Consider the following 144,179-nt stretch of genomic DNA (forward strand, 5'->3'; position numbering starts at 1 on the left):
ACACACACACACACACACACATGGCAGAGGAAAACCTGCAAGGCACCAACCTGCCCATCGGGAGCAGTTAGGGGCGTAAGTGTCTTGCTCAAGGACACTTCTGCACTAACCCAGGGGGAGCTAGGGGATCGAACCAGGAACCTTTCGATTCCCAAGCAACCACAGAGCCACTGCCACCCCTGTGTGTATGTGTGTGTGTGTGTGTGTGTGTGTGTGTGTGTGTGTGTGTGTGTGTGTGTGTGTGTGTGTGTGTGTGTGTGTGTGTGTGTGTGTGTGTGTGTGTGTGTGTGTGTGTGTGTGTGTGTACGCACGCACGCGTGTTTGTGAATGAAATATTTCCCACCGCAGAGTGATTATCTCCAGTATATCATAGACGTCGGGTGGAAACCTTGTAGGTCCAAAACCATTACTTTTCAGGAAACGGAATGACATTTTTCTGAAATAGTGAAAATAGCCGATCTACAAGCTCACAATGCTTTGCGATGCATAAATTGTGAGCTTGTAGATGGGCTATCTTCACTACCTTTGCTTGACACTCTTGCATGTTGAGTTAGGGCATCAAATGATGAAAAAAACATAAAAAAGTAGAAATTTGGAAATACAAGGTTTCCGGATTCAATATCATAGGTGTCATTCATTTCTAATGCCTCCACGCACCTTTTCATGTCACCCAGTTATGTAGAATGACAGTCATGTAATAACATGTTTCTAACACATCAGGGAAAAGACACCCGCAAATGATGAGTATGTGTGTGTACAGTGTATGTGTGTGTCGTGCGTGCGTGTCTCTGTTGCTCATTATTTTTCACTCTCTCCCTGTATGCGTGTATTCATATGTGTGTGTGTGTGTGTGTGTGTGTGTGTGTGTGTGTGTGTGTGTGTGTGTGTGTGTGTGTGTGTGTGTGTGTGTGTGCATGTTTGTGTGTGCTATTCTTGTGCGATGACAGACAAAAAGAACTGACATAATAGGATAAGAGATGATAGAAATGAAAAATGAAGCGAAAGAGAATAACTTAGCTGTCGGGTGGAAACCTCACATGTCGAAAACTGTTACTTTCCAGAAAATGGAAGAAAGTACCTGTGTTTCAATGGATCCAATGTAGATAAAATAAAACCACTTTGACTTAAAAAATATATATAAATACATAAAAATTGCAGATCTACAAGCTCACAACACGTCTCATCATCCCGACACGTGGTGAGCTTGACAGTGTCACATTTTTGTGTGACACTGTAGTAATACGACGTAGGGCATAAATCTATGTAAAACATAAAATAAGTTGAAACATGGAGTTACAGGGTTTCTCTCCCGACAGCAACAATAACAGAAATAGACAGAGGTAATGGAGAAACTCAGAGGCACGAAGAGAGACAGAGAGCAGAATGGCGTGATGGAGACGGATTTCAGGAGGAATGAAGCGCATGGATGGATGGAAGTAAACAGTTTTGCTTTCTCCTGGGAAGGAGACTGTTCATCCCACACATAACGAAAGATGAAGGAGAACAAATGTTCCTGGGCCCACAAGTCACAGAACGCAGACCGGTGCCTGGTGCAGCAGGCAGCACGGCTTCATCTGCTTCCACCGAGATTCTATTGTTAGACCGCAATTCCCATAAGACATCGCGGGGAAGGGAGGAAGGGGGGGCGGCGCGGGAATAAGCAAGCTCAACCTTTAGAAATAAGTCTCCTCTGACTAAGGCAAACCATCAGAAGGTTGTGGAGGGCCAATCTGTTAAAGTAAGACGTCTAGCGTTGTGCTGAAACACACAGACATGATAATAATGCAGACATACTGTTAGGCCAGTGATTCTCAACCAGTGGGCCGGTAACCACTGGTGGGCCACGAGGGTATTGCAAGTGGGTCCCCCAGATAAGATAGAGATACTATGTTAGTTTCATTGATCCCAAGGTGGAACACAATCGATTGATTGATCATTGAAAGAAACATGCTCTGAAAGTGCACGCGGCCCACCCATCTGACCACTTAACACGGCTAATAGGCTGCCAAAAGTTAAAGCTTTCAGGATTTTCAAGTGGGCCCTGATCCAAAAAAGGTTGAGAACCACTGCTGTAGGCATCACTATATACTTATCTGTACAATAATTAGCAAAAATACCTGATCTACAAGCTCACAACGTTGTAACCTTTTAGATCAGAAATCTTTGCTTCCTTTTGACAAATTATGTTTAAAAAAAAAAAACTTTGCTCAAATATAGGGCCACCAGGGTTAAACTGGCTAACATACATTATTAATACAAATTGTTAAATTGTGATATTATATCAAACATAAATATTAAACATATCAGACAGTCTAATTCAGTCTGAAGCAGCTATCAAACATATCCCCACCGGCCATGAAAATTAATGACCACAGGAGGGGATATCAAAAGCAGAGGCATGGACTGATCAACCCTGGACATGATCACTTATATGGGACCAAGAAAACAAAACCCAATCAGAGGATCTTAGCTCTGATATGGGTATTGGCAATACAAGAGTAAATTGTATAATATTCAATACTTGCCAATTATGATTCATCTCTTGGAAAACAGAAAATATTCCACTTAGAACATAGTTGTCCCGAGAGAGTCAAAATGCACTTAATGTGCCAATATAACAGTCATTAATATTTTAGTTTAGAACATCCTTAAACTGAATACAGAAAGTATCAAAACAAGCTTTGTTTGGTCCAGCAGCTCAAACAGAACGATGTTATGAAATCAACACATCATTGCTGGAAGAAATCAGTGTTTTACCTACTTCCTTCCCATCAGCCAATGAGAGCCGGCCACTCCACATTCCTCTCACCTGTCCCTCATGAACTATCCTTGTGATAAGCCAATCACCAGTCTTCAGCAATGGTGGAAGAAGTAGGCTACTCAGATATTTTACTTAAGTAAAAGTAGTAATACCACAATATAACAATTATCTGTTACAAGTACTGTAAAAGGCCTGTGTTAAACATGTTACTTGAGTAAAAGTACAAAAGTATTGGCATCAAAATATACTTAAAGTACCAAAAGTAAAAGTACTAAATCTTTTGAAAATAGCAGATCTACAAGCTCACAACGCATTAAGAAATAATTTTAGTGGAGTAAAAGTACAATATTTGTCTCTGAGATGTATGGAGAAGAAGTAAAAGTATAGACAATTGGAAATACTCCAGTAAAGTAAAAGTACCTCAAAATTGTCATTAAGTACAGTACTTGAGTAAATGTACTTAGTTACTTTACACCATGCCAATTATATAATTCAGTCCCTTACAGTACCACTGTTTTCCCTTCCATTGTGAGTTGCTAGCATCCCCTCACAGTTCCATCTGTAACTACCTCTTTCCTTTGACTTTTGTTGCTGAACTCTATTTTCCCCTTGGCTACATTCTGCGCTTCAGCTTGGACCTACTAAAATAAACTGTTTGCCTGCACTTGTATCCTGCCTACTGAGGGTGTCATTAAAATAGGAGACAATAACTACACATAATTTAAATTCAGAACAATATGTTGAACTAAAATAGGCCGACCATGGCATTCTAATTTCCAGGTTAAACATCCTTTATTAACAAAAAACGCAGGTTTGCCTTGTGACATTCTTCATCGGGTATCACTTTGAGAGATACAGTATGCATACTATTTCAGATTGTCATGTGATTGATTTCTTCTAAAAGGCAGCATTTATACAGCGCCGAGTTAGTATCAAGTATTCATAAAGCAAAATAAAATCGAATGGATTAATAGTACCGTATGTCGTTATGAAGACTTTAAGTCAGTGTATTGTGTGTGTCTGTGTGTGTCCTCAGTTCAACCACTGTCAAGACTTTTTCATGTCAGTCATATCTGCTGCACATCAAGGACAGTACAGATGAAATCCCATTTTATTTTTTAAGAAACAGACTGAAAAAATAAACACGCACAAGCACGTATGCATGCACGTACGCACACACACGCACGTCGCACGCACACACGCACACACGCACACAAATGTACAGACCCAAGCAAGCACACGCATACACACAATACATGAAAGGTCTACTTGAACCTGACCTTGATGGGGACATGAAAGCCCAAATCTTCACCAAAACAAACCTTGAATAGCGTTTCTCTGTGAGTATACAGTAGCTACAGTATAGAAGCTTGTGGGCTGGAGCGTTGAGATGCTCATCAAATATGAATGACATCACTCTCCCTTGACAGCCTAAAACTGTGCCATTAAAAGTAAAGGGGATGATGCAATAAGTCGTTCCGGGTGAGAGGTCATTAGAACTGCACGCTGTGGAGGAATGGAATAAGGAACATTGACAGATTTGGGATTTGGGTGGGGTGAAAGAACTCTACTTTAAAAGCCTTGCTGTATGGAATCAATAAGTGAAACCCTTTTTTCCTTGTTATGAAATGTTAAAGATTGTAAATTTGTACATTTCTGAAAGAACGTCAATATTGTATATTTTGCTATAATACGTACCTGATTCTATTGTATATTGTTTTGTATGAGTGTATTGTTTGTGTGATGGAACCCAGGAACAATAGCCATGCTCATGCAAGTTAGTGCTAATGGGGATCCATATACTGTATAGGAAATGATTTATCACGACACGCTGTGAGTTTGTAGAGCTGCTATTTTCATGGCGCAACCACGCCATCGTACGACAAAGTATAAATTAAAGCTGCACTATGCAACTTTCCTCTTCTGCCCCGGATTTGACCACGGTTTCCTGTGCAAGTCCTGAAATGTTTACCATTGAGCCTGCATGCTTGCTCAGGGGATACATTGAATCTTGACCATCGGGTCAAAATTCAGTCAGATCCTGTTCTAGGTGAGACATGACCTTTGACACGATCAAAATGTCTCAATAGAAGAGCGGGGAGACAGAATACAACCACCCCAATTGTATAAGTTATATTGTAACATACTCTAGTCTACCATACAGATTGGACACAATTTTACTCATTTAAAAAAAAATTACATAGTGCCGCTTTAGCAAAAGAGAGAGGCAGAGAACAAAAGTGTATATACTGTATGTTTCTACCAAAATTATAGGCACCGTAGTGAGTAGCCTATCTTCCGGAACAAGTTTCTCAAATCTTCAATATGACAGAGAAACTTGGTAGAATAATGATGTTTTTCAAACTTTAACTCAGTTAAACCTTGTCTCTGAGACGACACGAGATGAGAAAAAAACTTCAACAAGATGAATGTGTGAAGACACGTTCATCGGCACTTTGGTGTTGATGAGAAGAAACCCCAAGATTGGTGTTTCTCTGCGATAATAATGCAACACCAATGCAAAAGCCAATGGGGAATCAAGGAAATCGTCAAGCCTCAACTAGGCTATCATCTCTGACTCTTTGGAAGTCGAAATAAGGATGGAATAATGTCATGAACACATTGGACCCTGTTCATTGATTAGACAACAGATACTGAAGCATCATTTTTGTGCAAGTATTTCCAAGAGTCTGCGCTAAATGCTGGGATGGGCTAACCAGAGTCCATCACCCCCTGTGTGACACTGAGAGGATGTGACATCACCCCCGTGTGACACTGAGAGGATGCGACTCAGGGGAACAAGAACAAGAACAGATATGAGAAAAGAACAGAACAAACAGACTTTACAGCGACAAGAAAGAGAGACATCGTGGCAGGAGAATTCAACATTTGTGAGAGAAAAAAAAAATAGGCAAATTTATGTTCCTTCGTACGACGCACGTGTCACGCACCCAAAATAGGCGACCTACAAGCCGACGGCGCGTCGCTTGTACGTCGGCTATTTTCAGTGTGCGACGCCGGTGTACAACAAAGTATAAATCAGGCTTAAAAAGTGGACATGGTGAAGGAGACGGGATGCAAGAGAGAAAGGAAAGAAAAAGGCAGCAATGCAAGAATTAAGCCCCGCTGGCCTGTGGTCTCGGTTTCTCCTTGTAGTTGCTCAGGTCTCAGAACAAACACATTGATCGTGTTTACATTAACAGGGAAGTGGGGAGCGGCCGTGCCGCAGTCCCAGGATCAGTGCAGACAGGAGAGCTAATCCCTGGCCAGACCTCCACCTACTGCCTGCCTCATTCCCACCGTGAACCGAGAGGGGAGGTACACCTCCTCACCCCGTCCACCCCACCCCGGCACCCCGCCCCCTTCCCGGCTCCTTCACCTCCTCACACACACCCTTGCATGCCCCCCCCCCCCCCGCCCCCCGCCCCACCCCCTTTCACCTCCACACTGTGGGAAAAAAACAAAGACACCTCACAAAGTACAGCATGTAATACAACAAGCACACACATAATTATAGGTAATAACAAACACAGTTACATGTGGGTGAGAGCACACCTGCATGTGTGTGTGTGTATATACAGTATATACTGTGTGTATATATATATATATATATATACTGTATATACTGTATATATATATATATATATATATATATATATATATATATATACACACACACACACACACACACACACACACACACACACACACACACACACACACACACACACACACACACACACCACACACACCACACACACAACACACATCCACCCACTATGCAGACCTCTACGAGTCATGACCCCTGCAGAGAGACATGAAAAGCATGAAGAGATTCATTGTTCTCTGTCTGAGTCTAAAAAAAAGAAGAAGAAAAAATGATCTCAGCCAGCGGGACAAGGGAGGATTTGAAACATGTCAAGCCTTTGTGCTATGCCGAGGTCACTCTTCTGCGTGCCCACTAGCATTATTGCATATTTATCTAATGATAATTAGTAGTGCCAGACGCCCCATTACAGCCCATCAACGGTGGCACGGGGTCACATGTGTGTGGGTGAATGTTTATATAAGAGTTGTAATGGTTTCTTGGTGAGGGTGAAGATAATACAGTGACAACAAACAACAGTTAGGTCCAGTAAAGGTCCTGATGGAGAGAGAGAGGGGGGGGGGCAAGCATATGACAGCACTATAATATGGTATAAAGATACAAAACACACAAAATAGACAAAATCTAAATCAATTGGTGTGTGGAGGTTGGGTGCCACCTCCACACATCAACAGACGCACAATATAAATAGTTTTCCCTGAGGACCTGATATCCATTTCCCCTACATTTCCGAGCTTGACCCGTGACCTGTTGGGGTAGGAAATACACAAGCCTCATTACCCAGGCTCCTCTCCGGCATTGTGGGGTCTCCTTTACCCGGGCTCCTCTCCTCCAGTGTGGGGTCTCGTTCATCCCAGAGGAAGGACAGAAATAACCAAAGACCAGCGCTGCCGAGCTCCCTGATCAAGTGATGGAAACACAACACTGTCATCCATGCAGGGCCCAATAGTTTTCAATCTCAACACATCACAACATCACAGCAGTATTTTCATTCATAATTCAAACTGTTTAGATGTGTGATCAGTCTCTACTGGCACAGAGACTCTAATGTGATATCATTAACGACTGACCAGGTTGATGCTCACTTTACAATAATGTCTAACATTATAAACAATATAATGGAATGACGGGAGTGGAATGTGACGTGACGTGATGTACTGTGACATAACTCAACGCAATGCAACGTATCATAACGTAACCTTTTTTCATGAGGTACTTATTGAGTTTTCTTTTTATATGATATGAACATTAAAGTCATTATAGCATATCCTAACAAAATACTACAACATATTGTCCTGCTGGCTCAGTGTGTGACAGGACACCAACTGGGTAGTTGCAAACATTGTTTTGTTTTGTTGACCAGAAACGTGTTCCTCTGTTGTTTTTTTCACACTTTAGAAAAGTGTATATATTGTTGATGTATTGTTGAATTATGTATGATATGTGGAACGTTACTGTTGTTTTAAAAATCAAATGGATATTACAGTAGCATATTAGCAAACCAGGCTGTTTAAGTTTAATACCGTATAAATTAAGCATGAATCTTAACGTATGTTTATTAAAGCTATCTCATATCATCTTTTTAGACTGTTACGGTGAAAACACAATGGCCAGTACATACATAATTGTTCATTGTTCACAGTGGTGAACCCGATAGTACCACACAGATTGATTAATAAACCATATTACCACATGTAAGATAGATTAATAAATGGAGCTCACAGGTGACACAGAGGGTCAGCATGGCGGAAGAGGCTCTGGGTGGGACGAGGGCGAGGTTGAATGGACCAATCGATTGGAGGAAAAGCTTGTATTGATTCAGCTGGATTTATCCCCCCCAATGTCAACAACCAGCGTCAGTGTGAGGAAGAGACTGTGCCCTCTCTGCCCTGAGAGCATGGGGGTAAATCTCATTCTGTCCTCTGCAGCTCCGTTAATGAAGGATAAAATGTTGTGAGTAGGCTGCTGAAAGACTGTTAACAAACCCTTCTGGTGAATGGACTGTTAATCTTTTATCCCATCCCCACCCCCACTGACCTGACTTTAATTTGCTCTTAAGGCTGAAATAAGAAATACTTTGGATAATAACAGTGAATGAAATGACCCCTTGTAAAAAGATTTGAAAGGATCCCCATTAGTTGATGCTATAATAATAATAATAATAATAATAATAATAATAATAATAATAATAATAATAATAATAATAATAATAATAATAATAATAATAATAATAATACATAAGATTTATATAGCGCTTTTATAGGTACTCAAAGTTGCTTTATAGAAACAAAATAAAAACATATATGGCAGTCAGCTAGACTTACTGGGGTCCACAACTGACATACAATACAAAACACTGTTAATAATAAACATAATTAAATTGCATTCATATACATTAGAATTGCAACGTTAACTTTGATATGAAAAATCTCTGTTAAAATTTCTGTTAACTATGAGCTAGTTTGAGATGCACACAGTGGACCCTTTTAGACTATTTTCATGAAGAATGGATGAAGAAAGGCCGTTTACCCTTCAACTTGTAGCTTTCAGTGCACTGATCAAGCTGCACTGATCAAAGTCAGATCTCCCTAAATTCCCTCTTTGCTTAAGAGCCACGAGGGTGCCTTGTGTTTGAACTGTGCAGGGTGATTTGGAGGGTTTAACTCTTGCTAAAGGACACAGCCTTAACCACATTATGAGTTTCACTATAGGTCTGTGCCAGTGGTTCTCAAACATCTTCATGTCAAACTGTATTAAGCCGCAGACCCCCATCTGAAAATATTTTGTGCAGGGACTTCCATGACAGAAGATTTGTGTTAACAAGATTTGTGTTCTAAATATTCAAACATAAAAATAAAAAAAAGAAGAGTGAGTGAGTGAGTGAGTGAGTGAGTGAGTGAGTGAGTGAGTGAGTGAGCGAGTGAGTGAGTCACAGACATACTAATCTCTCAAGAACATTGCGTTGGAATCTGTCGTGAAGGTTCGTCATAACGGGTACGCACTGTGTGGGCGTGGGCGTGCCTTCAGATCAGGAAGCAGGCCGCGCTTTACCCAATCAAATGTAGTGGGCGGGATTTACGTGTCCGCTGATCCTTCCCTACTCGAAACAAGCCGAAACTAATTTAACAATAGCGTCCGCGGAGCAGACAAAACCACGGAAAGATATTCACATTTTAACTTGCTCTTTCATCATAGAAACAAGTGGGCTTATAACCAAAACGATCCATGTTCTCTGGGAGAAGTGGTGTTAGTGTTCCGTGTAGAAATATTGTTAGTGGGAATGAAAACATAGTCGCACCACCCGGAAGTGGAGCGTGAAGGCAGACTAAAACCCCGGTTTCCTTGCGCACAGGTGCTGCGTCGTCATTGTCCCAGAGCCAGTGAGAGATAGTACAAACAGCAGAGGGCGCTGTTTTTCATTCTCACTGGCTCTGGGTTCCCAGATTGCAGACATACAAACTGACTAACTGACTGGCTGGCTGGCTGGCTGACTGACTGACTGACTGACTGACTGACTGACAGACAGACAGATAGACCAACGGACTGTTTGACTGAATTTGGCAACATAGCCATAACCACTTAAACCATAATTATATACTTAGTTGACAGGGTCCCCCACTCTCTTATCCTATATTAAAATTGGCTAATGGGAGGGCCGGCCCATATATAAGTAGGACCACGGCCACGTCACTCTGAATCAGACAAACCCGATATGCCCATATATAGGCATGTCACTATATTTCAGACATAACCATAAACAAATCCGATAATGACAGATACAGATATCTCTGTATAAAGTATGGGCATAAAAGGGACACAGGTAGACAGACAGGGCGGGTGGGCCGGCGGACCACGTCGTCACGCTCATGTTACTATGACTCAGCAATAAGTGGAGATCTCTAGTTGCTGAAAATAGCCGATCTACAAGCTCTACAAGCTGTAGGTTCATGTGGTTTTCCAGTCATGTGGTTGTCTAGTCCAGTGGTTCCCAAACACTGGGTCGGGACCATTTGTGGGTTGTGAACACATTTTTATGGGTTGTGAGTTATCTACTGATACAGATCTACAAGCTCACAACGCGTCGCATCGCGTTATAGATGTGATATTTTCACTAGTTTGGGTCCCAGGCAGACATCAAATTTCTCTTTTGGGCCTTGACGTAAAAAGATTGGGAACCGTCGGGTCAACGGGCAAATTTATACTTCATCGAGTGACCATGTTTCGCTGACATAACATCCAACTGAAAACTGTTGGTGTGTTTCGCTGACGAATATTGTTTTTTTTCACGTTTCGCTGTGACACATTTTACGGTTGAACATGCAGCTCTTTTTGTACGGATGACACGGAACAAAGTATTATATTAGCCTTTAGAGAGCAGAGGGAGCGGTGTGAAAGGCACCTCTAGAGAGACCTGCATCGATCACCGGATCACATGAGGACATACTCAGTCCTCGGTTTCAGTCAGGCACAGGAGAAAAGAGGCCATTCTCCCACTCTCTCTCTCTCTCTCTCTCTCTCTCTCTCTCTCTCTCTCTCTCTCTCTCTCTCTCTCTCTCTCTCTCTCTCTCTCTCTCTCTCTCACACACACACACACACACACACACACACACACACACACACACACACACACACACACACACACACACACACACACACACACACACACACACACACACACACACACACACACACACACACACACACACACACACACCACAGTACAGTAGATTAGTGTGTGTCCTGCTGGCTCAGTGTGTGACAGGACACCAACTGGGCCAACCGCCCATCCTGTTGGATCTCAGACCAATCAGCACTGCTATCCCACTTCCAAACTGACTCATATGCAGCATAAACCTCACAGGTGTTATGTATGGTTGCTGTCGGGTGGAAACCTTGCATAGTAATGTCCAAAACTGTTACTTTTCAGGAAATGGAAAAAAAGAGCCTTCGTTTTGATGGATCCAACGTAGTAATTATTTACTCATAAGCTCTTGTTAGTACTTTTCATTGGGTCAGTGTTTATAAACTGCACAGAAACACTTTCACTTTAAAAAGTTCCAAAAAAATATGCAGAATAAAGTAAACGTCACAGTGTTATATCTGCTGACCAACACAATACTTCTGGTTCTTTAACTGCGCTATCCACTAACACTCCCAACAAGGGAGGCGATTCTACACTAGAATTCTGTATTCATTCAACCATTATTATTTTATTTTTTTGCACTCTCAGACCACATGAGACCCTTACAGGTCCATTTGGGCCCAATTTTACACTCTCAGATTACATGAGACCCGCAAGGCTACATTTTTGGGTAAATTATTAAAGTAACAACTCATGAATGAGAGGCAGAAAGAGCTAAATGAATACACAGGAGAACATGGATGCAGTAGAACAGCCTCTGAGATGTTAATAACTGATTTGGGTTGATATTAACATTGGTGGACAGTAACGAAGTACATTGCTAAGTACAAGTACCTATATACTTTACTTGAGTATTTGTATTTTTAGATACTTGTGACTTATGTCCACCTCTACGTATAATAACAGTATTCTAAGGCATTGGTTCTTAAAGTGGGGTCTGCGGACCTCCAGGGGTCCTTGGGGGGTACCAGGGGGTCCCCAGCGAAATTAGTTAATAAAGGTGCCACAAATCACAATAATTTTAATCACTTTATCCATATTTTATACTTTGGCTATTCAAAAATCTCGAAAATGTGGGCAAATCTTTTTAAGGCGAACATTTTGAATTCAAATCTTTGCTTCTGGGGGGTCCCTGGCACAACATATTTTCAGGTGGGGGTCCGTGGCACGTAAAAGTTTGAGAACCACTATTTTAAGATTGGCATGGAATATCACGTAAAGCACTAGCCATGTTTTGTATGGAGAGTTGCTGCCTTCGGGAAGGAGATACGGTGTTCCAGCATACATAAAAGTCAGACTGAAGAGGTCCTTTGTCCATCAGTCGACTTTGAGGGTTAATCAGGAGTTTGGCCAGGGGTAGGCTGAGCGGTTGACATTGCTCTTGTCTTTATGTTTTTATGTACATAATTTAGTTTTTGTTTTCTGTGCTATGTCAAATGTGTGTATATGTGTTGCAAGACACATATACACAAGACAAATTGTCACAAGACAAATTTCCGTGTGAGCTGACAATAAAGTATTATCGTAGATTGATAACTGTTTTAAGTAAGTAATTTAAAGTTGTACAATGCAGAATCACAAATAACGATTTTTAGCAACCTCTGCTGGTCACTACCGTCACTGCATACAATTTCCGTAGTCCTCGATTACCCAGAATTCCATTCGTTTTCACCGGAAGCCGGAAGCGTTTCAAAAAGCGATCTTTTAATTGTTTTATACTATCTACGGATCGTTTCTCTTAGCCAGTGGAGCATTAGTTACCATGAGCTGTGCTTTCTTTTTCTGTTCTTTTTCGATCTTCCAATCCTACATTCTCTTAAAATCAGCGTGAGGTTCCTTTTTGTTATTAGCGCGGTAGTTCCTGGCCAAACAGGAAACCGTTGCGGTGTTCCTGGCCGACGTCATGACGTCGGCCAGGACGTCGGCCACGACGTCATGACGTTGGCCAGGAACGTCATTTTCCCGGGAAAGTCCCCCCCGTCCACGTTCAATAGAAAATATATAAATAAAAGGCTTCCGGGGGTGAAATTCATGGAGTGGGTGTTGTGAAACTTTTGCCACTCACAAAAGATATACAATTTAACTTTAGTTTTGTTGAAAACGTTACCTAGTATGCCTTTAAGTAAGTAAGTCGCCTTGGGGACCAACGGTTCCCGAGCCATGTGGCCCATGGGGCGGGAGCCTATACCTCCTGTTTCTGTAGCGTGAGGCGGCTGGATGTGCAGGTACACGCCCTGGACATGACGCTAGTATGTCACAGGGACTCACCCCCAATCCAACCCTTGATGCCGAGTGCCAATCAGGGAGGCATTTGGTCCCATTTGTATAGTCCTTGGCATGACCCGGCCAAGGATTTAACCCATGACCTCCTAATTTCAGGGTGGACACTAAACATTAAACAATGGGTAAAAATAACAGTTTTGTTGTGATATTAATAACTTCTTTTTGGCTAAAAGGATTACGTGGGTGGGAGGGTTTCAGGGTCACCACAGGGTCATTGGCAGTGAGCATGGCGGGCAAACACCTGATGTAAGTGAAAAGAGCATCACTCCCTAGGTAGGCCCACTAACTAGGGGTTGCTAGGAAACCATGCTCTGTGTGTGTGCGTGTGTGTGTGTGTGTGCGGAAGCGTGCGTGCCTGTGTGTATGTGTGTGTGTGTGTGTGTGTGTGTGTGTGTGTGTGTGTGTGTGTGTGTGTGTGTGTGTGTGTGTGTGTGTGTGTGTGTGTGTGCGTATACGTATTACCTTTACAGTGGTGGAGTACTCCAATACTGCAATGTAAGAAATACTGTTACTAGTAAATGTCTGGTATTCAAAATGTACTTGAGTAAAAGTACTGGCATCAAAATAAAGTAAAAGTACTCATTATGCAGAATGTCCCGTTTTACAAGTTATCATATGTCTAAAATGTATACAATCTATAAATCTTTTGAAAATAGCAGAAGTTTAAATAGGGCTGAAGTGGTTAATGCATGTTCTGTAATGATAATCAAAATCTAAAGTAACTAGTAATTAAAGCTTTCAAATAATTACAGTGGAGTAAAAGTACAATATTTGTCTCTGAGATGTAGTGGAGTAGAAGTAAAAGTATTGCAAATTGGAAATACTCCAGTAAAGTAAAAGTACCTCAACATTTTACTTACAGTAAGTACAGTACTTCAGTAAATGTACTCAGTTACTTTCCACCACTGTACCTTTATGTGTCTATACTTGTATGACCAGCCATCGTCTGGCGGCCCCAGGTGGTTATGTGATCGGGCAGCTAGGCTTTTGAGTGCTCATTTGTCTAAAAGTGACAGGCTGTCCAGGGTTTGACCACTAGACTTACTAACCCAAATAAGAACATTGCGGATGAAAGACACAATGTGAAGCCCACTGTGTGCAACTTTAAGCATTGATGATCCAGAGGGATTGGATTTAACAGCCTCCTGCCTGATTTATACTTAAAGGAGGAGTTCACCCAAAAAAATGACTTATTTTATATCAATTGCACGCCCCATGAAGCCTTGAATTCATGGATTTATTTTCGTTTTTGTCGCATTCCTAAGCCAACAATTTGATGACCGTGTGTATTTCCGGTAGGAGACACAAAGAATCTACTTTGTGTCTCCTACCGGATACATTAGTCGGTAGGAGACGGGAATCAAATTATTAGCTTAGGAATGCAACAAAAACAAAAACAAATCCATGAATTCAAGGCTTCATGGGGTGTGCAATTGATAGAAAATAAATCATTTTTTGGGTGAACTACTCCTTTAATTGTACGACAGAGTCGTACACCAAAAATCACATCGCATCATGAAATGCTGTGCACTTGTACATTGCCTATTTTTGGTGCAGTGTTTCCGTAGGTATGTTGACATCTTATATATTAAAACTGGCTTATGGGTGGACGGTGGGTTGGGTGGTAAAGGTATAGCATCCGGATTTGATTGGCCAACAAAGGTCACAAACATGACATCCGGATTTGATGGGCCAAGCTTTGCGTGATGTAATGCTCTGATCAGCGTTTTAAAATGATGATAGCTTGTTCAGTCGCTGAACTTGATTCCATTGCTTTACAGAGACGTACTTAACAGATATAATTTCAGTCACTGGAATTTTAATGATGAAGACAAAAAATATGCCTTGCCTCTGAACAGAAAAGCGTACTGTAAGTGTGAAAACTAACCAACTGAAACAACTAAAACCGCAAATGATGCTCCAATATCCAATATATTCGGGATTATTTCAAATATTGGATTGTGTTCACTGGGGGGATAGGTTATCTAACCACGTAAACCATATATACTTTGTTGACCAGGGTCCCCCAGGGCTCTATATTAGGTGCTGCACCTTTTTTTCCCTCATCATATATCTGATCATGCACCAATTGTTTGGGGCCTTCCCAAGGTTCGAAAGTGATTAATGCAAGAGTGTGACTCAAGCACAAGTTGACTTTTGCATCACCACTTGAGCAAACAGAGAGGGGGGGGGGGGCGAGAGAGAGAGAGAGAGAGAGAGAGAGAGAGAGAGAGAGAGAGAGAGAGAGAGAGAGATGAGCACTGTCCTGAACCTTGTCCAGACTCTGCAGGCTGCCACGATGAAGGGTATATTTTTTATCAAGGTCTGCCAGCCCGGCTACTCCGACAGTCCTGCCCCTCTGCCAAAATACAAATGCAGACTGAGAGAGAGAGCGAGAGAGAGAGAGAGAGAGAGAGAGAGAGAGAGAGAGAGAGAGAGAGAGAGAGAGAGAGAGAGAGAGAGAGAGCGTCACGCCATGGGCTTATGTCACTTACTTATGCTCAGCATTTCAAACAAGTGTTAAGGCACTGTGAGGTCCGTCAGATGGCCAATGGATTCAGAGGCCATATCTATGAGGGCAGATAATGTTTTAAATGTTTTAAACTATTGTCATGTTTATCACTGCAAATCATAACTAGCATCTAAGTAAGCCTTGGGAACCAACAGCTCCAGATCCATGTGGCCCATAGGTCAGGAACCGATCTCCTATTTCCGTATCATGAGGCAGCTTGATATTCCTGGACATGATGCTAGTATGTCACAGAGACGTACCCCCAATCCAACCCTTGATGCTGAGTGCCAAGCAGGGAGGCAATGGGTACCATTTTTATCATATTTGGTATGACTCTGCAATTGAACCTCAAACTTCCAATCTCAGGGTGGACACTATAACCACAATGCCACTGAGATGGTATCTCTTTTGATATACAGTAGCACAGTCAAATGTCTAAAATGCAGAGTTAAATTGACACTGAGGATTTTGCTGTGTGGGATTAGGATATATAATGCAGCAATTCTCTGTCTTCCTGCACAATCATGTATGAGTCTATTAGCTAGCACAGGGTGTTCTATTGTTATTGATGTTCTTGTTTAGGTTGGCATAATGTAATTCCAAAATACAATATCACTCATTCATCATGTTCAGGGCTGACATTTCTATCAGGCTATTGATGCACATTCAAGTAAATTTAGTGAAGTGTAAATCCATTTAACCCTATCCTGTGCTGTAACACATTCTTGTTTCGTGTAATGCCATAAAGCTACGTTAACTTTGGTTAACAGCTACAATAAAATTTCATTAATTTAAATGCATGCCCTGAGGTTATTGCCAAAATGCCCTGAGCTAGACTGTTCACACACGTGATTAGTAGGCCTACCCAACTACAAAAAAAGAAAGGAATATTAAGGGCTTAATCATAACAAGTCACATTTGAAGTGTGATGGACACATTATAAATCTGACCATCCCTTAGATCAGCAACGTGCCTGTGCTTCAAAGCGCTGAGACCAAACTAGTGAGAGGAGAAACACATGGGGCTTTCTGGTGTAAGGGAAGCTAAACCAATGCTAATTCACTTGAAGGCCTTTAAAGTTTAATATCGAGCCGAAAATGTAGGCTACTACGGTATTTTTTGACAGATGTTCCAACTGTGAAGACTGCCACATTGTTTGCGTTTCATCTCTGACTCAAAGGCTGATGGGTAAATTCAGTGTCCCGATTCTCTCTGTTCCTCTGTTGTGGCAATTAAAGGCATGTTATGCAGTATGTTATATAAAGGCCTCCTTCGTAAATGCAGTGTTTTTGTGATACGTTATTGATACCTGGGGTGTAAATTCCTCTTTTCACCTGCCCCATATGAGGAGAGAAGAGATGCTCTTTAAACCCCTCATCGCTACAAGAAGAGTTAAGGTCCCAAATACTGTACATGAATAGAGACAGGAGGCACGACAAGGACAAACTATCGATCCACTCTGGGATGTACTGTCAGTTCTTAACACTAGGTTCATGGTTTCTTCCAAATCATACCTCCCACCCACCCTCTCTCTCTCTCTCTCTCTCTCTCTCTCTCTCTCTCTCTCTCTCTCTCTCACACACACACACACACACACACACACACACACACACACACACACACACACACACACACACACACACACACACACACACACACACACACACACACACACACACACACACACACACACACACACACACGCACGCACGTTGCATTTTCTCAAAAATGTTGTAATGTGCCAAAGTCCTGGTTCATACATAGTTAAATGGTGTTATTGGTGCCATGTGGTTTCCGTACCATGGACAGAGCATGTTGTTTCAGTACCATGGACAGAGCATGTTGTTTCAGTACCATGTACAGCACATGCTGTTTCAGTGCCATGGGCCAGAGGTTGCGACACCCCCAGGGGCGTTCCAGCTAAATTAGTTAACGTAACATCAAAATCAGTTGAACCTCTTTAACCCTTTATACATTGGCTATTTGAAAATAGCTGATCTACAAGCTTACAACGCATGATTCAGTGCCATGGACAGTACACCGAGACATGTGTCCCATTCAGGGATCTGAGGTTTACATTTCCAAAAGATTTGCTTAAAAAAAAAGAAAGAAAAGCTACCTTTAAAGCATAAGCCTAAAGTTTATGGTTTCCACAATTACAGAGGCCGTGATTCATCATCTAAACAATATCTATCCAAGAGTAGATTACATAGTTCTATTAGAGAGCTGTATTTTCTAAAATAGAAAGCTTCCCCAAGACAGCTAACCGAGAGAACTCCATGAACTTGGCATTTATCCGTGAACGGATGCCTACCTGGTGTGACATACCATGACACAGCAAGAGGAGTTAGGTCCCACTGCAGAGAAGCTGCCGTTCTACCTGCAAGTAAAATGGATGACATTTGGGTCAAAATATAAGGAAGACTCATTTTAGAGGGATCTCATGTCTCATGGTACTGACTGGGAGATGCTTTCTTTGTCAATTAAGAGAGCATGTGGTGACAGCTCGGGAATCCTCTTCCATTCTCTGTGCTTCTCCTGTTAGCATTGTCAGTTCACCGACATATAGGGACCCTGGGAGGTCATGACACGCAGGACTAGAGGTGGGTGGTATTGTTGACCTGCATGTCCCATTCCTTGGATAATTTGATGAGGAAATTAGTTTAACTAATAAGTCAGTGGTTCTCAACCTTTTCAGGCCGTGACCCCCCAAAAATAATCACATTTGAACTGGGGACCCCCCCCACCCTGATAAACATTTGGAATGTAGGAGTTGAGGCATTACATTTTGTTTGATTCGGTCCACAGATACATATTGTGAAAATAGCAGATCTACAAGCTCACAACGCCTCACAACGCGAGGTGTTGTGAGCTTGTAGATTGGCTATTTTCACAATATTTGCCTCTTTCTAGTATTATTTGACAATTTGACCAATGCTGGACCAGTGTTGGACCCCGACCCACAGGTTGAGGACCACTGCTTTAAGCAGAGTGGGGACCCAACCCGGGCGTACAGGATCGGCCCGATGGGGAACAGTTTGGTGCCGGGGATCAGTGAGCAAGAACGGAGGGGAAGTTGCACCGCCCCGGTTCAGCAGGCAGCATGCAAGCAGATAAAAGCTCAGATAGTGATTGAAAGTGATGGTAAAAGGATTTAGCCTGGGCATTAACTGAGAGAGAGAGAGAGCGAGAGAGAGAGAGAGAGAGAGAGAGAGAGAGAGAGAGAGAGAGAGAGAGAGAGAGAGAGAGAGAGAGAGAGAGAGAGAGAGAGAGCGTATTTGAGAAAAACAGAGGGTGGGGAGAGAGAGAGAGAGGAGTGAGATTTTCCATAAAGCTTTTTTTTTTTTTTTTTCTGCCCTTGAGCATCCAGGATAAACCCGAGCTTGTAAAGTAGGAGGGGAAGAAGAAGGGCGGAGGGACACGAGCCCTTTCCTCAAAGTCAATATTTTTATACTTTTGACTACTCACTGATGCTGGAATTCACCCGTTTCACATCCAGGAGGACATCGTCCACCCTGCCGCCATCCACGGTGTAATAAAAAAGTAAGCGGCAGGAGGCTAAACAAACAGCGATCCGGCAGTCAGATAACGGAACTACGGTAGGCTACACCCGTGGATGAACGAAGGGATTTGTTGTGGAGAGGGACGGTCAGATCACGGGACATGCATTAAAGTGCTCTTCTTCTCCCCGAGTGAATATTATAAGTAAGTGAATTTATCTCATAATATTAAGAAATACCAGCAAATCTCTTTGAAGTAACATTATATTACCGAAGAAGCCTATCAGTGAGTTCTGAATGGTAGTTCAATGGTGTTGCCGTTTCAGCACCACGGACAGCGGCACATCAGTGAGTTGTGGAATATTTGGACCGCCTCTAATGTCATTCGAGTTGTTAAACACTTTTACTCTAAGATTACAACAAACGAATAATACATCGGATCGCATCTAAACGATAGTCCTCGGTCGCCTGCACTACAGTATAAATTGACAGACACACCCCTACGAGTGTCAATGCAGTGAGTTGACGGAATAACTATAGCGGCCTGGACAAAGTCTTATTGAGTCCACATGAACAGGGACCTGTGATTGATTTGATTGATTTTTGATTGAATACTTTATTAACAGTTTTCAAAAAAAGCTAAAAAAAAAAGTACAGTTCTATACCACAGGGTCCACAGGGTGACAACTTGAATCAGTTGGTATGGTGACTTATGCACACTTGTGCTCAACCACTTTCAGCTATAGAGGGTATCAATTCTCCAGAACACCCGGCTCCAGCAGCACACGTGTTTAGTTTTTACGCAAAGGGTTATCACCTACAAAGGACAGCATTACTCAGTCACTATAGGATACCGTGCCATTATTGTACACGGCAGTAAGTCTCGAAAGTAGGCTAACTCTAGTAACTATTGAAAGTTAACATTAGCCTACCGAAGGGATTATTAACAAAGTAGCCAGGACCACAATGGAAACAAGCCCCTATAGGGCTTTTTTGTGTTTTTTAACAATCATTGTAAAATCGTACCACTGTAGGATACGATTTGCAAACTGTTAATAAAGTATTCAATCAATCAATCAATCGATCAATCAATCAATCAATCAAAAAACCCTGGGATACTCACGAGTGCATTTGTGTAGGCTTAATGGGACAGATAAATAGATGATTGACTTGATGAGTTGTCATTTATGGTTGGCAGTGTCGGTGAAAACGTGGGGCTATATATGGATTGCAATGGGAAATTAGCTTCAAACGGTAAACTGTAAAATATGCTGCTGTATAAAACTTTGGATGGTGTCACATTTCGTATATTATGTTTAAATGATAAAAAAACACAACCACCCACGTGCATCTTTTTACTATACGACTCCAACTTTTGTCTTGTTTATAAATATCACAAATGTAGCCTATATCTGAATTTGCACAAATTACGCACGCTACAAATTAGAATACATACATTACACCTGCTACACGCCTCACATCACCACCCAGTTAAAATAATTGAATCACCAAATGAATAAGCATAGACTTAACATCAAATCCTTTATGATTCTCACACCTTAACTTTTCCCACACGTCTCCCCCAGGACAATCAAACACAACCGTTCAATGGAGAAACCTGGAGAGGAAACCTCTGCATCATCGTCATCGTCCTCCACGGGCAGCTTCACTCTCTGTCTGCCAGAGACATGGATCCCTTCTAACAACTAAAACATCCAGTTCTACACCACTATGGTTAAAGCAGACCCAAAACCAACTCCAAATCAGCAGTCAAATCCCTAAAGCGTTTTGCTCTTTGGAAGCCGTAAAAAGTTGTAAATAAGCACCTTTTGATAGATAAGTATTTTTTTATTATTATTATTTAGGGAGTGTGTGCCATCGGGTTACCTGCTACTCTACGTGCACTGGAGTGGAAGCATCCATCCGACCAGTATGTTGAAGTTACAATCCTTATGATCACCACCCGCGGTCCATGCGCTTCACCTCACGTCTGAGTACCGTGGCCCCCTCGCCCATCGCCGGACCCCTGCACTCCATCATCCACTCCTCCGCCGGCCATGCTCCTTCAGGCCGTGCTGCTGCTGCATGGCGTGGCCCTCACGCTAGGCCAGTACGAACTGTGCAAGTCCCTGGTGAGCACGGATGAGGGCTCGGTGTGGGAGCACTACGCCTGTCAGCCGAAACCTGCGCCCATGAAAGACTACATGCGAATCAAAGTGGATCCGCCGGGGATCACCTGTGGAGACCCTCCCGAGAGGTTCTGCACCCTGGTGAGGTTTTTACATACTTGATTTCATTACAGAATTGATTGTGAGAAAGTTCATCTGGCGTAACAATATATATATTTAGGCCTGGTAGGGCTATCAACTTTACTTTAACTGTAATAAAGTGCCATTTATTGCATTATTATTATTATTATTATTATCATTATTGTTGTTGTTTTTATTATTATTATTAATATCATTATCATCATAAAAAAATCATGAAGGCCATTTTTACACTCATAGTGACCTTACATGTGACAGTGAGTATGAACGATCCATATTATGCAACATGATGAAGTTTATCATGTTGCCCATGTTAGGCTGAATAAGAACATCATTACCTCATATAGAGGTGCCTGGTTTCATGGTCTACAAAAAGGGATGACACTGGTGAAATGACTTGGCATGCCTGGACCTCCCTGGGAGAGGTCCGGAGGTGTTGTTTACACTGGTATGGAGTTGGCAGACTCTTATCATCCGGTTTGATTGGGTTTTCGAGAGGATTTCAAATTTCGTCTGATAAACGGCAAGTGGGAAAGAGAAGACCTTTTTGTCCAAGGGCATTCAGAGGGCAAAAGGGTGGAGAACTGAAATAAGTATCTGATCTGTATGCACGATTTAATGCATACGCCCATAGGCTAGTTACCAGTTTGGGTAATGTAGATTTAAATTAAAGAGGAGCTATAAAATCACTGTACTTTCAAAAGGACTGCAATTAAAGATATCCTGCTCCTTTTCCCAAAGTTTATTTTTACCGGAGTATGCTAGAAGAGTGGACTTACTGTGAGAGACACAACCAGGCTGATAATGTTTGACAGTCTGCAGCTCTGGGTGTAGTTTGTATTCTTAATGGCTTGTTTATTTAATCCAAGTAATTAAAGTGGCTGGTAGTTGTTGGAGCTGTCTGAAAATTCTAAGGTGCGTGAGAAAAAGTCTGAGTTAACAATTATGTCAGTATTTCTTTGCAATTACTGATTTGTTATCTGTGAATAATATTTACAAACTTCCACTTTAAATCTGCTTGTGTGTGTGTGTGTGTGTGTGTGTGTGTGTGTGTGTGTGTGTGTGTGTGTGTGTGTGTGTGTGTGTGTGTGTGAGCACGCACGCTCGTGCACGCACACATGCACACATGCACGCGCGCACGCGCACACACACACACACACACACACACACACACACACACACACACACACACACACACACACACACACACACACACACACACACACACACACACAAGCAGTATAGGCCTACTGTACACACTACAACGTCATACACAGAGAGATGCCTCCCATCCTTCTTCTCATTGAGACTAATAAAAGTGGCAGGAGTCATTTGACATCAGGAGGAGCGGATATTGTGCTCCTTGGATACCTAATGGTTAATGATTTGTTTAATGCAGAAGTAGCGGAAACCACCGACGTCTTGAGAAAGCCTCTCCAATGACTAATGAGTCTTTAGAGGAGAGAAGGATGGAGGGAGGGAAAGAGGGAGAAGTGAAGAGACACTTGCTGCCATAACATATTGACGTCTGCCCTCTAATGGCACTGGCCTGGAAAGTTCTACAACTATGTTTCTGAGCAAGCAATGATGAAATATTGATGGGATCCTTAATGGGCTTCCTTACAAGGGGTTTGCCAGCGACGCCATGTCCGTAGGCTCCCAGAATGTTCTCCTATGATGGAGAGAGAGAGAGAGAGAGAGAGAGAGAGAGAGAGAGAGAGAGAGAGAGAGAGAGAGAGAGAGAGAGAGGGTGGGTCAGGAAGCAACGGTGGTCTTAGTCAGCACTTCCACACCGGACAGGATCTTTACAGTATTTTTTGTTCTGGTTCACTTCAGATCACCCAAGGTTGTGGGGATTGAACCGGGAAACGTGGTGGACCAGCTGGAACTGCTGTGAGATTGTTGTGAGATCGCAGGTTCATTCAAGTATCCAATAGACATGAATAGATTCGAGTCATGGTGCTCTGGGAGATCACAGAATCAGAAAGTAGGTTGAATTAGGATTTCATATTTCACGAGTCAAGAACCACACCATTGAGAACAGTTACGTTTCTCCCTTTTCATCCCTCTAGTATTTGTTGAATAGCTTTGTGAGAGGATAAATAAATAGATAATTGCACAACTATATTACTTTCGGATTTTACTAGGCTATACAAAAAAAGAACAGAAAAATCTAAACCCTTTATTTAATTTTATTTGGCGTTCCACACAAATCCTTGGTGCAATAATTATGATTTTTTTTAAATCAAATATTAGAACAATGTTTCCTGTAGGGAGTCAAATGATTATAACAATTTCTATGTGTAATGTTAAATCAGTTCCCTTGCAAATACTGTAGGATTACTTCACCTGGACTGTTGTAGGGAATTTAGCCCACTGTATCTCTTCCTCCTTTCCCTTCTATCTTGGACCCTCTAACTCAGTATCAGTTGGGGTTATTGGTATACATTTCATTTATTTTCTGAAAAGCAGCATTTATTTCCCCCTCCTCTCACCTCTGGATTTGGCAGCTTTACAGAAAAGCCGGGTTTCGTATCTAATTGGTGTACATTTACATTCACTCATTCAGCAATCCCACAAGTCAAGGGAAAGTCAGGGCACCGAAAAAAGACTGCATTACCCAATGCGCAGAGCTGCTCATCCTTAATAAGTCTTGAGACACACTGCGGAAGGTGCTGAATATTTTCCCCCTCTCTCGCCCAATAACTGTTACAGTATGTTCCTGAACAAAACTATGGGCAAATTCGACATTTGGGCGTTCTGGTGTTGAAACACGGCTTTCCCTGCTTTGCACTGGTTTAGTTTGGTCCCTCTGTCCCCTTAGGGATCCATTTTTTATTCTCTATTTATCCCACTTGTTCCTGGGGATTGCAGCAGTCCTTCTCTTCAGCCAAACAGGCCAGCATGTTGGCTTATTTCAACATGACAGAACCCTACGCTCCAGTTTTAGGACGACGCCACTGTTGCTAGTTTTCTGTATTAGGAGCCTCAGTAGCTGGTTAGTGGCTTCTCTGAAGTGCAGCTACATGGTCCCAGCTAGCTCTGGGGGAGATGGAGAATGAGAGGGTGTGTGTGTGTCTGTGTGTGTGTGTGTGTGTGTGTGTGTGTGTGTGTGTGTGTGTGTGTGTGTGTGTGTGTGTCTGTGTGTGTGTGTGTGTGTGTGTGTGTGTGTGTGTGTGTGTGTGTGTGTGTGTGTGCGTGTGCGTGTGTGCGTGTATGTGTGTGTTTGTTGCGGACAGGGGTGGCTAATGATGAGGGAGAGGTGAGGAGGATCCCAGCTTAGCTAAGCAGAAAGATGAAATCAGACCAGTGTTGCTCAGTAGTACACACACACACACACACACACACACACACACACACACACACACACACACACACACACACACACACACACACACACACACACACACACACACACACACACACACACACACACACACACACACACACACACACACAGTCTGTACAAGAATGCCGCATTCAAAAAGACCTTGGTCTATTGTTGTTTGTGTCAGTAGTTTTTGGTTTTGAACCAAAACCTTCAATCACCAACTCCCTTGGGTCCAGGTTAAGGAGTAGTCCTGTGGATATTGGCTGCAGGCAGGTATACGTGTGCAGAAATGCACCACATGAAAAAGACATTCACAGGGAAGAGTGCCATGTGTTAACGCACGGTACTGTATGTGTACCAAATGTAAGTAAGACAAAATCACATCCTCCCGCTCCACAACAGATCTGCCCAGTTTAGACGGTAGAAATCAGCCAGCTCTAAAAATAGACATGAGAGAGGAGAGGAGAGGAGAGGAGAGAGAGAGAGAGAGAGAGAGAGAGAGAGAGAGAGAGAGAGAGAGAGAGAGAGAGAGAGAGAGAGAGAGAGGAGCCGCGCAGCAGCGGAAGAGGAGCTTGCTGGAAGGAGAGGAAGATGGCAGCTGGTAGCTGTGAATCAGTGGATGAGTGCTTCCCAGACTGGGCCTGTATCCATGCTGCCTACTGACCTGCCCTCCCCGGCCCCGCCAGGCTTGACCAGCCTGCCCTCCCCCCCAGTAGCGGGCTAGCCGAGGCCACGGACAAGGGCCATCCATGCCCAGTGGTGGCCCATCCCTGATGCACCTCCCTGGGGTAAAAGCTAGCCCAGGTATCCGGTATCCTAATAATAATACACCCTTGGAGGTGAATTTAGGCACAGCGTGAGTAGGGACGGGAGCGCAGGGCATAATTAACGAAGAGAGCGCAGAGAAAATGTGAGCAAGACAAAGAGCTACGTATATACACAGTAAAAAAATAATAACTCAGTGCTAATATATCCATTTGTAACTCTAAGAGTTAAATGAACACCCAGGATTTTACTGTGAAGGAGTCAGTGTGTGAAGAACAGAGAAGGCGGGGGGAAGCAATGATATCATAGCTTGGTTTCTTCTTGGGCAAGGAGCTTTAAGGTGTGTTGGCAGTATAGTAGGACAAGTGAGAGTAAGTGAGACTTATCCCTGACTGAGGTGATACTAAGTAGGATTGGCCACAAGACCTCAGACAGCCTCAGGTGAACTCACGTGACAGCCAAGCCACCTCCCTGGATGACAGCTGTCACCTCTCAGGGCCTGGCATGGACAACACTTAATAGTGTCACAGCCAAATCAACTGATGAATCAGATAATGTTATCCGATTCATCAGTACTCGTTGCCTTGGCCTTCAGCTAATGCACTTGGCTGTAACATTTCAAGGCTCACTCGTCAGGGTCGGTATGGTGTGTGTGTGTGTGTGTGTGTGTGTGTGTGTGTGTGTGTGTAAGCGTGCGTGCGTGTTTACTGTATGCATGAGTGTACATACTGTACAGTACAGTATTCTCAAAACTCAGGGGATCTATAAAATGTAAACCTATTGGGATAGGAGATGCAGAACTACTTGTCCATAATTATGTATCCATGAGCATCTGTGGGATGAGAGAGAGAGAGAGAGAGAGAGAGAGAGAGAGAGAGAGAGAGAGAGAGAGAGAGAGAGAGAGAGAGTGTGTGTGTGTGTGTGTGTGTGTGTGTGTGTGTGTGTGTGTGTGTGTGTGTGTGTGTGTGTGTGTGTGTGTGTGTGTGTGTGTGTGTGTGTGTGTGTGTGTGTGTGTGTGTGTGTGTGTGTGTTCGTTCGTACGTACGTACGTGTGTGCGCACGTGCGTACGTGCGTGCATGTGTCAATTTGACATTTTCCAGACCCAAATATTCAAAATGCTTTAGTTCGTTTATGGTTCATAGGGAAGCTGTATGATGTGCTTCAAAATCGTAAGGATTTCCTGCATTGTCATGCATAACATCAATGTATGTCGCTCCCTACAGTACCACCACATACAGTATAATGTGTCGTGCCCTACTGGTAATCTGAGCAGGAGGCTGAGCTGTGTCCAGATCCTTCTGTTCTGTCCTGTAGCAGTAGATATGCATTACATACTGTACACTCGCATGCTTTTTAGCAGACTTTAGACATACAGGACACAGGGCGGAACACACTAGTATTGTGGAGGCGTCGACCGTGGTGAAGAAATCAAGTTTAAAGGAAAAGCACTCGTAGCCAATCTTAAATGTATCAAAAGTCATTTTAACTACTTTCCTTTAAAGCAGACTTGTCCACTGCCATTGCAGCATTAAATAAACTGCCTCGCTGACAGTGTTATGTGCTAGGAGGAAGTATGGATGTATTTATGGAGATTCTATGTACAGTATGTTGCAGTGTTTAACATGCTACTCTTCATGTCTGTTTGTTTCTGTGTTGAACGGGCACTGAAGACAAATCTCCCTCTGGGACAATAAAGTAAAAACTAAGGATTCAAAAAATTATAATAATACTGAATGATATCGATATATTGGCCGATATGTGATGGAGGCAGGATATTTTACAGTTTAACAATAAACGTTATTGTTAAATACATTATGTGTAAAATGGCATCAGTGCACTGAACAGTACTTCATTGGGAATGTACTAATTATAAGTAACTATAAACAAAATAAATGCAAATAGAACAATTTCTGAATGACTACAAGCATATTTCTATGCATTGTGTTTTGTAAAGAAATATGCATATTGGACAACATATACGCTGATACCGATATATCGGTGATAGGCCCGATTGATTGCTCGGGCTCTAAGTAAAATCTAACAGTAATATATGTATAATGCCCCACAGAGTGTATTAATGGACATCTCCAGTATGATGGGAAAACTTCAACAAAAGATTAACGTTTTGAGTGAAAAAGCAATATCCCTTCCTTTCCCCTTCTGTCGCCTTTTTTTTAATGGGAGGGTCATTTCATTTGATGCCTCTTCAAAATAAATTGTGTTCTCTGACGGTATCTACCTTTATTCCCCTTGCTGGCAATACAATCGCCAAACTTCCAGTTGAAGTGGAAAGAGAAAAAAAAGATCACAGAGGGTCAGCTGAGTGATGATTGTAGGACAATATTTGAGACGTGATCATAAAAGTTGGAAAGAGATCAAGGCAAAGAGAAAGGAACACAATAGGCCTATGCAGAATACACAGGGATTTGCTGATAATTCATTCAGTACTTTCAGCCTGCAAAGTGATACTGTGATGTCTGCAAACTGGTTTCTGACCATTTGTCAGCCAGATTAAAGGCTTCACTGGCTGTTTTGTCCAGATTGCATATATTTGACAATCGCCTTTTTTGCACAGATAACACAAAAATGTACCTCTCCATAACTTAAGGATGTAAAAAAGCTTTTGTCTTTGAGGATCTTTCTATTGAGTGTTTAAACAGTGTTTAAAGTTTCATTGTTTTCTTTCAAGTCACAGAGAGAGGAAACAGGATGTCTCAGACACTGAGCCTTTAACCACTTAACCACAAACAAAATCTTAAATTATAAAAAAAAAAAACCCATTAAAACCAGGAAAGCATCTGTGTCATTTTAGATTTTTGTGTTGGCTATTCAAAAATAGTAGATATACAAGCTAACTGTGCGCCACTTCGTGCCACGCTGCAAGCTTGCACATCTGCTATTTTTGATCATTTTTGAAACATTTTGAAAGTGCGAGAACTACTGATATAGAAGGCATTTGTAGAATCGGCCTCAGGTCTTAATGGGTTAAAAAATAACAATCAAACAAACAAACAAACAAACAAAATGAAAGAACTCTGCTCTTTCGCGGTGTGGCGTGTTGCAGCCATGGCGTTGTGGTGCCACGGCGCCCGTTGTTGTGGAGACAAGATCCCAGCGAGGATAATTGCTAGAGGGGCTTAGTGGTGTGGGCCACCTGCCGTAGCAGTTGGACGGGATCTGTTTATGTCCGTGTTTGTGTGCGCATGTGAGAGTGCGTGCATGTGTGTGTGTCTGTATACTGACCTAAATATGTGAGACAGGGCAGAGAAGTGACAGAAGACAGAAGAGTGGACATACTGTACAGTTCAGGGGTGTAAATAGTATGATGCTGCAAGATAGCATACCTACCATATTGTCTATCACTGAACTACTCCATCCTGAGGGCTCAGAGAGGTCATAGTAGACTTAATGAAGAGAATCATGCTGCGTTTAGCCCCAACCCAACAGAGGAATAATTGCACAAAGTGAAAGAAAACATGCAAATTCCATAATATACTGCTGCATGGATCACCCCCCCCCGACACACACACACACACACACACACACACACACACACACACACACACACACACACACACACACACACACACACACACACACACACACACACACACACACACACACACACACACACACACACACACACACACACACACACACACACTCCATGGGAGCTACAGTATGTAGGACCATGTGATCATTTTCAATAGGATTTGTAGGTCAGAAGTCACCCCTGGAACAACGGCGTACTAATCCTGTCCCTTGTGTGTGAACGGGCGGCTGGTCTGAGAGGTCAAAGGTCAGGGGGGCTGCACGAATGGAGGAGACACCAAGCGGCGGGTCTTCTAGAGGAGCCGCTTCTGGATTAACTACTTAATCCCAGTGGGGTTTAAGTAGTTAGTAACTAAGTACATTTACTCAAGTACTGTACTTAAGTACAATGTTGAGGTACTTTCACTTTACTGGAGTAATTCCAATTGTTTATACTTTTGCTTCTGCTCCACTACATCTCAGAGGCAAATATTGTACTTTTACTCCACTACAATTATTTGAAAACTTTAGTTACTAGTTACTTTGCAGATATAAATTATTACATTATAAAACATACATTTCAGCCTTATTTTATAACTAGGCTATTTGAAAATAGACGATCTACAAGCTCACAAGGATGTAGATCTGCTTGTAGATCTGCTATTTTCAGACATTTTAGTACTTTTACTTTTGGTACTTTTAATTACATTTTGATACCAATATTTTTGTACTTTCACTCAAGTAAATTTTGAATTCGGGACTTTTACTTGTAACAGAGTACTTCTACATTGCAGTATTGATACTTTTACTTAAGTAAAACATTTGAGTACTTTTTCCACCACTGCTTAAACCCCATACCTTGTTGTTGAGTCCCTCAGGGCTCTATACTTGTGACTTTTCCCTCTACATTAAATACAGCCGATCAACAACGATCTGCTATTTTCCTGCGAAGGTTTTCCCAGAATACGGATGCTATGGGGTTTAAGTGGTTAACCCCTATCAAAAAAAAAATCCATACATAATTCATATTTGTTTCCAAAAATGTAATCAACAATAATTTGGAGGGCAAAAATTGTGAGCTTGAAGATCTGCTTTTTTTTATATTATTTTTTTTACAGTTCGTCAAACAACAAAGTATATACAGGCTTAAGTGGTTACAAGTATTCTCTGTGTCTGTCCACAGTCTCCGTTAGCATTTCCTAGTGACAGTTGTTTATACAGTAAGTGTTGTATATTATCATCATACGTTGTTTGCTCTGACAGTCAGGGAAGTCACTGGCAGAGATAATTGGGTTCTCAGACAGGGAACCGTCTGCCTGGTGGATGTGGGGGGTGGGTCGGGGTGGGAGGGTCATCAGTTGTTGTTGGGACAAAGACATTGTAGTTTTACCGTGTTATGTCGTCGTATCTTCCCACGCCTTGTGATTCCCTATAGTACCTCAGTGCTATACAGCTTTCCTCAGCACCGGCGCAGCGTTTGCTTATGTTTGGAGTTTTCCCACCCTGCGGTGTCACCATAAATCAGATGATTTATAATCTTAGCCTCCCAGGATTGTAACTTTTGCTTTTGTTATCAGGCCACTAGAGTGGTTTTGACTGACTGCTCACTTTCCCATGATACACTCCGATGACTTTATTCAAAAGGCAGAAATGCCTGCATATACTGCTTCTTGGCAATAAAGATGAGAAAGTGAAAGTTTCCAACGAAGGTATGAGATATGATCTATGCCAGCAAAAGGCATCAATATCATGCACTACTGCTTTAGTGTTATAGCCTACACTACAAAAAGTTTAAAGGACCCAGGTCTTTCATAATGACAAGGATAACTTGTCATTATGAATGACCGAGACCCTTAGGTAAGTGTTAGGTGTTAAATAAAAATTTACTGGTTCTGAAAAATAATATCCCACCATTATCTATGGCACACATGGGCAACATACGGCCCGGGGGCCGGACCCGGCCCTTTGACTATCTTAATCCGGCCCGCCAAGTCCTCAAAGAAAAACAAAATGACCTCCACCAAAAATGTACATTCTAAAAGGCTGCCATATGTTAATGGTTTTCAGAAAAATGTATTTAACTACTCCAATTAATAGTAATTCATATAACACTATGCAATGCGTTTGATCAGTGACCTGAGTGGTGCATATCAGATAAGATGCTGTATAAATGTATAGGCTCATTTAAAAGTTGATACGGCATTGACGTGGATTGTTTTATGCAAGTCATCTTGTTATTGTAAGGCCAGAGATACAGTACAGCTGTAAAAAATATATAATTAACAGAACAATTTTCAGTTACAACATTTTGTAACTGAAAATAATTGTTGTGAAAGCAAGTACCTTATCGTAAAGTAGTGTGGCATGTCTACCAAATCCATGTAGTTTTAACATAATTCAGCACTATATGTTTCAAGTTTCAATTGTACAATGTGTGGCCCCTCACTCACTTTATGGAAGTCAGTATGGCCCCCTGGAAAGACATCTTGCCCACCCCTGATCTATGGCATACACAATTCAATACATTTGAAATATTATAGCTATATGTAATGAAAATATATTGCACAATGCATCGATGCATGTCACAGAGCTTATAGGCCATGCTTACGCATTTAAAACAGTATGCAGTATATCTCTTGTTATAATTAAAATTTATTTATGCACACAATGCAATTTAACTCAAAAAGGAGGGGGAAATGACTATACAAATACAAAGTCAAATGCACTACAGCTATTGTTTAAAAACTAAATTCACACTTCACCACACCTACCCTGGTAAACCGTCCCGGTCGCGTGAATTCACATTATCATGTCTTCTGCAGTCAGAAGACACGTGATAATATGAATTCACGACCGGGATGGTTTACCAGGCTAGACCACACCCAGGCCTCACAAAGCTCTTTCTGTTTGTGTGAGGTAGATCTCTCCATAGGAGTATAAGCATGTGGGGGAAATTTCACGTTATTGTCAGGCAGAGCATGATTATTTGGCTTAATTTATTTCCCTTTTAGGAACTTTGAGAACTGGTCACCATTAAATTCATTTGTTTGTGGGGAAACAACCTGAAGTCTGCTACAAAAGCTGGTAGCAAATTATGTGTGTGTTTGTTCTGCAGACTGTGTGTCAACTGGCTGATAAGCAGTCACACCCAATTAGCTCCATGCACAATAGGTGTGTAGTCACACCCAGCTCTGAGTCTAATTAGTTTGACTCAGGCCAGGTGTTTAAATCAGCCTTCGCCCACTCTACAATCAGGTATTTAGGTAAAGCTGTACTAAGTAACTTGTTTTGTGTGGATACAATTTTATTTTGTCCAATCTTTATGGTGGAGTATGTTTATACAATATAACGTATACCATTTTGGTGGTTGTATTTGATCTCCCTGCTGACACAATAGTGTTTCTGGTTTGACACAAATTTGGACCTGAAGGTCAAAATAAAATTTCTCCCGTATAAGCAAGCAGGCAGGCTCCATTAGCTCAGTGGTAAACATGTTAGCACTGGCGCAGGAGATCATAGGGTTCAAATTGGGGATAGAACAGGAAAGTTACATAGTGCAGCTTTAAAACACTTCTTTGACTGATACAAGAGTCTCACTACGAGGAGGCTTTGGTTCCTTTGTGGGACAGGTGTGTTAGGAGACATCAGATTCGATTCATGTTGATTCCATATCTGGGTCACAGGAAGATGAAATGAAGTCATACAGGGTAGGAAAGGGTAAAGCGGGGTTAGTTAGAGTGACTGCTGCCTATGCAAAGGCTGGTATAGAAATTCGAAAAGGAAATTTGATCTTTAGAAGTTCTGAATAGGAAGAGGAAGGATCCTTGATTGCTCTGAAGTGTGGAGAGACCTAACAATTCTGGATCTTTGCAGGAATGATCTGAAACAGCTCTGGATGTATAGAGCGTGCCAACGTGTCGTCACCACAGGGGGCGTGGCATTGGGCGTGGCATTGGGCAATGTTAAGTCAACCTGGTTTTTACCCCTCAAAGATGTCCGCCGCTACCAAAAGACACTTGTTGACGCCCCCTTCAGGATTTTTGGCCCGCTCTATAGATTGGGAGGCGACCTGGGTACTGGAAATAGGGTGGTTGCTGCTGAAAGAATTGTACACTGAAGGGGGAGAGGAGGGGTTTGTTTATTACTCACCACAAAATAAAAAAATATATATGTTAACACTTGTTTAGTAAAGTACAGTTTTTCAAACTGAAACTATGTACATACATCTGCTGATGCCTCTGGACACATCTTCAGTTATGTTTTTTCCTCCTTAAAGTGCATTATAAGTTGTTTTCCAAACTGAAAGAACTCAACTCAAAGTTTATTAGACTACATAATATTTCTTATTTCTATTTTATTATATCAAATAATGTGCATTATTTCAAAAGTGACACCAACATGGTCTATTTGAATTGTGTTCTTTGCTGTTCCTGTCATCACGAACTCCCCCACTGATCTCTCACTGCTCTGTGTCCCTCCGTCTTGTAGGAGAACCCGTACCTGTGCAGTGACGAATGTGATGCCTCGAACCCGGATCTGGCCCATCCCCCCCAGAACATGCAGGATCGTGAACGCAGTGGTCTAATCACCTATTGGCAGACAGTCACATGGAGCCGCTACCCTGAGCCCCTTTTGGCCAACATCTCCTTGGCCTGGAACAAGAGCCTGGAGCTCACAGATGACATCCAGATTACCTTTGAATACGGCCGTCCTACTCACATGGTGTTAGACAAATCCATGGACCACGGACGCTCTTGGCAGCCCTACCAGTACTTCGCTGACGACTGTCAAGATGCCTTCGCCATGCCACCCAAGCGCGTCAGTGACCTGACACCCGCCAACATCACACGGGTCATCTGCACTGAGCAGTACTCCAAGTGGGTAGGCTCCAAGAACGAAAAGCATGTGAAGTTTGAGGTGCGAGCGCGTTTTGCTGTGTTCGCTGGGCCTCGCCTGCTGAACATGGACAGCCTGTACACTCGCATGGAGAGCATGAAGGGCCTGAGGGACTTCTTCACCTTCACCAATCTGAGGCTGAGGCTTCTCAAGCCTGCCCTAGGAGGCACCTATGTCCAGAGAGACAACCTGCTCAAGTACTTCTATGCCATCTCCAACATCGAGGTACCTTCAAGGTGAGGGATCTTGACTTTTTTTTGGTTTAGTTTACAATTTTACTAAAATAATAATTTTCTTTAAGAAAGAAAGAAAGAAAAAAGAAAGAAAGAAAGAAATATCCAGGATGCAGTTTTTGGTTTCAAATTATTATCAACAATATGCCAGTATCAAATGTAAAACCTTCACTGAAATTGTAAACACTATGTTTTTTTCTGTTGTTTTATACAAACTAGACATTCCAATTACTTTTTTTTATTGATAAAGACGGTAAAGCTAAATGGGCAGCTGAAACACTATTTCCAAAGGGATTAGATGGAGACAGCAGTGGGGATCATCTCATAACATTACCACATATTGCTCTGCCTTAAATTCATAATAATTACATGTCAAATATTCCTGCACTCTCCTCTACCACCTCTTCCCAACATTGAATCACTTTTGGATAGATTTTCAGTAAATTCGGATGTGAATTTATTCCCCAGGCAAATTTCTGTCTGAGCTCACTTTGAATTTAGTACCTTTTCCCTGAAAAAAGTAATATCTTGTCATGTTCGATTGACAGAATACATGAGCAAGGGACACATTGAACATAAAGTTTTGATTACGACAGTGAATAATTAAATAGTCTTTCTTTCTTTCTACATTGGGTGTTGACACCAAATTTGTTGTGGTATACGGCAGATCTGTCAAAAGAATCATTCACTAGTAAAGACCACACCATCAAACATAATCGAGTTAGGTTGTATTTATTGGATCTGAAAACAGCATGGATTGATTGAGCAATGGAGGAATGGGGGGATGTGCGATATTAATGAGGGGATGTGAAGTTAGAGGGATGGCAGGCGAGTGGGATGAGTGTCGGGAAGATGTGATGAGGGGTGAGGTGGAGAAGGAGCAAGGAGCGAGTGGTGAGGTGATTAAGATGGGGTGGAGAAGGAGCGAGGGGATCGAGGGTGATTTAGCAGGTGGTAGTTGGTGGTTCCGGGGGGGAATGAACCCTGAGTAATTGGCTTTGGGGTCCGTAGAGCTGAGTGGCGCTGGTTTACGCCTGAAGACTCCAAAAAGTGGTGCTCTGTGCTGTCACGGTAACAGGACGTGGGTGATGTCAGGCCGTTGGAACGAATGTAGACGGACTTGGCAGAGTGGCGTTGTAACGTGCCGAACCGGGACTGTCGCGAAACGAGCGCAAACCTGGTCGCGGACGAGACGTGTGAAAGTGGGTGGCCGAAAAGGATGAAACGGGACTGTATGGTCAGTGTTTGATCTCGCACGCGAACGCTGGATACTGGCGATATCATCGCTGGAGTACAAGCTGGCACCTGGTGTTGTGGGCTGAAGGAGGAGAAATGATGAGTTTCTGATATGTGGTACGTAATTAACTATTATTTAATCGGCCGACGGAGCAACACGTTGGTGAGCCTGGGCTTGTGTGCGCCCTGCGTCCATGCGAGAAACAGATCGAAATGGCAGATGGCCTCATGTATAAATACAACCCTTGATTAGCTTGGTGGGAGGAGATAAGGGAGGAGTTGTCCCAAGCAGGTGAGCTTGGGAGGAATTGATATAAACCAGATTGGAGGCAATTACATGGGGGAGTAGATTGTAATCTGATGTTCTCTTCCCTCCTGAACTTGCGTTGTACCAACTGCATTTACTCCACAAAAAATATGAGATTATTTTCATTCAGATTTCTAAATACAGTAGGTCATATGTTCAGTTCTGAAAGATTACTTACTGAATACGGTATGTTGTGAAATTCACTTCACCTGGCTTTCTCAACATTTTGACAGTCAGTGTCAGAGCTGTACGTGATTACTGTCCCATTTACACACACACACACACACACACACACACACACACACACACACACACACACACACACACACACACACACAGACACACACACACACACACACACACACACACACGCTCATATCCAGCCTAATCCGAGGTCACTCACAATGACCCATCTCTCTCACCATGGATCCTACGCTGGCTGTCATTGGCCGGTGAGCGCAATGATTAACGACACAAACAGACGGCCTCGGTGGTCTAACGTTAACTGCGATCCACATTCTGCGGGGGGAGCTGGGAACCCTTACATGGCAACTTTGTGACAGTGAAGGATGGTTGGGCCGTCACGCGCCTGCTTAGCATCAACAAGCCATCTCTCCTACCTTTCAGAATAGTTATTCCAATCAATACGGCAGGGTGACATTTGAATGGTATTTAACACCCTCGTTGGGTTTGCGTACGTGTGCGTGTGATTGTGTGTGTGTGTGTGTATGTGTGTGCGTGTGTGCGTGTGAACACACTTGCGTTTATGTGTGTTTGTGTGTGTGTGTGTGTGTGTGTGTGTGTGTGTGTGTGTGTGTGTGTGTGTGTACGCGTGCGTGTGTGTTTTCCGTGTGTGCGTTGGGGGTTGGGGAAAGTGAAAACATGTAAGCGGTTCAGAGGTGTAAGTTGATGTGGGCGTCTGCCTGTGGATAGGGGGTATGGGGGTGTTTGATGAGGTCCTGAGTGTATGCTGACACAGCACACAACACACGCGCACACACACACACACACACACACACACACACACACACACACACACACACACACACACACACACACACACACACACACACACACACAGCTCTCTGGCACTGGGGATAGGACCTGGAGGTATTGATCACAGGAACTTTTCAGGCTCAGCACGGAATCAGAGAGAGAGAGTGAGGGGGGAGGGGGGAGAGAGAGAGGGAGAGAGAGAGGGAGAGGTGGAGAGAGAGAAAGTGGGGAAGAGATTGATAGAGAGAGAGACAGAGAGAGAGAGAGAGAGAGAGAGAGAGAGAGAGAGAGAGAGATGGTGGAGGTGAAATTGTTCACAGCTACAGTATGCTAGAACAACCTCCAAAACCAATAACTTTAACGATCGGCAGGACACATGTCGTCTTTATAGCGTCGTTCAGTAATCACAACAACAGTTTTATAATTTCACTGGAAAGCCCAGTTGTGCTACAATACTCGACACAGTTGCCTCATCCCGTGCCAAATTTATGGTAAGCCGTCAAACGTCAACTTTCAGATTTATACACTTGCATCATGTTTTTCATCTCTTTGTCTCTTTCCCATCCTGAAAGCTGTGCGGATGGCAGCTGGTGACAGTATCTTTATGTGCTGGATTTGGTATCAGAGGGCCCAAATATAGCCTTGTGGAGATGACTGAGGCCAGTCCATCTTCCTCCCTTGCTGCCCACACCTCCCGTAACATAATCACTAATCAATAAGTTATTCTGGGCAGCCAGCAGGGGTATTGGGTGATGGTGGTGGGGGGTCCTCAACAGTACAGTACAATCATGTGTGTCTGATGCTTACGGCTGCAAAATTGATTTTGGGGGCCAGACGATTAGTCAATGTTCCCTGGACAAAAGGCTAAGCTATTTCATCTCATCTCATCTGCCCTTAGTAACATATTGGGATTTCCAATGCTTAAAATTTGAATAATGAATATTCCGCTCCACTGGTGCTCCGGCGGGGATGGCACAGTAAAATGGGTTTTATATGAGCAAGACCGAGAGGCAGTGTACTGCAGGTCACCACGGTAATGAGATAGGCTGCCGTTATCGATGGGAAGAGGGTTGTTGTCACTTCCTGGCTGTATCGTATGTCCCCAGGCCTCCAGCGATGGCTCTCTGGCTGAACCCAGTTAAAAGTAATGATTATTAGTTAACTAAACATTGGCGTGAGTTGATTCTGGATGCAGACCGGAGAACAAGCCCCATTCCTTTTAAACCAACCACAGGATGGACCCTCTTTGTGCTGCGTCTCTTTGATCTGACGCTGCATTGTCAGAATGACTGGCTGTGCAATAAAGAGCTGGCGCAGGTATGCGGGAAGCCAGGTACTCAGGGCCGAATAGTGCTGTTTTATCAATAAATACGTAACGTGAGAGGCCATTAAGTGCAAACGCAGGCAAGTGATGTTTGACAGGAGGAGGGTGGTAAATTTAGATTTGTGGACGTGCTGAAATCACTCAGCAAACTGGATCTCACACAGGTCGAGGGGGGTCATGTTGGGTGGAGGACGGTCGGAGGTATAGCAAAGATATAAAGGAGAAGAGAAGGTCAAAGAAGAGGTGATGGAAGCAAGGTCAAATGCAATAGAGTCGATAGAATAGTATTATAGTGTATGATTCAGCATCACTCACCACTCGTTGCAAAGTTCTACCAAGGTTAACCGTAATGAGCTGCAGTACAGACTCAAAATATAAACTCAAGCCAAGGTATTTTTTGGTCTGAGAGCCTTTAGGCTTAGTTTACACTCATTTGATGTGATATAGCCTACTCATACTGACTGCAGGGTAGGATTTGCTGGAACGGATGGGGGGGGAAATCAATGCCTCTGCTTCTGATATGCCCCTCTGGCCATGCGCTGTATGTGTTATCCCTGCTTCTGGTCAGACTGAAGTAAATACATGCATTTGGAGGGGGGGGGGGGTCTAGACTGTCTGATATGTTTGATATTACTACAATTAAACAATTTAATAAAATAATTTGTATTAACCTAGTAATTAACCCTGGGCTCTCTGTTTTGGGCAAATTGTCAGAATTTCTAAAATATCTCTCTCTCTCCCTCTCTCTCTCTATATATACACTATATACTGTATAAGATAGAGAAAATAGCTACTCCAGAAGCTCACAATGCATCGCGATGGGACACGTTGTGAGCTTGTAGATCGGCTATTTTCGCTATGTCGTACGAAGAAGTATATAGGGCTTGAGCGGTTAAGAAAATCTTGACCCCCCCCCCCCCCCCCCCCTTTCCGTTTTTTTCTTTAAAAAAAAGAATAATAATAATTTGAACCGGACTGCTTGCACGTATCCCTCACAGCACAGGTCATGTGAAAGCCATTGCCAAGCATTAAACAAAGAGTTGCAATGCTTCAACTGTAGGCCATCACTTACATCGGTGAAATCAGATTGAGCAGGAAGCTTCAGTCGTACAGTAAGTGGTCATCTCAGATTCAGCCTCGTTCCATCTTCCTTGATCTCCTTTGTACCATTTGTCTGCAGTCGTCGTCCCTGAGAACGTTGCATGGAACGCAACGCAGCGGGTCATGGCCCGCCTGTTGTCTCCGTTGCGCACTGCAAAATCCTGAGTCTGAATCTAACCCTGACAATGTAAAAATGTACCCGTAAGACTCAGTTTTTTACGCTCTCAGGGTTAGATGAACACTCGGGATTTTTGCAGTGTGGATTAGGAGAGGGGTCATGGATTGGGGCTTTCTAATGAAATAAGCGGCAGGTCGTAGAGCGGGTCTTTATAATGGAATAAACGCTATGGCTGTAAGCTCAGGAAGAGCCACCTAAGTGGATTAGGGCCAAGATGGAGGGAAGGAGACGGAGTGGGGCGAGGAAGATGAAGATGAAGCTTGCATTAGTCTTCGTCCTCAGTGGTAATGACTAGCATCAGGTCCTTTCACTGCCTTCAACTGCTCCTCCTGATCAGATTGGCTGGTGGGGTCAAGTTTAGACCGTCTGTTATCAGTTAGCTGTGTGAAAGGGTGAAGATTCCTGAACACTGTTTAAAGATGACAGACAGACAGACAGACAAAATATGTGGAAAGGTAAAATAATTTAAATACAATAAAATATGTGATAGACAATATAAAGATGACTTACGGTTAGGTAAGTCAGGCCCTCTGTACCTGGGCTAGTCAGGTGTGCATAATGTATAAGTAGATATTAATAGAGCGAGGCATACTGTAGGTATCGTGTGCATTCTTTTACCGATGCCCTTACCGAAATATAAATAGATCATAACACTGACCTGGCTTTCTGTACTTTAACTGACCACTTACTTTACTTTCTTCATTTATTGGACAGAACAAGGCATTCAAATACAGTACAGTATAGTACAATTATGAAAGCGATGTAAAATTGCTTTGGTTAACATAGGGTATGAACCATTGGCAGATATAAATATGCATAAATATCATGTAGCCTACAAAAATCAACAGAACTGTGGATCGATGTGTACATACACTGTATGCACTGTATATAGTTAATATAATTAAATATATATCTATATATGTAGTAGGTATATTATGCACAGATAATCAGCAGTCATGTGCATCAACCAATATGTACAGTTGCTGTTTTACTGATCTGGCAAAATCTGCTATGACTGGTGGTAAAATCATTGTGTTCATAATACAGATTCTAGAATTCTATCAGAAACATCATCTGCTACTTCCCCAAACAAACCAGCATGGTTAAACCGCATCAAGTGTTTCATTTAGACAGTACTGCATTTTTGAGAAGGGACCCAAGCTCAAAAATACGTTCATTAGCTAGCGGCTCTTCCTTTCCACTTTCGACTGTGTGTGCCGTGCCATGCATGTATGCATGCATGCATACTTCCTGTGTGTGCATTAAGATATGCATATCTGCTGCTAGCACAAATGGAAAGTAGCTTGCAGTGTAGAGGAGTGCTAAGAGAATGCTATTATACTGAATGTCTGTCGCTACAAAAATGGCAGCATGAAAAAGTATCAGATGTGTTTTTACATTTCTTATACAATAGGCTACATAAGAAACTAGAAAAAGTGCTCCTCGGAGCACAGGTCTCCGCCAGGTCAGGTAGGTTATTGTGGCCTCCTGGTGGCACTATATTAGGCCAATATGAAAAGGGTGCCATTTGTTCTTAGGCCTTTCACAGCAATCGGACACTGCATTCATGATTTGAGGCATTTTGTTCCAAAAATGTGTTTTGCTAAATTAGACCTGCTGGTGGCGCTATAACAGGCCAATGTGAAAAGGCTGGCATTTCTTCCTCGGCCTGGTGGGAATGTGCGTGCAAAATTTCACGAATATTGCATGCTGCGTTCATGATTTGAGGCATTTTGTTCAAAACAAACCAATCCTGAAAACTTTGGAAGGCAATCTTAGCCAATCAGGATGGAATATGGTAGCATCATTGTTGAATATTTTCATGAAACTCCAGAATTCCTCACTTGTATCCTCATGTGGTGTAATCTTAGTGGCCGTGTCACTGAGTGAACCTTCAGGCTTAAGATGTGAAAACAAAAGGTGACAGAGAGTCGGGAACTAGACTGATGCAGGAGATGTGTTTGGAACACAGATATTGATTTTCTGTCCTAAACATTTGTTTTGCAATTTTTCAAACTGTTAAATATACACTTAATTTGAAAAGGGTCGTGGAAGTTTATTAAAGCAATCCCTGAACTGCATAATTATGCAGCAAAGTTGGAAAAAGTTAAGCTGCACGCACGCACACTTTGTTTAATTGACCCCCCCCCCCCCCCCACACACACACACACATCTTTGCTGCTTTTGGCAAAAAAACACCATGGCAAAGAACTGGTTAGGAAGTATTTATATGAAGAATTATAGTAATAGGACGGACAATCTTTATGTATAGTGATTTCCAGGTGAATTTTGGCATACTAGAGGTTCGGTCCTCACACCTACGTCGCACTGCCGATTCGACCGATATGTCTGAGTCATAGTGTCGGGGGCTTTGTTACCCGTTGTGCCTGTCTTTTCGTGTCCCTTTTGTGCCCATATACTGTATGGAGATCTCAGTATCTGTCTGTCTGTCTACCTGTGTCCCTTTTATACCTATATATGGAGATCTCTGTCAGCGGTTCTGGACAACTGGATAAAATTATCCATATACAGCCTATATATGGACATAATCGGTCGGATTATGTCCATACTGTATATAGGCTGTATATGGATATGGAGTCCTTGCCGATGTCCACGCTGAGTTTGAAGTGGGTCGGTCCCATATATGTACGTCACCATATATGGGCATAGTGGTCGGATCTGTGGCTCAAGACAACCGGATCTCCATATATATGCCTATATATATATCGGGTTTGTTTATGGTTATGTCTGAGTCATAGTGACATGCCTATATATGGGCGCATCAGTTTTGTTTATGGTTATGTCTGAGTCAGAGTGACGTGGCTGTGGTCCGCCCGCCGGCCGGCCGGCCCACCCTCCCCCATTAGCCAATTTTAATATACAGTAGGATTTTAATATATAGTAACATCTATATATATATATATATAGTATATAGTATATAGTAACATCACTGGGTGTCCATGTTTAGCAGAGGACTCGGTCAGGACACAAGTGATGTGATATAGAACCCCGTCACAACTTAGACTTAAACTTCATCATGAATGACTTGAGACGTCATTTGACTTGTTGTAGGTGTAACTAGAATACTAAGAATAAGGTGAAGGGGATAGAAGCGGGGGGAGACAAAGATTGAATCTTGGTTCATTGACATGAGACTACAGTAATACTTGGCAGTGGCACCTCTGATGTTTATCTTCATAAAATGTATCTATACTACAATTGGCAAACTGGCTGAAAGCCTTAAGGGCAAAACGGGAAAAAATCAGTTTGTCAGTTGCATGTTAGGTTTCGCTTTTGGTTTGCATGATGCAGTTAGGTTTCGCTTTCGGTTTGCATGCTGCAGTTAGGTTTCGCTTTCGTTTTGCGCGTTGCCAAATCATGTGCGAGAAACAAGCACCGGTGTTGCAAGGAACGTCTACACGCTCTTCTGTCTCTGTCTCCCCACGATTTTTGAACCCCAAAATAAGCGAGCCCTCGCTTATTTTTGCGCGGACGTAATTTGTTTGTCATTGTGGTGAATGTTGTGTGTGCTGCTGATGTTTGTTGTGTGAAGCTTAATGTCAGAGTGTTTGTGTTGGAGCGCCTCAGTGCGGCTGCAGAGTTCATGTGCAACATCCTGCATGCGCGGCTGTGGCTTCACAGTATGGGGGGGGGGGGCCACCCGGGGGCCCACCCTCTGGGTATTTTTTTATTTATTTTTTATCCCATGATTTTGTACCCCCAAACGACATTTTCTTTGGGGGGGTTAGGGGGGGGGGGTTAGGGGGGGTACTAGAATTCTGCCCGCGTAGCGGGCAGAACTTCTAGTAATATACATTTTACATTATTTACTGTGTCTACTGTCTTGTGGTAGAATTACATCCAGACTCGCACTCCTCAAGTGTAAAAATTGTGGCTTTGGAGATCCAAATGTGAGAGGTATCGTTTTTGTGTCCAGAGTCAGACCTGTTACATAATGTATTCTTAATCCTACTGTGAAATGGGTGATAACAATTCACAGGAAACAATTACAGCTCAGTAGAGCACAGACCTCTGCCACGGTAGTACAAATGTGTTCTGAAATCGGTCAATATTTTACTCATATTTTTACAGAGACAAACGATTTAACAGCAGTTAAATTGCTGAGGAAAATATGACATGAGTAATGTAATGTTTTGCCTTTAATCATTTGGATTTAACATGCCTTGTAGTCATAATCTAATAATGAACCACAATGAATCCATTTTCATTTTTAACATTAGTTCACATCACTATACTTTTTTAAAAGATCCACAAAAACTCTATAGGCTATTTAGCTGAAGCTTTATTCATATACTGTACTGATGTGTTCAGAACAATATAGCAAACTGCCTGTAATGATTTTGACAGCAAGCAACTATAATTTCAAAACAAACAGCAGCCATTTTGATATGAAAATAGTAGGGTAAACATAGGTGTTACCAATGATACTAATTAAGGTTCCGTTCCATTGATTCAGGTCAAACAGAGTCTCTGCTCACTGGAAACACTGCTACACTAAATCGAATCGAGCCCATTGGTAACACATCTACCCTACTATTTCATGGCGATATGGCTGCAAAACACTAAAATACAAATACAATTTAGGCATCTAGCAGATGCTCTTATCGGGAAGGACTTACAAATCCTGTCGATCAGAGTAAGCGCATGAACAGGGTCAGTTGTCAAGCAATCGCTGCTGAGAAAACAAATAGGTACAAGTAACTAGGATAACGACTATCATACCTGACACTTGAACAACACACAACATCTCTCTGTAAACAACATACTGTACCATAAACTGTAACTATCTATTCAAATAACATACAGCAACTAGCATCGATCTAATACTCCACAAACAGGAAGTGCAGACTCAAAGATATATAAGTAGGCTTAAGTGCTAGGAGGTGAGTGTCCAGACTGCAGTGGGAGACGGGATATGAGTCTGCAGTCCTGAATAAGGGGGAGGTCAAAGGTCATTCCACAGCTTAGGAGCCAGGAGGAGTAAAGTCTAGGATGCTTGGAGTGTTGATACATTTCCACATGTTCAACAAGGGAAATGTAATGTAATGTTATAGGGAATGGAGGAATTGCTGTTTGCTTATCATAGTGTGTGTAATGGCATGGTACCGTACAGTATATCACGCTGATAAATGTATGTAATAGATGAAAGAAGCCAAATCATAAACAAGTTAAGTAGCTTACTACTTAAATAAATGCACGTTATTTGTTTTAAGTTCAGCATTTCGCTTAATTTGATCATCAGACCAAAGATTTGGGATTTTAAAATGCTATGCTTGTTTTAATATACAAAATGTCTAATTTGGCTGTAATTATAGTAGTTATTGGCAGTATTTTTGCATTTTATTGTACACACATTTGGAACCTTGTATAGGCTGTAGGCTGCTGCGTTACTGGTCGTGGTATTATAGTGTTAATGTATGAGATGCATTAAATAACACTTATCTATCGAAGTTACACAATCATTAACAGCAGTTCAGACAGGACAAGCCCGCAAATCAGTTATTATTCTATTATTAGTCTAATTATTAATTAATTAATTGTTATTATAGCTCCTTATTAAATCTATTATATATATAACTTACATATTATATATACAATTTAGTAAACTGAAGTTAAACTAAAAAACTATGCCTATGCCTATGCCCAGTGTTTTTTTCCCCCTTTCTAGAGCAGAATAAAATTCAATAAAATATATATATTGAAATTGAAATATAGAACAACAATAACACCCTTCATCTGAGTTATATAACCGCTAGAGACAGACTAGACAAACCCTTACAGTATGTCTGAATGATACAGAGGTCTACTACTGTATGACAGGAAAATGAAGCCTGAATGACGATGACAGAAAAGTGAGGAATACTCTCTGGTCCGTATAGGAGGCTTTTGCCTTTTCTCCTCCACTGGAGAATGAAGACAGATTTATACTTTGTTGTGCGACGGTGTCGTGCGCCAAAAAATAGCCGATCTACAGTATCACAACACACCGCATCCGTGCCGCTTTGTGAGCTTGTAAGATCGACTATTGTTGCCACGCGATGCTGTGGTGAAAATTACGCATGAGGGTTAGCCAAAATGCTTCTTCTTACTCCCTCCTCTCGCTCTTTTTTTTTTATTTTTTTTTTTTAACTGCCAGTCTTCTAGGGTTCTTGATTATCAATGTAGTGTGACTTTGACTTTGGAAACTGTCACACTGGTCCTGAATTATGCCAAAGTTTTCTTTTGTGTCCTTTGCTGAGTGAAGGTGAGAGGATGGGAGGTATACGCCTGGATCAGGAGGAGAGAGGGAGAAAGAGGGAGGCAGATGATGGATTAACTTCTAGTTTCATGGGACCGGCTGGGGTGTGTGATTTTGTGATGAATGATGTTAGGTGTGATGCTCTGTAAATATTATTCTACAGTTCACACGGCTGCCACAGAGCAGAGCCTAACATTATCTCCCTCTTATTCCCCGTCTCCTGATGAAAAGCACTTCCAGTCATTGTTGTGGTTCTCTTTCATTATGAACCTCTTTTTTTTCAGTTGAATAGTGGTATCTTTTCTCTCATGAATAAAACATCATGTTATAGAGCTTGATAAGACATCACAAGCGTGTGTTAACCACTATTCAAAAGTTTTCCGAAATAGCAGATGTGCAAGCTTTCAACGTGTCCCACTGCGACGTGTTGTGGGCTTGTACATTTTAGAACATTTGGGAAAATCTTTTGTGAGAAAAAACTAAACCACATGAATGCATGAAAAGAGGATCCCGTCTCAGTCATAATCAGTGTCCCCTCCCACAACTTATTCAGACTCCGCCCCTCCAGAGTTATCCGCTTTGGAGACAGCCCCGACTCGGAAACGGATCACTTTTTAAATCATTCATGAGCACTCGTCGGAAAAGAAAGGCATGCAGAAAGCTACGGGACCGCAATGAGGAATGTGTCATCGTTTTGCTCTCATACGCGGTGATTTATGACACAATGGATGTAACTGATTTGATAATCACTGTATTTTCCCCAGAGGAGAAGAAAGCTAAAGTCAGCAATTTTTGCTTCTTTCTTTTATACTCCTTTTTCCCCCCTTTCACAGATTTATTTTTGTTTCTTCTCCCCATCTTACCGTAGGATTCTTTCTCTCTCCTCCGCCCAACTCACTTCCCTGTCCCATAAATAGCCTTTTAAATTCATAAATACAATAAAGAATTCTTCCTGGTGGTGCCGGCACTGAGCCTCACCCACCCAGCATCTGGCGAGAAGGGAATCTCTTGAAGCTTTAAAGCTGAAATGCATGCTGGGAATTGAAAGCGGGCGGAACATGAGGTGGAGGGAGGGGTGTCCTTGGAAGGATGGTTTGTTCTCTGTCAGCTACATTAATTAGCATAACATTATTACAGAATCGGTGAGTTCAAACGTATACGCAAGAAGCTTCACCGCGGGCCTGTCATTGTCATCACTAACATGTAGACATAAGACAGGTCTGGATGAAGAACTCGTCAACAGGAGAGTGAATGCGAGGAATGGGGGTGTGGGGGCAGAGCTACTGCTTTGTTTTGTTTTCTATCAAGTTGTGAATGACAGAGAACATCATTTCACATTCTACACCATGGTTGTTGGTCTCGTGCAGAGTGGTGTAAAGAAAGTGGCAACAACGGAAGTCCAAATTACTTGATCGTCACGTCACTCCTATAGACATGCGTCGGCCTTCTGGTGGGCCATTTAAACGCATTAGAGAGAGAACTGTGATTTTTTTTGTGATTAGTGGTAAATTCTATTCGCGATTTACAACACTTAAATACTTGTATAGCACACAGACATGTATATGTAGTTACATCAATGTCTTAAAAAGAAACATAAAACTCGCTCTCATTTTGTGTGTGAACAGCTAATGTTACCTGCCTTGTTAACACATGTTTATTGCTTTAAACGTCTAGTGTTTTCTGCTGACTTCCGGGAACTTGCTGTGAAAAGATTGGTCCATTGGCGTGAATGGAGTAGTCGCCAATCTCTCTTTACACCACTCAGGTCTCATGTAGCCGGACGATTGTAAATCTTCGCCTACCGATACGTCTGGTGACATCTAACGGCATTGCAGAACCAATGCAAATACCAACTCAGGATTGGTTTCCAAAGGGTGCGTTCGGATATATAGCACTGAGCGCACTGGCCAATACAAACTAATACGTGATATTACCATTTGATATTATTACTATTTATTTACTTTATCCCTGGAACCTCAAGCTACACTGTAACATCCTCAGTGTTAATTTAACTCTGAGAATGTACAAATGGACCCTCATGAGAATGTACAAATGGACCCCACCATGTGGTTCCTTGCTATGAATCATTTAGCTGAGGACCCCCTGGAACCCCCTCAAGGCCCCTTGGTCCCCGGACCCTACGTGGAGAACTAGGCTACAGTGTTACATGGTGCCGTAGATGTGCTACCAGCAAATCAATCATGACAATCAGATTTCTGATCTATTTTAGGTCATTTATGAAGCTTATTAGATAGACTATCATAATGAATATGTTGTGGTTGAGCTCGGAGCTCAAGTAAACATCTCTCTCACACTCACTGTAGGTGTTTTGTGTATGAAAGCCCCTCTTGTTTTAGTCCTTGTGCTAATTGTCTTTCTAACTGTGCTATTGCTCCTCTCCTACCCCTTCACCTGCTCCTCCTCTCTTCTCCACTCTTCTCCCCTCCTCTCCACTCTTCTCTTTTCCTCTACTCTCCTCTCCTCTCTTCTCTTTTCCTCCTCTCCACGTTTCTCTTTTCCTCTCCTCTCCTTCACTTCTCTTCTCTTCTCTTCTCTTCTCTTCTCTTCTCTTCTCTTCTCTTCTCTTCTCTTCTCTTCTCTTCTCTTTTATTTTATTTTCCTCTCCTCTCCTCTCCTCTCCTCTCCTCTCCTCTTCTCTTCTCTTCTCTTCTCTTCTCTTCTCTTCTCTTCTCTTCTCTTCTCTTCTCTTCTCTTCTCTTCTCTTCTCTCCTCTCCTCTCCTCTCCTCTCCTCTCCTCTCCTCTCCTCTCCTCTCCTCTCCTCTCCTGGCCTGGGGTAGCTCTCTGCTTGCTGCTATGACTAATGATGTTCTTTCAGTCTCAAGGTTTTGGGAGGATAATTATATTAACCCCTGTCCCCTAGCTGATCCCAGCTCAGCTTTTCTTCCCACAGGCAAACTCCCCTCTGTGGCCTCGATGGAATTATACACAAATATACACACACAATGGGGGATACAGGCGGGCGCATGCACGTGCGTCATGGTTGCACACCGACGTGCATGCTCGTGTTCACGTGCGAGTGTGTAGTGCATGTGACTGTGGAATTTGGGTGAATGGGTGGGAAATTCAGCATGTCTATATCTGAGAGAGAGAGAGAGAGAGGGTAGAGTAGAAATGGTGTAATTATATTTGTGTGAGGTAGTATGTGTATGAATATGAGCCTCCAGGTTTGTAAATTCATAATACAAAAACCTTTACACATTTGCGGCTCCATCTGAGCACAGTTAAAAGTTTCATCTCCTGAAGGGGAAACTTCACCCATTTTTAACCTGAATCCCATTGCTCTGATGTGAGGAGATAATAGATATAATAGGCTAGTGTGTCGGAAAAAATACCATTTGTCTTCTATGTAGTATTTCTCCACAATATGTTGACAGTGCGAAACGATGATGTCAAACACGTCATTTCGCATCATTGGGTGTACATCAGAACGATGGGATTTGGGTCCAAAATCTGTGAAGTTTACCTTTAAGTTTATTGAGCAGCCATTATGTCTTTAGGGCAGGGGTCTTCAACGATGTTCAGGCCCCCTAGCTGAGAGAGAGATTAAGCAGGGACCCCCACTACATATTGTGTTGCAGATTATACGTTTTCATAGATTTCATAGATAGCTTCATAGACTTGTTTGACAGCACTGTCATTGTGTAGCGTTGCGTTGGATTCACGTTAATGAGTATTTTCAAGACATTTAACCCTCAATACTTAGACAACTTGTACCTGGTCTGCTCTTTTTTCCCTCTACACCAAAAGCTCCAAAATAGCCGATCTACAAGCTCACAACGCCCCCCAGCGCGAGGCCTTGTGAGCTTGTAGATCGGCTATTTTCGGCTAATGTTCCCCTCAGAAAAGGTATGCTAGGGTTCAAGTGGTTTGCTTTTTAGGGGAAGAACCCATGTATGTTCAGTTGTTCACAGTGTAGTGGGTCTACATGCACGCACGCGTGCACATGCACATGCACACACACACACACACACACACACACACACACACACACACACACACACACACACACACACACACACACACACACACACACACACACACACACACACACACACACACACACACACACACACACACACACACACACACACACACCCAGCGCCAGTGTGCAGAACGACTCCTGCCAAGTTGATCATGTCACTCCAGGGGGCTTGGGGACACAATGAGGAAGACCTCCTACCAAAACTCCTTCATCCCACAGTTTCTGTGCTGTGCTCCCATCATTTCTTAATTCCTACTCTCCTTATTCTCCTCCTCCTCGTCTATAATTAGACAAAATATTTTAGTTAACTGAAATAAAAAACGAAAAAACGATGCTTTACTGAAAAACGAAAAAACGAACTGAAACTACAGTACACTGTGTGTTTTGCAAACGAAATAAAACAAACTAAAATCATATATTAATATACATCCTTATAGTTTTAGTCTTTGTCAAAAATAGTGATCTACAAGCTCACAATGTGTCACATCGTGGCACGTTGTTATTTTTCGGACTTTTTGTGTGTGTGCGTGTGTGTGTCACTAATAAAAAAACAATGAAAAATGCAAAACTACAATAGCCCTGGTAATAAGCATGAGGTGCTTTTTCCATGTGGAGTAGGAAGAGGTGTGTGTTGTTGCAGGTGACATACCTTGGTGTTCATTAAAAGTCAGTCGGCAGCAGTAAGGAGGACTCACACTGCAGGGAAAACACACTAATATCCACACACAACAGTCTCACAGTGATGGGAGAGAGAGAGAGAGAGAGAGAGAGAGAGAGAGAGAGAGAGAGAGAGAGAGAGAGAGAGAGAGAGAGAGAGAGACAGACACAGAGAGAGAGAGACAGACACAACAGTCTCACAGTGATGGGAGAGAGAGAGAGAGAGAGAGAGAGAGAGAGAGAGAGAGAGAGAGAGAGAGAGAGAGAGAGAGAGAGAGAGACAGAGACAGAGACAGAGACAGAGAGACAGATAGACAGAGGGGCGGGGGCAGACACATAGAGGAGGAGGGAGAGAGATGTTAGGCTGTCAATAATACACTGCTGGCATGTGATAGACACCTACCTGCTTCAACATATACTTCTCTCTATCTCTATCCCCCTCTCTCTCTCTCTCTCTGTGTCTGTCTCTCTATAACATAAACATACCATCATACATGCATGCATGCACACGCACACATAAACCCGCTCCATTATTTACTTATTACGTGCTACTATAGTATAGACAGTAATACATACTATACTGTAAACAGTAATACATACTATAGCATATATTCGTATGTAGACACTAATACTAGAGAGTGAAGTACTACTAGTGAGTAATACTATGGAGAGTAATACATACTATAGAGTATAGAGAGTGATACATACTATACTATGGAGAGTAATACATATACTATATTATACCATAGAGAGTAATACATAGTATACTATAGAGAGTCTATACTATAGAGAGTAATACATACTATACTATAGATAGTAATACATACTATATTATAGATAGTAATGCATACTATATTATACTATAGAGAGTAATACAAACAATATTATACTATAGAGAGTATAGTATGTAATTAGGGACCCTAATCAGACCAAAGTCAGCAACTCTGACTCTCATGACATACAGTAACTACACTGTAAAAAGCTCATTTAACTCAGAGTGTACAAATATAACCAAATGGGCCCTTCAGGGTCCATTTGGTTACATTTGTACACTCTCCAAGAGTTTGAAATGGGTGAATGAACACTGAGGATTTTACTGTGTACACTGTAAAATGGAGATTTTACTGTGTAGGCATGTAATAGCCATTTACTGTATCCCATGTGTATACTTTACTCAGGTACGCTCAAGTGCGAGCATGCTCTCACACACACACACACACACACACACACACACACACACACACACACACACACACACACACACACACACACACACACACACACACACACACACACACACACACACACACACACACACACACACACACACACACTCATTCCTCTCTCTCTCTCTCCCTCCTTTCAAAGTGAATGTTCAAACGTCTGTGTGCACAAACAGATTGAGAAACACATTGTTTCAGTCAAAATATACAACATTTATATAATTAATCATCCCAATACACACACCAGACACAGACACAAGCACATACATTACAAAGACAGTCAAGGTCATTCCAGCATTTTGAATAATTTTGCACGTCTTGTGACTCGACACTTTGCTTCTTCTAGCTAAAAGTATGTCATGTTACCCCCTCATGTGTGTGTGTGTGCGTGTGCGTGTGTATGTGTGTGTGTGTGTGTGTGTGTGTGTGTGTGTGTGTGTGTGTGTGTGTGTATTGTGTATTGTGTTCAAGAGAATGGGAGGTTTGCTTCAAACACAGAGCCTGTCAGGATGCTCCCCTGCTCCCCTAGATGCTCCCTTAGAAGTGTTATCCCATTTAGATGACTTCTGCAATATGTCTAAAGAAAGAGAAAAACTGTAAACAAGAGACAGCCAGACAGACAGACAGACAGACAGACAGACAGACAGACAGACAGACAGACAGAGACAGACAGATAAATAGATAGATAGATATTACTTTCATAGTCGTTTGTGACTCTTTTCAGACTTAACAGACAATTATGCTTGGCTTGAATGATTGGTAAAAAAAAGGTCACCATACTTATGGTGACATTTTTGATTGATGATTATCGATTGAGACAGTGAGATAGTCACTCACAGTCACATTGAAATGTGTGAAGAGAGACTACTGTTTTTATGAATGGGCTCACTATCATTCCTAGTCACCATATCACTGGAGGGGAGGTAATTTATAGATTACCTTCTTAACCCAGAAGAGAGGAGAGACAGAGTCAGAGAGAGTTAGAGTGAGAGTGCGAGAGAGAGAGAGAGAGAGAGAGAGAGAGGGGAAGGTGGAAATAGGGGGAAAAACAGGTGAAAATCAGCGAGGTGGAGAGAGGGATCGTTTGAAGAGACTCACACACACACCCCGCTCCGGGAGACTGCACTCCAGGAAAATCGATCCTCTCCCTTCAGAGAAAGAAATTTATGAAGCTGGAACATAAACGCAGTCATGTCCAATTAGCTGCTCTGAATTTATGAGGCGAGTGAGGGGGAGGAAGTGGGAGGCGACGTGGTGATAAAGACTTCAGCAGAAGCCAATAAGGCGTGCTGCTGATCAATGATAGCGCTCCACGCGGCGCCCACTCCTCGCCTGGTCGTTATTGGCTGCACAGCGGCTGTAGTGTGTGATGTCGCTGTGCTGGAGGCTGCTCAGGACCGCATGGCCTTGGCTGTGGCATTCTCCTGACCGTGCTACTATGCACTAGAGGCGCAACAGTAAATCTAACTAATTGATTTAAATTATTATGATTTTTTTCCCGCGGTTTTAATAAAGTCATTTTGATTTTCAGAAGTAGTGAAAATAGCAGATCTACAGCTCACAGAGATTGTGGATCGGCTATTTTTGCATGACACCTTTTACGACGAAGTATAAAGTAATGCTTAAGTGGTTAATCAAACTAATCAATTTAGTCGATTGGGGATTTTCATTTTCACACGCTTCTCGATTATTTGATTGATAGAAAAAGTAATAGAATACTCACTAAGAAAATAATTGATAGTTTGTAGCCCTACAGTACTCTGCACTACTGTTGCAATTACAGTAGGAACGCATCGGATGCTTTGGTCAAAGAAAATGGACAAGGAAATACTAATAACATCCAGCTGGGAAACTATGAACAACGTGACCACAGGCCATTTTGTACAAACTTTTTGTATGAGTCACGCGTCTGCTCAGGGTTTGAGCGTAAACAGTTTCCCCCTCTCTGAAGGAACCGTCGATGCGCATCCCCCAAAAGATGCTTTCTCCGCTATCGCTCTGGCAACTTGTGAAGCTGCCTTGTTTATTACACGCATGGCGGGAGTGTTTGAAGGTGCTGGCGTGAAGGGAGATGAGTTGTATCACGTGTACCGAGCGGTGCTTCTTCTCAGTGACGGCTGATCGAACAGGAGAGAACAGGAGGACGATCTCCAGCTGGTTGCGGAGTCTGCATTGATGCAGACTGTCATCGCAGGTTAGAGTGTGTCAATGCGGGCTCTTCCTCCCTCTCTCCAGTGTTCACCCTGTGTAGACGGAGAGAGGCACACAGACTGTCAGGGCTTTGATATAATCCCCCCCCCCCCCCCGGCTCCTACCAGTTGTCCTGACTAGTGTACGTCCCATAGCACCGACCCTGTCCTCTTCTACTGACTCTCACGCTCTGCAACCCACCGCCTCCCTGCGTTCATCCATGAGCGCTGATGCATGATGGGTAGCGAGAGCCGAAGGGGCAGGACTGTAGCTGGGAGGTTACACCTAAGCCCTATATAATTCATTGTAACATGAATAGCAACAAATTGCATTGCGACACGCTATAAGGTTGCAAATCTGTAATTTTTTCTATTTTGAAAAACGTAGATTTTTTTGATATACATTTATATATTTTGAAGTGTTTGACATTTTTCGCAAATGTTTGCCTCTATGCTATAGGCCTATGCTTTGGCATGTTCAAATTATGGAAGCCAGGTTGAAAGTGGTTGTAAATTTATACTTTGGTACGCGACACAAAGCAATGTGGGGTTGTCTTCTTCTTCTTTTTTTGGTTGAAGATCCGTTTATTTTCGGCAACTCGCGTGACAAAGTATAAATTGTGCTTTAAGGGTGAATCGGGGAACCAGAGAGAGGGGAAAGGAAATGATTTGGCAGTACAGATGGAAGTAATAGGAGATTCAGCAGTCACTGTGGATAAAAAAAGGCAGAGTGAAAGGGAGAAATATAGTGGGAGGAGAACACAAAACATAAAGTGAAAGAGAGGGAGTGATGGTTGGGTCCCTGGAGAGGGAGGAGAGGAATCGGCGTTGACTACAGTAAAGAGACAGATAGATAAAGTCCCATTAACTGCTGCTTCCAGCTGCTTCCTCAGTCTTTGCCACCACATGACTTCGCCTTGATGTTTGTTTATCTTTCTTCTTATTTATTCCCCTAATTGCTGCATCTCTCCGCTGTCTAAAACAGGCATTTCTCCTATCATTAAACACACTGCCTTTCCCGAGACAGACTGCAGGAGCAACGGACAAAGTGAGACACTCAGTGAGATTACTGCACGAGATGGGAAAGATATACAGACGCACTGACAATTATTACGTCTATTAGATAAACTAACGGATAGTTTGTGGGATGCAAGCGGACAAGCGTTGCATGTAGCAATGTAGGTAGTACAAATGACATTACAAGTAATCAAGTTTGTACTAGACTAATGCTACATTTGTACAGTCTAAATATCCTATATTATGCCAATATAATCTAATGCTATGTCAGCCGACTGACTGATAAACGGAAGTACAGTATTGATCCTCATCGGGCCTGCGGAGCTATTAATGGACAGGGGAATGCATTTTGAATCACTTATTCTCCCCTTTCTCATTCCATCCTCCTCCTTTACCTCCCCATCTTGTCTTTCTTTCTCGTCTTGTCTTCATTCCTCTCTCTCGCTCTCTCTTTCTCTCTCTCTCTCTCCCTCTCTGTGAGTGAATAGTTAGTGTGGGGATGTGATGGATCCATCTGTCCTGTCTTAAGAGCTAGTACTGCCACTTTGATGACTTTGCAGTGAAGGTAGACATCTTGCACATTAACATATGATTGTGCCCATGTATTATTTGTGTGCAGAGGGACTGCAGAGAGGTACAGGGAGACATCCCAGTGATAGCTGTCATCCAAGGGAGAGAGAGAGCGAGGAAGAGAGAGAGAGAGAGAGAGAGAGAGGGAGAGGGAGGGGGAGGGAGGGAGGGAGAGATAGGGAGAGAGGTAGAGAGAAGCAGCACTTGAAAAGTCTGAGTGTCACAATCATTCATGTGGAAGGAGTACAAGGTTAGAGGTACGCTGGTATTTCTCTTCTGTACTGGCAGGAGTCATGAAAGCAGGTCAAGGGGATGTGAGTGTCCGCAAAGAGGTTTTCTTTACTCTCGCTTACCTGTAAAACTGCACAGTAAAGTCCTCAGTGTTGAAACTGCTACACTTTTATGTCCTGCCCAGGACTCGAACCTGGGTCTACCGCGTGGGAGACCAAACTTCTATTGCTGTTGGCCAGGGGAGATATTGCACTTATGAGCTTCAGGCAGTGCTGCTTGTCAACCGATAGTGTAGTGTTAGCCTGATTATCAGACTGAAGCTGCTCACTCAGAGAGTGGGCGGGGTCTATGGTCTGGAACCAGGCTAGTGTAGTGTCCTACCCGACACCAGAATCTATTATTTCTCAATGGAAGATAACTGCAGATGTACTAGTTATATTTTTATCAACATACTCTACCATACAGATTGGTTAAAATAACCCTTTATTCATTCAAATACGTTATGGGTTGATAAATTACCACAAAGAATTTTAGGTGTGACCTAATGTCTAACTTCTCTAAGATTAACAGTAAATGATACCCTTTCGTACAATTACAAAAACTCTGTGTGTGTTTGATATTAGTCGCTGGGCGTTAGGGATATTTTCATGCAAATCAGTCTAAAAGCACCACATTTGGCCCAGATGGAGCTCAGGGCATGCTCTAATGATTTAGTGAGCGTGCCCGAGCTGGCAATCGCCGGGGTCACCATGGTGACCGAATCAAATATGGCCGCCACCCGAAAAAGGTTTTGTTATAACCTTTGAACCAGTTGAGCTACAAATGCAAACTTTGGTGTCTATTCTTTATCTTTTTTTTACCATTTTAGAGACATTGCTTATCTTTACAATTGGACGCATCTGGATCTGGATTTTTTCTTTTGTTCAAAGAATATTCAAACATTTCAAAAATAGCAGATATGCTGTTTTCACTGTTCGTCATATGACAATATAAGGCTTAAAGGAGAATTCCGGAGTAGGTTTTTCCCATCTTAATCTGCTTGTTATTATATCCCAAAATGAGTGGTTCAGGTGAATAGTTGATACTTCATAGTGGTAGAATACTCACCACACTGTTTGTGTACCACTAGAGCCACCGTAGTGTCTATATTCTTGCTTTCTTTGTAGTTACGGGTGAAATCTCGTTTCGTGTGACTTCTGGTTGTGCGCCTCCTGCCCCGCCCTCGTCTGGTTTCCTTTTACAGTAGTTTTGAGCACTTCCATAGCTTCATTCAGTCTACAAACTTTTTTCAACGGTGTAACAGCCTTTGCTTTTGCAGATATATTATATCAATAATGGCGGAAAATTATGAAGATGTTGAGGAAATTTCAGAAGGCCTTGATTACGGTAGTGAGCCGTAACATTATGTTTAACTGACCTCCAGGATTTGCAGTGGATACACCGTAAACCGTGGGGAAAAAAGGTCTTAATATAATAATGAACCTGTAATAAATGAATGCTCAGGATTGTGCTGTGTTGTATATATATATAGATATTTGGAATTCACTCTAATTTTACTCTAAAGGTCTTTACACACTGGGGGCGTGATGAATAAACAATCTGAAAAATGCATCAGCAAATATTTTTGCATCAAACTATGTTGATGTCTCATTCATACAGGTTGAAAGACTCTGACCTCTAATGACATTCCTAGGGTGGGGTTCTTTGTGCTGTTTTTCGCTGTGAGCACTTTCACTTCTCATGCTTTTGCACTGACCAAATGGACACTCTTTTTGATTGCCATTGTACTGTTAATTATTCATTTTATTTTTTTGCCGAGATACGGTGAGACACTTATGAAGCACTGACTGTAATGGACACTTTATTTGTTTTTACCGCCGTTTACCATTGCTCTGTATTGTTGATGCTTCTTTTTTTTTTTCTTTTTTTTTTGCATTTTGTATTGCTGTACACAACAGCACTTTTTTTTCTTTCTTACTCTTTACCTGTAACTTTGTAACCCTAACTGCTGTCCCGCCTCGGGGCGACTGATTTCCCCCTGTGGGATAATAAAGGTATCTATCTATCAATCTTTTCTATAAATTATAGAGAGAGATTAATTTCAATGTAAATATAGTACATGATGTTATGTCTACATCACAATATAGGCAGTGATAGAATAAAGGTTGTGCTTCTGTGCAAACATTAAGCATAGAATAAACAGTGTGGCTCTGTAGAAACATTATGGAAAGGGAGGAGGGATAATAAACTGCAACCAATATAGTGGAGGTTGCGACGTCGTTACGTTGACCATTGTGTGTACTCACTTCTAATGTGTGCATCAATGAAGGTTTAGTGTTGTCATAAATACAACATTTTCAGTCGGCTATATTTATTCTGAATATTTGAAATGGTTTCAATGGTCATTTGTTCTCTTATGACTCTTTTCTCCTCTCTGCCTAGAGAAATATCTCCATAGTGACATGCATGCATGTGTGCTCAAGCAAACAGCCCCTATAAAAGTTTCATCTCTACCCTATCTTTTCTCTTGTCCCTGCCTATAGACTAGGGGCACTACACTTAACAGTGACGCACGCACACCAACGCTTCCTGGTAGTCTGGCTGTCCCACACTGGTCCGTTGTCCAATCAGAGCCTCACTAAAGACGTGCATACTGTATGCGTGCATATCAGGTGTTTATGCATGTCTTTGATTAGGCGTTCAGTGGAGTGAGTGCCGGTCTGAAAACTAGATTTTGGTTGCAAAGCTCTATATTCATGCTTTAGATATAATGTAGAGCGCAGGTACGGGATAAGTAACAAAAAGTAACGGTTCTTGCGGGAGTGGGTCTTTATCCACTTGGACAACAGCATTCCTATTCTGGGGGGAACATTCACCCAAATAGCAGATCCGCTATTTTTGACGAAGAGATTTGGTGTAGGCCTACACGGGGAAAAAACGGTCCAATTACAGTTGTAACTCCGTTTCACCAAGACTAAGAGGGTTTAAGTGGTTAATAATTGTAGATCCCGCGTATGGCCATGTTTCCACTTTGTAGGTGGGTTTTTACAGAAGTTGAGAAGAATACTTCCTCTGCTGTCAGTCACTCAGTGCTGCCGTCAGTCACTCCGCCTCCCACTTCGCTTCTCTGATCTGCTGTCTGTCATTGCTGCTCAGACAAATGCATCGCGCACACACACACACACACACACACACACACACACACACACACACACACACACACACGCACACTCTTTCCTTTTATAGAGAGATGTTCAATTACCCAGTTAGTGGTGTGGTCATCTGGTGTCCTTCAGAAAGCATCTCCAGACAGAGTGTCGTCTGTAGATGGATCCTCTCTGGGTACGTCATCCTGTCAACCTGCTCATGGTGTTCAGAAAGAGTCGACACGCTCACGACAATGCATTGCAATGAGACAGATCTCTCACCGTGACAGCCTTTTAGTTCTCTGTGAGGCTCAATGCATTCGCTCATTGTTACTGTATGTATGCTGAATGTAAACTTTCTTTAACCGCTTTCAGCCAGGAAACCCTATTTTGGGCATGTCATAACAAGCAAAAATTTTCGAGAAAAGAAAAATGCCGACAATTTCTAAACTTCAAAAAAGCCCCCCCCCCCCCCAAAATATTACATTTTTGCTAAAAAAAAATTATGTCATCACATCGCAACACATCGTGAGCATTTAGACCGACTATTTTTCTATTTGTCATGACGAAGTATATAGAACTTAATCACCAATCATTAGAAAGGAGATTTTGTGACAGCCTGTAGAGATGGGGACAGGAGAAGGAGAGAGGAAGAGAGAGAGGGAGAGACCAGATGAGTGTGAAGAGGAAGATTGAGGTAGTCGTTTTGCGGGCGTACACGGCCATTCTTTGAATATTTAATGCAGACGGATAGATGTTCACTCCAGTGGAACAAACTGGATTGGAATCCAGTCGCTCATCTGGAAAAGGCTGGAATTTAAAGTCATAGATGGCGAATGTCCCTAAGATCCTCATTTACTTTTCATCAAAACTTGACCTTCTGCCCACCTGGGTCCTGCCCACTGCTAATACACTTACGCACACGCACACATGCAAGCGCGCACAAACGTACACATGCACGATTGCACGCATGCACGCACACACGGTTGCACACACACGCATGTTAATGGTGTGATTTTGGACTTTACCTTTGATTACATACTTTTCCCTAACATTAACTCTCTCTGCTATATTTGGTAGAGTTTTGGGTTGTGTAGTTACCTTGCCATGATGTAACTCCAAAGGTGGACAAGAAATCCAAAATAATTGCTCCAGTGATTAGAAATTGATCATTAAAAATGTAGAGCATCAGCAAACCCAGTACCGTTTTTTTTTTGTTAACTTTGTTAACTTCCTGTTGACTTTGCCATTTTTATTAGTAAGAAAACCCAGACTGGATCCGTGGATCCGGATCCGGATCTTCAAATAGTCAAATCAACGGGAAGTTAACATTTTTATAAAACAAAACAAACAGTACTGGGTTTTGTGATGTTTTATATTGACTGAATCAACTTTTGTTTGTGTTCGTTTGCTAAAAGAGTGACTTTGAGAGCTTTTTTCAGCATACAATGTAAGTCAATGAGGAGCATATTTTGAATTATCAATTTCTAATCAATGGAGCAATTATTTTTGATTTCTTGTCCACCTTTGGAGTTACATCATGGCAAGGTAACTGCACAACCCAAACCTCTACCAAAGTGGTCTTGCCCTTTAACCTTGACCCTTTCTATCCTTCTGAGGAACACACGCGCACACACACACACACACACACACACACACACACACACACACACACACACACACACACTCACCAACTTCACTCAGCTTTCGTGATAGTAGCATAAAAACAGACAGATGACCCCTAAATGTCTTACTGTACACAAGAGTTCGAACACAAAGGACATTGTGGTTCTGCTTCTTCCTGCACTGAAATCTTACCGGGGCTCTAAATCTATATGCTACTGTCCTCAGAGGACCCCTGATGGTGTTGTTTTCCCTGGTCAAGAAGAGAGAAATGTGCACTCTCACTCGCTGTTTAGCATGTCCTGCACTCACACATAATACTACTCATGAACACAGGGACTTTTGGCTCAACCCTCTGTTTTATATAGACTACAGTATGTTCACACCGGCAGACTAAATCTGATGGTTTGAATTGCAATTGAAATCTCTTCTAAAGATGTTTCTCAGTCAGGACACAGATACTCTGATTTATACTTTGTCATATGATTGCAGATCTACTCACTCACAACACGAGTGACACTCTTGTACGTACGAGAGTGTATTAGTAAAGCATTACTCACGCCTATGTCGTTACATCCTTACTACAGCAACCAATGCAGACTGCTCCTATCTGATCACTTGCAAATAACAGTGTGGACAGTTAGGCCTGAAGATCAGATTTGAGTAACAAATCGGATTTGCCTGCTGCAGTCTGAACAGAGCCGTATAGGTTCTACAAGCAGCCCTGCACTAAGTCAGATGGATCTGTTAAAGCTGTGCTAGTCTCCAGTTACCTTCATCTTCTGAGCTCCTTTCAGAACCTCTATTGATGTCTTGTCTGCAATGCCGGCCCAAGGTTTTTGGGGGCTCTAAAGAAAAAGCCTATATGGGGTCCTCTGTTTCGGTCAAACACTACCCCAAAGCTTCAGCCAGGTAGATTGGCTCCAGTAGAAATATTGTTAGATTAATAAATAAAAAGATGTTGCACACATTTCTAAAATGTGTCACAATATTAACCACTTAAACTCTATTTGATACTTTCAAACATTGTTCTAAATAGTGAAAAGAGACAATCTACAGTATATTTGTTTTTTGAAAATTATTGAAAATATTTTAACATTTTTTAAACATTTTACCCATAATGACATGCTAAAAATAGGGACGCCAGGTTGAAATTGGTTTAAAAGGTAGATCACGAAGTACAGTATATAGGGCTTAAGTGGTTAAGAAAATGTCCTCACTCCTGTCTTTTTAACAAATCGAACCCCGACAGTATATATTGTGAGTTTTACTATTCAAAGCATTTCAGATTCATATTGTTCTGACTGCGTCTCCAGCTGCCAGAGTCTTTCTCAAAGAAGTTCACATAGCGTGTCATCTTAGAATTTTTGAGATGTCATGAGTTCATGGTGGGTAGTTTAAGCTTTCCCGCATTTCAGTTGCTTCTCTCGTTTATGAAACTGATTCATAAAGTGCCAGCTGCTTCACCACTTAGACTTAACTTCAGCGGAGCCTCCTAAAACTGCCTCTGCTCTGACGTGACTCGAATGTTGATGCATACATCAACAGCCATAGCTGAATGGGTAGAGAAGCCTTCTGGGAATCAGAATCTGGGAATCAGAAAGTCCCCAGTTCACCCTCAGGCCTGCTTAGGCTACCTACCGACCAGTCTATATGTCAAAGTGTCCCTCAACAAGACACTTAAACCCCAACTGGTCCCTGGCTGCTATATTAATAGCACCCACTGCTCATAATAGTTAAGATTGGTAAATGTAGAGGACACATTCACGTACTGTTGTACGTACACGATTTGATGGGCTTGGTTAAGCTAAGGTTGAAGCTTATTGTAGTCATACAATACAAGAGTCAGCTCATAACTAAACTGAAGAATATCTTCTGAATGAGGTCTGCATTGGAGAGTTCATTATTTATTACCTCATACTAGAGCCCGATCAATATATCAGTCTGGTGGGAATTTCAGCCTTTAACCACCATATTTTTGGCATGTCATTACAGGTGAACATTTTCAAAAATGTCCAAAATAGCTGTTTTCAAAGGGCTTAGTTTGGTTAAAATAAAATAAAATAATTTTCAGTTTATTTCAGTGTTTCTCAAAAAAAATTGGGCCAGTGCCCCCTTTATAATATCCAGGTCCATTACTGCCCCCCACACCCGATAAAAAATGTATTGTGTATTGTGTTGCTTATATAATTTTGAAAACATCTCATCGATTTCCAAATATCAGATTTTACATAAAACTGGACTGTTAGTATGTGATTATTATGCAATTATTAGCCTACTCGATAAAAAGCTCTACCTCGGTTCCCAACCTGGGATCTGGGCCCCTCTCAGGGAGGTGCCAAAATCACAGCAGGTAGTCAATGTTGCACAAAATCATAACTACTTCCATCCACTGTCAGCCTGTATGTTCTCAATGTGATATCAGTCCAACTTGTCTAACTTGCCAAACATGTGCGCGTGTGCCACATGTGGGGGAGTCTCAGCTTCTGTCAGATGTAGGGGGGGTGCAACTTTTTTCAATTTTTTTTTAAGGAAAAAAGCTTGGGTGCCACTGCTCTACCTCATACTACAAGCTAACTCACATGTAATTTGAGTGCTCATATCATGAGTCATGACATGAAGTTTCAAGTTTCAATTCACACCTGCCTTGTGTCACGTTCACTTGTCAAGCTGCATTGATCAATGGAGCTATTAATATTGTCACTTTTTATATTACATCATAAATATCCAGGCCAGTGTACTTTGCTCAATCTTCCATCAATCTGATGCATACAGTTTGTGAATGAGTTTGTTTTCTCCAATTGTCCCAATAGGATTACAAATCTTAAATTATGTTCTTATTGTCACTTCTGGGAGACTATTCGCTAGCATAGGCAACATATTTTTTGCTGAGCTGATGCTTGGCTTGTGCAACTTTGTCCTGCAGGGCTTGATTATTTAGTCTGAGCTGTGAACATCTTTCTTGTAAGCTTTTTTTGTTCACCTGCATTCTCACCGGTCTGCGCTGTATACTTCAGGTTTTCCTCATTAGTCATGTTCTCAGCACAATAATAAAATACATTTAGAGATACTGAATACGCACATACTGTCATTGATTGCATTGACCACAGACTATTCATTTGTTCATCAGCCATCATGTTACAGCCTTCTGCTCTTTCCTGTCCTGTTCAAATGTGGCCACGCCCCTGCATGGCGTTATAGTATATATTCTTATCAGTTACTGTCTCCTCCTATCCCCAATTACAATCATTCCAACTGTGCCTACAGTTTTTGTTGCGCACCGGGACTCACAGCTATGCATACGTTTAACATAAATTTATTTTCCCGGGGTGGAAATCCGGAAAATACAAGCCGATCTGCACATAGGCTAATGTGTCTGTGCTGTGCACAATGCAAGATCCTATGTGCTTATACTGCATACCTATTCCACTGACATGCTCACCTGAAAATCTCACAACACAAGCACAACACAAGTGTTCAGCTTAATTCTTCTTGCTTAAAGACCGTAGAGTCACCAAAAGTGCCTGTGACCATCATTTGTAAACATCTATTAACCTATCAAATCAATACATTACGGTTTATAATGTCAATGAATGTCATAAAAATGGATAATTGAAGAATAAAGTAAGATTTTAAGCAAAATAAATTAAGGAAATAGCATGACAAACATCATACATTTGACACATTTGCAAGACATTTAAAAAAAAATCATATTAGTGGAGCTGAGTACATCCAACTAAGATAGATATTCTTTATAGGTAATTGGTGTGGTTGCCCGTAACCATAGTATAGTGACTGCAAGAGTGCACGTATTATATCTTATAACTTATTACTGCAGAATTTTTATTTGCTACTTCTGCAGTTTTGTTGACATACACCAGTCATGTAAAATCTTAATCAGAAATCATGTGCTTGTATTTTGTTAAGCAATATGTTTTATATAGTTTAATTGATATAAATATAGCCTATTAGTGCATTACATTTTCTATGCAGAAAAAAATTACAACACAAAAGTTGAACCGTTTGTTGCAGAAACATTATTCTTTTTTGGAAGAATTTTCGCCAAATTAGGTAGTCATGATAATCGTGTCATAAAGAGTCATGTGACGATGAGCATCAAACAGCTTTATGATATTCCATAATGTTTGACTGTAATTTGCTTACAAAATTAGAGGGAGGAGCCTGTTCTAAAATGGCATATATCATGAATGCAATGTCCAATCAACAAAATTAGAATCACATGTTGAGGGGCACATATAGAGTGCCACCACCAAAAGCACTTCTGACCATAGGGAGTGCCACACATGTGAAAAGCTGAACCGCATGTATTCATAAGGTTAAGCCATAAGTTGAACCGTATGAATCCCATGGATTCCTTTGTTCATGGCTGCAAGTCACGTTGGGGCAATAACCGCCCCATTGCCATTTCTATTAAAAAAAAGTCATAAAATGCATATTAAGTCCCACGGACAGACCCGTTTGTGTCGGTGAATGCAATTATAATGCATGTGTGACAGTGTGCTGTGGGTGATGAGGAGTGACCCAAAGGTTAACGATCGTGTGTGTGTGTGTGTGTGTGTGTGTGTGTGTGTGTGTGTGTGTGTGTGTGTGTGTGTGTGTGTGTGTGTGTGTGTGTGTTTCTATTCTACCTGTAGATGTAAGTGTAACCTCCATGCGTCACAGTGCCTGCCCCAGGAGGGGAACCTCCAGTGCCAGTGTGAACACAACACCACAGGTCAGGACTGCCAGCGCTGTAAGAAGGGCTTCAAGGCCAAGTCTTGGAAGGCCGGTTCCTACCTGCCGACGCCCAATGGATCACCAAATACCTGTATGTATATGAGACATACTGTACTGTATACTGTAAAATCCTCAGTGTTAATTTAACTCATTTTTTACAAGATACATGTATAGCATAAGTCCAATGTTTACCATGCTTTAGTGGCTGCTAAGTGGCTGCATCAAGCATTAACCTCCATTGTAATAAGATTTTATTACGCGGCTATTTAGTCATATAGATTGCATGGAAGTGTTTTTAGGCTGAAGAAATTATCTATGTTTTATCATAGTACTTGATTTGAGTAAAGGCATGTTTGGATTTACGTATTGGTGAACTGAGCTATTAACACCATAATGAATGCATCGCTTTAATTAATGAATGCCTTACATTCTATGGTTCTGAATAACAAATAGGATTAATTATTTAAAACAAAATAATGTGAGACAAAATAAAAGGTATAACAAGCGTGAGATAGATAGATAGATAGATAGATAGATAGATAGATAGATAGATAGATAGATAGATAGATAGATAGATAGATAGATAGATAGATAGATAGATAGATAGATAGAGCTATGTGAGTTTGAGTCTTCAACTCAGTGCAGATCAGATTTGTAGAGAGTGCGTGGGGGGAAATCCTCTTGGAGAATGTAGCCAGCTAGCTACTGTAGCAATGATGAAATAATAATCTAGGGCAGCCCCACCCTTCATTTCTTCCTTCAAACAGACACAGTCACGCATAAACCATACGCACCACGCTCGCACTCTTGCACACACACACACACACACACACACACACACACACACACACACACACACACACACACACACACACACACACACACGCACGCATGCACGACAGGGCTTAATGTTTTCTTAGGTCAGCACAAGAACTGTCAGGACTTCATTCATACTATTTTTAGTAACCTAGATCTTAGGGCTAATTTATGCTTCGACTAAAACATGTCCTACTGTATGTATGTTGCTCAACAAAAAGGAATCATGTATTTTCAACTGAAAATAGTGTCAACGCGGCGTGCATTGCGAAAGTATATAAATTAGGCTACAACCACCCGTACAGCCTGCCATCAGTACACCCTTTTATATTCCCAAATCATCCTGGTGGGATTTTTAAATGATCATGCCTGCAGCTGCTTTTGCAATTTAAATGCATGACCAAAATGTCTGTGGCTCAATGAAAGCACAAACTTTACAAATTCCATCATGCATTGCACGTTACGCTAACTGCTTAGGCTAGTGTGTGAAAACACTCAAAGTGGGGTCCGGGGACCCCCAGAGGTACTTAATATAGCATCAAAATCATTTTAATCATTTTAACCACTTTAACCCTATTTTATAAGCTTTATGATATGTTTTGTATAATTTTAACTACTCACATTTCTCCATGCTTTGTTTAACTGAACAAAGCATGGAGAGCACAGACTGGGTGATAATTACTAAGTAGCGTCCTTTATTTTGGAGAACAGCTTCCAAGCATTTCTCTACCTCCTGAGTCTGTGGAACAAGGTGGGGGAAAGTCTGTAGGCAAAATGAGTGAAGCAAAGAGACGTTTTAATCTTTGATTTTCTTCTCCTTCTCTTCTCTTCCAGGTGCAATCGCTGGTTCCCCCTCCGGTTCCAGTAAGTAAAACTAACCCTCCCAAAACACACACACACACACACACACACACACACACACACACACACACACACACACACACACACACACACACACACACACACACACACACACACACACACACACACACACACACACACACACACACACACACACACACACACACACACACACACACACACACACACATACACTTTTGAGGACAGCAAATGTGTTCTTGCCATTTGAAACCTTAACTATAAAGCCTGAGGTGGCAGATGTACCATCTCTCAATGCAGCGTGATGCGTTGATGACATTTCAGTGTGTGACACCGGTGCACAACTAAGTATATACAGTAAATCAGGCACAACTCTAACCCTAAACCTAACCTCTATATGCCAAACCCTAACCCTAAACCGAGCCTGAATATATTCCTAATTGTAAGCCTCTAAAAATATATATTTTAACCATAAAACATCCATTGACCAGGAACATTTCTCAAACTCTCCTACACTATGCCCTCACAAGTATAGTAACACACACACACACACACACACACACACACACACACACACACACACACACACACACACACACACACACACACACACACACACACACACACACACACACACACACACACACACACACACACACACACACACACACACACACACACACACACACACACACACAGTATTTTGTGTACCCTTCACCACTCCATGTGTGATGTTCAAGCAGCTCTCCAGTCAGTCGTCTCTCCATTTCCTCTCAACGTTGCAGCTTGGATTCTGTCTCCTTCATTATTAATTATTAATAGACCTATCCATGTCCTTTCATCACAACCACACTAACCTGCTCAGGAGGAGTTCCTCTGCAGTTCTGCCGTTCTTATCTAGCCTAAAGAATGAGAGTGAGTGTGCTGGAGACTGGAGAGATGGATGGAAAGAAGTGGATGAGAAGAACTAGGAGACTTGTTTGGGGGGGGGGGGGCGTTGGTGGTGGTGGGTGGAACAGTAAAGGGAGGGAGAGGGCTGAGAAGAAAAAACAAGAGAGAGAGAGAGAGCGAGAAAAGAGAGATGGTTGAACGTGTTAGAATGTTGTAATGCAAGCGTGATTCCGGGTGAGGAGCTCCGAGAGGCAGGAATAAAAAGGGAATTTGATTATGGATTCCCTCTGTGGAGCAGCTCTCAGCCTCAGAGCTGTTAGACAGAAACGATCGGCAAAGTGGCATCTTCAGCCCCTGACAGCACTGGGCTCTCCTCCACTGGTCCTCCACTGCTGCGCGGATGCATGGACAGACTGAACACTGTGACTACTCCACTGCACACAAGGGCTGTCCTCTCAGAGAGCCTGTCTTCAATTAGATCAGTGATTCTCAACCTTTCCGATGTCAAGGATCCGATGTTTGATATGCATCGCATTAGGCCACGGACACCCATTTGACACAATCTTTTATCTCTGGGACCCCATTAAGGGAGCACCGGTGGGCGGGCGGGCGGGCGGGCGGACCACGTCGTCAGGCTCATGTCACTATGACCTGTCACTATGCCATAACCATATAAGGAGTTCCCAATGCAGCTACGCCCAAATATGGAGTTTGTTGTCTAACCTCGATGTGTCGTCATGGCATCAGGCGCAAACAAAATCAGTCAGCTCCACATGGTGACTGATTTTGGGCACAAAGGTGATCGTTTCTTTCTTTCATTAGGTGACTGACTATGGGCACAAAAGCAGGCATGCCCATATATGGGCATATATTGATGACATCAGAGATCTCCTTAAATGGGCATATTGGTCGGATCGGGCCGTGCGACTTAAGTTTGAAGGCCCGAACTGTAGATGAGTGGCCCGAACCTCTAGTACTGTACAATCCTCAGCGTTCATTTTAACCCTGAGAGTGTACAAATGGACCTGTAGGTGTCCATTTTGTTCCAGTTTTACACACCAACCATAAACCCTCATGGTTCTGTAACTCAGAGTGTAAAAAATCCATTTGGTTCCTAAAGATCAATCATTTAGTCCAGGGACCCTTGACGTCACACGGACAACCTCCGCTGTAGATGATAGATATTGCTATAGCTCACTTGGTACATATTAGTATAGTTAGTGTGTGGTGTGCCAACTGGCTGATACATATTTAAGTGTCATATGATTGATATTCTGTCCTTTTTTTGTGTGTGTGTTAATACTTACTCAATCCAGCGACAACTTCTTCCAGTCCGACCACAACTGTCAGCTTCATCATCTCTGAGGCTGATTCTGACGGTGAAACAGAAATTGAAATTGAAAGTGCCTCAGTAGCCGTCACTGCCGTCTCAGAATCTGAATGGGTCACGGCTGTTTCCTGGGACATCTTTGGAAGGCCTCAGCAAGGTGCACAGTAGAAGGAAAGAACATGTAGATTGTGTGTAGATGTAGTCTCCTATAGCCAGCACGATGGGAGATCTCCGCCTATACTGATACGTCTAAATCGGTGGTTCTCAAACTTTTTCATTTCAAGGACCCCCATAACTCTGAGAGTGTACAAATGGAATCAAATGGACCCTTACGGTTTCATTTGGTTCCCCCTCAAGGAACCCTGAGGGTCCCTGGACCCCACTTTGAGAACTACTGATCTAAATCCAAGGTAGTTGATCAAACTGGGTGGAAGCAATTTAGAGATTTAAAAAAAAACTAAACAATGCAGAGGGTGATCCTTCATATTGGGACGGTGATATGATTGGCTTTCAAAGCAGTAGGTGTAGGTTTGTTTGCAGCCGTTCTTACCGCTGTTGTAGTCGACTACACTGAATTTAGGTGTCACCGCCAGTTGTATTGGTAGGTGGAGATCTTCACTCATCTGACAACGCAAGACTAGTGTAGAGATACAGTAGTGTGTGTGTGTGTGTGTGTGTGTGTGTGTGTGTGTGTGTGTGTGTGTGTGTGTGTGTGTGTGTGTGTGTGTGTGTGTGTGTGTGTGTGTGTGTGGTAGCAGAGTGGGTCAGAGCCTCTGCATGATGATCAAAAAGCTTATATAACATCTCCCCCGGCCAAGGCAGGAATTCCCCTTTAGGCTTTGTGGTTTAAGATGTTGGCTTTCCACGATCCCTAGTGGTTAATATGTTGGCTTTCCACGCGGGAGACCCGGGTTTGAATCCCAGGCGTTTTGTTTGTGTGTGTGTGTGTGTGTGTGTGTGTGTGTGTGTGTGTGTGTGTGTGTGTGTGTGTGTCTTGCATATGCTGCATCTATGAAGTTGTGTGAAGCCTTTAAAATGTTCTGAAGTCGCTGTCCATCTCTGAGACATTAATAACAGATGTGAGTCGTTGCTGTTGGAGAGGCCTGAGCATAAAACTATAGACAGTCAGACTGTATTTGTTCTGACTGACTGACTCTTAAGCAAGCGTGGAGCAGACACGAACACATTCTGTCAGCCGCTTGAACGTAAAGTGGTCCTCAAATCCCGCTCACCCTCATGCTAAATTTAAACCTGCCATCTTAGCAGGCATTGGACCTCTCATGTTCCACCGGAAAGCCACTTAGAAGGTGGGAGGAGCTGTTGGTTCTGCTCCACTGTGATGCCACCCGACAAGCTGCTGTCCACTTCTTTTTTTTTGCAGAATGTCCATTAAGTGCCCTTCTTGAACAGTGCAGCACTTTTTGCGGGGGGAGGCTGACCTCAGGAGACTACTCAGATCATCCACTGATTACCATGACATTAGGAAGGGCAGATGACCATGTTTCTTATTAACCATCCATTTAAGCCTGACACCGTCATGATGAAAATAGCCGATATGCAAGCTCATGCGACGCATTGTGGCGCGTTGTGAGCTTGTATCTGCTATTTTCGCTGCGCAATGCCGGCGCACAATGTATATAAATTAAGCATAGGCCTAGTCTATTTTTGAGAACTTCAACTTCTAACCCCTATATAACAACATGCCTACAATATGGACACCAGGGTTAATGTTGTTAAAGGATGGGATGCACTCATGCATTCATCTCGCCTTGACCAAGCCACAATCATTTACAATGGCAGAGACTTATGGCTAATTTATACTTCACTGTACACCCGTGTCACTTGCAGAATTTATTCTGGGTCTCTGTCAACCAAAACACGTGCACTGCGTCATAAATGAGCCTTTAAGAGAACATCTCTGGTAGACTGTGGCTCAGTTTTTCTTTTTTTCGGGATCGGGATTCGAACTTGTGACGCGTTCTGCGGTGCCCGGACCGCAAGGCCAGTGGGCCTGTGTGGCTCAGTTTTTACCATTTTTATTGCATTACTAGAGACAACATTCTAACTAATTGACATATTTGCTAAAGCACTTTAATATACCAGTTCAGTGAAAGACTGTTACTACCTGTATGATAAAGTATGTTCTAGGCTAGGGTTTAATAGGATTTCTTTTTGGTTTTATGTTTACAGTATTGTGTTTAGCTTAGACCTGACCCCGATGTGAGAGAACTCTCATTATTTCAGTGTTGTGTAGTGTGTGCGTGTGTGAGCGTGCACAATAAATCTACAAACACACAAATGCACGCAAGCATTCATTTGTGTGTTTGTAGATTTATTGTTGGCATATGGTGTAGCTCAGTGAAACGCATAAATCATCTTCATCCTCTCCTCATCCTCCCGGGGATCCGAGGTCTGAGGTCTCACTCTCACAGAGGCGCACGCACGCACGCACGCACGCACGCACGCACGCACGCACGCACGCACGCACGCACAAACGCACGCACGCACGCACACACACACACACACACAGACACAGTCACACACACACACACACCCCTCCACAGGTATCTTACATGCTGTGTCTTAAGGTCCCATCACAGCGTGATGGATCAGACTAAATCATTGGCTAACATGAAGGTCCTATATTGGAATCACATAAACTTTGTCAATTACTTTATTATTACTGTCATCCTCTCAAATTCATAACATCATTCACACTCCATGAGCTCCACTTTAATCTAGCTATATTTAAGCATTGTGGGTATTTTCTACACCTGCTGTTTAGAATCTGTAGGCTGCGCAGAAGCAATGTTAAGACAACGAGGACTCATTTGAACTTTGTTATATGAAAGTGGAGCAACATATCACGTGACATAGCATTAATTAGACTTAAGACTCAGGGTGGATTTTTGGCATTTATATGGGTATGTGTATGGGTCAGCCGTAGCTGAATTGGTACAGAGGCCACCCGGGAATCACCCCCCTGGCCGTCCAGTCTATGTGCCGAAGTGATCCTGAGCAAACACTTAACCCCTAACTGCTCCCTGGGTGCTGTATGAATTGAACCCTCTGTTCCTAGTAGTTAGGATGGGTAAATGCAGAGGACAAATTTCACGCATGTGCAAATATATACTGTGACAAAGAATACCCCAAAGGAGTATGATTAGACACATTTTCAAATCTCATTATCTTCTCTCGCAATCAATTTAGGAATGAAAAGACGTCTCCATGCCATGTTTTGATATTCAGTGTGGGGGTTGCCATGTTGTTTACTCTTGGATTAACGGTGATTAATGATGAGGTCATTACTGTAGTAGAAAGTGCTGCCTCAGCAAACTCTTTAAATAGAGCATGAGAGCATATTGTAGTCACATTGTCGTGTAGTTCACTGAGCATGCTCAGATGAGGATTAGCGATCCCCTGGCGAGAGACTCTGATCCACACACAGAGCCCTTTGCCTATTGGTCAGATGGTCATCTGGGCAGTTGGGGAGGCGGGGATGGGTGGGCAGAGAACCCAAATCCTAAACCCCCACGATACGCCCCTCTGTCCAGCCATCATGACCCCAATCTGACCGTCACCTCTGTCCTCATCCAAAATCTAATCCCGCCGAGTGTTTGTAGGTCGAATGGGATTAGACCCTGACCCCTAGAAGCACTGCACACGATGACAAATAGACAGAACTGTGTATTTTCATGCAAGTCCCTCATCACACATAATGCATGTCTAATAACATGAGATATTATATTTTCACAAACAATTTTGAAAATGTTTGTACATTTTCAACATCCCCAAAATAGGGACACTAGAATGAAAGTGGTTTAGTCTGACTGTGTTTTTTTTTTTAAATATCTAACCAATGAAAGGTATTAAAGGTAGGGTAAGTGATGTTTTTGGGTTAAAACAAAAAGTATTTTTTTTAAAGGTTTAAGCACTATATTCTGATAGTAATCATTGCTATAGAGTGTTTGTTCAGTAACAGGAGTCTCCCCGTCTCTCCAGCTCTTTAATAAACAGAAAATAAATGTTCTGGTAGGTGTCAAAATCTCAGCCAATCAGGAGAAAGTACCAATTTTTAAGCTTTATTTTTATAGTGTTCCAGTTCTAATTTTGCCAGCTCATTTCTTAGTGTCATCACTTCCAATTTCACTCGTTTAATCTATATCCTGATTGAGTTCTCTGTCCTGATTGGATAAAATAGGAAATAAAACTGAAACTGAAACAAAAATGCATTTTCTGTTTTATAAAGAGCTGGAGAGACATGGAGACTCCTTATATGGACAGGACACTCTATAGTAACGAGCACTATCAGAACATAGACCCATTTTGCAATTATTTGAATAATTGCAAATCACTTACCCTACCTTTAACGAAGAGCTTGTGACTAAATAAGAACTATTGGAACACAGGTTATTTCTATCATTTTGGACATACAAGACACCATCATAATGACAAAGTATATAGGTATAGGTATAAAGTAACATAGGGTTTAAGCTCATATAGTGTAAAAAATGACCAGAAGGGACGCTTACGGGACTCTTAGAGGTCCATTTGTGTGCATTTCATCCTCATTCCACTCTGTTGCTTGTCATAAATACTGAACGGAATGGATCATGTCTGGAAAATCATGTGAACCATTAACACCATGCATGCCTGTCACTCAGCCCAGCATCATTAGGTGTTCTGGCAAACGTTAACTGTCCCTGAATCACAATGACATCATTAGAGCCGAGCTAAATCACTGTCTAGCGCTCTAGTAATATCTAGTAATAGATGACAGGAATGCAGAGACTGACAGGTGGTATTAAATGTTATTGTTATCATAGATTTTGCCTACATTAATGCAAGGGAGAAATTATCTCATTATATGCAAATGTCTTTGGTTATGAAACACCAAAGGGGGGTGTGTGTGTGTGTGTGTGTGTGTGTGTGTGTGTGTGTGTGTGTGTGTGTGTGTGTGTGTGTGTGTGTGTGTGTGTGTGTGTGTGTGTGTGTGTGTGTGTGTGTGTGTGTGTGCCCGCACGTGTGAGCGAGAGAGAGCGAGAGAGAGAGAGAGAGAAAGAGAGAGAGAGAGAGAGAGAGAGAGAGAGAGAGAGAGAGAGAGAAATAAAAATAAATAGTCTCAAGTTTCAAATGTGGTCTTGCACCTGAAAGTTTAGTTGAACTAGGTGTGTGTCTGTAAGTAGGTCAACACTGTATGCTTGCTTGTGTGAGTTTGTGTTACAGTTCATCTACTGTATGAATTAATCTATGCATACAGGCACGTGTCAAAAGATTATGTAATAATTTGCTTATGAATGATGGGTCACAACCATGCTAAGACCCTCCCTCCTGTCCTTCATAGAGTCCACTAGCTTCATCAGCTCAACTCCTACGATAAGAGGTTCAGAGTTCACCTCTCTATCTCCTCGACCTCTTGATGGTACTTCAGGTAGGCTCTAATAAGCATAGTGGTAATAGTAGTAGTCGTAGTAGTAGTAGTCATTAGCAAAAAGTATTATGCTAGTGTCTAGCAGTGTATATCAAAAGCTATGAGGCTAATCATTATAGCACTAGCACTCGTCTGTAGCTAGCTTCATAAAGTTGATACTTGCACACACAACAGCGTAACACTTGCTGTTACTGTAGTTCAGCAAGTGTAAAATAAGAATATTAAAACTGTCAGATTCTGTAATTTCCATTTGTAACTCTTTCAACAAAAGTTACAACTTTAATTGCCATTGTATTGGGCTAAATCCTAATTGTGTTGTTTGTTTTACAGCACTGAGAGGGGTTATGAAACAGCTTTTGACTTTTTGCCTATCTCAGCAGTGTGAAATCACACTTTCCTTGTGTGCTCTCACATCGTGTGTATAAACGCAGATGCATGTGTGTGTGAGCGTGTGCTATGTTATAGAAATCTAGGCTTTCTTTGGATAAACAATCTGAGGCAGCATCTCTTATGCTAATGCTTTAGACTACTCATTGCTCATTGTATTCACGCTCTCTGTCTTCAAGAGCCTTTCTCTACAACTGACACCAGAGACGTCAGCTCTCTACCACCAGAGACTGCTGTTACTGAGACCACAACCCCATTAAATGAGATTCTCTCCACTCCCACCACCATCATTGTGTTGGATATTCCTTTGGAATCTATGACACTTCCTGTTACAACAGATTCTCTGCCCCCTTTCACATCCAATCCATTAGAGGAGAAAAGGCTTTTAATAAAACCAGTGCCAACAGAGGAATTCACACTTCCAGACCCATTCACCCAAGAGTCAGATCTAATCCAACCCATCACACAGCAGTCCACACCTCTTGAGCCTGTCACTGAACAATTGGAACCATCCCCACCAATCACTGAAGATTCTGATCCGTCTGAACAAATCACTGAAGATTCTGAACCGTCCACACCAATTACTGAAGATTCTGAACGGTCTCCACCAATCACTGAAGATTCTGAATCAAATGAACCAATCACTGAGGATTCTGAACCATCCTCACCAATCACTGAAGATTCTGAACTGTCTCCACCAATCACTGATGATTCTGGACTCTCTCCACCAATCACTGAAGTTTCTGAACCACCTCCGCCAATCACTGAAGATTCTGAACCAAATGAACCAATCACTGGAAATGCTGAACTGTCTCCACCAATCACTGAAAATTCGGAACCAAATGAACCAATCTCTGAAAATTCTGAACTGTCTCCACCAATCACTGATGATTCTGAACTGTCTCCACCAATCACTGAAGTTTCGGTACCACCTCCACCCATCACTGAAGACTCTGAACCAAATGAACCAATCACTGGAAATGCTGAACTGTCTCCACCAATCACTGAAAATTCGGAACCAAATGAACCAATCACTGAAGATTCTGCACCAATTGAACCAATCACTGAAGATTCTGAACTAATTGAAACAATCACTGAAGATTCTGAACCATCTCCACCAATCACTGAAGATTCTGAACCATCTGCACCAATCACTGAAGATTCAGAACCATCTCCACCAATCACTGAAGATTCAGAACCATCTCCACCAATCACTGAAGATTCGGAACCAAATGAACCAATCGATGAAAAGTCTGAACTGTCTCCACCAATAACTGAAGATTCTGAACCATCTGCCACAATCACTGAAGACTCTGGACCATCTCCACCAATCACTAAAGATTCTGAACCAAATGAACCAATCAATGAAAAGTCTGAGCTGTCTCTACCAATCACTGAAGATTCTGAACCAAATGCACCAATCAATGAAAAGTCTGAACTTTCTCCACCAATCACTGAAGACTCAAAACCATCTGCACCAATCACTGAAGATTCTGAACCATCTGCACCAATTACTAAAGATTCTGAACCATCTGCACCAATCGCTGAAGATTCTGAACCATCTCCACCAATCACTGAAGATTCTGAACCAAATGAACCAATCAATGTAAAGTCTGAATTGTCTCCACCAATCACTGAAGATTCTGAACCATCTGCACCAATTACTAAAGATTCTGAACCATCCCCACCAATCACTGAATATTCTGAACTGTCTGCACCAATCACTGAAGATTCTGAACCATCCCCACCAATCACTGAAGATTCTGAACCATCTCCAACAATAACTGAAGATTCTGAACCGTCTGCACCAATCACTGAAGGTTCTGAACAATCTGCACCAATTACTAAAGATTCTGAACCGTCCCCACCAAACACTGAATATTCTGAAATGTCCCCACCGATCATTGAAGATGCTGAACCGTCTCCACAAATCATTGAAAAATCTGAATTGCCATTACCTAAAACAGAAGTGTCAGCCTTTCTAGTTCTGACTGAGCGCCCTCCCACCATTCCAACCCTGGTTAAAACAGAGTCTTCAGAACCCAAGCCTATCGACAGAAAAGGTAAGCCACACCCCTAGCTCTAGATAACAGTCAACATAGAGCAGTAGCCCTTAGAAAATAGAATAATCCAATTCAAACTCTAGCAATGCATATTATTTATCATTTTCAGTTATCTTTATGGATCTTATGGCGTGGCTCGCTCCATAAAATTGTCAAATTTTGGAGGCAAACCCGCATAACAATGCTGTTATACTATACATCCTGCCATAATGTTACATTACACAACATCATATCAGATGTCAGGGCTGTTCATTCAATTTAGATAATGACACAGAAATCCAGTTAATGTAGGGGAGAGGGAGATAGTGGACTGAGGAGAAAGGGGAGGGGTAGATGGGTGTTAGCAGTGGAAGGCTGGGGTAGTGGAGGTCCTAAATGACTTGATGTGATTTCTGTACGGTTCAGAGACATGTGCTCCCTGTGGAGCCACTGGCACCGGAACCGAGTGAAACAGAGACAGAAGGAGGTAATGTGAGAAAGAGACAAAATTAGGAGTAGGCCAAAAACAAATCCCCCCATTTACCTTGTCAGACTATGCAAGATAATGACATGATGTGTGTCTATGGGTGGTATTGTAGAATACTTTACAGAGAGAGAGACGATGAGCAGATATGATATTAGAGTAGGTGCATTACCTACAAACATTTATGGTGGAACTGGAAGTACAAATTGGAACATATTTATGTTTTCCATTGTGTAAACATAATAACCCATTGCTACACTAGGTGTAGCAATGGGTTTATGTTTTTGGTTAAAATTATGGGCGTTTGTTGTTGCTAATCGCTGGCAACCATGTTATAAAAGCAACAATACACTTGAGGCTGTGAGATATTATTATAATTCGTTGCTGTCCGGCAGGAACCAGCTAACTCCATTTTTCGGCTTTTGCATTTTTTCCCCATAAATCAGTGCCATTGAACACCCTTTACGTCTGTGTGTTGGTAAAAAAAATATATTGAACCAATGTAAGGTATTAAAAAGTGCTTCTGACAAAACCAGCTAACTCCATTGGATCCTCAAACTTTCTGCTAAACCAGCTAACTCCAGCAAAGGGGGGTGAGTTAGCTGTTTTTTGCTGACTCCAGGCTCCACCCCCTTTTGACCTCCAACCTCATTGTGAGCTTGGAGGTCCATTCAGCTGTTCTTATCAATGATGAACAAAACCTCCTAACTCCATTTTTGTTTTGTTTTTTTAATTTCCTGCCAGACAGCAGAGATATATTATATTATTATATCTAATAAGATAATCTTTTAAGTCTCTCTGCTTCACATCATCCCAACAACACCCATAGCCGTGGTATAATTATGATGTACCACAGCCTCTTGTATTATTGCCTAAATGTAATGTAAATACGTATTCACACATTCAATACGAATCAAACGGCAAAAAAAACACTGTGATTTTTTTAGATGAAGTCAAGCTATTTTGTCACCCAGTAAAATTGGGTGCCACACACCCCAAAAAATCCCCCAAACTCAACAACCACCACGCACGCACACACACACACACACACACGCACACACACACGCACACACGCACACACGCACACACACACACACACATGCACGCACGGACACAGACATGCACGCACGTGCACGTGCACATACTGTACACACACCCCTCTCACCTCACATACCTCCTCGAACAAGAACAGAGCAAGAGGGGAACCCGAGCGGTCTGTCTGCCAGTGTCTGGTGTCAGACACTACAAGTTGAGCTGATTGAGATTAATGCCAGGAGCAGTGTGAATCTCTCTCACCCCCAAGGCAGTGTGGGTAACGGAGATTAAATGCATTTATGCTCTCTGCTGTGCTACATCAGCCTGTGAAACACCCTGGATTCAGAGCTGTGCTCTCCCCAAAGAGAGATTGTCCGCTAGCGCGCGCGAGTGTGCGTGTGTGTGTGTGTGTGTGTGTGTGTGCGCGCGTTTGTGTGAGTATGTGACAGAGTGAGGCCAGAGTCAGACGTGAGTGGATGTAGGCGGGGTTACTTTGCCTGCGACGTAATAATGGCATGATGCCAGTCGTGTGAAATGGTCCAGGGATCTGTGAGAACAGCTGTTGGCATCCTGTCTCACTGGAGCCCAGGGGATGAGGGGAGAACCAGTGGGCGGGAGATAGCCTGAGGGGAGGGGGGGGCTCCGCAGGGGGGCAAGATGCTAGCAGCATGACCCTCTGTGAAGAACAACCGGAGACACACACAGCCGACGCACAAACACCTCAAGGGGGAAAGCGTACAGATACACCCACACACTAGAGTAGTCCCCAATGAACTGTTAATCATTAGTCCCTCAACGACATACACGTTACGGTCGGCTTATGAGATTGATTCACCCGTGTTTTTCCACATAATCTTCACAGCTGACTCAGATGTTTTAATTGAGGTCTAATTGCATTGCAGTGAATGGCACACAGTAGTAGAGTAGAAAAAATGAATATAACAAAGCCAGTTTCTCTAGTTTTTTCTCCACTGCCTGAACTAGTTTCGCAGCCGTCTCATGATGCACAATATAGCCCCGGAATCTGAAGCAAAGGATCATGGGAATGGCATAAAGCCCTCTGGGAAAGTGGAACAAACAGAGAAAAAGAGGGGCGGGTGGGGTTGGGGGAGCTGGGGTGGGGGCTGAGAAAGAGACAATGAAGAATGTAATACAAACTGAATGTATGTGAAAGTTATGTCTAGTTAGTTAGTTTGGGAGTCTATGTGTGTTGGAGAAGTAGCGAAGAAAACTTCAAATCCCAGAATACTGAGCTAATCCCATGTGATGAAATCTTTTCAACTCAGTATCGATCATACAATGAATATACATATATATTGAGCCAAATAAGTCCCCTTTCCCTGCTTTTTATAATAGCTTCATGTAAAATAATAAATAAATACATTATATTGAATGGTTTAGAATTATTAGAATAAGAAGGCTATAAGTGAGAAACCAGAATAAAGGCTCATTTATACTTTCTTGAACGACCATGTTGTACAGTACAACAATAATTATGCATTTTTGACTGAAGAAAAAAGTGTCGATGCAACACGTGACATGTAAATTTAGCCATTGCATTGGATAAAAACTCCAGGAAGCAGATGTTTATCTACAGTAAAGTGTACAGTGATGAAGATGTTTCTCAATCCTCTCATAGCTCAGCCAAGGTCAGTCCAAGGTTAATGCTTAATTTTACATCAAAATCTATACTCGTCGTACAACGATCTCGTGCTCCGAAAATAGCCGATCTACAAGCTCATAGATCGGCTATTTTCGGTGTGCCGACACTGTCATACGGCAAAGTATTAATCAGGCTTTAGGCTCCCCTGTGGGTGTGAGCCACTATCAGATGAAGACAGGGAGAAAGAGACTGAAATAATCTATCAGTGAAATTTACACAGAACAAATAACAAATAATCTCAGATTATATTCTGTAAACCTCAGTGAAGGGGCTATAAGAACCACAGCATTGTCACTAAGTATGTGACCCCCATCTGAAACTCAGAAAACTGACGAATTAGAGAAAAGCCCTAAACTCTGTCTGAGAAAGAATGAAGGGAAAAGGAGCAATTGAAAAGGTATCTGACTCATATGAAGTGTTATGATTTTATATGAACGTTTGACAAGTTAAAGATACAGTAGATATGACTTTACGCCACTAGGTGGAACCCGGCAGCCAAGAGCAAAAGGTCATTGAGCATCATGCACAGTGATTTTAAAGCGTATTCCTTTTTGGAACCAGGCCTAATTGGGGTCAAAGTCAGGCCATTTCAAATCGTGAGCCCTATGTTCCCCATCCATACCGCTTGAATCATCCATCCAGCTGACAGATGCAACTTGCAAGGCCATGGATAAGAGATACTGTAACTCTAAGCTGAAATTTTGTCAGCAAAAATTACATGCTGCTTCAAGTTGTTTTTCTGTTTTCCCTGTAAAAAAAACAAACCAATATAGATCTAAAGTGTCTGGCAATGTGCTAGCTAGTGTCATCTGTCAGTCTACCTCTGATGCTGTTTCATTCAGAATCCGATTGTTTGATAAGGTGGATGAATGGGTTAGAGAGATAATTGGGCGGAATCAAAGACAGGACAGTAGAAATTAGATCTAACAACATGATCTCTAGCGTCCCTTTTCTGGGGCAGAATTCTGGCAAGAATAGCATATCTACTAGCTATTCTCTAGATCTATTATACCAGCCAGACCACTGTCTTAGAACAGATCTACAAGCTGTTTGTTTTGGAAGACTCAAGGAATTTGGTATAGAGGGAAAAAAGTAAGGGGCCTTGTATAGACCCCAGGGGAATACCGGTCAACAAGAATATACTGTAGGGACATTGAAGTGTCCTACAGTATCTATGGTATGTAAATATTTTTTCTATTTTTTTTCTATTCTATTTAGGACAAAGTTTTACCTCATCGGTCCGCTTTTGGAAAGTGCCGACGACAACTGCAATGTCGGTCATGTGCTTCATAGCCAACTTATGCTTTATATCTTACGTCACTAGTGTCTAGTCCAATCTAAAATTACACAATACGACACAGTTTCTCAACGTCTGGTTCGGGAGCCCACCAGGGGTCCAAATGGACCCTTACGGGTCTGTAACTCTGGAAGTGTACAAATGGAACAATTTTTTTTACATTTATTTGGGACCCCAATCTATACACCGTAAAATGGAGGGTCCATTTGGACATTTAGTGGTCCCCGAAGCCGACGTTGAGAACCAGTACCGTGCTAATACAGAAGCATTTCTGAGTGCTTGCTCTTCTGTGGTGCTCCAAGATATTCAGATGGGTCGTGTGACCACACAGCCTCACGGGAGGAAGAAAGTGAAGGAGGAAGATGAGGATGATGAAGACAAGAAGGAGATAGAAAAAAGGAAAGGTAGAATTAGAACATACTGTTTGTTTTTTTTAGTTAGTTCTTTAGTACAGAGATTCTCAACTCTTTCACATCAGGGCCCAAAATGTTCCCCTTGGTCATTAACCCATTAAGGCCTGAAGCGATTCTTAAAATGTTTTCTAAATCCTAACAGATTTTTGAAAAAAATATAAAAACTATTTTTTCACGATTTTTCAAAAATAGCAGATCTACAAGCTCGTAGCGCGGCACTCGGTGCCGCGCTATGAGCTTGTATATCTGCTATTTTTGAATAGCCAAAGAAATCTAAAGTGACGTGATCTAAAGTGACGTGATCTAAAGAGATGCGTTCCAGGTCTTAATGGGTGATTCCCTTAATCTCGTAGCCACTTTCAACCTCAGATCCCTATTTTGGACATATTATAGGCAACATTTTTCATTTTCAAATAGCCAATCTACAACCCCATATATGCGTTGCATTGTGAGCTTGTAGACCGTATTTGTGCTATTTTTTTAAATATGAAAATGGGATTAAGTGGTGAATATCAGGCAACGCAATGTTCCTTTGATTATCCTGTTCACCAACAGTGTGGGAACACCTTTTGGGTCCTGATAAAATAGTTAAGGATAATTTTCTTAATTGTAGCTTGCACATCCCTTTGGTTAGACCCGATTTCCTTCGACAGTGTCGCTCACCGGAACAAACCGATTTTCAACAAAAACACGTGTTGAAAATCAGTCACTGTTCTACGATGTAAACAAGTAGCATAAATTGGTCTTTAGAGTCCAGTAAAACTCCCCTCCATCTAGCCAACCTTCCCCCTTATACAGTAGCAGATTAGAGCTGACCTCCCCATAGCAGTGATAGTTGCCCAGAGGCTATACTGTACTCTTACTGTCTGCCGTGTCCCTGCTCCAGCTGTGTGACTGAGCACAGTGCCGCAGGTGCAGGTAGATGAATGTTGAACGCTGATTCTTAAACAAAGATTCCTTCCTCTCCCAAAGGGCTTCTGAAACTCTTGATCTCAGGAGAGCCCCGGGCCGAACAGTTGTTTGGCATCATATACAAAACATTCGAAGGTAAGAGGCCGAAAAACAAGCAGGCCAGGGACTGAAGAGACAGGTTCAGATCATCTGATTTGCAGGGCTTAGATCAGTGGATTCAAAAACCCTCTCTGGCATTTATGAAACGTGTGGCTGCCACTCTCCTGAATGGTAGATGTATAGAAGAAAGAACTGTGGAGAAATTCCTCTTATATATTTTCAGTTTTCCCATTATGTTTTGTTTTTCTCTGCATCTGTCTGCCCTTTGTCATTCTGCTTGTTTGTTTGTATAATTCATCACAATCAAGGTAAGTAACCACACATCAATTTATGTTTGTATGCTACACGATACATTTGATTATACAAACTGTTGTTCATCATACAAATGGCAGCTCTGACATTTATGTTAATTCGTTTTGGAAAGATGTTTGTCAATTATGCATTTAATGACTGCATCCATGCCTCTCCCAGGTTGTCTCTCGTAATATACCGTAACTGTCTTTCATTGTTATCAATTAACTAGCGATAAATACTCCTAAGGTAGCATCTTGACTGTTTGCGTTAATCTGAGGAACAATGTCCCATTGCCTCTCTTCTCTGTGGAGTAATTGGCCATTTATATTTAATTAGGCAGTTATCTCCCCCCCCCTGCTAACAGGGTTCCTTCAGTGCTGAGAGCAGCATTTTATGGTGCTTCCTTTAAACCAACCCATTAATATTTCAGCTGGCATCATCAACCAAACAATAATAAAATAATAATGTGACGGCTGATTAAACAGCTAAACTCCGACTTTTTAATGTGCATTTAAATGTGTATTTGCATAAACATGCCCGGTAAACGCCTCTTTAGAGGACAGTGATGCCTTGAAGCACGACTTCTAAAGCTTAATAAAACCTTAATTAGGTACCACGATGATCTGAACGAGAAATGTAGAGCAAACCCCCCCACAGACACACACACACACACACACACACACACACACACACACACACACACACACACACACACACACACACACACACACACACACACACACACACACACACACACACACACACACACACACACACACACACACACACACACACACACACACCCCTTGACTCACTCTGAGAGTGTACAAATGTAACCAAATGTCTCCTCATGGGTCCATCTGTACACTCTCAGAGTAAACGTAATACTGAGGATTTTACTGTATAAGCATAATTTTAATGATGTCATACATCATAATGGTATTCCACCCTTTTCCATGGTATCACATTAAGCATAATGTTATACATCGAATTTGGAGGATTAAAACCTGAATTCCATGAGGCATGTTGAAAAGCTTTGCTAAAATGTGTTTAGATCACCGTTTTCATTCAGTGTTTTATTCGGGATTAAATTGAAAGCAACATTGTCGACTGTTGCAAAGGGAGAATTTAGGGTCATTAGTATGGAGAATGGATTGAAGAAACATTCAGGGAATTAGTGTTACAATGTTGCACAAATGTTACAGTGTAACACAGGTGTAACGATGTTACCCTATAGTGTTACAGTTACAACAGTGTTACAGTGTAACACCACTAGTGTTACACTGTTAGTTACACAAGTTTCACAAGTTTCTTCAGCTTTTATAGCATGACATCTCCACATAACTAAAACCCATAAGTTTCATCATGACATGTCCTACACAGGATTTGAACCTATAGGTTACCCGTGTGGGAAACCAAACTTCTGCTGCTCTTCCAAATGGAATCCCTGCTTGAACACTTAACTGAAATACCTTCGGGATCAATAAAGTCTTAATCTATCTATCGTATAAACTTTAGGCAGTACTACTTGACAACCAGTAGGTGTCCTACCCGACACCAGTGTCTAAATCTCTCATTGGAAGAGCAGGGGGAGACCAACTGCAGATGTGCTAGTTGTATTGTTTTAACATACTCGTTTTATTCATTAAAATAAGTTCCGGATTGCAGCTTAAAAAGCACTTACAAGAACGCGCACGCACACACACACACACACACACACACACACACAGAGTATACAGGATACAGAGTGGAATTCCCGTCAGCATAGCACAGTAAAACATAGTCAGCAGTCTTGTTGCTGTAATGGAGGGGGAGTTGGTTTTAAGTGGTCACTGTCTATTGAACTATTAGTAAGCGAACAAAATAGCAGTAAAAGGCAATATCCTTTGATTGTACATAATCATGCTCTAACACACAATAAAATCTGCAGCATTGATTTAACTCTCTCTCTCTGGGCCCTTATTTGTCAGTTCTTAGTTGGGAGTTCATTTAATGCTCCAGATTTGACTGTGCGCTGACATAAAACAAAGCTTCTGAACCATTCCTGTGTAATTACTCTACAATACGCCTAGATGTATAATCATTCTTGATTACTAAGGAATAACAAACAACTATGTCTATATAGTCAAATCCTCAGTCATAACACTGTTATGTACAGTAGATAAATAAGGAAAAGAAGGATTCCATTGGGGCTTATTAAAGTATCACTTTTCCACAGAATAAATATTCTGAGAATTCAATAATTTTGTGAGATCCAACATGTTTGTTTTTGTTTAGCCTACCTCTGTAAGCTGATGGTTACAACATTGCAAACTGCATAATCGCTGCCTGACAGATGTGAATCAGGGAAATAAGGAACCTTATGGTGTTGAGAGTGCGACATCTAGAGGCTGAATGTAGCCTATTGCACCTTTAACCAATTGATCCCCAGCCTCCACATTCTGGGGGGGGGGACATTAGCCAAAAATAGCAGATCTACAAGCTCACAGTGCACCTCGACAATGGCCTGCGTCGTCAGGCAACAGTTTGTTTGTGTCCGACATCAGTGCATGTTGTCCAGCGACCGACCGTGACATCAGTGCATGTCACATTTTCGGAAGGCGTCTCTGTGGTCTGAGGTCCACCGACCGACCGACGCACCCTCTAGCTTGTGAGCTTATAGATCGGAATTTGTGTTGAAGAGATTTCGAGTAGACGCGTGTGGTCCAACTACAGTTGTTGTAACTCAGGTCAGTTCTTTGCTAAGAATAGAGGGTTTAAGTAGTTGAATGAATACTGAGGAGGTTGACTGTGAATGTATTCTTTTCTCTCCTTCCAGACTGTGAGTGTTATGGTCACTCCAACCGTTGCAGCTACATCGAATACCTGAACATTGTGACGTGTGTCAGTTGTAAGCACAACACCAGAGGTCAGAACTGCCAGCACTGCAGACTGGGGTACTTCCGCAACGCCTCTGCTGAACTGGATGACGAGGGCGTCTGCACAGGTCAGTGTGGACGACGGGGTGTGCAGGGACATTTTCTTTTTTAACCACTTGAACCCCAGCATCATCCATATTCTGGGGGGGAACATTTGCTAAAAAATAGCAGTCCAAGTACAGATTCAACTCAGGTCCAGTTAATTAAGTCTAAGAGAGTTCAAGTGGTTAATATCAATGCATTTTCTGTATTAACGTTTTTGACATTTTCCTAAACAATTCCTAGATTTTCAGGAAACTTTAAATAATAGTGAAAATAGCAGTTCTAGCTTGGAGATCGACCTTTTGGGCTCAGGGCTCCCATATACAGTATGTAGAAGTTACAGTGCCTCTATGTAAAACTAGAGAAGGTTACAATACTATCCTTATTACAGCAGTTAAATAAAATGATGTGTGTACTCAGCGGATAATGATTCTCAATGAGCGCGCAGCAGCGTATAGGCTGCATGTAGCTTCATAGGTCATACATTTTCCATATGTACGAGAGCGCCATGTCTCGGTAGGAGGTCATTCTTCCTGCATTTGCTGCGGAGCTAAAATCTGGTGTTGATTGGGATCCATCTGTAGGTGGACTGTGGGGGGTTGGAGGGTAAACTTGCACGGTTGGAGGACAAAGAGGACCAGGCCTTGGGAGTCAGCACAAATGAGGCCCCACACAGTAAAAATCCTCAGTGTTAATTGATCCATTTGTAACTCCCGGAATGTACTAAGAGTTCAAATTAACTCTATGGATTTTACAGTGCATTAGCTTACAGTATGCGCCTGCACAGTTGCACGCCATGCAGGGGGGGAAAAAAAGAACATATCACGCCAGCACCTCTGGCGCACAAACCTTCACAAATAATGAATTCTCACTCGCCATACTCATTCTCACTTCATCATTATGGTGACGCTTGGTCAGGTACCTTCCGCATCCGATGCTGACACAGAGGGCATGCTTTCACGTGCCATATTGTCAAGGACAGATCAAAACCGATTCCCACCTCGGTGGGGATCGGTATGCAAACCGGACGGGGCTGAGTCGGCAGATGCGGGGCTTCGCACCACTCAGCGCGGGGCACTCGCATGTGTCAAGCGAGTGCTTGGCACTCTGAGAGCGTTTCGCTTGGCTGTGACCTCGCCCGGGCACGCCTCACAGGGCCTAGGCTATGATAGTGTGCCTGCCTTGTTTTTAATGGTTTAGATGGTTTTGAACATGTTTTAATGCCAACATCATCTTGTTCTATTTCATGTGCACATTCCATTGTCACGATTGCCCTGAATAACCAAGCGTTAGTATGTGACGAGTTGGGAGTGGGAATATGTTGAACAGATATGCACACTTGCATATACGTATATAGGTGACCTGTTATAGCCCTACATTATATGCATAATTTTTCTAAATAGTTTGATATTTTTGGAAATCTTTTGACGATAGGGACAGGTTCAAAGTGGTTAAGCAAATAAATACCGGTACATATACACCCACACATCGATTTGTCCCTTTTTCCATGCAGAGTGTAACTGTAACCAGTTGGGTTCTGTCCACGACCGATGCAACGGTACCGGATACTGCCAGTGTAAAGACGGTGCTACTGGACCTAAGTGCGACGACTGTCTGTCTGGATACTACTGGAAACAAGGATGTTACCGTAAGTATTGTATGTGTGTGTGTGTGTGTGTGTGCGCGTATTTAAGTTGTGAGGGCCAAATGTCCCCACAATTACAGTAGAATTTGATAAACAGATATTGCGACAAAAGCTTTCCCTGGTCCATTTTTACGTTTGGCTTACAATAAGGAAAAGGCTCAGGTTGTGTTTAGGGTTAGGATTTGGAGAGAGAGAGTGACACCCGGCTAAATATCGGATCACAGGAAGAGGGGATGCAAAGATAAAATAGTATTATGGCCTTTCCAGAGCCATTGCCGGAGTAGCCTGCTGCAACCCTCCTGATTTCGTGTATAAAGGGGCGTGTGTATAGAGCCGGCGAGAGACGGCGCCTGATCCCATTGGTTCACCGATCTGTCCGTCAACCCCCGCCCCGTTAACACAACATTACGAGCGACGCCCACTGCACTCTGGTTGGTTGGGAAATGAAACACTTCCTCATACCCAGTACAGGCTATAGTTGGGCCAGGCTTTTATTTTTTAGCAAAACTAAGCAATAAAAGCCTGGAGATCGAGGCTATTGCCGGAGTACTGTGCTACTTAATCCGTGCATATCTCAATATTCCCTTTAGTCCTCAGGGGAATGGGATCATGTAGCTCATTAGTAGCATCAGCTGCTCCTTTAATTGATGACTGTGTCGCACCTTAACCCCATTACTGAGATCCTACCTACCACTAACATCTACCATCCAGTCAGGGACCTGTGTGTCAAATACACATTCTTATTAAAACGCACACACCAACACTTACACCTACATGTGTGCACATGTGCACACATGTGAGTGTGAGAGTGTGTGTGTGTGTGTGTGTGTGTGTGTGTGTGTGTGTGTGTGTGTGTGTGTGTGTGTGTGTGTGTGTGTGTGCGTGCATGCACACGTGCCTGCATGCATTTGGAAAGCATCCTTATTTATTGCAGTGCAGGGCCTATGTGTTAACTATTAATAACATGAGGCTTGACATCTTAGTCTAAATGCAGTAATGCAAAAAGACCTTGTTATCCTTTGAGTAACAATGGTGCTGTAGTTATTTTAGGTATGTCTCCTCATGCTACCCCCTCCCCGCACACACACACACACAACCAAGCACAGACACAGACACCGTTTCTCAGTGTTTTTAGGTCAAGTTTCTTGTACAGTGTAACTACCTCTTTGTTTTCCCTAATGACTTTTATAGCTTTTTTAATGACGTTATTCATTCATATAAAGATTACCTAAACACATTATACAAATTATATTATGAGGCGTACGTTCCTCAAAAACAATGATTTTTACCTTGACCTAGAGAAAGTGCATGCTCAAGAAAAACAGACTGGGAAAAAGATTGCGGTAACAAAAAGGCAGGTGTTGCCTGTTATTGTCCCTGAGGCAAAGCTGGGAGAATGTATCTTGCCTCTTTCACTTCTTCTGTCTTCCTTTTTCTACAAGGTTCTTTTTGCCCTGAATTCTGCTCCTCTCACTGTATCTCCGTTTCCCTTCACGCTGTTTCTTAATTTGATGCTCTGTATCTTCTGTTTCTCTTCACGCTGTGTCTTACTATGCCCCTGTATCTAGGGGCTGTCATGAATGATCATGACATTTTACTTGACAATTAATTTTGTCATGCAAATAATTGTGATTAATGATTTAATTGTGTGTTTCCATTGAACATTGGCACATAAAAATTACATTTCTGTTTGCCTTTTAGGCTTTGTAAACACTGGGTAGATATGACAAATAACTTAAATATACATAGATATGACTGACAAGGACGACACCACTAATCAATATAAAATCAAATAATCAAAAAGGCCCATATTTAATAGTTGTATACGCACAATTAGTTAAAAAAAAGTGAATTTATAAGATTGTGGAAATAGCTTGTGGATCGGCTATTCCCACTATTTTTTTAAATTAGGCGATTAGGCGATTATGTAACAATTGTGACAGGCCAGTCTGTATCTTCTATATATTTCCTTACACACTGTTTCTTACTATGCACCTCTGTATCTTCTGTGTTCGGTTCTCTATGCACCTGTCACTTCTTCGTGTCACCTGCCATTCAGTGTCATTATGTCTGTTTTCCTGTCTTCTTCATTCCCCAACTCTTCTCTGCCCTTCTTTTGGCCCCGTCCACTATTTGGATATTATTTCCCTTCCTCAACTTCTTTCTCCATCGCCTATAAAAGTGGTTTTCAAAGTCAGGGCCGCCAGGGGGCGCCATGAGGGCTAATTGGAAAGGATAGAAAAATTAAGTGAAATAAACATTTTTTTTTGTATATTTAAATTAAAATCCTATTAATACGATTATTGTGAGAGTTTAACGACTTTCAACAGGGCGTCCCCAAGTTGGCCATCTTAGCTATTTTCTTTTTTATATATATTTAAATCATTTCACAGTAGGGGGGCGAAACCAGATGCTATGGCTATTTGGGGGTCCTTGACAAGTTTGTGAACCCCTGTCCTATATGTCTACTTTTCTCTCTCCCCACAGCTAACAATTGTGACGAGGAGCTGCTCCTGTGCCAGAACGGAGGAACCTGCTACCAGAACCAGAAGTGCATCTGCCCTCCGGAGTTTAAGGGGGTGCTCTGCCAGGACCCTCGCTGCGAAAGGGGCAAGACCTGCAGCACTGCACCTTTCCTCCGCCTCTCTGCGACCAACCTGCTGCTCTGCTTTCTGCTGTCCTGCCTCCTGACCACATTAACTTCACACTGAGCTGCCACCACCCCGTGACAGAGGGGGTGGTGTGTGTGTGTGTGTTTGTGTGTCATATGTCTGTGGATTTTAAGTGAAGGGTGACCCTGCACGGGGAGGGCCATCATAGTCAACGGGGGCCCCTATCAACACTTTGCAACACACATACATTTGCACGCGTGCACACAGACATACGCACATGCACGCACATATGCGCATTGACATCTGATCTATACTAAGTTGCGCACCGGCGTCTGGCACCGGAAATAGTCGATCTATAAACTTAAAACGTGCTTGTAGATCGGCTATTTTCGGTGCGAGACACGGCGCGTGACCAAGTATAAATCAGACAGTATTCACACACTCACACACCTCACGGGACTGTTACTGAGAATGCACCCAGATGTGAGTGTATCGGACGAGAAAAGGACAAACTTCAGAGACAAACGGATGCAGACAGAGGGGAAACAAATCATAACAACCAAACCACTGTCTCTATCCCTTTATTCCAGAGCTGGGACGATGTGCATCATACCAAAAATGCGTAAAAACAAAAAAGAAACACTTTACGTCACTACTGTTTTCACGTCGGAGAGAGAAGGAGGGACCGGCTGTCGTAACAAACGGGACATTTTTTTGTTTTTCATCCTTGGTTGTTGCTGAGACTCTCCATCTCCATAAAGACTGATATTACTGATGAACAGTGTGTCCTCTTAGACTTAGTGGGGTTTATGTTTGACATGTGGAGGGTGGGAGGGAGGTGGTGTGTGTGTGTGTGTGTGTGTGTGTGTGTGTGTGTGTGTGTGTGTGTGTGTGCGTGCGTGTGTGTGTGTGTGTGTGTGTGTGTGTGTGTGTGTGTGTGTGTGTGTGTGTGTATACTTGTGAGGGCCAAATGTCCCGCAAGTATAGTAGAATCGACTATTTTCAGTCCGCGACACCGGAGTGCAACTCGGGTTTTAGGGTTAACAATGGCAAAAACAAAAAAATGTCATTCATAAAATTGCCTTTTGTTGTCCTCACAAGTATAGTAATACCTATAGAGAGAGAGTGTGTGTGTGTGTGTGTGTGTGTGTGTGTGTGTGTGTGTGTGTGTGTGTGTGTGTGTGTGTGTGTGTGTGTGTGTGTGTGTGTGTGTGTGTGTGTGTGTGTGTGTGTGAGAGAGAACCTGCTGCTGAGGCCTACATAGAATATTAACCAGGTTTCATTTGTTCTCAAAAGATGAGACTTGATTTCACGTTTTCTTCTATTTCTGCTGCAAATTTTTATTTATTTATTATATCTTCTGTCATTGTATCTAATGTGCCCACTTACAGTCGCTGAGATTATACATATTATAATATTCAGAGGGTTATGAATAATAAAATTTAGTCACTACTATGGTTGTTATAGGAATGAGTGATTGTTGCCACACTTAGCGAGATTTTATCTTCACAACAGTATTCAGGAAACAGAATTTAACAGAATTTATCTTATCAGAAATCTAAAAGAGAGAAAAGATATCAAAGTATCAATATTATATGACATTATTTGAATATTTTTTGTAGAAAATATTTTTGTTTGGAGTTACAATAAATTATAACAAATGACATTTACAACTATTACAATTGCTTTTTATTACTGACTGTAAACGTTACAGTAAATATGACTGTTATTTGCCCTTGCTTGTATATTATTTCTTCAGTCTCAAGGATAACATACTGTTGCCACTGCTAAGTTATCAGATTGCTTCTGTTGGGTGTAATTTCATCTGAAAAGTGCGATACATTTGAATGACTACATAGATTTAGCTACATAAGTCCCATTTCATAACCGGAAAATAATAGATCTACAAGCTCACAATGCATTTTATCGTGGCTCATTGTGAGCTTGTAGATTGGCTATTTCCAAATAGCCAAAGTATAAAATAAGGCTTATAAGTGGTTAATGTTTTGTAATAATAATCTACGGTAAATCTGCAAACTAACTTCTAACTAAAAGTGCAATATTTGCCAATAATGACATTGCCCAAAATAGGGAGATTGAATGTAGTCTCGTGTAGCCAGACTTTCAGAGATCTCCGCCGGAGATAGGTGTAGATATCCGATCGCCGGGCTATGTGAGACAAGGTTGAATGTGGTTAACTCTGAGAGTGTAAAAATAAACTCGGAGTCCACTTTTACACTCTCAGAGTTAAATTAACTGTAAGGATTTTACTGTGTCCAAGTCACTTGCTCGTATGTCACACCAAGTATGAATGAAGAACCTAAATGACACAAATAATTTCACTTTGAAACCCAATAGTCCTTGAATCACAAAGAACATTCCTGAAATGAGAATACAAATCATTTCACAGACTACAACTGCACATAACATGTATGTTGCAGAAGCCAAATGAAAAGAGTGAATTAGACTTTGTACTACAACAATACATTATAGTACATTGTGTTCCAAGAGACAGTATCTGTGCTTTAAGGTTCTTCAACAGACAGCATCATGATGACAGCAGAACGTTTTAATTACAAAAATAAATTGGGTGACAGCATCACTTTGCTTTCAGGAAACATAGGTACTGCAAGAAGTAGAACTCAATACTTTCTAAACACCACAATCCTAAGTTTATTTCAGTCACCATACTGTATATTTATATTATGTTTTTGTATGAGGTTGTATGATCCTATGTATTATGGGTATTTGTGTAACATCGGGGACATAAAGGGAAAAGACATGTTTAGGTGGGGATTTTTTTCGAACAAGAAATTAACTAGCTACAGTATGCCATTATATTAACTTTAAGACTTGGATCATGTCCTGAAGGTAAAGGATTGTTCTTTAAAAGGTAGGGTAAGTGATATTTTTTGTTAAAATAAGTATTAAATAGCTCTATGTTCTGATAGGTCAGGATACCAATTTTATCCAATCAGGAAAATGAACTCGCACAGGATACAGCATAAACAAGTGAAATTGGAAGTGATGACACAAAGAAATGAGCAGACAAATTTGGAACGGTAACACTATAACATTTAAGTTCATAAACATTTGCAACCCACCTGAAAACTGTATTTTCTGTTTATTAAGAACTGGAGACACCGGTAGACTCCCGTTACTGAACAAACACTATACAAACACTAAAGTGCTTTAACCTTTGAACAAAACGTTTTGTTTTCACCAAAACATATCACTTAACCTACCGTTGCAGGAGAACCCTCTCTTCTAGACCTGAGATAAGTGTTTGTGAAGTTCTAATGCCACATTAGGTCGCTGTCATTAGAAAACCAATTCACCAGTCTTATAAAAGAAAGCTATTATAAATATGCAGTATATATAAACAGAAAAAAGGCTCTATCACAAAGGCTTACATATGAGATTTAAAAAAGGAAAAGAAAATCTACACCTGTGATCTCTAAGCAAGAGATGCTGCATCATTCTTGTCTTTTTAAGATTGTGTATTAACATTCATTCGGGTCTGGGGACCACCAGGGCAGGGCGTCCAAATGGACCCTTACGGGTCTGTAACTGAGAGTGTTAAATTAACGCTTAGGAATTTTATACTGTAGATTGGGGTCCCAAAGACTTTAAAGAATTGTTCCATTTGTACACTCTCAGAGTTACAGACCTGTAAGGGTCCATTTGGGCCCCTGGTGGGCCCCGGACCAGATGTTAAAAAAACAGTGCATTAATTAATCTTCATTAATCATCATCTAGTGGGATTTGTGTGGTCGTAACATGGTGAGTGATGTGAAGCATTAATATGTGGTTCAGAATAGCTTCTGAATGTCCAGTGTTGAGTGTGTGCAGATCAAAGAGCAGAAAGTAAATCGGATATATCGTCGCCGTCGGGTGGAATCCTTGTATATCCAAAACAGTAATTATCATTACTTAATCACAAGCTCTTGTTAATACTTTTCATCGGTTCAATATTTATAAAACCCACACATACTTTCAACCTGGCAGCCCTATTTTAGGCAAAAAAAGAGGCAAAAAGAGTGAGAATAGCAGGTCTACAAGCTCACAAGTTGCAACGTGTCTTCATGAGAATGTAGATCTGCTTTTTTCACTACTTTTGTGAGACACTGTCATACAATGAAGTGTAAAATAGGGCATTCCTTTATTAAAAAGAAAACATAAAAATGAAATATGGAGATACGAGGTTTCTGCCTGACAGCAATGATATATTATAGTCATGCATGTGCTCATGATGTCTTGGGATTCACAGAGAAAAATGCTAAGCTAACGCATGCATCAGAGCAGGCGTATTATGCTTAATAATTCAGGATTCGATTCCTCTGCTTTAGAAAGAAGTTGAGACAGTGTATTCAGAATCAAATTCTGATAAATTAAGATTCAGACATTTTGCTGTTTACCAGAAATAACAGTTTGCAGAAGAGCCGCAATATACTGTAACTTTGAGTAGTACTTTTGTGGCGACCTTTATTTACTCCTTGAACACAATTAGAAAGCTGTATAAATAGACAACATTTAAATTCCTTTATTCACATGGCATAAATAGGACAACGTTAAAACCAACAGAGCATCCGAACTGTTAACCCAGTCAGTTCTCTCGTTTACTTTTTCTATATTAGAAGCGGCTTAATTTACTGAACTGAGAAAAAAAAAGAAAAAACCTGCAGGCTAGACACTAGCCTACAGGTTGGACACTGTTCTGAAATAAACCCTTTACATAATAGGACACTGATGATCTCAAGCATTAATATGTATAAATTTGATTGTATCCAGCTTTAATCAACTTAGGTACATTTCTAAAGCCTTACAAGCCAGGCCATCTCACCAATTGTTAGTGACAAACACCATCCTTAAAATGTGCATATTTGAAGTGCTGAAGGCAAATCATTTTAGTTATGGCATATATGTTTTTTAGGTGTATTGAGGAGTGCCAAATTCAAATCAGCTGTACTCCCAATTTTTAAGTACATGTCTTTTTGACTAAACAAAGAAGCTAGAATAAAATACACTTGCGTAAAAAACAACAGTGTGTATACAATGTGTCTACAGGCATCTGCATCGTCAAGCTAGTGCTGTGAGTGGAGGTGGCACTTTATTCGAAGTTGCTGGAACTGAAGTGGTCAGTACAGATGAGTACAAGGGTGTTTAGACATATATTTTCATTAAATTCGTTAAATTCAGGCAAAAATAAATAATAAAATAAAAAATTGTAGGCACAGCACTGGAAGAAAGCCACTAGGCCGGGGGATGCTGGCAGCAAGGTAGGTAGTGGTAGCAGCATCATATACCGCTGAATATGACAACCTCCCCTACTGGCTGGAGGGTGGAAGTGCATCCCGAGGTTGCTGGCAAGACGACCACTTACTGTCAGACCTGGTGGTTACAAGTTTCTAGAGTCTACTTTAATAATCCTACAGACACCATCTCCGTCGATGACACTAGCAGTTTTGAGTGGTCAGCCTCCTCCTTTGCCAGGCTTCGATGACGCCACACCATCCAAGGGAGAAAGGGTGGAAGAACAAGCAGAAAAGGGTGGAGGATGACACAAGCGAAAAAGAGAGGGTGCAAGTGTCTCCAGCCTCCCTGCCATGAAATGCACCAAAGAGATTGAAAGCCAGGCACCCTGGTCTGGCTGCTACCGATGTGGGAGAAGTACAGTAATTGACTAAATGTACTTGGTGAGTTACTGTCCACCAGTCCATAGGTGTGGGCATTTAACCCATCTGGGTAAAAGAGCCAGGTAGAGGTATCCTAGCCTGGCATGGCTCACGCTGGGCAAGACCTAGCCGGTTGAGTGTCTAAACAGAAGTATCAGAATCTGGCGGAAGTACAGCCCAAGGAAATTACATTGACACTTTACAAATCTGTTTACCGTACATTCTCCGTGAATGAAACGAGTGTTGTGATTGGTCGAAAAAGATTGTTTCCGGGGTAAACGCGTACGACGGAAGTCCTGTCCCTATATAGACACTCTGCATTAGGTCGTGACCAGGCAGTTCTCTTCGCAGATGAGTAAAGGCTGGGAACGAGGCTAGGCATGGCTAGACTAATATCACTGCGTAGATATTAGTCTGGAATCTCTGTGTGGAACCTTCATTTCCAAGAGGCAAATTTAAAAAAAATGCCTCTGGTGATAAACCCGCCACATTTGCATAGTGAGCCCTGATTGGTGCCTCACAACTTCGGGGGCAGGGAAATCCAATCACGACCAAGCAGGGCCAGACCAAGTCTGCCGAGGGATATTTCGTTTTTGTTGCACTGGTAGATTGGTCTGGTTTCCAGGCTAGAGGCATCCGCCTCAGCGTCCTTCTCTCACCATAGAGTTCCCATGTTTGCAGGCCTCCTAGCTAAATGCTGTAGTACTTTAATATTGTGAAGATTACAACAACACTTAAAAAACACTAGAAGACAATTATTGAGTCAAAGTGTGAAGGTGTGTTGGTGCAGCGGTCTAGTGTTCAGTCTCTCTGAAGTTTCCATGTTTCCCTGGCTTAACATATTCAATTGCTGGTGTGTTTTGAAGATACCTGTTGAGAGCCCAAAGGTACAGTACCTTCTTGGTGTAATGGTATCTATCTTTGCACTTGAGTCGCAAGTCTCACATGTACTCAACAGTCTCTCCCCCTGTTTCCTGAGAGGTAAGAGTGGGGAGTTATGACAACAACAAAACAAAACTTTTACAGATACAAATTTAAAAACAAAAACAATATTATCATACCAAACAGAACCTGCCAGCTGTGCACATTTGGGCTTCTGATGTGTCGTATGCTTTCAAAATGTATATCTACAGGAGGCCTCGGATTCAAAACACAGAAACTGTGCTAGCTAGTCGACATTCTGTGCTGGTATATTTGCTTTGTTTTGCTTTCCATTTTGATCTGTAAGATTTCAGCTGGACAAGGTTTCTTTTTCTGCATCACCCCCCACTTTTACTTCTCAGTAAACAGGGGGAGAGGCAGTCCCCCCGATGGTCCTCCAGTACCTTGATGCGACTCGAACCTGCCAGTTGTCTGAGCACCAGGCTCCCAGTTACATCTCTGACATGTTAGTTCCTTACGAACCAGAACATAGCCTAAGATCCCTTATGCATGGGTCTCCTGTCTGTTCTTAAGTCCCGGCTCATAACCAAAGGCGACCCCGGGGTTTTGCTGTCAGGGCTCCTCCAGCTCTGGAAATCCCTGCCTGAGAATCTCAGACTTCCAAACTCAGTACCATCTTTTAAATCTCTATTTAGAATTCACCATCATGAATCCGACAACCATGCATGGATTTGTTCTCATGTTTTTGTTAATTAGGCTTGTCTTTCTTGACCACAATGTTAACATTTAGATAGCAGGTTATTTAGACAGATGTTAGGTTCGTTGTCTGGTATCCTATAGTTTCAATGTACAGATATTCTTTTGATAGTATTTTGTTTAGAATTTAGAGTGATGCTATTTCTTGGTTTATCCGTGATCCTAATAGTTTACTGTGGCACTACACTCTGCATTTGATGTATGTGTTTAACTTGCTTATTTGAAGTCACTCTGGTTAAGACTGACAAGATTGTCTGCTAAATGCTTAAATTGTAATTGTATGAGGCTCCTACAGATTTTGTCCAAACCTCATGCAATTCAGCATACATTATCTCTGTAGTCATGTGATCCAACACGTATCTGTCACAATTCTCATATTCCATTCCGAATGGCTATGATTGGCTTCCAAAGTTTGCGGGGGTGGCCCGTTTTGCACAAGATGCCACACAACATGAATGCAGCACCCGATTGCTGGGAAACTTTACACGCACATTCCCACTAAGCCAAGGAAGAACCGCCATTTTATTTATGGGGTTGTATTTTGATCTGTCTAGTTTGATTTTATCATGTTCTCTGAAAAGCACATTGCAACCGTGTTGACATTTTTATTATTAATAATAATTATTATTAATGATCAAATAAGAACATAACTGCTTCACTACAGTAGAGAGGACTGCATGGCCCCAGGGCACTACCCTATAAATAGTTGTTTTGCATGTAATCAAGCCATGCTTTGTGGGGAGACTGCTTTGCCCAAGGGTGTGAGGAAGAATAAAATGATTTTTAAGCACAATAAATAATTATGTAAACAGTATTAAACATACATACATACACACACACATACACCCACACACACACACACACACACACACACACACACACACACAGGCAAATCCTAGTAATGGTTGTGATTCTGACAACCCTGTCAAAAAAACAAGCTGTATAGGTCTAAAGAGTCTTTGGTCTCCCCCAAGTGGATGTAGCATAAAATGACACTGTGGTACAATATACTGTAAATTCAGGGACTTAAATTTAAATCTGATACTCAATCCCAGTGGACACAGGTCAGGACAAAACGTCAGGGAGATTACATTTTAGCATCAGAGATTTGTGTTGTAAAGTAAAACATCAGTGCTCCATGAGCAACATGGAAATATTTAGTTGACAGTGTCACCACTAGTTAATCTGTGGCACAGACAAAACCTCAAAGGTTCAAGGCTGAAAGCCACCACTTTAATTTGTATTTTATTTACTACTTGTGTGTGACACATGTGTGCGCATGTGCACCCTCACAGGAGTGAAAGATGACAGGTGCAAACTTTGTCTTAGCTCACTTGTAGAAATGTTGTCTCGCAAATCCTGGCCCATCTTGTATAGTGGCAACTCAATGACAGGCGATATAGCATCTATACATTCCAAGCTGTAAATGTGAAAATAACCAAAACTCTGGGTTTGAAACCTGGGTAGGACATAAATCTTACCGATTCTCACTATGACGTTATTGGCGTTTTTAAATGTGTTAGTAGCACTATTTTCCTATTGCATTAGAGCAGGGGTCTTCAACCTTTTCAGGCCAGGGACCCCCAAACTGATGGGGAGGTGGAGCAGGGACCCCCTACCTCGTAGGGTAGGGGGGGCTACCACATATATTGTATATTTATGTATACAATTGTGTTTTATATTGCCTGCTCCTATATGCACCTGCCCCAGTAGGTGTGCAAAACAAAAAATTCTCTACAAAATATGTATAAACATACCATGTTATTGTGCATTGTGCCTCCATTTATCTGTTTGCTATGGATTCATGTTATGTTTAAAGACAATTTGACATTTTGAGAAAAAAAACTTCTTTTTTTTTTCCAAACAAGAATATTGTTTAATCAAACAGCAATTTCGCGGACCCCCTGTTGAAGACCTCTGCATTAGAGTACTGTAATTCCGTTGGTGTCTCCAATTTTATGTAGATTATATCATGGTTGGATTGAGTAGAAGACTTGAGGCTTGGAAACTGGAAAGGTAATAATTTGAAAAGGGGAGAGAAAGAAAGTGATTGAAAAAAGTATTTTATATATTGTAGTGGAAGTGAGATTAAAGGGCTCTTTGACACCGGGATTAAACACTGTGGCTCAATGTGTAAAGGCATTCTCTAGATGGACCGAAGATCACCAGCTCAAACCCCACTCTAGCTTCATTTTAAGGAGAGATTGAAAAACTTTCAGTTTCAGCAAAGGGCCTTAAATCTTCATCAAATATTAGTAGTCGAAGGGACATTGAAAAGCTTTTCACACTGTGATGGAACAGCAAGCACTGTGGCTCACTCTGTTCAGACATTCTCTAGAATAGATGGTCCCAAGATCGTAGGTTCAAACCCTGAAAAGTATTCCCTTCTCCATAGCATTCTGAAGGCTAAAATCCAGAACAACACTAGGAAAACTGTGAAGTCAGAATGACCATTGTGGCTCACTGTGGTAAGAGGTTCTCTTGATTCCCAAGATTGCAGGTTCAAACCCTACCAAGGTAGTCCTACTCTTGACTCTAAAGAACATTTTGAAATCTCACATCCAAAACGACACTGAACCCATTTTGGGTGGGAACCCCTATTTGTAACTATATCTTTCCTTTCAAGACCCCCTTTTGGGGTTCCTGTTGCTATGTACAGTATATAGCAACATTTTTTCCTTTAAAAAATAAATAAATATTTGAAGTTTTTCAGAAAACGTTTTTAGAATCGGCCTCAGGTCTAAATGCGAAAAAGTGTGATGGAACAGCAAGCACTGTGGCTCGATGAATCAGATGTTCTCTAAATGTCCAAGATCGTTGGTTTTAACCCTGCCAAGGTTGCCCTATCTTACGTGTCTTGCTCAAGGACAGTTCGACACTAACCCAGGTGGAGCCGGTGATCAAACCAGGAAACCTTCTGATTCCCAAGTGGCCGCTATACCTCCAGAACCACTCCATGAGCAGTATACGAGTTCTGCCCATGATGACCAACCTTTCCACAAAGTAAGCTATGTGCAAATCCTTTGATAACTTTTTTTGAGATATCCTGCTGACAGACAGACAGAGCTTTGGTAACGAGCAGTTGCTGTGCAACAGGCCAGCTGTTCTGTACTATGTGCAGCCAAATGCATATAACCCTGTGGAGAGAGTGTGTGTGTGTGTGTGTGTGTGTGTGTGTGTGTGTGTGTGTGTGTGTGTGTGTGTGTGTGTGTGTGTGTGTGTGTGTGTCAGTCTATTTTCATTGGCTGTCAGACTGGTATTGATATCACAACTCCTGCGGAAAAGTGTGTGTGTGTGTGTGTGTGTGTGTGTGTGTGTGTGTGTGTGTGTGTGTGTGTGTGTGTGTGTGTGTGTGTGTGTGTGTGTGTGTGTGCACGTGCGCAGGGTTCGAGAGGACACAGTACATTTGAAGTAGTATAACGTAGGAAACTGGAGCACAGAGTATGTACACACCCAAACAGTGTGGTTGACAGGACAACATGCAGTAGACAGAATGGAGAAATAATTCTACTAGAAAGTTAGTTTGTGTGAGAGAGAGGACAGATGGAGGATGAGAAATATTATTATTATCAGTAGTAATAGAACTAGTAGGAAGTCTCCATAAAACGTAACCATTTAAACTCTATTAGTTGACCGTATTCCATGGTATTCCACACAAAATATCTTCACTGAAAATAGCCAATTGTGACGCATTGTGAGCTTCTAGACAGTTTTGGCTTTTTTTTATGAGTAAAGTAATCACATTGGGCCCGATTCACTAAGCTGGACGTAAATATCAGTGTAAATAACGTGTAAATAAAGAGACTAAAGGAGGGTGTATTTTCTCTAAGCAAAAACTGACCTGCAAATTCACAAAGGGGTGTGTAAATCCCTGATATGTGCGGATCACAGTTGTCCCTAATTTTGCCTGAAGGTCAGAGGCACGTTCATATGGAAGATCCTTTGCATTGCTCCACGCCCCCATTTAAGACCATAAAGCTGTTTACACTCAAAATATGGGTGTAAACAGCTTAGTGAATCGTTATTAGGAACTTCACAATTATACCGACTAGGTGGTATGGTATGAATGTAACATCAGACTGCATGTACTGTACTTTTGGTTTAATTGTATCTATTCAAATAAAATTATGAACGTGATTGAAGCTGTTTATAGTCCAATTTCATAGCACTAGAAGTGGTCTAAACATTATTAGCAAAATCCAACACAACTTAAAGAGTCTAAGACACAACTCCTGGGGGCCCGCAACTGACCAAATGACAAGCATTCAATTCCAGAGCGAGAAAAAGTCACTGAACATGTTTCATTGCCACCCAGTCAATTGGGTAATAAAATGACAGCAATAGTACAACAGCTTGAATCATATTGGTACATACACAGCATACAACACAAGCAGCAGCAGCGAAGAAAACAAAACAAGGTTCCTACCTTGCGCCGTCTTCATCAGTTGTAAGTGACGGCCCGATTCAAACTTTGGAACCCATGGGTAGAGAGATAGAGCTCTCTATAGTTCATCCTTGGATGAGCCCTCCAGCGGCTTCTCCAGTCATCTCGATCCTCCATACATCTGGCTAGCTAGAGGAATGGGGCGAAGTCGCAACATCGCTGCCAGGATGTCAAACTCCTCACCGTTGCTGTCTGGGATCATCAGCATGGCTCTTGTACCCGTGTGTACATGGCTCCTATGGACCAGAGTAGGTTGACACAATAAGCCTTGAGTATGAGTGATAAGAAGGTTTTTCTTTCTCTTTTTCATGCCAAGGACCCCCTGTATTGTTAAAAATGTTCAAAATGATTCCATTTTTTTCTAAAATAGCCTATCTACAAGCTGGCAAACATAGCTGATCTGTGGGCTTGTAGACTGGCTACTTTTTAATGGCTGAAGGATAAAATAGGTAAATAAAAGTGTTAAACTGATGTATTAACTAATTTTGATGGGGACCCTATGGAACCCCCCAAGGACCTCTGGGGGTTCCGGGACCCCACTTTGAGAACCACTGACATATGCAGATGCAGCTTAATATACAGATTCAATTCAACCACAACTGAGACACACACACACACACACACACACATACACACACACACACACACACACACACACACACAGTCTGACTCAGCGTTACTGTCAAACACAGCTAATACAATTCACAGCACACAAAAATGCTGTACTGACTGTTTTTTGATTTGCCAAGTAAAATAATAAAAGTGAAATAATGACATACAATTGTTTTTTCATGGGAATGTTCATAGCATGAAAGCAGCTAACTGTACGTAGCTATTTAGCTAACTCACCTGGATAATCCACTCAACTGGAAAGAACATGAAGGTTGTTATGACAACTTCTCTTTCAACTGCCAGTCTGCCACAGATTTTCTTTTAGTAGTATTTATTCACCCCCCTGACAACACTGTCAACTCCACTCAACTTCCATGTGGTGTAAACCTAAATAATAAGTAGTTTTCTCACTGTTATACTTCCAAACATAAATGGAGCTTGTGTCAATTAAGCTGCAGTCTCGCGCAGGTTTGTGGAGGGAGGGGGGCGGGCACGAAAATTGGAGCCTGCCTGAAGACTACTTCTAGGAGTGTGTAACAACTAACAAGTTTAACAACCTGCATTCACGGAGTGTCTACCTAACCTAGGGAGTGTCTGACAATAACATTATGTTATTCGCTGATTTGCTTCTTCTTATATTTTTTTCTTGTTGAGAAATACATAGCTACTAAAGAGAAAACGGCAGTCTTTTCAATTCTAGCAAAAAAAAAGAGAATTCAGTCAAAGTTAAATAAGACGAAAATAAACCATCACACTACAGCGGCACCTTCCTAAAATAATGGCGTATAGACCCCTTAACAGACGACGTCACACTGTCTCCCTGGCTCCAAATGAAACCCATTCTGTCAGGTCTCGCTAGGACGCGCCTCACTAGCCAACACACAATAGGGGGTTGGGGTGCACCTCTATGGGCACCCCAAAACAACAGGTTGAGAATTGATAGCATGAAACAATCACCTGTGCATCCAGTCTCAATGTTAGTAAACAAATAATTTGTCTATTAAAGTCATTTTTTGAGGAAAGTTATATGTTTGCCTAAATCAGCTCTTCATGACACTGTGACTAGGGAATTTCAGAAGAGAAGACAATGTGACTTTAAAAAAAGAAAAATTGCCTAAGTCATTTGACAAAACATGTTTTGCCTATTTTGACCAAAGTCAGGTTTAGAATTGCCTAAAGTGAAGTCAAAACTTAAATTGGCCTTAAACCTCTTATGTTACATAATTCACAGACAGCATTATTTGTATGTCAATAGTCATACTATGAACTTTTTGGGTGAAATATATCTGTATTTACTTCATTTCTTTCTGAAAAACTTGATCTCTGCTATTACTTTATATTATGTTACATAGCTGTAACTTTCAACAGGATATGTTACAAAATAATAATACATTGTTATTATTAATGAATGTATTGGCACATGTTAGTGCAGTGTTTGGGCTCTATAACCCTTATTCCAGTGGGAAAATATATCGATGGTATGACATGACTTCAACCTAGGTGGCATAGTTAACTTTATTTCATATATTTCAATTTGAGGACAGTGAAACTTTACTCACTCACCAAATGTTTAATTTATGAACCAAGATAAGCAACTCTGGGTCATTCACCTCTCTGATCAGTACAGGTCAGTGGTGATTTATTTAGCTTGCATTGTATTTTAAGTTGAGCATAAACACACCAGCTTACCTGATTAAATAACTTTGAGATTGTGTGCTTATACCTTTGAATAACATACGGAATGACTTGTCTTAGTTCTACTGGATCTCTTCTCCACTCTCTTCTCAGTCCTGGGCATTGATCTAATAGGCATGTCCATCAAACTAAATATTATGCAATAAAGCAATGGTTTTCAAACGTTTTGTGCAAAGTCAAAATCTCAAGGCACACATGTATTCATATCTGTGCATATCTGAGCCTATGTCTTATCACTCTGCAAATGTTTATTTATTTAGTAATAAAATATTTGTTTTATCCATCCAACTGCCATACACTTATAGGGGAACTTTGCTGGTATCCAGCATGTTAAGGTCATAAAAACATAATTTTCAATAGACTGGCAATTTTCCAGCACAAGCACCTGACACAGAAGGCATTGGACATTAAATAGCATACCTAAATAAGGAATATACTGCATGCATAACATGATTATCTAGTGGGAATAATCAGTACAATCTTTCCGTTTGTACTCAGTGCAAATTGATACTATTCAGCTATTATTAGTTTCTAGATTTCAAAATCAGTCATGTTGAGTCAAAAGCAATTTAGCACAATATGTGCAATAAAGACTTCTTTCTTTTTTTTTACATAAACAGTTTTTTATTCAGCCTGATATGGGTTACACATGGAAAAATGTATTTCTAAGAGAACTACTTCCCTTTGTGAAGCTAATGATATGACAGTTCCAAATCAGCTTTAGATCCCCACATTACCTCGAACAACAGTTTCCCTGGTTGTGAGGAAAGAAACATAATCATAATCACATGCTACGACTGACCTGATCCCATCCCCACCACCTATACCCCAACCCACCCACCCCAAATCAATTTGAAAAACAGCAGTCATATTTTACGTTTTGTCACCAAGTGATATGGAATGTTAGCATGGAAATGCAAGTAAAAAACAACAAAACAAATTATTCCCAGAATTCCGTTTCCAGGCTGCTACTGTATATCGCCGCTGTCGGGTGGAAACCTGGTACGTCCAAAACCGTTACTTTTCAGGAAATGGAAATAAAGAACCTGTGTTCCAAAGGATCCAATGTAGTTATTTAGTCACAAGCGCTTGTTGATATACTTTTCATTGGTTAAATATTTATAAAACTCACCGACACACTTAACCAATTTCACTTCAAACCTTTTCAAAAATAGCAAACATAGCCGATCTACAGGCTCAACGTTGCGATGCGTTGAGCGGCTATTTTCACTACTTTTGCATGACACTCGTGTACAATGAAGTAGGGCATTAATCTATGGGTGGGGGTGGACAACATAAAATGTTGAAAAATGTTTCTGCCCGACAGCAGCAATATGTGAGGCATTAAGAGAAGACCATCTCGGTCCGTTGTGTATGTAAAACAGCAAAAGATTACAACAAAAACTCAGTTGTACAGTGACTTACTGTGGATATGAACAGAAACCAAGACATGATGCTCAATAGTACAGAAGGTACACAAAATGTACAGTTAGGTTGCAAAGGAGCTTTGGAAGCTAATATATTAGGACTGACAGTCATAGACACAGAGGGAAGATCAACTGGGGAAAAGAGGGGATCTTAACATTTAACTAGTGTTAGTTTAATTTTTATCTTACTATTACATTTCACAAAGTGCAAATTTGTATTTGTTGTCTCAACCAGTTTTAGAAATTGCTCTTTAATATAACAATGAAAAATGTCTATTCCACTCCCCCCTCATATTATCCACGACCAAAATCTACCCAATCCAACTAGCATTAACCACCAATCACTCTGCACCCACCCAGCCCCTACCAGCTATCCATAGTAGAATATTCTTAAAAAGCATCACTAATTACATGCTGTAATGGCACTAGCCTGTTTGTTTGAGATTTGACTAAAGCCCCCTTCTTTTGGCTCCTTGTATCTTTTACAGTACACGGTTACTGTCAGCGTGCGTTTAGAGTTAAAATATATATTAATCTATCATTAAATAGTATGCCTCTTGCACAGTCTTGCATGCATTGGAAAGCATCTGGGCAAGCTGTACAAGAAGGAGAGGCATGTGGACGGACTTGCTCAGGCTGTAGGCTCCAGGCCAGGTCCAGGCACGCTTTTCACAACCTTTAAACAGTTTGGCCTTCGAATTCCTTGCAACCATGTAAGTCCAAAAGATGGTTCTCCAGTGTGTTTGTTGAGTGAGCATTTGTTTATGTGTACATGTACATAATGTGTGGTCCTGAACTCAGTTTCACAAAAGAACTGTAGATCTCACTGAAGTTTTGTTCCAAGCTTTCGTTGTCTGTTCCTAGAAAAAGATTAAAGAAAATGTATCAATTAGTAAAGAAATTCCAATATTGATGTGCCATGATATTATGTGTGTGTATGTGTGCATATAGAGTATATACACACACACACACACACACACACACACACACACACACACACACACACACACACGCTCAGAATATCGGCTGTGGGGCTCTAGATACAATACTTTTTTAAGTCTAGTTCTACTAACACAGACCGAGCACTTTATCACGCTCTATATGTTCGTCATGGTACACATAAAGCACCCCACACTGAATGTTTGCATACACGACTAATCAGGCTGGGCCCATTAGAACGAAGTAAAGGACTTCTACTTCTTTTCGGTGACATAATCCATTTGCATGAGCCCATAGAGCCCCAGTCCTCCCTAAATAAAGCTGTTAATCAAAACACTTGTCATCCTGTCGTCTGTCCTGATTAACACATCCCATCCCTGTAGGAGGCGGAGCAGCACAACATGCTTTAGGACTAGCTGCTGGACTGCCAAATGCTACAGGAGGTGGATGTGTCATTTTTCAGACTGACAGCTGTCAACCTTGACCATTCTGCACAAGCACCCACAGCCCTTGTGTGATGTGCCTGTGAAAGCTAAATGTGCAACACACTACTCCGGTCAAAGCTAATGTGCAACACATTACTCATGTGAAAGCTAACGTGCATACCGTGTGAAGGCAAATGTAAAACTATTATGTGAAGCTTATGTGAAACACTGTTCATGTGAAAGCTACAACATATGTTACTCGTGTGAAAGCTGAAGTGCAACACACTACCCATGTTAAATTATGCATGGAGTTCCTCCAGTGGTTGAGGTCCCCGACAGTTGCAGAGATATGATCAAAAGGTCCTTTTTGTGTCCGACTCGAGCCTTATGGACCACTGAAGGCCTCGCAGCACCACAGGGTGAACAGTCGACATGAGTCCCAATTGTTGCATCAGTTAATACCATGACTGTGCTTCCTGGATACATCCAGCCTCCCTCAAAGCCTCATTACTGTGTTCTGAGAGGCATGCACGCAAAGCTGGTGTGAATCTAAGGCTATTTCATATGGTCACCAAAATCAGTAGGGCTCATCCTGCAATCTTCCAATTTGATAATGAGGAATGTGCGCATTCCTTTTTCATGTCTGTGTGTGAACCAACCCCCCAGGCTTATTAGCTCCAATCTCATTTTGAGTGTGAGGGCTCTCATTCTTATCCAATTCCTTACTGGGACGAGCAGATGTCATGACACCATCTCTGCAAAGTGACAATTGCCCTGTTTGAATTGCAGCACCACAGTGCATTTTATGTGTTAATCCCAGTACCATGAGTCCCGACAGCTGTCAATCTTGTGAAATCTGAAAGACTCCCTCACAGAGAGATAGTAGCGTAATTTCCCATGAGGCAAGATGAAGCAAAATGTTATGTTATGTTATTTTATCATGGAAAATGTAATTACATTCAATTAAATTAACAGTTTGATAACAGTGTGGTAATTCCACTTAACAGTTAAGAATGAATATTTAGAAGAATAAATGACAAACATTAAAATTGAACACCAATGGGTCCCACATCCACACGTCTATTGGTTATTATATTTGTATTTACAGGTGAAGAGTGACCCGAGAAATTGCCACCTGTAGGCACCTGAGCATCGATGCCCTCAGAAAGTCTTGTACTTTACAAAAAGATTCCCTCAGCCAAGACTCCAACTGTGCCACCACTCAAGTTTTATTCTAAACCCACCTTGAACCGTGAATCTTTTTTCTGTATATGGGTGTGTTGATCAAAAAAAATATTTAATTTTATTTGTTTTAAATATTATAGTTGTATTCATGTCCAATAAAGTGTTTTTTAGACCTCATATTATGTAAACTAGACAGACATTTACCCTGCACATTACTGAGCACAAATGTACTGTATGCACTTATAGCTGAGCTTTCTATCTGGCAGCACCACCAGAAAAAAGTTAAACTCTGCTGCTACAACTCCATCCTAGTGGAAACACTGTGAGGCCTAACCCGAGCTGAATCGTGTATGCACATTTTAAGTGTGAAATTAGAGAGTGCAGACTGCATGAAAAGAAAACAATAAAATAAAAAAGATTCAAATACAAATCTAATCATCCAATACAATGTAATAATGTGTATATAATCCGTTTCCATCCGAACAGGATCTTACCTTGCTTCTGATCTGGTCACTGTGTATTCAAACCATAAGATGTTTGGGATCAGGCTTGTGTCTCGCACCAGAAAGTACTCTGATATTGGCCTATTATTGTGAAACGGAAAATAATAGGATGGAATGTTAGAGGATATGTATAAGGTACAGCAAGAGACAGTGAATACCTGAGACAATGAGCATATCGTCTGAAGTGATCATTTTCAAAAAACAGAAAATAGCAGATCTATAAGCTCAAGACATTGCATTGCTGTGAGTTGTCAACTTGTAGCAATTTAAGACATGAAACATGGACATCCAAATTTTCTACCCAACAGCGATGATATACAGATCCTCGTCGTTAGCCCCCACTATTTATTAGCAAAGATCAGATTGACGTTTCGATCGCCAAAGGATCTTCATCAGTAGATCCTGATATGACCTAATCTCTGCAATGAACAGTGAGACTCCAAGACGTTTATAGTGTTTATCCTGCACCTGATCAGCAGAGTGGATTTGCATGCTCATGTTCCTTAAAGGAGACTTCACCCATTTTCAACCTTACCTTCATTTAACTCACTAATTGCTCATTATAAGAGGGCATCAATTCCATCTACTCGCTCCGTGTCTCAGAGGTGGGCCGTAGACAGTTCAGAAACCTACCTAATTCTTGTTTGAAATGACCTCTGATGATGTGATCGGTGGTAACTGTCCACGGCCCACCTCTGAGTCGCAGAGCGAGTAGTAGTAGTCGCACCATCTTATAATGATGCATTAGTGAGGACCGATTATATAAAGATATGAATGACAATAGGTGAAGTGCTCCTTTAACCACACACGAAACGTAGCGTCCCTATTCTGGGGCAAACATAGCTGATGTACAAGTTCACAATGATTCACAATACGACACATTGTGAGTTTGTACATCGGCTATTTTCGTTGAACAATTTGGTGTACTGTAGAAGAGGCCTAGGCTATACTTCATACTACGGTCAATGATGTATACATGTTTTAAGTAGTTAAATACGGATCCTTACCATGCTGCCATCTTGGGGAAAAGTGGTGTCAGCACTTCTTGTGTGACCAAGAACCAGAATATGCCAATAGTACTACCCGCCACTCCACCATAGAACACCTGACTCCAGGTGTGATACAACAGGTGGACCCTGAGGATGACAAAACATTATTTTTAAAGTAACATCTGCCTTTTACAGTACATACATTTTCAAATTCAATTTTTGTGCCACATATTGTTTTTGGATGTGGTTAATTAACATGACTTAAGGTCCTTACACACCGGGAGCATTTTCTTGTGCAAATAACTCACCCAGAAATATATTTTTCCTAATTCTTGTTTGCATCATGAGTGCATCCACACCAAACGGGAACATTATGTGGTGATAAAGCGACATCATTCATTTATTTGTTTATTAAAACCAGGTCGATTTATCATCCTGAATAATAATTGAATAATAATCAACCTTTCTTTTTTGTCATTTTTTTATGCCAATTAATTCCTCCTCACACACATTTCTGTGATGTGATGTTTATTTTCATCCTAATTTGTAAAAAAATGAATTTGGGCTAGGCATACAAAATAATAGCTGTGTCCCTGTAGAGGAGTTCATATATTGATCTAGGTGCAGGAGTGTGCCAAAAACTAGCACAAAATATGATTGCTAACCCCTTTCTGACCGCAGAAACACATTCTGAAATTCAGGAACATTTCTCCTTTTCCATCACAGGAACCTAGCTGCCTCTGGAACCATTTTGCACAAGTTGATGTTTCAACTCAAGAGATTTTCACAGAAGCATACCGATCGAACATATTCGTCAGAGAAGTGGTTTGTTGTTGATGTGTGTGGATTTCCTGAGTTGATGTTTCAACTCAAGAGATTTTCACAGAAGCATACCGATCGAACATATTCGTCAGAGAAGTGGTTTGTTGTTGATGTGTGTGGATTTCCTGATCAAGAGGAAATGACACAACGCTTGTGAATGGATACAGAGTGGTGCGATAAGAGAATTGTCTATAAGCACACATGCTCCATTGCTATGCTTAACAACAGTCTGGTAACATACACATCGCCGATGCTGCCGCAGCCAAATGTCAGGTGAATAGAGCAACGCGTCTCCTGCAATGCAAGCTGCCTGATTATTCTTTATCGCATCTGGTACGAATGCACCTTTAAGGCCCTGGCACACTGAAGAAATCATATGCTCATCAAACCTCGAGGGGTTTACATTGCTGCAGCCACACTGGAGGCATCAAGTGGACTTGTCAAAGTCAACATGGCGTCCAGACCATGAAAAAACAGTGTATATATATTGCTTAAAGGCATTTACAAGTTCAAATTTGTACTGCAGTGTGTAAAGTTTGACCATTCTAAAGTCTCTTTTAAAAAATAACTTAGTTTTAATTTAACAGGTCTGCACAGAACCTGATAAAATTGTTTTGTCTGTCAAACGGCAGTAGTCCTGTCTTCCTTGGCACATATTTAACTGGTGACAGCAGCGCTTTAAACAGGAGAAATATGGATGAGACAATACAAAAGGTACACTGTGCCTACGGGTGGTACACAAGTTCAAGAGTTCAGCTTTACCAGACGGAGATGCATTGATTTGACTTCGACTTTAAATTCTCCCTCCTTCAATGTGAACAAGTGCTAGTGGCCTAACTTGACGCGTACAACTGACACTTTTTATGTGTCAGGGCTTTTATTCATTAGGGGTTGCCAGACAGAATGTGACAGTTCCTTTGGGGATATGGGATCTAAATGCTACCCACAAAAATCAACATGCTGTCACCAAAGTAACACAACTATGCCTAATCCATTAGCTTAGAAATTCAGGTGCAATTGCTAAATGTATTGATGATGGCAATGTTAATTTTTATATCCATTGCCTTCTTTACAAGCAGATATAGGTAACAAATAGTTGAGTTTTTATTATATGTGTGGTATTTGTTGTAGCTTCAGTTCAGCTTTATCTTTTTGCAATGCAGTCTCTATGACTAGCCAACTACCACTTAAAAACAAAAAGCAGATGTACAAGCTCACAACGTGTCGCATCGTGATCTTGTAGATCTGCTATTTTGATTGGCTATACATTGTACGATGAGGTTAGGCTTAAGTGGTTGACAGTGATTACAGACATTCATGGGACCCAGGCAAAAATAGACTTTTGGAACATGAACACTCCACAGCAGATTCACTTAATTGAACAATAAAAAAGTGGGCAAAACAATGTCTTACCTGCTGTATGAGACTGATAAGGCCACGCCCAACAAGACGATGGACAGTATGTGTCTCCACAACAGGTCCACACATCGAGCATTGTTCGTCTGATGCATTCTAAAACACAGACAAAACAATTGAGTTCACACAATGACACGTACGTCATGCAATGGTTCGAGTGAAACGTCTGTTGACAACTACCTCGGAAGTAATCTTTTAAAGACTTCAAATCAGAGAACTAATGTAGCTAACTGAACAGGGTAAGTTGTGGGGATTAAGCATTTTTTGAGATTTCAATATGGTGTCTTATTATGCAAAAGAACTGTGGGGGTTGTGATTTGTAAACTGAAATGCAACAACACTGGTCAAGAACACTGTACAGACAGTGTACTGTCTGACTTATATATCTCTAGAGCATTGATAATGTCAAAAGTCATTCTAAATAATGCCTTGCTCATATTTAGCACTGGGTAATACAATCTGTTGCTTTGTTCCCTGAGACTTGTATTTATTTTTGTAATGGACATACTTTTAATGTTTTAACAACAGAGTTATATGTCCCTTCCTGGCTCCTCAAAACCAACTTTAAAAAAGAATGAAGCTCACCTTAAATAAAGGAAAAGAAAGAAGTAAACGACAAAGAACCAGATAAGCTGGGAATGACTGGACGGCATCCCATAGTCTGTGGTCAGCGTGGAATGAGCCCCTGTAAGCACAGCCATGTTTTACATCAAAGCACAACACACTAAATAATCCACATGATTTAGTTGTACTTTATAGATATGAATTTGCAACCAGCCAGGAAGTTTATGCAGAACTTAAATCATATTTGTTAAGTTAAATTAAAGTAATAGGTTGCTGTCCCAGCACTGCATTTACCTGCACATGGTCGCGGCTCCCTAATAATGTGCTTCAGTAGCCAGTTCACCCCTTCATTCAGGATGAGCCCACCAAAGAATGAAATCTAGAACGACAGGTTATGGGTTAGGTTAGGGCTGTCACAACCATGACATTTTACTTGACGATTAATTGTCACACAAATAATTATGATTAACAATTTTATTGTGTTTTTCGGCATTTAACATTGGAACATATAAATAAAAATCACATTTGTAATGTGTCCAATTAAATATCAAGTCTTCTGACTCCATACAAGCTATGATTAACCAAAAAAAGCAGATCTACAACAATGTGTCATGATGATAAACCTTTTTTTTTAATGTTCACTTATGAAGAAATGCCAAAAATTGGGACAGCAGATTGAAAGAGGTTAACTACATTAAGACCTGGGATGCACTTTGGCTATTTTTGAAAAATTGAGAAAATGTGTGGAAATCTGTGAATGTATGCATTATTTTAAAGCGAACATTTTAAACTGAAATCTTTGCTTCTAGGGGGTCCCTCCCTGGAACCAAATATTTTGAGATGGGGGTCCGCGGCCAAATACATATACTTTTGGGGGTCCTTGACAGTTATGAAAAAGTTTGAGAACCACTGATATATCAACACAATTTGTTTAGAAAACTGTTGGGATTTAGTAGACATTTTGTAGAATCGGCTTCAGGTCTTAATGTAATCTGTAAGTCACAAGTTACACCCTCTAACTTACCGTGTGCAGTTCCCGTTTGAACACTATAAGCGTAACGAACCCCACGAGGATGGCTATAGGAAGCAGACTGATGTAGGCCAGCACTTGTCCCGTTAGATCACCTGAAACACGGTGACAATATGAAACTTTGTGTGACACGTCATCAAGATTCCCACATTTTCATTATTATTTACCGTCCATCCATGGCTGTTTAGTGGAGGGGGGGTCATGTTAGCACTAAGGACGGACATTTGGACACAGTGAATCCAGATTACGTTTGTGTTGTAAAACTGAAGGTAAGATATACAGTGGTGGAAGAAGCACTCACAAGTAAAAGTATCAATAACGCAATATAGAAATACTGTTACAAGTCCTGTATTCGAAATGTGCTCGAGTAAAAGTACAATAGTATTGGCATCAAAATATACTTAAAAGTATCAAAAGTATAAGTACTCATTATGCAGAATGTGCCATTTCACAAGTTTTCAAATGTATAAAATGTATTTTTTTGTAATCCTTTGAAAATAGCAGATCTACAAGCTGTTGTAGATCGGCTATTTTCAAATAGCCAAAGTGTGTGTGTGTGTGTGTGTGTGTGTGTGTGTGTGTGTGTGTGTGTGTGTGTGTGTGTGTGTGTGTGTGTGTGTGTGTGTGTGTGTGTGTGTATATATATATAGGGCTGAAGTGGTTCATGTATGTTTTGTATTAATAATCAAAATCTACAAAGTACCTAGTAAGTACAGTTTTCAAATAATTGTAGTGGAGTTAAAGTACAATATTTGTCTCGTGAGATGTAGTTGAGTAGTAGAAGTATTGAACATTTGACATACTTTAGTCAAGTAAAGGTACCTCAAAATTGTACTCAAGTACAGTACTTAAAGGGGAAATCCACCCATTTTCAATATTTAACTATGTCATTAATATAGCATAAAGGAGTTGTGTGGAAATAAGAAAAAAATAAAAAACAAATTAACATTGCAAAAAAATTTAACATTGCAAAAAAATTAACATTGCAAATTACACTGTGATGACTCATCATGGTGTAATTTGCAATGTTAATTTTTTTGCAATGTTACATTTTTTTGCAATGTTAATTTTTTTTTAAATTTTTTCTTATTTCCACACAACTCCTTTATGCTATATTAATGACATAGTTAAATATTGAAAATGGGTGGATTTCCCCTTTAAGTAAATGCACTTAGATACTTTCCACAACTGAAAATATGAGAGTAAAAGTTAAACTGAGTTTGGGAGGAGCAGACAATGACCTGGTGTTGTCAATCAAGCCATTCCCTGTTGGGCCACCCTATTTAATCTAATTCTGTATCGCTGAGGTGCAACTGTGACGAGCAGAACATCGCTGTATGTGGAGCTCTTTGATTAATACACTATTTATGAAACACTTATTCATCCTCAATGATCCCATATCCTATACACAGTCAAATCCAGAATTTTAATTTAACTCGACAGTAGACAAATGTAACCAATTTGGTCAGAGTTGTACACTCTCAAGAGTTACAAATGGATACATTATTTATCATCCAGTGGTGTAAAATAACTAAGTACATGTACTCAAGTACTATACTCAAGTACAATTTTGAGGTATTTTAATTAACTTTCTTCAGTATTTACAACTTTCAATACTTTTTACTTCTACTCCACTACATCTCAGAGGCAAATATTGTACTTTTACTGCACTACAATTATATGAAAACTTAAGTTACTAGTTACTTTGTAGATTGATTATTATCGGGTTTTTTCAGAAGATTTTTTAAATACATTTTGAACTCGTGAAATGGGACATTCTGCACGATGAGTACTTTTACTTTTGGTACATTAAGTATATATTGATGGCCATATACTTTTGTACTTTTTACTCAAGTACATTGTGTACGGGACTTCTTACTTATAACATAACAGTAAAACATGTGAACACTTCTTCCACCACTGTTTTTTGTCTTGCATTCCTTCTGTGCAAAGGGCTAATTAATTAGCAGACCAGTTAATAGAATCCAACAGCTCACAGCAAGGCAACATTATTTTAACACGGTGGGATATTTGCCTAATTTCACTGGCTGTTTCTTAGCAGTACACTGACTGGTACATATGAAGGTCTACGAACCAATTTAATAATACATTAATGTGATAATAATGTCGAAATTAAGCCATTAGCATCTCTACTAGCCACCATTGTGGACATTTTGCCATCAACTGCGCATGCGTAGTCGTGTTGCCAGGTTGTGCGAGAGAAACAAGCAACCAGGTCTATGCCAACCATTAAAAAAAAAAAAAAAAAAAACACTAGAAACCAGCCTAAATAACCAACTACACTTCAGAGACAAGCCCAAAAAACAGCAACTCGCAACTAACCAATATTTACAAGCAACTTTGCAGAAAAAGAAGCCCAAAGTGGCTGTAAGCGGACATGGCAACACTTGCGGGGTGCCGTCTCACTATTTGGCATTTCGGGTTCCGTTCCCCGCTCAGCCGTGCACCTTCAAGCAGCTCATTATTTGGCAACAACACTACCGTCTTAGTTGAGTCCATTCAATTGCGAATAAAACCCCCCAAACAAACACCCGGAGGATTATCGTTAGATATGTCGTTAATAAAAGAAGTGTAGCTATTAGAAGACGCTTTGTTGACTCACCCTCGGGGAACTCTACGTGTGTTAGAGATACGGACCGCCATTGAGGTGGTGCCGAGCACTGCTCTTCCGACGCCATCTTACCCGGACACAACCGGGCACACGCCAATGTTGCCAGATTATGCGAGAGAAACAAGCAACTAGGTCTTTGAAAACAAGTCCAAAAGAAGCGACTGCATGGGATGGGTCACACTTTAAACGTCGGCTATTTGAAAATAGCCGATCTACAAGCTCACAACGCGTCGTGATGCTACACATTGTGAGTTTGTAGATCTGTTTTTTTTTTCCTTCCCCAAACAACAACAACATCTTGGAGGGAAAAAAAGTGGACAATGTGATGTGGAATATTTTTGAAAAAAGATTCTAACACAATACACAAATCTGGTATGGGGGGGTCCCTGGAACAAAATATGTTCTGATGGGGGGTCCGTCCGCGGACATATACATCATTTGGGGGTCCCTGACATGAAAATGTTTGAGAACCACTGGTTTCAACCATAATAAAATAAAATAAAAACATTAGGAAACAAGCCCAAATAAGCATGAAGAAATAAGCCTAAATAAGCAACTACACTTAAGAAACAATTAAGCCCAAAAAAACGCAACCACCATATTTACAAGCAACTTTAAAGAAAAACAAGCCCAAAGTCGCTTATAATTTTAAAAAAAAACATGGCAACGCTGGACCCCAGCCCAGACACGCGCCCAACAAATCGCTGAAGAGTCGGACTGGGCTCGAGATTACAGATCCGGTTTACAGCGGATACGAAAATGGTTCTATGTGTGCGTCCGCATGCACGGGACGACGGACAGTAGGCGGGCACTAGGCTCTAGACCGGATCTGAACACTGAACAGTAGATAGAAACTAGGCTTTCTTCTCTGCAGAAACACACAAAAGATAATCCCAAATAAATATAATCCAGAAAATAATCCCTCACAGGATTATTTTGTGTATACACGACAGCTGGAGCACTCTGCTGCTGCACTGGCATGTTGACCTGGTTGATGTCTGTATGACATGTTTGATGTGTGCTGCTAAGTGATGTCTCTCAACTGCACAAGAGTGATGTTTCATCTGTACGAGATTACTATTTTTTTTTGTGGAGGAGGGGTGTAAAGGAAATGTTTTAAACCTTTATATGATATTAGAGATAGTTGAGAGACAGGAAACACGGAGAGTAGGGGAGTGACATGGAGCAAATGGTCCAGTCGACCAGGAGTCGAACTAGGGACTTACTAGGTGTCAGGCATTTAACATTGATGTATACACACACCTACACATTTTAACCATGCACACTTTATGTATATTTTACACAGCTCATATGAGGATATCTCATAATATATGAGCTATATACTGTAATAGCTCATAATATATAGCTCATATAATAAGACGTTTTCCTGGTTGGTTTCTTTCTTTCTATAATCTTTTACCCTTTATTGAAACTACAAATGTTCTGAGCTTGTACGATAAAGAATTTCACACACTTTTTCACACCTGTAAACTTGTGATGTGACAATAAAGTTTAAGTGCAGTCTCTTGTTGGATTAATTGATCTGCATTGGAACTCAAAAATAAAACGCCACCTCAGGTTGGGAAATTGCATAATGAATATAGTTTAATATGAAAAATAATAAAATCACACAATTAATCAAACTTAATTTACAGTATGTGCTGGCATTGTAATGTAACATTATAAAATCCAAAGGCATGAATAGGACACTTGTGTAGTGTAGAGAGCAGTGACTTTATAACACAAAATATAAATATTTTATAATATCCCTGTCTTACCCATCTGATTTTTTTTTAATTTTTATTAAGTTATATTCTATAGACTGCATAGTGCATACTGCACCTGACATTTGATTTCAAATGAATGTCATAGCTATAAAAAAAAATACTTTATACTCTCATTTAGATTTTCAAAACATCGATAAATGAGTCTGCGATTAAACATTCCGGTTCTATAATGATTTGACGGGACACATGCACAAGACGCAATCAAAAGCAATCTACAATGAATGTTCACATAGAAATGTTGTCAAATTCTCAGACCATCTATTCTCCAGGCATTCTAAACAGGAAATCTAAACCAATCTTGCGACAAAAGACTAAACATTATACAAAAATAATTTAAAGGGGAGGGGGGGGGGGTAGGTGCATTTATTTGTAGGATATATACTAATTCTAACTATACTTGATACGTTACAGTAACAGGACCCGAGGCTAGGTAAAATTCATCAGGGATATGACAAATTGCAGCCACAAGTTCTGACAGTTCTGACAAAATTAACCTGTAGGGCAGACTCAAATAACAAAAATAAATAACTTCAACAGTGGTGACGAACAGCTATGCAATATACAATTCAACTCAATGAACCTTAAAATGCTGTTTTCAGTTAAAGGCAAAAGGTTACATTTTATAGAATTTATACTCTTCTACATGATCAGCATCATATTTCATGAATATGCAATTAAATTAGTAAGATGATTTAGCTGATAACAAAAGGGTCAACAACAGACATCATTTTGACTTTTCTGATAAAGTGCAAAAAAGGGAAGAACGATAGGATGGACGACGGGAAAGAAAAGAAACAACATAGCACAAAACATGAAGAAGAAAAAAGTACACATTTTAAGCATTCATCTTCAGATTTGAATGCCAAGATCATAAATAGAAAAAAGACTGTCACTGTAGATTATCAATAAATACCATGATGAACTGGCATACCAACGTCACACCAAATATATCTGGTTTCTGTTATTTCTAAGTGAGGTTTAAATGGTTGAATATGAAGTACTGAATCCAGGCTTGTGAAACAGAAAATGATTACAGACAACAGAACATGATGCCTTTTTCCAATTGTGTGAATATAAGCAAAAGCATTCTTTCATTCCTGTCTATAATGCAACATACTTTCCATTCAAAAAGTTAATTTAATAGTTTGCACTTTCCTAAACACTTATAAAATACAACCTGCATAACACAGGTCTGTCTATCTGTACAGTAATGGAGGTATCATTCTTAGGGCTATAGCTTGGCATCAAGTGCCCCTTCAGTCAGTGTCTCTATGTCTGTCTCTATAACAATACTTTAACAAGGAGCGTGAAGACATCTTGGGGGTCATTAGTGCACGTTTGACACACTGTACAGTAGGTACTATGTACCCAGGGATACAGTTCAACAGCTTTCAGCACAGACCTTGGAGAATCAAACATAGCTAAGTGAGAAACAGCAATGCTCACATTAGCCACTGGATGGCACTGTCCCTTAAAAAGGGATAGTTTTGTTTTGGGGGATTTTTACTCTTTCTTGGTTTACCCTGTTAGACAAACTCATGGATACCCTTTTATGCCTCTGTGTGGCATCTATGATTTTGTCTGATTCTGGATACCAGCAAGTATAGGAAAAAATCATAAAATTCACCCCAAAAAATGATTAATCCCTTTAACCGTGAGAGAAATGGGAAGCAGGGGAGGGCACATAAAAGCATAATATAAATAATAGCTGTAAGACCAAGATTTTCTTTTTAGTCCCGATTGGGTGTTGCTAATTCTGCATATCGATGATTTAAGAAATAGCGTGTGACATACTTTTATTATTCCAGCTACATCACTGCATCAATAGTTTAGGTTAAATTATACTGCTTGCGAAGCTTGGGCACAATTCAGGCAAAAGGTTTTAGGGCGATTATTTTTGGCTCCACTGGAGCAGACATGCTCACCTAATAAGTGAAATTATTTCAAACATCATGCCTCTTTTCATTTCAATGGCATGTGTGTCACCTTTGAATGCCAAACATTTATCACAAATAAAATAAATACTCAAGATCACAGAGGTACTAAATCAACAAGGAAACAAGAATAATTACATCCTTCAGCTGACTTCACTCATTGCAAAACATCCTTTTTGCAATGGATTAAAAAAAACATTCTATCCCCTTTAATATAAAAGAAATATACAAATACTCAAACAATGTTTCACACCATTTCTTCTTGCACATGGACAATGTAATGAATTACCTAATCACTCAGAACATATTCCATGTTCTGTATATGGAGACTTGACTCAGCTCAAGTGATTTGAGTAGTCTGCCCCTTTCTTAGAATTATCCATTTCACCCAGCGAGGTGAAGCCAAGTCCCCATAATGGACACGTTAATGTGTGCAGAGGTGACCTCAATACATAAAACTGTCCAATTAATTTGTTTCTGATTAAAGTAAATAGCTGTTTGATGTAGATGAAGAGGTGATGCTGGTCTTCAGTTTGCCACGTGAGCTTGATTCAATCCTATGTTAATACATAACACTGATCCAATCTATTGGCACTGTAGCAGTTTGCACAGTTATACCTAGAATGAATTCAACTCAACTCAATGTAGCTTGAGTGCGTCGTGTCGTGCACCAAAAATAGCCGATCTACAAGCTCTCAACGTGATGTGCTGCAAGCTTGTAGAACAGCTATTTCCGGTGTGCAACACCAACCTGCAACGAAGGCTTTAAGGCTACACCTTGGCTTAGTAATAATAGCCTGGCCATAAAGATACGCTACAGAAGAGCAGAATAGCAATGGAAAGTCAATAAGCTTACAGTCATGAATGTCATCATAAAAGACCTCGACTTCTGAAAGCAGATGATGGGCTTTGTTCTACTGTTAACATGTCAGTCATGTCAGCCTTTGATCCTGTAGATATCACTTTACTTGATCGCTTAGCATTGGGCGGGTATCAAAGGCACAGCTCTGAGCTGGTATAACTCATATTCTCAATAACACTTGTTCAGTATCCAGTGAGGAAATGCTTCATTATCCTCAGCAAAGTTCTCGTCAGAATTAGATATCTCCTCCTTATTGCCAATAAGTTATTGGCAGGGATGTTTGCACATAATGGCAATATTAAGAGATATTTACAGTTGAATTCTCAAAAATATAAAAGGCAAAGATCTATTGCAATTTACAATACAACAGAGGCTGATATGGGAAACATGGGTAGCTAGTAGCTACTGTATATAAATATCAATTATGTGGGGTACCTAGGTTTAAATCTGATCGTTTTCTCCATCTATCCTCCTTCTTGGTTAAATTATCTGTAAATGTCCACTTCCACTGTTAGGCAGATGACACCTAATCATTTGTTTTTTTAACAAAGAAAGCAAGAACTCATAGTTTTGACTCACTAGAACATGGCTTTGCAGATATTACTGATAAATAAAGATGACCAGGCCTTTGCCATCAGAGCTAGACTTTTGAATAACCTGCCCAAGAAATATTAGCAAAATCTTCTAAATCTTTTAATTCACTTCCTAAAGTCTGTCTTTAGAGTGGCTTCTTTTCTTCTTCTCCTTTCAACAATCTAGTTTTATGCCTTATTCGATGTGTAGACCAAATACATTTGGTTATCATTTATTACTGGTACTTTAAACCTGAATTTTGAACATTTTGGTTTAATCATAGCTTAGATGGTCAGAAATCAAGCCAATACATTAAGGTTTTACCATTAGTGTGGTTGCCTTTATTGCTCATACTTATTTTTTTTAATTAAAAACTGCCATGCTACTCCTAGTTTTTACACCACATACGTATCAAATTGTGTGCTCGTATTTATAAGCAATATCTTTTATAGATTTTGATATATCGAACTCCTAATTGCAACACATTTTACTGCAGTACGTGTACCACAAATTGTTAGTGGCTTAGAGTGAAGGTAGGTGGAATTGCAAGAATTCTCACATTTTCTAAACTGTTGGAATGGTCAATTTGTTTTAAATACTTACAATAAAATTGTCTATAAGGGTCCACTGATTCCTGATATCATAATCGAAGCTCTGTGATTTAGTTATTGAATTATGATCATTTGTTTGGCACAAAAAACACATTGGATCTGCACACTCAATGCTGCCTATTACTATACTATATACTTTTTTAGAAATAATGCTGCTCCCACAATTCTTCTATTACATCGACATACCTTAACATGTTCTCCAGTTCCTGCTTTCACTCACCTTCAAATACCCTAGTGATAGCACTTATGGTTTAGGTGATATTAAGCTGTGAAACGTCATGATAGTCCACAAAGAACAGGCATTCAAAAATAATTTAACGCACATCCTATTTTGGTGTTGAGCCAGTGAAACTACAAAACAGCCACAGTTGGCAATGAGTCATTCGTCACTAATTTCAGTCCAGTGCACTTGCAGCTACGCACAGTGGTTATTGGTTGGAATACTGAAAGATCATAGTTTGAATCCCAGAAGGGACATGCATTTTACGCAGATGTACCTTTTTTTGTCACTTTCACTATGACCACAATTTATAAACTTCATAGACATAATACGAATAACTGAGCTGCCAGCCATGCAGGGCTTCTACACCCAGAGGAGTAGGGCGAAGTCTCAGAGGATCAAAGCAGCTTGTCACCACAGCAATGGACTGTTCACTCTGCTACCGTCAGGGAAACGGTGCCGGAGCATCAGATCTCGATCCAGCAGGCTCAGGGACAGTTTCTATCCTCTGGCCATTGGACCTCTGAACTAAAAATGTTTAGATATTTAAAAAAGTTTACAGATTATGGACTGTACAAATTCCTTTCACATTTCCTATTGCCATTTCTAATATTTACTGATGTTCAGTATTTTACTGCACTATAGAATATTCACTTTAAAGGAGAATACCGGACAAATTAAGTGTTGTCTTTGATGTCTCGTTACTCACCTACCGACGTGAAAAGTGGCGTTCTTTTTTTCCATAGATTCCCCTGTCGTCATTTTTTAAACCCCCTCCGTTGTCATAATGGGAGCTTGTTGCTTGTTTCCTGAACCTGGCAACACCAGTTGCCAGGTTCTGGAAAGAAACAAGCATCCAGTGTTAAATCGTTCGCCATTAACGGTGGGCTCGCAGGAAGTTTCAGCGCATGTTTGACTATCATGAGACTCCACAATGACTAGCAGTAGAGAAAAAAACTACTTTGCATCGGTTATAATAGACGAATCTCCCTAACCCACGCGCTCCCATTATGACAACGGAGGGGGTTTAAAAAATTACGACAGGGGAATCTATGGAAAAAAGAACGCCACTTTTCACGTCGGTAGGTGAGTAACGAGACATCAAAGACAACACTTAATTTGTCCGGTATTCTCCTTTAATGCCACCACCATTGCAGTCACATAGATGACTGTGCTATTAATAATATATGATTAATATCTGCCTATTTGTATGGCTATTTTGGCTATTCAGTTCTTATAATTCCTTATTTATTACCATTATTTTACCTTTCTAACCTATATAATTGTATTCTTACTTTATTGCTATTCACACTGTTGAGGAATCAGGAAGTACAAGAATGTCTTCCTGCTTAATGCGGCTACCATCTGTATTGATTGTGTACAGTGACCATCTGTATTGATTGTGTACAGTGACAATAAACACCTTGAACATAATTTATATGTTAAAATATTTAGTTGTTTCTGCTGACTCATCTATTGTATTTATCTAAGCTGTGGGTTGTCTAGTTTTTGAATTATTACAGTTTTGACCATGGAGTCTTTTATATGATTGGGATATAGCAGACAGATATAGAGTATATGGATCTTAGGAACCACAACAAATTACAGCTACCACACACCCATCAGCCGACTTTTAAAATATGAACATTGTGATTCCTTTGGTCATGCCGCATTTATGTATATAGGCCAATCCCATTTACCGTACACAATTTGATTTTATACCATTTGTCTTTTACTTCAGAACACACATTTTGAATGTCCTTTGACACATTTTGTCCAGCCCTCACAAAGTGTTGTACACAATATCTGGAGACATCTCTTGAGCACATGCTGCATTGGGGGCAACATCACTTTACACATTTCCCAACTGTTCATTGTAGATACAAATGTAAAATGCTTGGGTGCCAATAATTTAAAAATCAGTATAATAGAAGGTAAGCTGTGATTCCCTGTCCTTCCCACTTGGTTAGTCCAAATATACTCAATCTGACATATAAGCCCATAGTCTCAGTTCAGCCTAGAGGGGCCTCCTGTGTCTCTAAGCAGAGTTCCGTTGAGCTCCAGCAGGCTCTCAATTCCCAGATAGCCCAGTAAAATCTCACTACGCCGATGGGAGAGGTTCAGGATGTCCTCAGCCAAACACTGGTCAGAGGTGAAGCGAACCTTGTCATGGTCAAACATATCCTTAAGGTACTGCACTATTTGTTGCTAAAGAGGAGAGGTGAGAAAGAGGTTTGTTACAGATTGAATTTGGAACATTGTTTTTAGATAAAGCCTTTTTGCACACCTGCTGACATTGGACAGGTGCATAGGAGAGGAACAGCCAACGTTGAAAACATTTGTAGTCCCACACACCGTCTTCACTTGCGTATCACTTCATTAAAGCACAACAATACCGTCAACTGACCTTCATTAAGGTCACTTGTGTGCAGGCCTACTCCTTATTTCAGCATTGATCATATCATAGGCAGGGTTGGATTTTCTGGGGAATGGGAGGAAACCCATGCCACTGCTCTTGATATCTCCACCCCCTTGGTCATTCATTTTTTATTGCCGTTGGGTAAATATGTTATCCCTTCCGCCTTCCCCCCCTCTTGTTTCTCCTTTGCAGTCGCAGAGCTATTACTGTAAACTAAATTAATCTAAGCTTATCTAGCTTGCTGCTTAGCAGAAATGGGAAAAAAAATAAATAATTAAAGACATACCTTGAAGATTGTGCATACTTCAGTTAGGTGTTGCCTCGGCCCCAAGAACCCAAATGCTAAAACTGGGCTCACGTGTTCTGATATGGCATAGAAGTGGGAGATAAACCCATCAGGAACCTATGGAAGTGGAACAATTGAAATCCATTATAAGAAGGAACTGGCTAAATCCACCTGTAAAGATATTGAAAGGTAGTTCTGTTAATTGGAATGTGTTCAACCTCACCATAAGAAGACGTCTTTTGGCTTTAAGAACAGACCAGCACGCTGTAGCCAGGGCCTGATAGACACATACAGATGTTAGTGTATATTTTACTCGAGTCTATTAGTGTCATTCTAAAATAATGTACTTATATATTCTGTGTCTGAGTGTGAGTGTATATGCAACTTACTGTCTCTTTAAAGCTATCTGACAGCCAGCGGTTCCTCAACACTGCCACCACAGATGAGGGAGGACTCTCTAGATCTTCAAATGCATCCATCAGGATGAAGTCCATCACGATGTCAAAGAAGTTCATAGACACCACCTACAGGAATCACAGAATGACAATCAAAAAGTCACCTATAGTTGCCATCGGGTGGAAACATTGCATGTCCAAAACCGTTCATTTTGTATTATTATTTTAAAAACATTTAAAAATAGTGAAAATAGCTGATCTACAAGCACACAGCGCCTCAGGATGTGATGTGTTGTGAGCTTGTACATCTTTTATTTTCACTACTTTTGTGCAGAAAAAAAAGGAGGGCAAAGGAAATATAGAGATACAAGGTTTCTGCCAGACAGCAACGCTATATAAAAATATAGACTATAGACAAACAAAAATGCACCCACAAAAATCATATCGCAAATAAATCAGATTATACAGTCTACAATCTCAGGAAAATGTCAATGTGTGAAAGAGCAGAAAAAGTTAATATATGTTTCACAAATTATAAAAAAAAGTCACTTTTAACTAAGTCACAGTTACAGTACGGCTGGGCGATATGGATCAAATCAGATATGACAATATTTTTGACCAAATACCCTGATATTGGTAACTAAGTGGGTAACGGCAAACAATAGAACGACTAGAACAGTCATGTAAGTACATCCCTTTACTATAAAGCAGCCTTCAAATAAAGGCTAGAAAAGCCCCCAAAAAAAGAAGGGGGGAGAAGGGAATAATAGTATTGCTCACCCCTCTGCCCTCTAGCTCCATTTTGGTGATGGGCCATGTCTCTTCTCTCTTAGTGTACAGCAGCATGTCTTCATAGGCCTCTAGAAAGGCCTTGGGACTCTGAAGTGGGGTAAGAAAAATAATACAATATTCCAATATGTCCAAAGAAACAAGTAAAAGTAAGCAAAGATACAGCAAATGAATAATGAATGACCCAAGTAAAAGGTTTTACCTTGTTTGCCTTAACCATCAAGCCCACAATCATTTGCTTCCCCGACTCCATAAAAAATGTCCGGTGAGTTTCATCCAACAACAGAACCTGCATAAAATAATAGAGTATTAGATAGTAAACAAGAAAGGAGAAAAGTACTGTCATGACTCTTGCATCTTACTAAACAACATTACCAAAAAATACATTAAACTCAAAGAGTTAAATGAAGGTACCTTTCACATCTAAATCTCACTAGTGCATTTATTCATGCACTCTTGCAAGCACAAACAATCCAACATCTAACTGTAAACATAAACAAAAATAACTTACAACTAGGCTTCTAATAAAAACTGCAGTATTAAATAACATATTCAACTCCTTTGTACACTGGTTCAGAAACATAGCGAACTTAATTTTTTATGAATCTGTTAATTCTTATGTACTATAATCCTAATAATAACTCAAATTACAAAATGTCTTCACTTTCATCCATTTACGTTTTCTTTAGGCAGAATTGAACTTGGCTAGGTGTCTTTTTTTTACGCATGCCAGATGAGTGTTGGCCAACACATGCCCCATATAAGGGTCAGATTTGTCGTCAGAGGTTAACCACTTATGTGCTATTTTATGTTTTCAAACTAGAGTATCTTGCATATTCGCCTGCCTGTCCGGCCCAGGGGCCTCCTTGAGCCTTAATCCATCAAATTCATTGTAGCCTTTATGATATATATAAATATACATCTTTTAAAAGAACGTTTTCAATACATTTTTCAGTCCTACATAAAATCAAGGGACTCATGAATCCCATGTTAGGGGCAGCAGTGGCTCAGGAGGTAGAGCAACCACTGACTTCGAGCCCGGGCTCCCACAGTGTTACTGTCGAAGTGTCCTTGAGCAAGACACTGAACCCCTAACTGCTCCCGGTGAGCAGATTGGTTGGATTTGTGTAGGCTCTTTTCTCAATGCTGTTCAGCTAAGGCATTTGTAGTATATACATTTGTACTGTATGTAGTTCATTTGCCATGGCCTTGTACTGGGCTGGCATTAAATATTTTGGTGTATAGAGTATTCAGGGATTCTGGGACTGCGCTGCTCTCCTTGCACCGTTCATCTCAGATACATAAAAGAGTACCTAGTTCAGTGTCTAATATTATAATCTATAGTAGAGACAACGTTAAAAAATCACTGAATAGCCAACAATTTCACAAACGTCTACAACTTATTTGGGTCATGTAAACATACAAATGTTTTTAAAATATTGGTCTTTTCCAGGTGGGCACTTGGAAAATGTGGAATATCTAATTAAACCGTCTCAAAATCCACAACAGCAATATGATGACTGTATCCATGCATACAGTACAGTGAGCATGATTATACAGTACAGTGAGCATGATTTAGATACTGCAGGAACTGACCTGGAATGCTTGTCTCACACAGTGAAGCTTGGCAAGAAAGTCTTCGTCTCCATAACATTCAAGTAATTCAGTCCTGTTGTAGACAAGAGGTGGATGAGAGAAATTAAACAAAATAAGACGTTATAATTTTTCTGTACACTACTGTATATTGGTGTATTAGGCCTTCATTATGAATCGTTAGCTACCTGAGGGACCGATAGACCACTTTGTCTTGCCGCACAAGCTCAAGGGCCTCTTCATAAAGAGCAGCAGCCTTAAGAGGTTGGTACAGCTCATCTAGTGTCATGGCATCAAACAACTGCACAGAAGGAGAAATGCTCACAGTCAAAACACTAATGACTACAGCCTGATTTATAGACAGCTGTGCACCAGTGTCGCGCACCTTGTTGCGCACCACAAATTGCTGATCTACAAGCTCAAATGCATCACAGCACGATGCATTGTGAGCTCGTAAATTGGCTTTTGGTGTTTGACAGAAGCATACAGTACAGTAAATCAGGCATATCCGTTTGGCACACTGGTATGTACTAGGGATGGGACCGTTAACCGAAATGTGTGTTACTAACCGTTTAGGACTAACCGGAATTAAGTTGTATTAAAAAAATGTATAAAAGCAACCGGTCTATAGGAACACAATTGGCCCGTGTTTGGGTAGGGAAGCCGGGCGGGGAGGGTGATGATTGTCACTGCATGTATTCCTATGGGCTGGGGGCGGCACCTGTCAGCAGGGAGTGTTGGGCGGGAGGAGTAGGACGAAGGCCCTACGTCCTCCCGGTGGGGGCTCCTCACTGGCAGGTGAGTCAGTAGGAAGCAACAGCAGTGACAACACAGAAATGTGTGTGGGGAGGAATTAATTGGCATAAGGACTAAATTGGGGAGAAAAAGAGGGTAAAAAATAATTGGCTACTCTAAATAAATACAAAAAAAGAGAAGAACAAAATTATAATAATAGAATATTAATGGAATAAATCACTTAAATAAGCTATAATTATTCCTCACACAATGTTACAATACCTAATAAAAAATTTAAAAATAAACATTTGAAGAGAAGAGATCAGCTGTAGACCTAATGTATGTTACAATACATGTTTTAGGCCCTATTTGAACTGCCCACACATAGGACTGCAACTTTATTTATTGTTATGACCTAATAGATAGTAAACCACGGTCAACCACCAACATTCCAAAGGTTACACATTTCCCCCCAAAAAGTCCAAATGCCCATCCCTAGTATGTACTGTAGGTACTGAAAAGCATTCATCAAGACCACCTGAGTAGCCATCAGGTGAGTGAAGCTGAAACTGAATTCCCCCTGTGGGATTAATAATGGTCAACCTTTTTTTTTGTAAGAGACATTCTGTTAGCAGAACGAAAGAACTGACCTCTGCAGCTGAGAAGAAAGAATCGTCAGAAGTAATTGTCGTTGCATCATCATCTAGATGTCTGAGTGAACTCTCCACATTAGGCAAGATAAGTGTTCCTTCACTCTCTGCTAGAGGAATACCAGAAAAATGTGTGAACCACACTGAACATTGATGCTTTTAACAAAAGTATGATGACTGTTACTCAATGTGATGGTCCAAAACACTTCCTGGTGCCTTATTGTAATATTCTTCTTAAGTTCATAAGTTTCATTAAGATAGCTTTCATGAAACTTCATTTGTCAAAAGATACGAACAATGCTTACAGAGCTTGTTGATCTGCTATTCGTTATTTAAAAAAAGGTGGGCAATTAAAAGCTAAATTAAAAATATTTGCCCAAAGTCTATTATTTTTTTATTAAAATAGATAATCAACATTTTTTATTTTATATTTGATTAAATTGATTTGATTGATTAACTGTTGTACCCCTCCCTATCTATGATGATAATATTTTACCAAAGTCAGCCAGCAGGCTGTCTGGTGGGATAGTGCTTCCAAAGTCCTCCTGGAGGTGGTACGCTCGGTGTAAGAGGGTCTCCAATTTCTCTGCAAACACTTTATTACGTGTATCCACCTACAACATTACAGAGGTATGACAGAAACCAAAATCAGTCACTTGCTCTCTGGAAACAATCTTGTTTTTTCCACAGTAAATACATTTTCATTTATTAACAGTGAGTAATGCAAAAAAACACAATTAGAATCCAGTGTGTGCCTTGATAATCCAGTGCCCAATGCAAATGAGAACGGAAGCCCTATTAGTAGACTCACACATATTTCTTAAATTACTCTCCAGTTAATACAATTTAACTCTTAAACAAGTGATGTTTCCCATTATCAAATGTGGGGGAAAAATACGAAACTAGCCGATCTCACAAATCTCACAAATGTTCACTTATTATGACATAATTCTGGGTATTATGACATGCCCAGAATTGGGACGTTAGTGTTAAAGTAGTTAACAGTGCAGAGTGGCAGAAAATAAGTCACATTAGGGATCAAATATGACAACGCTTGTGAGTTGTATTTAAATCCACAACAAGTATAATATATGCCAGACACCAACTCACTGTACTTCAACTGTAACGTCACATCACAACACATTGTGAGCTTGTAGATCAGCTATTCTTTTTAAATTGTTTGAAAATATGTGTCTATCAATGGTTAAAAATATGTAAAAAAATATATATAAATGTTATGCACCAAGGGAATGTCAAGACATGCTGCTCCCTGCAGGGCGAGGCTGGTACTACTGTTGGAGGAAGAGTGGAAGTTGTGGCGAATGTTGAGCGCCTGCTCCCACTTCTGCAAGGCCTCTTCAAACAACTCCATCCCTGGTGGAAAATGGGAAGAATGGAAGAGAAAGCATAACCATGGAGATTTCAATTAAACTAAAGTTATTTTTGATATAATCTTTCACTGGTATATTTTTCACAAAAATCATTCCACATAAATGTGTTTTTTGACAACTTCTCTAAATTCTATTCGTGAATGAGACTAGTGTACGGCAATGAAACGTATCTGGCCACAATAGATATTGCCAACTGACTAACAGCTATTCTGACAGGGAGGGGAGGTCACAGACAGGGCTAGTGTGAGAGTAGAAGTTGGATCATAATACACCTTTAATCCTCTGAAGTTGTCAGCTATAGTATTTTCACAATAAGTAACGAGCCCATTTAAATTTCAGTAACTGTATCGTTAATAATGCCAATAACCATGGCATTATTGAATTGGAAAGAGTAACTACGGTAGTTACACCACTAGTTCCTGCAAAAAGTAGTTGCAGTACAGTAACACTTTACCCAACACGGCTGAGCGCTGACATGTAATGTCAGCATTCAGATCCCCATTTGATAGGATGTTTTATCTCTGGGAACGCAATGACGCAAGTGTCCAAGATAAGACCTTTATTGATCCCGCAAGGGAAATTCAGTCGCCTGAGGCAGCACAGCAGTTAAGATACAGTAACAGAGGAAGTACTGTAGATACAGCAGGGTAAAGACATCACACACAAACAGACAACATCAATAATGAACATTAGTATACAACAGTATATACAGCCTCAACATTTTTGGAGATTACTATTCATATCATGCTCTCTGTATTCCATTTGTCTTCTGAAGAGGGTACTGGTTGCTAGTTCAAACTGGGTTATGTAATAAACAAAATGAAAAGAGATCAATGCTTGGTCATTGACCTTTGTGACGCATGTGCTTTTGCAGTAGGCAAAGATAACAAGCAGACTGTTATAAAGCTATTCTAGTAAGCCAATGCAAAGTGTCCAACTTTATCATTCAAACATTTCCCTTATAGCACTATGAATTATTTATGAACACAAGTTTCCATTTCTGCCAGAGAAGATATTCTGTCATTTGCGTTTTCTTGTAAACACACTTTTTGCTACTACTCCTACAGATTTGGTAATGTGGTCTCTGTCACTGACCCCCTGCACTGTTGGTCTGGGGAGTGTGCAGACAACCACATGTCTCCTCTGATACACATAGTCACCAGCTGCTTCTTTTCACCTGACAGCATGGAGTTTCACTGGGAGTGGGAGAACCTGTCAGTACGTACAGAGGTTTAAACTATCTCCCTCAGATCCTATTCCTGTTTAATAGGTGCCCCAACAAATCAGCAGAGGTCACTAATGCAGCAACATGGACATGATCACTTGCCAGTTTACCAACCGCAAACCCTGCCAATTGTGTTCATTTGAGCACCCAACCAAGCCAGAGACACAGCGAAGAATTCAACCACCGTTTCTGTGAGGGTGGGCAACTAACATTATACACTTGTATACTGTAGTCCTTCACAAGGTGAGGAGCTATACTTCCTCCACACAATTTTTTCTTGCTGGACAAGCAACTATCAATTGCCTGGTCAGAAACTTGGTAGCCGATGTATCTCAAGCATGATAAAGAATAATGTTAATCAATATACCAAATTCTTGTTCAAGTCATGTTGTTTGTATAAAACAAACTACAGAAAGTACGTACCCAATACATAGAGATTCTCTGCATTTGCATCCTCTGCTGCACCTGGCTCTTCCACTACAGGCTCTGCCTCCCAAGGAGTAGATGGGTTGGCTGACTGATTTGGGGAGACGGTGACCCGCGTCTGACACACACACACACACACACACACACACACACACACACACACACAGCTAATTAATACAATAGACACCCCAAATAAGACAGACCAATGGGACAAAGTTACATAATTTACATTGATTTACATTTGAGTTGCTGTGTGAGGAATTTGAGTGTTTGCTGTGGGCCAGAGAGGAGATTCCACTTATTGCATCATTGCTCCGTGTGCTTGGACTCATCATTTGGCGGCCAGGATATGGACCTGTAGCAGAAATGAAGCATTCTCTGAGTTTAGCAGACATTCAGTTTGAGACATTCAACAACTTGGGGACATTCCTTTAAACTTGTTCAACTTGACTAACATCCTCACCTCTCTTCAGAGATGAGGGTCTACCCGTCTTCAGCAATGCCTCAGGAATTCCCACAGTCCTTTGTCCATCCTTTCCTTGCGTTACCTGTTTCCTCTTCCGACCTCTCCGTTTAAGATGATGTGCAGTAAGAGCCAGTGCCACACTACCCAGTGCGGTAGCAAATAGCACCTTCTTCAAGCTGGGTGTAAGCTTAAGCTGAGAGAATATGGACTGACAGAGGGAGGGATGTATAATTAGGAAAAGGTGTGCCAGGGTGGGGGTCGGGGGGGGGAGGGTTATGTGTTGTTAATGCATTATATCTTTGTATTTTGTTTGTTATCCGTGTTTTATGTTGTTTTTAAAACAGGATCTTGGATCTTGAATTAGAATTTCATGTATGTTTTCCATATTGCTCATTACAAAAGTTTGAAACGAGAATATGGACTGAAAGAGGGAGATGCACTAATTAAAGTTACAACTTAAGCAAGCCTGACCAACCTTAGGCTTGATGCAACTCACGTCAACACTTTTTTCAGTCGAAAATATGTCATTTTTGCCAAGTGAAAGGGAAGAAGAATAAATTAGCCTTAAGTCTTTTAACACAGAGCTCTCCAATATCCATATTGCTGAAGAATAATTACGTTTTCAGTATTTAATCATTTAGAGAAGATATCCAACATAGAAAACATGATCATTGTTTCAACAATATATATATTTTTACATGTCTTGTTACAGATGTGTATGTTTAAAACAAAAGCAATAAAAAACTGTTAAAGACAAAAGATATCCAGTCCACACAGGACAGGTAAGTAGTGCATGTTTGTGCAGAACTCCAACTACAGCACACTGAGCACAGAACAAATCACAGAAGCGCTGAAGTGTTTTACCTGGCCAAACGTGGAATATAGAAACACTGGTATCTCAGCTACTGTCATGGCCAAAGCCTGGGCGATGGTCATCCCTTCCGCTCTTCTGACTGACATCTCAGTAACAAAAATGCCAAAAGGCCACAGTTGTCTGAGGCCCCGTCACAGTCACCTTCCAGAAGGCTTCCTCTCTCTTCTGTGAGCAGCCAGGACAGGGCCTGCTGGTGATCTGTCTGTCGTCATCCACTTCTCAACCAGATTCCCAATACTGGTCTTACTTCTGAATAGAACTGTAGCCCAAAGACCAGCAGCACTGGGTTTGGGAACCTAATATCTGGAGGTAAAGCTTTCTAGGTGTGCAGATCTTCCTCTTTCATGCTATTATGTTGCAGCAGGGCCCTGGCGACCTATTGTTTTAAGAAACATGATGGATTGGTGGACAGTACACGTAGCTGATCAAAAATAATGGCCTCGACTCCATGAATGAAAATAATGCCTTTGACTCCACAAACGAAAATTAACTTGCCATCATTCATGATTTAGCATGGAAACCCAACCCAATAACTAACTTTCCCACATGATTCAAGACAAGAAAAGCCATAGTTTGTCCATTTTCAAACTATCAGCAAGACACCTAGCCGCAAGCAACTCTTAGATGCTATTATTCTATCTGGCATATAGAGTTGCAATACCAACCCATTCATCCAAACAGAAAAGTCCCATCTGATTGTATTAAACAACGTTAAACTCACCAAGATTGCAGCTGTACGGAAAGCTTGGATTATCCTCTTTGTATCTGTCAAGTCTTTGTTTCATAAAAATCCACCGTAGACATGTTAGGAGCTACTTTCTGTCAATAAATTCCATGCAGGTGATCATTTTCCACTCCAAGTGTTGGAGTTTGGAAGCGCTTGTTTTAATAACGCAACGTCCTGCTGCCTCCTGCATTATGTGACATTTAGAAACAGGTGGTACGCAGGACCGTTGAGTGATTTCCAACGAGCGCTTCCAAACTCAAACACTTTGAAAAATATCACCTACACGGAATTGACTGAAAGTAGCACATAACATGTAAACAGTGTATTTTTATGAAACACAAACTTGACAGGTGCAAAGAAGATAATCCAAGCTTTCCGTACAGCTCTAATCTTGGTGAATTTAACGTTGTTTAATACAATCAGATAGGACTTTTCTGTTTGGATGAATGGGCTGTCAAGGGTTGGTATTACAACTCTAGATGCCAAGATAGCATTATAGCATCTAAGAGTTGCTTGCGGCTTACAAGACACCCACATCTCATAAAAGGTGACTGTGCTATTTAAAAAGGTACCTGTGTCATGACCAGGTACGTTTTAGACCTGTCATGACCAGATACCTTTTAGGATGTGCTGAAACGCCCCCCAAAAATAAGCATGTAACAAACATGTAGTTAGATCAAGGGTTCCCAAACTTTTCAGGCCACAACCCCCCAAAATAATCATATTTGAACTGGCATTACATTTAGTTTGACTCAGTTAAATATTGTGAAAATAGCCAAACTACAAGCTTATAGATCTGCTATTTCCACAATGTTTGCCTCTGTCTTATGTAATATTTGACCATTTGGAATTAAATAGGTCTTGAAAGTCATTGAATTGTTAACTTTAGAAATGTGGAGATACCCTGTATACACTTATACTGTATGTTGGTTAGTTACTGTTGAGTGAGAAAACAATGTTGCACATTAAGCTGATCATCTGGGGACCCCCCAAATTAATTTGGGGACCCCTCTGGGGATCCCGACCCCCCAGTTTGGGAACCACTGAGTTAGATGGTGTGATAATAGCGATTGAAGACTCTGACAGCTTTCAAATGAAAAATGACAGTGGTTAATGGTATGAGTAAAGCTGAACAGAGAGCAGACTGGATGACATTAGCATACTATTGTATCTGTTGTAATGATTCGCCTCCTAGTTAAATCTGGTGATTGTGACTTTTATTATCTGGGAAATATTATGTCAGAACCAGTTATAGGTTTCATAGTTGTTATAGACAATCTTTCTTCACTCACTAGGCTGCTAACCAGTTAGCTAGCGAACTAGCCACATATGGCTAATGTGTCAACATCACATCACAGTTTGGTGGGATGTTGTAGGATAGTTTTATATTCAACGTGACACATTAGATGTGTTGATTGTGGGTGTCTGCAGGACATCAATAATGTGTTTCTACAGTTAGCAGTTAGCAATTAGCTTACCTTTAACATCCCATCAGGTCCCATCAGTCGGGGCTAGAAGGACATTTCATTTCACACACTGGATCTTTGCTTGGGGGCGGTACTCAGTGTTGCCATATTTTGTGAGAGAAATAAGCAACCAGGTCTAAGGAAAACAAGCCCAAAAGTAACTGGGCCACATGAGCAAGTTAATCCATCGGCTATTTGAAAATAGCCGATATACAAGCTCACAACGCGTCATTTGTAGATCTGCTATATTCAATAAATATATTTTTAAACATTCTAACAACACAAATGCTCTCCTGTGGTGGCGCAAAACATTTTCATGAAAATATTTGAGAACCACTGGTTTAAATAAGAATTAAAACATTTGGAAACAAGCTAAATAAGCAAGCACACTTTAGAAACAAGTCCAAAAAACACGCTGCACTACCAATATTTACAAGCATCTTACCAGAAAAACAAGCCCAAAGTCGCTTATAATAAGCGGACATGGCAACACTAGCGGTACTTCGGACTGACGGTAGTATTGGCCAATCGCGTGCCGAGTGTGGAAAAGGCTGGCACCCTTTTGACCAATCATATGTAAGATAGGAAGTAGCAAGAACCGTAACGATCCAATCACACCACAGATCATACGGCATCAAGGATGATGCACTAATTGCGTCACTGGGGTCAACAGTGGTGTAAAGTAACTGTACATTTACTCAAGTACTGTACTTCAGTACGACTTTGAGGCATTTTTACTTTACTTGAGGATTTCCAATTTTCAATACTTTTACTTCTACTCCACTACATCTCAGAGGCAAATATTATACTTGTGCTCCACAGTGGAGTAACTAGTAACTACATTTGATAACGTTAGTTACTAGTTACTTGTAGATTTGTATTATTAATAGTAAATACAAAACATTAACCACTTCAGCCCTATACACATTTCGGCCTTTTTAAAAGAGCCGATCTACAAGCTCACAATGCATTGCGATGCGACCACAGTCTATGGATGCGACACATCGTGAGCTTGTAGATCTGCTATTTTCAAAAGATTTTATGTCTATGAAATTAATTCAAGGACCCCAACGGAAACAAGTCCGCAAGGACTTTTTTGGTCGGACCTTTTAGACAAAAGTATTATAAATGTAACTGTGTTGTTTTACATTATTGCCTAATAAAAATTTCAATGAATCAATCAAACCTTTTATACATTTGAAAACTTGTGAAATTGGACCTTCTGCACAATGAGTACTTTCTACTTTTGGTTCTGTAAGTACATTTGGGAACTTTACTTTTGCACTTTTACTCAAGTACATTTTTAATTCCGGACTTTCACTTGTAAGAGAGTATTTATACATTGCACTTTTACTCAAGTAAAAAATGTGAGTACTTTTTTCCACCACTGGGGCTCAAGTTACGTTGCAGATCCGGTTTAGAGCGGATACTAAAACGGTCTGTGTGAGCGTGTGTGTGGGTTTGCAAATGATCGGATACAGCAGGCACCAGGCGGGCTTTAGACTGGATCTCAGCACTGAGCAGTGAATAGAAACCTTTTACGGTCTATGATAGAAACCAGGCCGGGTTTTTGGTTTTAGAGCCCGCCTACTATGTTTCTGGTCTGTGCCGCAGTGTTATTGTTCCCCCACAAAATGCCGACTCTAGTAAAAAATGATAACTCCGTGAAAAAAGACATGGTAATTGAAAAAAGGTCAGTGAAGCACGATTTCATTTTACTCGTAGATGTTTATTTAACCTGGGGGTTTCCCCCCAACCGGTGGGGCAGCCGCTTGGCATGATACTAGCTCTGGTCCATAGCGTTAGAAGGAGTTCTCCATAACGCTATGATACTTTCGAGCCATTGCAAACCCCAGGCTGCCCAGCCTCTATTCTGTAGTTAAAATAAAAAATACACTTTCGCTACTCACCAAAACAAAGACGGTTTTATGGAGTTGAAAGCCTACTTTCCTTAGTGGGGACACTCTGAGCCCCCCACCTCACGTCTAAAATACACTTTTTGACCAAAGTGTAAAATAATCCACCGGATGGGGAAAATGTTTTACTTGCTCCCCTGCGCCCCCTACAGATCTGGTCAATGGACATTGTCTATTTAAGATTCTTTATCAGCTGCTTGGCATGACAGTGGGAACCAGCGGCTCTATTTGATGTTTCCAGCCGGAACACATCTATGTGTACACCACTATCCTTCCAGAAAAATATTGGGATATAAACAACTCTATGGATATAAACTATTTAGATTTTAAAGTCAGTATTCGAACGGTTTAGACATTCATTCATTGTTCATTTTTGGTGTCCGTGTTATTATATAACGATGTGTATGATTATGCGTTGGTCACTACATTAAAATGTAGTATTTGTGAGAGACTGAACAGAAGGGATAATAACGCATAAACGGTACTGATGCGTGATATCGAAAGTAGAAAATCATTTACTTTGCGGGTGTGTTCTGGGGGTTTGCGATAAGTAACGTATAGGTTAAAGTAACTTACTCTCTCACAAATGTAACGATGATGACCCAGATTCAAATCGATGTTAACATAAAGTAAGGGTTTATCAAAGACGAAATGTGTTCATTTCAGCACATTTAGCTTTCGTGGGAACTTAAATGTAAAGAAATCGAGTTGTTAATTTGTTCCTTAATGGAAGAAACGTTGAACATGAATGTCTGTCACACATTTTCACGCAATGACAGATGACCCCCCACGCACACACACAAACACAATGACGTCATGATGCCATCAGGCCATGTACCAGGGGGGGTCTCCTAAAAGCTGTGACATGAATTCTCTGGTAAGATCATTTATGTCTAGCATTTAGTCAATATTTGAGTTTTTCCCATAGAGTGTTTTTTCCACATTGTTAAACTGTAAAATGTCCTAGTGGGATGGGGAATCCCCTGTGAATTCCCAGATTTTCCAAATTTACTGTGACATACTAATCTTTTCTATCAATCTTTTTTTTTATTTTCTTTCCCCTCAGAAACTCTGCTGGGTTTGTCTGGTGGTTTTAGCATTTGGGGTGATGTTTTGGTGTGGTGACAGGATCCGATCAAATGGCTCCTCTTCTTTGCACAACTCTGGTCTTAAAGGATATACCAGGATCAAACCTGAAAACATGGACCAGGTGAGGAATTGATTAGGACACTGGTTCTCAACGTGGGGTCTGGGGACCCCCAGGGGTCTTTGAGGGGGTTCCCGGGGTTCCCAGCTAAATGGTGTACAAATGGAACCAAATGGATCTTTAACAGGTCTCCTCTCAGAAGTAAATGAACACTGAATTTTACAGTGTAGATTGGGTTCCCAGAGATTAAAAAAAAAAAATCAAATGGTGGTCCGTGGTCTAATATGCATATCAAACTGGGGGTTCTTGAAATTAATAAGGTTGACTCACTGGATTAAGATTCATTAATTTAACAACCAACCTGATCTCGCTGACAACTTTCGTCAGCGAGAACTACTGATATAACAGGAGAACAGCAAGTACCTTTGCTTACATATTTGCCTCAGTTTAGGGTGGGATTCTGTGATGTCACTGTGATGACAGGCTATTGTACAGGGCTTGATGTCTTGTTCGTATATGTTACGATCCTTAAGTCTAGTAGTGAAGGACTGTGACATAAAGTTGGTGAGTGAAATGAGCCTTTTTTTGATTGCTGACAGAAAGTGACACAGAATTCAGGTATACAAGTATGTGACAGTTAACTTTAAATTATACAAACTTATAAAGTGACCCCAGTGCAAAAACCAATAAACAAATTAATATAAGAAACTAACCTACTCTTTTTAACCCCTATCTAACCTAACCTCTACCAAATCAAAATTACATTAAATCCCTAATCTAATCTAACTTCCCTAATCTAAACAAAAAGAGGACTGAACAAGAAGCTGGCACTGGCGGTCAACACAAATACACAACAGAGTTGTGAGCATGATACTTTTAAGATTAACACTTATCTTTGACTCGATGCTACTGTAGCAAGCTCAATTCAAAACAGGGTGCCACTCAAGCAGGATAATACATGATACAGAGGGGTACCAAACTTTTAGTCCCCAGAGTATTCACTTTTGATACATTCATTAGGACAGCATGTAACCGCATGTTACACACTGCCAATGTGCACAGCTGGTGACAGCTCTTTTATAATGGCCAGGCGTCCTCCTGATTGGTCCACTGGTCTGATGGACGGTGTCCTCCTCAACCAGGTCTCCTCCCACGTAGGCCCTGAGCTGGATAAGCAGGAGTCAGTGGGACTGCCATATAACTGCCATCCATAGTAATACATACAATAATAGAAATAAAGAAAGAACCCTCGCATGTAACAGTATACCGTTTGCTTACAAAGTTGTCGTTGCTCTGGGCGGGATGCTGTTTTGACACTGTCTGGGACTATGTCTAATGCAAAGTGATGCAGTTTGTAGATCTGCTATTTTTTACATGACCAAAATAGGCATGCCCGGTTGAAAGTAGTTAAGTCCATCTGCAGGTTTTATAAATATTTAACCAGTTGAAAATATTGGCAAGAGCTTGTGACTAAATAATAACTACATTGGATCTATTGGAACACAGGTCATTTTTTCAATATCCTGAAAATAACCTTTTTTTTTAAATAATAATTATTGTGTTTTATTGAACAGTTCCTGGACCTGCGCTGCAGTCACTGTGCGTTGGTGTCCAGCTCAGGACAGATGCTGGGAGCTGGAATTGGAGAGGAGATCGACAAGACTGGATGTGTGATTCGCATGAACAATGCTCCTACGCGCGGCTACGAGAGGGATGTTGGGAGGCAAACAAACGTCAGAGTTGTTTCTCACACCAGTGTCCCCCTGCTGCTGAGAAACGAGAAGTACTACTTCCAGTCTTCTGCAGACACCACATACGTGTTCTGGGGTCCTGAAAGAAATATGAGGCAGGATGGAAAGGGACACATCTTCAATGTCCTGCTGAAAATGGCAAACAAGTATCCAAATGTCAGAATCTATGCTGTGACCAGAGAGAAGAGAGAGTATTGTGACAGTGTTTTTCAGAAAGAGACTGGAAAAAACAGGTATAGCATATAATATAGAATAGAATACAACTGCACTTATAAAATGCAAGGTTTCATAGATTTTTTTCATCCTTTTTCAAGTCAAACCTCAGAACCTTCTCAGAATGTATTGAAAGGATATGTGTTTTTGAGGGTGTCCTATTGACACAAAGACAAAAATAACAAATACAAACAAAAACGATACATAAACACTACGAATACAGATAACAGTTGGTGTCTTTCTTAGAATGAAGACGGGGGCATTTCTCAGCACTGGATTCTTCACCATGGTTCTAGCCTTGGACATGTGTGACAGTATTTATGTCTATGGCATGATCGATGATAACTACTGCAGGTAAGATATTTGCAGCTATAACTTGACTTGGCAATATGGGTGCAACAGTTAATCAAATGAATTGAAAAAAATAAGTGATGGGGGGGCAACTGGTCATGTCATTATAGGCAAAAAGTTTCAAAAATAGCATATCTATGATCGGCATTGTGATCTTGTAGATCGGCTATTTTAGCTATTTCACCATTGTACGGCAAAGTATAAAATAGGTCAAGAAGTAAATCAGACTAATGGATTTCGTTTATTATAAAAAAGAGCAATTATTTTCATGTCAATTTGTTTATATATGCAAAATGAAAGAAAAAAAAAGCTTCTCAATTATTCGCTTAATGAAAAAAGTAATAATTAGAGTAATTGAAAAGAAAACTATTGATTGTTGCAGGCTGCAGCCCTACTTGACACTGCTGTTTAGTTTTCTTGCCTAATTAGTTTTGTCATTTGCCATCGTAGCTGACATTTATGAATATTTGTGACTTTCCTCCTCATGGCAGTCGCGCCAATCACAGCATTGTTCCATACCATTACTATGAACGAAGCCGAATGGATGAATGCAGAATGTACAAGGTCCATGAACACACCCGCCGCGGGGGACATCGCTTTATCACTGAGAAGGCCATCTATGCTAAATGGTCCAAACGCCACAAGATGGAGTTTAAACACCCCTCTTGGAGCCAAGAATAAAGGACATACTGGAACCATTAATGTTTTACTTGATCCCTGTGGAACTGCTGTTCTGTTATTTCATCTATAGATCAACTTGATCATTTTTACTCTGCAGTGTTACTGAATTGAATGTTTACCAGGTTTCTATGACTTGAGTTCTACTTTATGCCAACAATTTGTTTTTTTGTTAGATTTTGCTGTTGCAATCTTATAGTTATATTCTGTGTAAAAATAATGCATTTCATCTTGATCGGTGCATGACTCTACACCAGCATGTAAACTATTTTCAGTTAAACACAGTTGTACTACAACATTTTGCTCGAGCCACAGCTTGCTGCCAACTTGTCAAATACTACATCATTAACCACTTTCAACCTGGCATCCATATTTTGGAAATGTTATTATTATAGTTGTTTCCTAACATTTAAAAAATAGCAAAATAATAATAAGAAAAGAAAAGAAAAAAAGCTCACAACATATCGTGATGCAACACATAGTTTTTGCTATTTGTCATACAACAAAGTATACAGGGCTTAAGTGGTTAAGATAATAAAGAGGGTATAGAATGTGTGGTGTGTCACTGTGTTTACCTATACTGAGAATGCAGCACTGGGATTAAACCACTGGAAATTATAAAAGACTTGGACTTCTTATATGTGAAAGGTTTCAGTCTTGAAAAGCATAAGGCATTCATTGATTCACTTTAATGCACTGAAATTAAGGAATTGATTGTTGCATGGATTTCTATTTTATTTTTTACATTTAACATTGTAAAGTGTTAGTAACTGATAATAATATACATATTTGTCTTTTTTATGGTATCAGTATGCTTATAGATAAAGCACCTTAACCCCAAACACTACTGAAATAATGTTACCAAAGTTGACCATTTACATTTCTTACCTGCTGTGCCTTAAGTTTTACAGTATTCATTCATTGTGTTTAATTTTATGTTGCAGTATTTCCATGTGAATTTTATGTTGCAGTATTTCCATGTGAATTTTATGTTGCAGTATTTCCAAGCAATTAGATAAGCTTATAGCGTGTTTTATTTTTGTATTAATTTTTGATCAAACTGGATTATAAAACATGAAATGGGATGTTTATCGTAAAGGCTTTTCTGCCACCTTTTATTTCTGTTATACCTTGCTGCTTAGAGTCTTCTTTGCTGTCATATCACGTTCATCTTTGTTACAGTATAATACTACAATCTTTGTAGAGAAACTGACTCAACAGTTGTATCATATGTCTATAAAGTTATGTTGATGTATACACTCAACAGTTGTATCATAAATATAAAGTTATGCTGATGTATACACTCAACAGTTGTATGATAAATATAAAGTTATGTTGATGTATACACTCAACAGTTGTATCATATAGATATAAAGTTATGTGTATGTAAACATTGGTTGTTGTTGTTTTACTTTACTCTTACTATTTCAAATGTAGCTGTCCGTGTGTTTTCCAATTATAGTGAACATGATGAAACAGACAAATAGCCTACGGCCCTACGCCATCCACCAGTAATATAGATGTATCATCAGTATAATCACTCCTGCATAGGCCTTATTGATTAAAAAAAACTAAAATGAACACTGGCTATAGGCTATGAATTAAATCTGGTTAGATTAATCCTCTGAATGTATTGAAACGGTGACTATTGATTGATTGAATACTTTATTAGTCAGAAATATGAACAGTACAAGGTGCAGTCAGACATTTGGCTAAAAGGATAACACAAAAGAGTCCCGGGGACTTCCATTGTGGTCCTATGTATTCAATTCACCAACATAGCATAAAAATAACTCAATAATACATATCATCAACAAATATAAAACACTATATGTACAAAGGAGAAAAGGGAAAAAGGCACATTTTGTTTACCTCCCCTTGTGGTGTCCTGATAGATGGATTTTCAGGCCTGTTTTGAAAGAAGTGGTCCACATATCCACAGATGGTGTCGGGGCATTCCACATTTTGGTGGCAGAGTAGTAGAATGAGAATTTTCCCACGTTTTTTCCATGGATGGGTGGTACCAGATTGGTGTTGCTCCCTCTAGTATTGTGGGTGTCACTCACTTTGGAGAAGTAGTTAGTCAGGTACTGTATGAGGGGTTTTGAGGGCATTGCCCCTTTGACTATCTTAAAAACCCATCCTATTTTTAATTACTCAACCCTGTCTTCTACCCTGAGCCATCCCAGACTAGCAAAATGTGTTGGAATTAGGTGGGTTATGGGCTTAAGGCCGAGAAGTAGTCGAATCAGTTTGTTTTGGGAGGTCTGAAGCTTAGTTTTGACTTGAGTGACATTGAGATGTTGGAGAAGAGGCGCAAGCATAGTCAATGTGGCATTGAATGAGGGCTTGAGAGCACTTAAGAGTCTTGAGAGCACTTTTGCTGACAAAAGAGGAAATTCTTTCCCAAAATCTAGTTC

The 144,179-nt window shown here is 41.0% G+C and overlaps 4 protein-coding genes across 7 annotated transcripts; 2 read left to right on the forward strand and 2 right to left on the reverse strand.

Moving 5' to 3' along the window:
- Positions 1-21,362: 21,362 nt before the first annotated feature.
- Positions 21,363-90,509, forward strand: ntng2b (netrin g2b; the record flags this gene model as incomplete). Its single annotated transcript, XM_080418707.1, has 7 exons — positions 21,363-21,575; positions 33,689-34,332; positions 65,046-65,218; positions 66,778-66,807; positions 85,880-86,047; positions 87,535-87,669; positions 90,154-90,509. The coding sequence occupies 7 exons, from the start codon at positions 21,363-21,365 to the stop codon at positions 90,375-90,377; spliced, it is 1,587 nt and encodes a 528-aa protein (XP_080274833.1). The 3' UTR covers positions 90,378-90,509.
- A 14,678-nt stretch (positions 90,510-105,187) lies between these two features.
- dolpp1 (dolichyldiphosphatase 1) lies at positions 105,188-116,353 on the reverse strand. Its single transcript, XM_080418708.1, has 8 exons — positions 116,266-116,353; positions 113,637-113,737; positions 112,907-112,991; positions 112,634-112,733; positions 112,046-112,144; positions 109,829-109,957; positions 108,813-108,902; positions 105,188-106,629 (listed from the first exon to the last, which is right to left on the reverse strand). The coding sequence occupies exons 1-8, from the start codon at positions 116,339-116,341 to the stop codon at positions 106,593-106,595; spliced, it is 717 nt and encodes a 238-aa protein (XP_080274834.1). The 5' UTR covers positions 116,342-116,353; the 3' UTR covers positions 105,188-106,592.
- Positions 116,354-123,298: 6,945 nt separating this feature from the next.
- miga2 (mitoguardin 2) lies at positions 123,299-135,788 on the reverse strand. 3 transcript variants are annotated; one of them, XM_080418675.1, is made up of 16 exons: positions 135,716-135,788; positions 133,501-133,886; positions 132,634-132,844; positions 132,410-132,525; positions 132,168-132,288; positions 130,372-130,502; positions 129,625-129,742; positions 129,129-129,235; positions 127,932-128,044; positions 127,747-127,819; positions 126,353-126,439; positions 126,142-126,240; positions 125,356-125,490; positions 125,190-125,243; positions 124,967-125,083; positions 123,300-124,469 (listed from the first exon to the last, which is right to left on the reverse strand). In XM_080418675.1, the coding sequence occupies exons 2-16, from the start codon at positions 133,594-133,596 to the stop codon at positions 124,269-124,271; spliced, it is 1,779 nt and encodes a 592-aa protein (XP_080274801.1). In that variant the 5' UTR covers positions 133,597-133,886; positions 135,716-135,788; the 3' UTR covers positions 123,300-124,268. The 3 variants fall into 3 exon arrangements, with proteins under 3 accessions (XP_080274802.1, XP_080274801.1, XP_080274800.1); XM_080418674.1 differs by having other exon boundaries at positions 129,129-129,238; XM_080418676.1 differs by lacking the exon at positions 132,634-132,844 and having other exon boundaries at positions 123,299-124,469; positions 129,129-129,238.
- Positions 135,789-137,896: 2,108 nt separating this feature from the next.
- Positions 137,897-143,043, forward strand: st6galnac4 (ST6 (alpha-N-acetyl-neuraminyl-2,3-beta-galactosyl-1,3)-N-acetylgalactosaminide alpha-2,6-sialyltransferase 4). Of its 2 annotated transcripts, XR_013932454.1 has the most exons (6): positions 137,897-138,496; positions 138,686-138,829; positions 140,341-140,750; positions 140,977-141,084; positions 141,573-142,729; positions 142,768-143,043. XR_013932454.1 is itself a non-coding variant. In XM_080418817.1 (5 exons), exons 1-5 carry the CDS (start codon positions 138,452-138,454, stop codon positions 141,760-141,762), a joined length of 897 nt encoding a protein of 298 aa, XP_080274943.1. In that variant the 5' UTR covers positions 137,897-138,451; the 3' UTR covers positions 141,763-143,043. The 2 variants fall into 2 exon arrangements, 1 of the variants encoding a protein (XP_080274943.1); XM_080418817.1 differs by having other exon boundaries at positions 141,573-143,043.
- Positions 143,044-144,179: the final 1,136 nt, after the last annotated feature.

Source organism: Gymnoscopelus braueri, assembly GCF_963280865.1.
Source record: "Gymnoscopelus braueri genome assembly, chromosome: 22".
NCBI lineage: Eukaryota > Metazoa > Chordata > Actinopteri > Myctophiformes > Myctophidae > Gymnoscopelus > Gymnoscopelus braueri.

What these genes read in the sequence shown, in the direction of transcription:
- st6galnac4 (XM_080418817.1), top strand. Translation starts at nt 138,452, where the DNA reads ATGTACCAGGGGGGGTCTCCTAAAAGCTGTGACATGAATTCTCTG. An exon ending in GCTGTGACATGAATTCTCTG is followed by an intron (nt 138,497 to 138,685) that starts GTAAGATCATTT and finishes CTTTCCCCTCAG; the next exon opens with AAACTCTGCTGGGTTTGTCT. An exon ending in ATCGATGATAACTACTGCAG is followed by an intron (nt 141,085 to 141,572) that starts GTAAGATATTTG and finishes TCCTCATGGCAG; the next exon opens with TCGCGCCAATCACAGCATTG.
- miga2 (XM_080418674.1), bottom strand. Translation starts at nt 133,596, where the DNA reads ATGTCAGTCAGAAGAGCGGAAGGGATGACCATCGCCCAGGCTTTGGCC. An exon ending in ACCCTCATCTCTGAAGAGAG is followed by an intron (nt 132,526 to 132,633) that starts GTGAGGATGTTA and finishes TTTCTGCTACAG; the next exon opens with GTCCATATCCTGGCCGCCAA. An exon ending in CCAAAAGACGTCTTCTTATG is followed by an intron (nt 125,084 to 125,189) that starts GTGAGGTTGAAC and finishes CCACTTCCATAG; the next exon opens with GTTCCTGATGGGTTTATCTC.
- dolpp1 (XM_080418708.1), bottom strand. Translation starts at nt 116,341, where the DNA reads ATGGCGTCGGAAGAGCAGTGCTCGGCACCACCTCAATGGCGGTCCGTA. An exon ending in TTTCTTTTCCTTTATTTAAG is followed by an intron (nt 112,145 to 112,633) that starts GTGAGCTTCATT and finishes TCTGTGTTTTAG; the next exon opens with AATGCATCAGACGAACAATG. An exon ending in TTCCCCAAGATGGCAGCATG is followed by an intron (nt 108,903 to 109,828) that starts GTAAGGATCCGT and finishes TCACAATAATAG; the next exon opens with GCCAATATCAGAGTACTTTC.